Raw genomic sequence first — 144,179 nt, 5'->3', positions numbered from 1 at the left:
CATGCATGGAGCCTACGCTTACGGCCAGGGGTATGACCCCAGCCACCCGGGCTACCGTGGGATGCCATCAGTCATGATGCAGAACTACCCTGGTAAGAGTTAATGCTACTGCTAACAGGATACAGTGCATTCGGGAAAATATTCAGACCCCTTCCCCTTTTCCACATTTTGTTACGTTTACAGCCTTATTCTAAAATGGATTAAATGGCTTTTTTTCCATCATCAATCTGCACACAATACCCCATAATGACATCACAATACCCCATAATGACATCACAATACCCCATAATGACATCACAATACCCCATAATGACAAAGCGAAAACAGGTTATTTTGAATTTTTTTTACAAATGTTTTCAAAATAAAAAACAAGTATCTTATTTATAGAAGTATTTCCGAATGCACTGTACATACAGCGATGCCATTGGATTGTTCAAATCTGTATTATGATGATGTACAAAATTGAAAAAGTAATAATAAAATAATGAATGAACACTGATATGCATTAATTTTCATGTTTGTTTGATTGTAATTGGGAACATGACTTAATGACTCTGGTGTCATGGTGTTTAACGTCCTCTCTCACCGACAGGGTCCTACTACTCATTCTCCCCCTATGGCAGTAAGATGGGGCCGGGCGAGGAAGGCGGCGAGAAGGCAGCGCGCGCCAGCCCCACGGTCAGTGGCAAGTCGTCCTCCGAGGCCAAGGCCCTGGACATCCTTCAGCAGCACGCCAGCCAGTACAAGAGCAAGTCGCCCACGGTTGGCGACAAGACCTCCTCGCATGAAAGGGAACGGGAGCGCGCTGTGGCCGAGCGCGAGCGAGACTTGGACCGGCCGCGTTCCTCTCCCTCACAGCGCATCATGCCTTCCCATCACCACCTGGGCTACCCACTGCTCTCGGGGCAGTACGACCTGTCCTACGCCACAGGTAAGTGATGGCTGGACGCCCGCCTACAAACAAGCTCAAGCACCAGGACACATCTCAGCCTACAGCGTTGGCTAGCTACTCAAATAGAACGCGTAAGGACACATCTCAGCCTACAGCGTTGGCTAGCTACTCAAATAGAACGCGCAAGGACACATCTCAGCCTACAGCGTTGGCTAGCTGCTCAAATAGAACGCGCAAGGACACATCTCGGCCTTCAGCGTTGGCTAGCTGCTCAAATAGAACGCGCAAGGACACATCTCAGCCTACAGCGTTGGCTAGCTGCTCAAATAGAACGCGCAAGGACACATCTCGGCCTTCAGCGTTGGCTAGCTGCTCAAATAGAACGCGCAAGGACACATCTCAGCCTACAGCGTTGGCTAGCTGCTCAAATAGAACGCGCAAGGACACATCTCAGCCTACAGCGTTGGCTAGCTGCTCAAATAGAACGCGCAAGGACACATCTCAGCCTACAGCGTTGGCTAGCTGCTCAAATAGAACGCGCAAGGACACATCTCAGCCTACAGCGTTGGCTAGCTGCTCAAATAGAACGCGCAAGGACACATCTCAGCCTACAGCGTTGGCTAGCTGCTCAAATAGAATGCGCAAGGACACATCTCGGCCTTCAGCGTTGGCTAGCTGCTCAAATTGAACGCGCAAGGACACATCTCAGCCTACAGCGTTGGCTAGCTGCTCAAATAGAATGCGCAAGGACACATCTCGGCCTTCAGCGTTGGCTAGCTACTCAAATAGAACGCGCAAGGACACATCTCGGCCTTCAGCGTTGGCTAGCTGCTCAAATAGAATGCGCAAGGACACATCTCAGCCTACAGCGTTGGCTAGCTACTCAAATAGAACGCGCAAGGACACATCTCAGCCTACAGCGTTGGCTAGCTGCTCAAATAGAACGCGCAAGGACACATCTCGGCCTTCAGCGTTGGCTAGCTACTCAAATAGAATGCGCAAGGACACATCTCGGCCTTCAGCGTTGGCTAGCTACTCAAATAGAACGCGCAAGGACACATCTCGGCCTTCAGCGTTGGCTAGCTGCTCAAATAGAACGCGCAAGGACACATCTCAGCCTACAGCGTTGGCTAGCTACTCAAATAGAACGCGCAAGGACACATCTCAGCCTACAGCGTTGGCTAGCTGCTCAAATAGAACGCGCAAGGACACATCTCGGCCTTCAGCGTTGGCTAGCTACTCAAATAGAATGCGCAAGGACACATCTCGGCCTTCAGCGTTGGCTAGCTACTCAAATAGAACGCTTTTATATGGCAATCACCTAACTGTGAAATGATATAACTTTGTAAGACCTTTTTCTCCCACCTAAAGTAATACAGAAAAGAAAACATTACCAAAATATCATCCGTAACTTTGGTGTATTGACTAAATCTGGAGTTATGAGTATATGGAGGTGTATCTAACTAGTGGCTCTTCCTTCACAGGTCTCTCTTCATCAGCCATAGTTGCCAGTCAACAAGCCTCCTCCCCCTCCATGTACCCCCCTGCACGGAGATGAGAATGGTAAGGAGGAACCAGATCCTCCAACAAATGGCCCCAAACTGACCCTGCTTACACACACACACACACACACACACACACACTTCCTGATGTTTAAACATGCACTTTGACCACAATAATGTCAATATGGCTACACATGGCTACACCACAAAAGTACACCTGCTTATCAAACATCTCAATCAAAATCGAGGGCATTAATATGGATTTGGTCCCACCTTTGCTGATATAACAGCCTTTCTTCTGGGTTTAAACATGTTGGAACATTGCTGATATAACAGCCTCCAGTCTTCTGGGAAGGTTTTCCACAATGATGTTGGAACATTGCTGGCTATAACAGCCTCCAGTCTTCTGGGAAGGTTTTCCACTAGATGTTGGAACATTGCTGCTATAACAGCCTCCAGTCTTCTGGGAAGGTTTTTCCACTTGATGTTGGAACATTGCTGCTATAACAGCCTCCACTCTTCTGGGAAGGCTTTCCACTAGATGTTGGAACATTGCTGCTATAACAGCCTCCAGTCTTCTGGGAAGGCTTTCCACTTGATGTTGGAACATTGCTGATATAACAGCCTCCACTCTTCTGGGAAGGCTTTCTACTAGATGTTGGAACATTGCTGATATAACAGCCTCCACTCTTCTGGGAAGGCTTTCCACTAGATGTTGGAACATTGCTGCTATAACAGCCTCCAGTCTTCTGGGAAGGCTTTCCACTTGATGTTGGAACATTGCTGATATAACAGCCTCCACTCTTCTGGGAAGGCTTTCCACTAGATGTTGGAACATTGCTGCTATAACAGCCTCCACTCTTCTGGGAAGGCTTTCCACTAGATGTTGGAACATTGCTGCTATAACAGCCTCCACTCTTCTGGGAAGGCTTTCCACTAGATGTTGGAACATTGCTGCTATAACAGCCTCCACTTCTGGGAAGGCTTTCCACTAGATGTTGGAACATTGCTGATATAACAGCCTCCACTCTTCTGGGAAGGCTTTCCACTAGATGTTGAAACATTGCTGCTATAACAGCCTCCACTCTTCTGGGAAGGCTTTCCACTAGATGTTGAAACATTGCTGCTATAACAGCCTCCAGTCTTCTGGGAAGGCTTTCCACTAGATGTTGGAACATTGCTGCTATAACAGCCTCCACTCTTCTGTCTTCTGGGAACATTCCTGCGGGGACTTTCCATTCAGCCACAAGAGCATTGTGAACACTGATGTTGGGTGATTAGGCCTGGCTATAACAAAGCCTGGGGTTGAGTCTTCTGTGCAGCCCAGTCAAGTTCTTCCACACCGGTCTTGACAAACCATTGGCCCCAAACTGACCCTGCTTACACACACACACACACACACACACACGTTTCTTCCTGATGTTTAAACATGCTCTTTGATCCAGAATAGTGTCAATATAGCTACACTAAATGGCTACACCACAAAAGTATGTGGACACCTGCTTATCAAACATCTCAATCGAAAATCGAGGGCATTAATATGGATTTGGTCCCACCTTTGCTGCTATAACAGCCTCCACTCTTCTGGGAAGGCTTTCCACTAGATGTTGGAACATTGCTGCTATAACAGCCTCCACTCTTCTGGGAAGGCTTTCCACTTGATGTTGGAACATTGCTGCTATAACAGCCTCCAGTCTTCTGGGAAGGTTTTCCACTAGATGTTGGAACATTGCTGCTATAACAGCCTCCAGTCTTCTGGGAAGGTTTTTCACTTGATGTTGGAACATTGCTGCTATAACAGCCTCCACTCTTCTGGGAAGGCTTTCCACTAGATGTTGGAACATTGCTGCTATAACAGCCTCCACTCTTCTGGGAAGGCTTTCCACTAGATGTTGGAACATTGCTGCTATAACAGCCTCCACTCTTCTGGGAAGGCTTTCTACTAGATGTTGGAACATTGCTGCTATAACAGCCTCCACACTTCTGGGAAGGCTTTCCACTAGATGTTGGAACATTGCTGCTATAACAGCCTCCACTCTTCTGGGAAGGCTTTCCACTAGATGTTGAAACATTGCTGCTATAACAGCCTCCACTCTTCTGGGAAGGCTTTCCACTAGATGTTGGAACATTGCTGATATAACAGCCTCCACTCTTCTGGGAAGGCTTTCCACTAGATGTTGGAACATTGCTGATATAACAGCCTCCACTCTTCTGGGAAGGTTTTTCCACTTGATGTTGGAACATTCCTGCGGGGACTTGCTTCCATTCAGCCACAAGAGCATTGTGAGGTTGGGTACTGATGTTGGGTGATTAGGCCTGGCTCGCGTTACAATTAATTACAAAGGTATTCGATGGGGTTGAGGTCAGGGCTCTGTGCAGCCCAGTCAAGTTCTTCCACACCGGTCTTGACAAACCATTTCTATATGGACCTTGCTTTGTGCACGGGGGGCATTGTCATGCTGAAACAGGAAAGGGCCTTCCCCAAACTGTTCCCCAAAGCACAGAATCGTCTAGAATGTCATTGTATGCTGTAGCGTTAAGATTTCCCTTCACTGGAACTAAGGGGCCTAGCCCGAACCATGAAAAACAGCCCCAGACCATTATTCCTCCTCCACCAAACTTTACAGTCAGCACTATACATTGGTAAAGGTAGTGTTCTCCTGGCATCCGCCAAACCCAGATTTGTCTGTCAGACTGCCAGATGGCGAAGCGTGATTCGTCACTCCAGATGACGCGTTTCCACTGTTCCAGAGTCCGATGGCGACGAGCTTTACACCACTCCAGCCAACACTTGGCATTGCACATGGTGATCTTAGGCTTGTGTGCGGCTGCTTGGCCACGGAAACCACAGGAAATCGGTGGTACCTTTTTATTGGGGAGAACTGGCTCGTGTTAATGGCTGGAGCGGAGTAAGCGGAATGGTATCAAATACATCAAAACACATGGTTTCCATGGTTTCCAGGTGTTTGATGCCATTCCATTTGCTCTGTCCCTCCCCTCAGCAGCCTTGTGATGGAAACCCATTTCACGAAGCTCCCGACGAACAGTTCTTGTGTCGACGTTGCTTCCGGAGGCAGTTTGGAACTCGGCAGTGAGTGTTGCAACAGCACTTACAGTTGACCGGGGCAACTCTAGCAGCGCAGAAATCTGATGAACTGACTAGTTGAAAAGATGGCATCCTATGACGGTGCCACGTTGAAAGTCACTGAGCTCCTCAGTAAGGCCATTCTACTGCCAATGTTTGTCTATGCAGATTGCATGGCTGTGTGCTGAATTGTTTACACCTGTCTGTAAAGGGTGTGGCTGAAATAGCCGAATGCACTCATTTGAAGGGGTGTCCACATACTTTTGACCATGTGTATCTCTTTGGTTTTTTTCGAAGTAAAAAAATAAACGCTTCTGTCTGACGTCTAGAAGGATTTCTGGTTCTTTGATGAAACTGCAGTCTATATCGCCCTCTGCTGGACAAAATATGATCCAACATCAACTACATTTCATTGAAAGTGTCGTGTATACAGTATGTGCAATTATCTGTAGGGCTTAACTACAATGTAAGTTTACAGGCCAATCATCTTGTTGAATGTGGATGTTAAATTCTTAGCATTGCTGTCATAACTCTCCCCGTCTTTTTTTTTTTCCTCCACAGGGAGACCTGATTGGCTGACCTCGACCTTGCTTGGAGCCATGTGACTGGATCACACGAAGAAGCCTGCTGCAGAGCTCATTTTAAGACATCAGTTCAATGGTGTTTGGTGTTTTTTTTTTTGGTTTCTGCCTGGTTGTTCCGGCTGTTCTGCTTCCTCCTCCCTCCGCTAGTGGGATAGCCACCTTACGGCAAGGCTTCCCGTGGCTGGGTTGAGGGCTCGCCGAGCCCCCTCCTCTGGCCGGCCAGTCACTCACGTGATGGACTAAAAGGTCTGAGCGTTCTGATGGAGTGAGGCCTTATCACACGGACGGCCATATTGGAAGTGGAGGGTGCAGATGGGACAGGGGGTCGATCAGAAATCACTACATAGAGATATGGACCTATAGGGCTGACCCTGAGACTTAGAGTAATGGGTTGCAGCTTCACTTCTGGGTTGTTTCATTCATCCACCAGACTACCCACTGACCCGGAGGACATTTTGAGACATTCATTGCAATGGACCCATTTTTTTACATTCTGGTTCTTTTTTTTTGGGGGGGGGGTCGTTGTTTGGGCCAGAGGAGGGGTGACTGAAAGAGGAGCGACTGGTTTTCGTTGTCTCCATCCCTCTCCACCACTCTGGGCTTTCTATGCAAGCCGAAGCTGCTCTTCTCCTTAATACTGACAGAGACAACCCTCCTCTTCCTCTGTTCAGTTTCAGGAGGAGAATCATTCAAGTTCACGCTCTGTTGAATCTTTAGTTGTTTTGTGTGAAAAGTTATCAATCGCCTACGAGAGAGTCAAACAATCAGTGTTCGTTGTTTTGTTGCTTTTTATTTTTGTGCGTTGTTCGTTCCACAGCATTAGTCTCGTCACTATTCATGTTTTTGTATTATTTTAGCAGTTTATTTGAATTGTTGGCTTGACGACCATGTTTCCATCTCACTCTGACCCAGTGGTAAAACAAACTCCTTTGGCTGTTTGTCCCTGTGTAGAACGCTACTGGCCTTTCTGTGGAGGCGGTGACAGCTGTCTCCTGGTTCCCTTTCCCAAAGGGTCATCCAGTTTACAAAGTAGCTCCAATGCATCTGCTCCAGCTCCCAGCTGCTCAGCAAGGGCCCCGGCTTAAAGGGAGAGGACATATTTGTGCCTGGAGGTACTTTGGCTTAGAGAGAAGAGGAACGGAGAGGAGCAGAGATGTACCATCCTGGTGCTTTCCAAGCTGTGACCTGGCAGGTTGGACTAATCAGAGGAGCTGCCTGGACTCTTCAGATGCTGCCTCTAGTTCCATCCAGCCGTCCATCTTCACTGAGCACTGCAGAGGCTGGAGGGGGAGAGGGGTTCTCAGACAGGCAAGCAGACAGGCAGGCAGACAGGCAAGCAGGCAGACAGACAGGCAGACAGACAGGCAGACAGACAGGCAGGCAGGCAAGCAGACAGACAGACAGACAGACAGGCAAGACAGACAGGCAGACAGACAGGCAGACAGACAGACAGGCAGGCAGGCAGGCAGACAGACAGACAGACAGACAGACAGACAGGCAGGCAGGCAGACAGGCAGACAGACAGACAGACAGGCAGGCAGACAGACAGACAGGCAGACAGGCAGACAGACAGGCAGACAGACAGACAGACAGACAGACAGACAGACAGGCAGGCAGGCAGGCAGCCCAGGTCGTAAAGTGCACAAGGCTTTTGTTTTGTCTGTTTATACAAACTGTCTGGGACCTACATGGCTATATGAGAACGGTCTGCAAGCCACAGTCTGGCTGTCGCTAGTCTCTCACCGAACTGCATCATGGGTTATCTGCAGTCCTCCCTCTGTAGGAACACAAAGGGGAAACTCTCTAGAGCTGTCAGAGGAGATATGACTTCACTCACTCTCCCTCTGTTCTGGCCTGTAGTGATGGAGAGACGGGCAGCTCTCTCCCTCTGTTCTGGCCTGTAATGATGGAGAGACGGGCAGCTCTCTCCCTCTGTTCTGGCCTGTAGTGATGGAGAGACGGGCAGCTCTCTCCCTCTGTTCTGGCCTGTAGTGATGGAGAGACGGGCAGCTCTCTCCCTCTGTTCTGGCCTGTAGTGATGGAGAGACGGGCAGCTCTCTCCCTCTGTTCTGGCCTGTAGTGATGGAGAGACGGGCAGCTCTCTCCCTCTGTTCTGGCCTGTAGTGATGGAGAGACGGGCAGCTCTCTCCCTCTGTTCTGGCCTGTAGTGATGGAGAGACGGGCAGCTCTCTCCCTCTGTTCTGGCCTGTAGTGATGGAGAGACGGGCAGCTCTCTCCCTCTGTTCTGGCCTGTAGTGATGGAGAGACGGGCAGCTCTCTCCTGTAATATTTATTCTAGGACTTCTAGTTGTGGAGTGCTGTGTGACTGGGAGTTGGCATATGCCCCTGTTAATTTTTTGGTCTCTCCTGCAGGCCCACCTCCTCTCACCTCCCTCTCCTTTCCAACTATCTCGGTCTGTCTGTGTGTGGCTGCATGGTGTAAACATTAGCCACACACAATGTCCCTCCATTTGCTTTGGGACACTGTTCCCATCTCCACCCCTCTCACTGTGGTTTCTGTTTATAGTGTACAGAGGAATTAGTTTTTCAGCGGTTGTTGGACGCTATTGGAAAATGTCCTACGCTTTCTGTCTCGCTAGCCCCCCTTCCGTTGTTGATATAATATGATAAACTGTGGAGTCCACCCCTTCAGCAGCCTCTGTTGTTATTAACCCCTCCACCAGTAGCCTGTAACCCCACTCTTGAAGCCCATGATGCCATTTTAGTCCCCTCGTCGCACACGTTCCCTCGACCACCCTCAAGGAAAACTAGTCACATTTCAACCTTGTCATTTTAACCCTCACTCATTTGTTGCTCTTGTTTTTTGTTTTGTTTTTGGTTCCATGAGATACTGCTCATGAATGCTTTGTGTTGTTATTACTACCTGCCGGGATAGACGAAGGCTGAGGGCCGAGCAGCTGTCCACAGAGGAGTGATAGAGAGGTAGAACTCAGCAGATTCTCCCACCGCGTCCACTCTTCTCCTGCTAATGATCCCCATTAATCCTGCCGCAGCCGCACAGCGCCCACTCAACCGCTTGTCTGTAAATCAGTAAATCTGATTCGCCGTGATGCTTTCCTTGCCCTTCATGGATCTGGCGTGCTTGAGAGAGCAGCACAGGAAATCTGAACTATTAAATTTGATTTTTTTTTGTGTGCGTGTGTGTTTTATACATAAATGTGAGTTAGCGAAGCCGATGGGAATGACACGTTTGTTGTGGCAGCAGCGGTGAAACAGACCAAAGTGGCGTTTCATTCACCAAGAGATCAGGCCAACGCTATCATGAACAATTAAATAGGCCGTGCTCAGAGCACTGCCCCCTGTGAGAGTCCATTCATTCCAGTAATACTCTAATAGTTCTCCTAATCAGACACGTTCCACTTGAATTCCCCTGCTAAACACTAATATAAGAGGCCTGTAGGATCCATAATGATCCAGTCACTAGAGAAAGGGGATCTCCATTCAAGTCAATGTTCAATGACGTCTGGAACGCCATTCTATCGCTTCTATTTCTATGGTAGGCTCATCGAGGTTGACTTTGGTTCTGTCCTGTAGTGATGTCAGTTCATATGTTACTGTTGTATGAATGTTGTTGACAGGTGACCTGGTTGATAAGCCCTACTCTCACCACAATACTGTTGATGCTCAGCCTTGATTGGATGCTGGCACAGATTATATTTCCCCTCTCCCCCGCCCCCTGTCCTTTTCTCTGAAGTAGAGGGTTTAGGTTTTGTTTGGAAATATGTCTTGTCATACAATGGGAGAAGAGCCCGTGTTTAAAGAAAATGCTTTTAACACGTTCTGTATGGAGTGAGATTATATATTAATACTCATTTAACGGGTCTGTTAAACTAGAACCTCTGCTGGTGAAAAATGTTTTTTTTTGTTTGTTTTAATGATACGCGGAAAAAAGTGCTTGGTACATTTTTTTTGAGGATCGAGTTTGGGGATTTTTTTATATTTTTTTGAATACAGACAGAAATGAGATAATGATCATACTGCCACGGCAGCCGTTGTTGAGGTGTTGTCTCACTGTGCTTGGGTAGTCTGTCATTCCTTGTGTTACTCACGCCGCGGGAGGACAATGTTCTTGTGGGATTTCCTTTTCCTGTTTCTTTATTCATAACCACGTCCCCTGAACCCACGTCCCCTGAACCCACGTCCCCTGAACCCACGTCCCCTGAACCCACGTCCCCTGAACCCACGTCCCCTGAACCCACGTCCCCTGAACCCACGTCCCCTGAACCCACGTCCCCTGAACCCACGTCCCCTAAACCCACGTCCCCTAAACCCACGTCCCCTAAACCCACGTCCCCTAAACCCACGTCCCCTAAACCCACGTCCCCTAAACCCACGTCCCCTCAACCCACGTCCCCTCAACCCACGTCCCCTGAACCCACGTCCCCTGAACCCACGTCCCCTGAACCCAAACCCACGTCCCCTAAACCCACGTCCCCTGAACCCACGTCCCCTAAACCCACGTCCCCTAAACCCACGTCCCCTAAACCCACGTCCCCTAAACCCACGTCCCCTAAACCCACGTCCCCTGAACCCACGTCCCCTGAACCCACGTCCCCTAAACCCACGTCCCCTAAACCCACGTCCCCTAAACCCACGTCCCCTAAACCCACGTCCCCTAAACCCACGTCCCCTGAACCCACGTCCCCTGAACCCACGTCCCCTAAACCCACGTCCCCTTATGTAAAGTGTACATTACCACATGTGTTTTTTTAATTGCTATGTTTTGTTTTGGTTCATCCCCCTCTTTGCCCCTCCCCCTTCCCCCCCCCCAAGGGTTTCTCTCTTATGTAAAGTGTACATTACCACGTGTTTTTTTATACAATGCTGTAACTTGCCTTTGTACATTTAGGCGAAAAAATAAATCTTTTTATGAGACAATCACTCCTGTCCCATCTGTCTCGTCTTTTTTTTCTCCACAGGGAAGGAAAAGGATCACAATAGGTGTTGTTATTAGGAAACCCTAAAGTTAATGGGTATGATACAGGTATGATACAGGATGAGCATGATACGGGTTTATTGCGTCAACATGATACGGGTTTATTGCGTCAACATGATACAGGTTAATGATGAGCATGATACGGGTTTATTGCGTCAACATGATACGGGTTTATTGCGTCATACATGATATGATGAGCATGATGTTACGTTTATTGGGTCAACATGATACAGGTTAATGATGAGTATGATGATGAGCATGATACAGGTTTATTGCGTTTAACATGATACGGGTTTATTGCGTCAACGTTTATTGCGTCAACAACATGATACGGGTTTATTGCGTCAACGTGATACGGGTTTATGATGAGCATGATGCGGGTTTATTGCGTCAACGTGATACGGGTTAATGATGAGCATGATACAGGTTTATTGCGTCAACGTGATACAGGTTAATGATGAGCATGATACGGGTTTATTGCGTCAACATGATACGGGTTTATTGCGTCAACATGATACGGGTTTATTGGGTCAACGTGATACAGGTTAATGATGAGCATGATACGGGTTTATTGATACGGGTTTATTGGGTCAACATGATACAACGTGATAGAGGTATATTGCGTGATAACATGATACAGGTTTATATGATGCGTCAACATGATACAGGTTTATTGCGTCAACATGATACGGTTTATTGCGTCAACATGATACAGGTTTATTGCGTCAACATGATACAGGTTTATTGCGTCAACATGATACAGGTTTATTGCAACATGATACAGGTTTATTGCAACATGATACGGGTTTATTGCGTCAACATGATACAACATGATACAGGTTTATTGGGTCAACATGATACAGGTTTATTGCGATCAACATGATACAGGTTTATTGATACGGTCAACATGATTTATTGGGTCAACATGATACAGGTTTATGATACGGGTTTATTGCGTCAACATGATACGGGTTTATTGCGTCAACATGATACAGGTTAATGATGAGCATGTTACGGGTTTATTGCGTCAACGTGATACGGGTTTATTGCGTCAACGTGATACAGGTTAATGATGAGCATGATACGGGTTTATTGCGTCAACATGATACAGGTTTATTGCGTCAACATGATACGGGTTTATTGCGTCAACATGATACGGGTTTATTGCGTCAACATGATACAGGTTAATGATGAGCATGATACAGGTTTATTGCGTCAACATGATACGGGTTTATTGCGTCAACATGATACGGGTTTATTGCGTCAACATGATACGGGTTTATTGCGTCAACATGATACGGGTTTATTGCGTCAACGTGATACAGGTATATTACAGGTTTATTGGGTCGATCAACATGATACAGGATACAGGTTTATTGCGTCAACATGATACGGGTTTATTGGGTCAACATGATACAGGTTTATTGCGTCAACATGATACAGGGTTTATTTATTGGGTCAACATGATACAGGTTTATTGCGTCAACATGATACGGGTTTATTGGGTCAACATGATACAGGTTTATTGCGTCAACATGATACAGGTTTATTGCGTCAACATGATACAGGTTTATTGCGTCAACATGATACGGGTTTATTGCGTCAACATGATACAGGTATATTGCGTCAACATGATACAGGTTTATTGCGTCAACATGATACAGGTTTATTGCGTCAACATGATACAGGTATATTGCGTCAACATGATACGGGTTTATTGGGTCAACATGATACGGGTTTATTGCGTCAACATGATACAGGTATATTGCGTCAACATGATACAGGTTTATTGGGTCAACATGATACAGGGTTTATTTATTGCGTCAACATGATACAGGGTATATTGCGTCAACATGATACAGGTTTATTGCGTGATACAACATGATACAGGTTTATTGCGTCAACATGATACAGGTAACATATTGCGTCAACATGGTTTAAAGGTTTATTGGGTCAACATGATACAGGTTTATTGCGTCAACATGATACAGGTATATTGCGTCAACATGATACATGATACAGGTTTATTGCGTTTATTGCGTCAACATGAACATGATACAGGTTTATTGCGTCAACATGATACAGGTTTATTGGGTCAACATGATACAGGTTTATTGGGTCAACATGATACAGGTTTATTGGGTCAACATGATACAGGTTTATTGGGTCAACATGATACAGGTTTATTGCGTCAACATGATACAGGTTTATTGGGTCAACATGATACAGGTTTATTGGGTCAACATGATACAGGTTTATTGGGTCAACATGATACAGGTTTATTGCGTCAACATGATAACATGATACAGGTTTATTGATACGGTTTATTGATGACATGATACAGGTATATTGCGTCAACATGATACGGGTTTATGATACAGGTTTATTGCAACATGATACATTGCGTCACATGATACGGGTTTATTGCGTCAACATGATACAGGTATATTGCAACATGATACAACATGATACGGGTTTATTGCGTCAACATGATACAGGTATATTGCGGGTTTATTGCAACATGATACAGGTTTATTGCGTCAACATGATACAGGTATATTGCGTCAACATGATACGGGTTTATTTATTGCGTCAGCATGATACAACATGATACAGGTTTATTGCGTCAACGTGATACAGGTTTATTGCGTCAACGTGATGATACAGGTTTATTGCGTCAACATGATACAGGTTTATTGCGTCAACGTGATACAGGTTTATTACAGGTTTATTGCGTCAACATGATACGTGATACAGGTATATTGCGTCAACATGATACAGGTTTATTGATACGTCAACGGTGATACAGGTTTATTGATACAGGTTTATTGCGTCAACATGATACAGGTTTATTGGTCAACATGATACAGGGTTTATTGCGTCAACATGATACGTTTATTGGGTCAACATGAACGTGATACGGGTTTATTACAGGTTTATTGCGTCAACATGATCAACGTGATACAGGTTTATTGCGTCAACGTGATACAGGTTTATTGCGTCAACGTGATACAGGTTTATTGGGTCAACATGATACGGGTTTATTGCGTCAACATGATACAGGTTTATTGCGTCAACATGATACAGGTTTATTGCGTCAACATGATACAGGTTTATTGCGTCAACATGATACGGGTTTATTGCGTCAACATGATACGGGTTTATTGCGTCAACATGATACAGGTTTATTGCGTCAACATGATACAGGGTTTATTGCGTCAACATGATACGGGTTTATTGCGTCAACATGATACAGGTATATTGCGTCAACATGATACAGGTTTATTGCGTCAACATGATACGGGTTTATTGCGTCAACATGATACAGGTTTATTGCGTCAACATGATACAGGTATATTGCGTCAACATGATACAGGTTTATTGCGTCAACATGATACAGGTTTATTGCGTCAACATGATACGGTTTATTGCGTCAACATGATACAGGTATATTGCGTCAACGTGATACGGGTTTATTGTGTCAACGTGATACAGGTTTATTGCGTCAACGTGATACGGTTTATTGCGTCAACATGATACAGGTTTATTGTGTCAACGTGATACAGGTTTATTGCGTCAACGTGATACGGGTTTATTGCGTCAACATGATACGAGTTCATGCGTCAACATTCTGGTACTTGCTTGCATACATTTTTTTTGTTAAAATTCATTGAAAGACTGATTTGATACAGTTCAAATAATGGTTCACCAAATACAAACAAATTCAGTATACACTTCCTAACTAGAGGCACACGCATACACTTACAGCATTACAATCCTTGTAATAAGCTGTCATAACTCATAAGTAGTTATAACATCTTCATAATATATCACTGTGATGCATTATAATACCAAAGTGCATCATCAGGGCTGGACCTAGTCACTAAGCAACGTAATTATAAAAATCAATCAGGGGCTCTACTTCACGTTGAGAGTTAGAATAGTAGAATACACATGGTGCAATTTCTACATTTGGTTGTACATCAGCAGATTTCCCTCTGTCAGTCTGTAACCATGTTTCTCATGTCAGTCTGTAACCATGTTTCCCTCATGTCAGTCTGTAACCATGTTTCCCTCATGTCAGTCTGTAACCATGTTTCCCTCTCATGTCAGTCTGTAACCATGTTTCTCATGTCAGTCTGTAACCATGTTTCCCTCATGTCAGTCTGTAACCATGTTTCCCTCTCATGTCAGTCTGTAACCAAGTTTCCCTCTCATGTCAGTCTGTAACCATGTTTCCCTCATGTCAGTCTGTAACCATGTTTCCCTCATGTCAGTCTGTAACCATGTTTCCCTCTCATGTCAGTCTGTAACCATGTTTCCCTCATGTCAGTCTGTAACCATGTTTCCCTCATGTCAGTCTGTAACCATGTTTCTCATGTCAGTCTGTAACCATGTTTCCCTCATGTCAGTCTGTAACCATGTTTCCCTCATGTCAGTCTGTAACCATGTTTCCCTCATGTCAGTCTGTAACCATGTTTCCCTCATGTCAGTCTGTAACCATGTTTCCCTCATGTCAGTCTGTAACCATGTTTCCCTCATGTCAGTCTGTAACCATGTTTCCCTCATGTCAGTCTGTAACCATGTTTCCCTCATGTCAGTCTGTAACCATGTTTCCCTCATGTCAGTCTGTAACCATGTTTCCCTCATGTCAGTCTGTAACCAGGTTTCCCTCATGTCAGTCTGTAACCATGTTTCCCTCATGTCAGTCTGTAACCATGTTTCCCTCTCATGTCAGTCTGTAACCATGTTTCCCTCATGTCAGTCTGTAACCATGTTTCCCTCATGTCAGTCTGTAACCATGTTTCCCTCATGTCAGTCTGTAACCATGTTTCCCTCTCATGTCAGTCTGTAACCATGTTTCCCTCTCATGTCAGTCTGTAACCATGTTTCCCTCATGTCAGTCTGTAACCATGTTTCCCTCATGTCAGTCTGTAACCATGTTTCCTTTCATTTCATGCGGATGAATTTAAAAGACGTGACCAGGCTGATCGAAACATGAAATACCGGTACAATTTTATAAATGCGGACAGACAATTTTTTCATTCGACATCGTGGAATAATTTTGTGTCTAAAATCAAATATGCGAGAAATGGCGTTGTAAACACCTTTATGCTCAAATAATGATATAATAACCGTAATGTCGACGTAAATGTGGAGTCACGTGATGACATGTTGCGCTGTCCTCTCACTCAGACTCATCCGGACAGATTACAGTTTATTAGGCTACAGGTGAAATAAGTTATGATGAACTTCACAGGGGAGAGCAAGGTGATGAGCTTGAGGCTCCTTTCTGATAAATATTGATGGTCTTATTCTGGTGACGTCATCATCGATACTTGGCTGCCGTTTGACAAAAACTATATCATAATGTAGGCAGTCTAGCCGCACTGTATCGGCGAGCTGTTGGCTAGAGCGCATGTGCAAAGACCCTGAGTGGCCAACAACAATTTATGGGTCATTCTTGGGCTGCGGTAAAAAATAAATAAAATCAAAAATAACTAGAATAAATGCATTTTCTGAAAACCCCACAACATTAAGTACATATTAAACCTACAAGAAAACACATTTTCCGATCTCATTAAAACCCTTTTATTGTTGACCATTTCTGTCTGATGTGGACACCATTTATCTTCAACCCCGTCACAGACAATATGGAAGTTGTCTGAATATGATTTATAAAAGATACTTGTTATAACAATCAACATTTACCTAATGCTCATGTGTCCCCCAAATCAATTCAATTATTATAAATATAAAATGTATGTAAAATCCCAATGTTGCTTCATTAAACACTGAAATAGGCACGTGTCAGCGGGCATATCATTTTAAATAAAATCCTTTCAATTCAGAATTGTAACATAAATCTAATCTTCTTCAGATTGTCCTTAAGATTTCACACTGAGCTCAGAAATCACTAAATTCATATATATTAGTCTTTGACATTTTATTTAACAAATGTGACGGGGTTGAGACAAGGGTGACAGGATTGAATACTGTAACGGGGTTGAGAAAAGGGTGACAGGATTGAATACTGTAACGGGGTTGAGACAAGGGTGACAGGGTTGAATACTGTAACGGGATTGAGACAAGGGTGACAGGGTTGAATACTGTAACGGGGTTGAGACCAGGGTGACAGGGTTGAATACTGTAACGGGGTTGAGACCAGGGTGACAGGGTTGAATACTGTAACGGGGTTGAGACCAGGGTGACAGGGTTGAATACTGTAACGGGGTTGAGACAAGGGTGACAGGGTTGAATACTGTAACGGGGTTGAGACCAGGGTGACAGGGTTGAATACTGTAACGGGGTTGAGACCAGGGTGACAGGGTTGAATACTGTAACGGGGTTGAGACAAGGGTGACAGGGTTGAATACTGTAACGGGGTTGAGACCAGGGTGACAGGGTTGAATACTGTAACGGGGTTGAGACCAGGGTGACAGGGTTGAATACTGTAACGGGGTTGAGACCAGGGTGACAGTATTGAATACTGTAACGGGGTTGAGACCAGGGTGACAGTATTGAATACTGTAACGGGATTGAGAAAAGGGTGACAGGGTTGAATACTGTAACGGGATTGAGACAAGGGTGACAGGCTTGAATACTGTAACGGGATTGAGACAAGGGTGACAGGGTTGAATACTGTAACGGGGTTGAATACTGTAACGGGGTTGAAACAAGGGTGACAGGGTTGAATACTGTAACGGGGTTGAAACAAGGGTGACAGGGTTAAATACTGTAACGGGGTTGAGAAAAGGGTGACAGGGTTGAATACTGTAACGGGGTTGAGAAAAGGGTGACAGGGTTGAATACTGTAACGGGGTTGAGAAAAGGGTGACAGGGTTGAATACTGTAACGGGGTTGAGAAAAGGGTGACAGGGTTGAATACTGTAACGGGGTTGAGAAAAGGGTGACAGGGTTGAATACTGTAACGGGGTTGAGAAAAGGGTGACAGGGTTGAATACTGTAACGGGGTTGAGAAAAGGGTGACAGGGTTGAATACTGTAACGGGGTTGAGAAAAGGGTGACAGGGTTGAATACTGTAACGGGGTTGAGACCAGGGTGACAGGGTTGAATACTGTAACGGGGTTGAGAAAAGGGTGACAGGGTTGAATACTGTAACGGGGTTGAGAAAAGGGTGACAGGGTTGAATACTGTAACGGGGTTGAAACAAGGGTGACAGGGTTGAATACTGTAACGGGGTTGAAACAAGGGTGACAGGGTTGAATACTGTAACGGGGTTGAGACAAGGGTGTTACGCCCTGGTCGTAATATATTGTGTTTGTCTTCATTTATTTGGTTAGGCCAGGGTGTGACATGGGTTTATTGTGGTGTGTTTTGTCTTGGGGTTTTGTGGGGTGTTGGGTGTGTGGCTTAGTGGGGTTATCTAGCAAAGTCTATGGCTATCTGGAGTGGTTCTCAATCAGAGGCAGGTGTGTATCGTTGTCTCTGATTGGGAACCATATTTAGGCAGCCATATTCTTTGAATGTTTTGTGGGTGATTGTTCCTGTCTTTTGCGTTTGCACCAGATAGGGCTGTTTCGGTTTTCACATTTCATTATTTTGTAGTTTCTTCATAGTTTTTTTTCATTACTTTTTTCCTTCATTAAAATATCATGAATCATCATCACGCTGCATTTTGGTCCGACTCTCCTTCACCACATGAGAACCGTTACAGAATCACCCACCACAACTGGACCAAGCGGCGTGTCAACAAGGAGCAGCAGGTGAAGCAACAGCGGCAGCAGGAGATACGTAATAAGGAATTCTGGACATGGGAGGAAATCCTCGACGGGAGAGGACCCTGGGCTAAACCAGGGGAGTGTAGCCGCCCCAAGGTGCAGCAGGAGAAGAGGCAACAGGAGCAGCCCAAAGAGGAGTACGGTTTGGACTACAAGAGTATGGACCATACTTCTTGGGAGGAGATAGACAGGTGGGCGGTCGACCCAGGGAGAGTGCCGGAGCCCACCTGGGATTCGATGGAGCAGTGCGCGGAAGGTTATCGGATAATGGAGTTGGCGAAGCAAGCACGGCGGCGCGGACGGAAGCCCGAGAGTCAGCCCCAAAAATGTATTGGGGGGGGGGGGCTCACAGGGATTAGGGCTACGCCAGGTAGGAGACCTGCGCAAACTCCCTGTGCTTACCGGGGGGCTAGTGAGACCGGGCAGGCACTGTGTTATGCTTTGGAGCGCACGGTGTCCCCAATGCGGGTGCATAGCCTGGTGCGGTACATTCCAGCTCCTCGTATCGGCCGGGCTAGAGTGGGCATCGAGCCAGGTAAGGTTGGGCAGGCTCAAGAGCTCCAGTCCGCCTGCACGGTCCGGTCTATCCAGTACCACCTTCACGCACCAGCCCTCCGGTGGCAGCTCCCCGCACCAGGCTTCCTGTGCGTATCCTCGGTCCAGTACCACCAGTGCCAGCACCACGCACCAGGCTTTCAGTGCGTCCCGCCTGTTCAGCGCAGCCAGAGCCTTTCTCCTCTCCAGCGCTGCCGGAGCCTCCCGCCTGTTTAGTGCAGCCAGAGCCTTCCTCCTCTACAGCGCTGCCGGAGTCTCCCGCCTATCTTGCGCTGCCAGAGCCTTCCTCATCTCCAGCGCTGCCGGAGTCTCCCGCCTGTTCAGCGCAGCCAGAGCCTTCCTCCTCTACAGCGCTGCTGGAGTCTCCTGCCTGTTCAGCGCAGCTAGAGCTGCCAGCCTGCATGGAGCAGCCAGAGCTGTCAGTCTGCATGGAGCAGCCAGAGCTGTCAGTCTGCATGGAGCAGCCAGAGCTGTCAGTCTGCATGGAGCAGCCAGAGCTGCCAGTCTGCATGGAGCAGCCAGAGCTGCCAGTCTGCATGGAGCAGCCAGAGCTGCCAGTCTGCATGAAGCAGCCAGAGCTGCCAGTCTGCATGGAGCATCCAGAGCTGCCAGTCTGCATGAAGCAGCCAGAGCTGTCAGTCTGCATGGAGCAGCCAGAGCTGTCAGTCTGCAAGGAGCTGTCAGTCTGCAAGGAGCTGCCAGTCTGCAAGGAGCTGCCAGTCTGCAAGGAGCTGCCAGTCTGCACGGAGCTGCCAGTCTGCACGGAGCCGCCAGAGCTGCCAGTCTGTAAGAAGCAGCCAGAGCTGTCAGCCTACATGGAGCAGCCAGAGCCGCCAGTCAGCGTGGAGCAGCCAGAGCCGCCAGTCAGCATGGAGCAGCCAGATCTGTCAGTCTGCCAGGATCCGCCAGTCAGCCAGACTCTTCCAGATCCACCAGTCAGCCAGACTCTTCCAGGTCAGCCAGACTCTTCCAGATCCGCCAGTCAGCCAGACTCTTCCAGATCCGCCAGACTCTTCCAGATCCGCCAGTCAGCCAGACTCTTCCAGATCCTCCAGCCAGCCAGGATCTGCCGGAGCCAACTACCTGCCTGAGCTTCCTCTCAGTGCTGGGCTTCCTCTCAGTGCTGAGCTTCCCCTCAGTCCTGAGCTTCCCCTCAGTCCCGAGCTGCTTCAGTCCCGAGCTGCCCCTCAGTCCAGTGGGGTTCTGGGTGAGGACTACTAGGCCATGGTCGGCGGCGAGGGTGGACTATCCTAGGACGCGAGGAGGAGGGACTAAGACATTGATTGAGTAGAGTCCACGTCCCGCGCCGGAGCCGCCACCATGGACAGACGCCCACCCGGACCCTCCCCTATTGTTTTGCTGTGCGTCCGGGAGTCCGCACCTTAGGGGGGGAGGGTTCTGTCACGCCCTGGTCGTAATATATTGTGTTTGTCTTCATTTATTTGGTTAGGCCAGGGTGTGACATGGGTTTATTGTGGTGTGTTTTGTCTTGGGGTTTTGTGGGGTGTTGGGTGTGTGGCTTAGTGGGGTTATCTAGCAAAGTCTATGGCTGTCTCTGATTGGGAACCATATTTAGGCAACCATATCCTTTGAGTGTTTTGTGGGTGATTGTTCCTGTCTTTTGTTTGCACCAGATAGGGCTGTTTCGGTTTTCACATTTCATTATTTTGTAGTTTCTTCATGTATAGCTTTTTCCTTCATTAAAATATCATGAATCATCATCACGCTGCATTTTGGTCCGACTCTCCTTCACCACAAGAGAACCGTTACAGAATCACCCACCACAACTGGACCAAGCGGCTTGTCAACAGGCAGGAGCAGCAGGTGAAGCAACAGCGGCAGCAGGAGATACGTAATAAGGAATTCTGGACATGGGAGGAAATCCTACATGGAGCAGCCAGAGCCGCCAGTCAGCATGGAGCAGCCAGAGCCACCAGTCAGCATGGAGCAGCCAGAGCCGCCAGTCAGCATGGAGCAGCCAGAGCCGCCAGTCAGCATGGAGCAGCCAGAGCCACCAGTCAGCATGGAGCAGCCAAAAGCCACCAGTCAGCATGGAGCAGCCAGAGCCACCAGTCAGCGTGGAGCAGCCAGAGCCGCCAGTCAGCGTGGAGCAGCCAGAGCCGCCAGTCAGCATGGAGCAGCCAGAGCCACCAGTCAGCATGGAGCAGCCAGAGCCGCCAGTCAGCATGGAGCAGCCAGAGCCACCAGTCAGCGTGGATCAGCCAGAGCCGCCAGTCAGCATGGAGCAGCCAGATCTGTCAGTCTGCCAGGATCCGCCAGTCAGCCAGACTGTGCATAATGTATCATAGATCCTACTTATCATATATCCTACTTGTTTGAAAATAACGTTATAGTCGGTGCATACAATGTAATGTTGTGTTACCCCATGTATCCAATCGGGTGAGGATGCATAATGTGCAGCATCCCATTAGTGGAAACCAAGACAGTTCTCAGGGCAAGCCTGATTGTAACTAAATACAGTATGTTTGAGTGGTGTTGGGGACAATTTTAGCTAACCCTACCATTTTCCTAACCTTAAAGCTCTGGTATAAGGGCTCAGAGAGAATAACACAATCATCGCATCACAGAACACACATTTTCAAAGAAATTCAGCAATTTAGCAAACGTACACAGCAAACGAGTTTCAGTCTTCGATGCGTATCTGTTTGCGTTGTAATCTTTGACCTATTCACCCTAAACCACGTTCATTCTCCAAACACCCAACATTAATTATCCGCTACGAAACGTCACTAATGCTCGTCCAAACAGGCAGATATGCCCTAAGAACAGCGCGTTATGCATGATAGTCAGACCCTCTTTTTTTTGTGTTTAGTGGCGTGCAAAAATGCTTTACTTTTTGCTGCAGCAATTCTGACATTTTGCATAGCTTCTGTCCAGTTGGTCACTAAAATGAACTAGTGAGGTAAAAGATTGTTTGACATGTAGCTTGTTATATATATTTTTTTGTTGTTGCGGTAAATGCGCTGTGATTAGTTCATATTGCGAGCCCTCATTTTGTAATGCGTGATCAGACAATTTAATACAGTGATTTTTGACGCGATTTGACTGTTTTATGCTGAAATATTGCGGTGATTGATTTACATTTGCAAGCTATCGCATAATATGCGCGAAATTTATGATTTTGCACAACAACAACAAGAAAAGGTGAAATCACAGAATCCTGGAGGGACTGTGTAGTGTATTATCATGTTACTATTACGAGTTATGACGCACTATACGTGTCAAATACGTGTACAAGTAAATAAAACAAAGCATTGTAAATGCCCTTATAACGCGTTATTTAACATGTTACTTACATTCTGCTACTTCCATACATGTTTTGCTTCATTGTTGTTTAGTTAGGCACCGATACGTTTGATGATGCAGTATGCCACATTGGCCAGAGTGGGGCTCTGGCTCACCAGAGAGAGCTTGTTCAGCACAGCACCATAATAATGCCATTTGTTTCTCTCGGGGCATTCATTGCACGTTGGCCTAGTTTATAAAAGTGAGTTCAAGGATATGGGTCAGAGTGTGTTTTCTTAGTCTAGTTGGGAATTTGCCAATAGCCCAGCTGCAGGGTTCTTTTCAGTTTTTTGAGAAATCAGGTGCCCAAGCCTGACTGGCTGGGAAAAAAATCAGGTGACCAAGCCTGACTGGCTGGGAAAAAATCAGGTGACCAAGCCTGACTGGCTCAATATAAAAGCGCCATACAAACACTCCAGCCTTGCACACAGCGGTTTCTATGGAGACACGGTTGGAAGAAGGGAGCACTACCAGAATGAATGAGCTACACACTGAAGCGCACAGTCTCAAGAAAATGACTGTTCCTACCGGAGTCTTTGCCTCTGGCTGTATTGAGTGCAATGACGTTTTTACTTACCAATTTATAGTTTTGTATTGGATTTGTCCTCACGCGTAGGCTAATTGAGGTAGGTAAGTGTATGGATTAAACAAATTAAAAACGACTCCTTCCCACAGACACATCAATAATGTCAAATCAAATTTGACAGATGAATTACAACCGGTGTTTTAACAGTGATGCCAACTTAGCAATTTTGTTGCTAGATTTAGCTCCAAATGACACGACAACGATTTTCTCTGTCACACACTCAGTCACAACACAAGTGCCTGGCTGCAAAAGTGCATTGTGAGTGACGTCAGCAGCAGGCGCTCAGCTCGTGCAAAGGCAGCAGCAATTTCAGCAAATTGCTAATCATTGTTGGCTGACTGCAGCAGCAGTAGTATGCGGTCGACGAGACAAACCCAATGAATATAGTTGGTCACGAATGTTTGATCTTGAACAGAACTTACAACATCAATCAACATGTCTCAATCAAAATTGTAGAGAAAAGAGTGGGAGTCTGTACCTGAATTGAAAGGGTTGCTGAAGCCAGTAACTGGGGATGATTGTCTGGCATACTGTGCATATTGCAAATCAGATATGCCTATATTACCACAGTTGGTTAAGAAAGTGGATAACTGCAAAAGCGTAGAAGCTACTATGGCAATGGCCATTAACGGAGCATTGTTCGCTGCTAGCATGCCACCATTTAGGTATAGCTTGCAAAGCTGCCTTTTCAGATTCTGTGGCAGGAACAAACTTACAAATGCACCGTATCAAGTGCACAGAAATGATTAGGGGAGTACTGGCTCCTTATTTTCTCAAAAGGGTAACATCAGATGTGGGGGATGAGAAGTTCAGTCTCCTTTTGGATGAGTCCACTGATGTCAGTGTTTCGAAATACCTGGATTTGGTGATTCGGTATTTCAGTGCTAAAAAAAAATAACCGTTGTGTCCACATTTCTCGGGCTGGTTGAATTGGAGGGGGGGCAATGCCAGATCAATAGCAAAGGCAGTAGCTGAGTTTCTTGAAGTGTAACCTTAAAAACGAGAATCTTCAGGGTATTGGCACTGATAATGCGTCCGTGATGACTGGGATGCACAACTGGTTGCACAACATTTTAAAGGAAGAATATGCATTGCCCAATTTGCTACTAATCCGCTGTGCCATCCACTGTGTGTGCCATCCGCTGTGTGTGCCATCCGCTGTGTGTGCCATCCGTTGTGTGTGCCATCCGCTGTGTGTGCTATCCGCTGTGCCATCCGCTGTGAGTGCCATCCGCTGTGAGTGCCATCCGCTGTGCCATCCGCTGTGAGTGTCATCCGCTGTGAGTGCCATCCGCTGTGAGTGCCATCCGCTGTGTGTGGCATCCGCTGTGCCATCCGCTGTGCCATCCGCTGTGCCATCCGCTGTGTGTGGCATCCGCTGTGCCATCCGCTGTGCCATCCGCTGTGCCATCCGCTGTGCCATCCGCTGTGTGTGCCATCCGCTGTGTGTGCCATCCGCTGTGTGTGCCATCCGCTGTGTGTGGCATCCGCTGTGTGTGCCATCCGCTGTGTGTGCCATCCGCTGTGTGTGCCATCCGCTGTGCCATCCGCTGTGTGTGCCATCCGCTGTGTGTGGCATCCGCTGTGCCATCCGCTGTGCCATCCGCTGTGCCATCCGCTGTGCCATCCGCTGTGTGTGGCATTCGCTGTGTGTGGCATCCGCTGTGCCATCCGCTGTGCCATCCGCTGTGCCATCCGCTGTGCCATCCGCTGTGCCATCCGCTGTGTGTGGCATTCGCTGTGCCATTCGCTGTGTGTGCCATTCGCTGTGCCATTCGCTGTGTGTGCCATCCGCTGTGTGTGGCATCCACATCTCAGTCCATCACCATACCTTGGGTACCTTTTCGAGAGCACGGTGTACCAACTCAGTCTTACGCCAGAGGACAAAAAGGTCATTCGGAGACAGTGCATCAACTACATTGTTGCTTTAAGCAAGGAGCTGCAAGCAAGGCTCCCAGACAACCTAGAAACCTTGAGAAACATGGCCTTGTTCAGTGTTAAGGAAACGCTAAAGCACAATAAAGACACCACTGAAATGATTAAAGTAGCTGAGCTACTGAAGTACCAGCCTCAAACAAGTGATAAAATTGTTTCCCAATGGAGAAACATCCATCTGTTTAGGTGGGACTCAACTGAAAATACAGTCGGGTTTTAAAGTGAATAACTACACGGACTCTTCCGGGTCAAATCCTTATGAGGAACTGTGCAAAGCTGCACTCGCTGACCTCTCCTTGCCACACTCACATGTGGAGGTTGAACGGCTGTTCAGCCAAATGAGTGTGTTCAAGTCACAGTTAAGAAATAGAATGTCACTGCACTCTCAACTCCATACTCCTGGTGCGGTATGGACTGAAGCTGGCTGGTGATACCTGTTACCAGCATAAACTACCATGTGTATTTTTTTGTATACCTTTGACTATTGGATGTTCTTATAGGCACTTTAGTATTGCCATCCTAATCTCTGGAGTTTCTAGGCTTGAAGTCATAAGCAGCTCTGTGCTTGAAGCATTGCTAAGAGCTACTGGCAAACGCAGGAAAGTGTTTGAATGAATGAATGCTTACGAGCCTGCTGCTGCCTACCACCGCTCAGTCAGACTGCTCTATCAAATCAGACTTAATAATAATATAATAACACACAGAAATACAAGCCTTTGGTCATTTATATGGTCAAATCCGGAAACAATCATTTCTAAAACAAAACGTTTAGTGAAATACAGAACCGTTCTGTATTTTATCTAACGGGTGGCATCCCGAAGTCTAAATATTGCTGTTACATTGCACAACTTTTAATGTTATGGTCATAATTATGTAAAATTCTGGAAAATGTATTATGGTCTTCACACAGTTCGCAATGAGCCAGGCCCAAACTTTTGCATATACCCCGACTCTACTTGCACTGAACACTAAAGAAGTGACACAATTTTCCTAGTTAATATTGCCTGCGAACATGAATTTATTTTAACTAAATATGCAGGTTTAAAAATATATACTTCTGTGTGTTGATTTTAAGAAATACATTGATGTTCATGGTTAGGTACATTTGTGCAACGATTGTGCTTTTTCCGCGAATGCGCTTTTGCTAAATCACCACCTGTTTGGGGAAGTTTAAGTAGGCTGTGATTCGATGATGAATTAACAGGCACCGCATTGATTACATGCAACGCAGGACAAGCTAGTTAACCTAGTAATATCATCAACCATGTGTAGTTAACTAGTGATTATGTTAAGATTGGTTGTTTTTTTACAAGTTTAATGCTAGCTAGCAACTTACCTTGTCTCCTTGCAGCCTCAAGGTCCTTTTGACGCTGCACTCGGGTAACAGGTGGTCAGCCGGCCACGCAGTTTCCTCGTGGATTGCAATGTGATCGCCATAATCAGCGTCCAAAAAGTCAGATTACCGATTGTTATGAAAACTTGAAATCGGCCCTAATTGATCGGCCATTCCGATTAATCAGTCGACCTCTAGTCCGTAATAGTTTGCGAGCCCTGCCAAATCTGACGAGCGTCGTAGCCGGTGTAGTAGGATTCAATCTTATTCCTGTATTGACGCGTTGCCTGTTTGATGGTTCGTTGGATGGCATAGCGGGATTTCTTATAAGCATCCGGGTTAGAGTCCTGCTCCTTTAGCTCAATGCAGATGTTGCCTGTAATCCATGGCTTCTGGTCGGGGTATGTACGTACGGTCACTGTGGGGACGAAGTCATCGATGCACTTATTGATGAAACCAGTGACTGAGGTGGTGTAACTCCTCAATGCCATCAGGAAGAATCCCAGGAACATATTCCAGTCTGTGCTAGCAAAACAGTCCTGTAGCTTAGCAACCACGTCATCTGACCACTTCTGTAATAGGATTCCTTTTTTATGGTGGTTCCACTGTGTCTTCAGATCATCGGTGGGAAAGATGGAGTCAGGTTAAAGTCAGGTTAAAGTCAGGTTAAAACACACATGATTGGAATTCAAGACAGCTCCTCAGTCTTTCCTCCCATCTGACAACAGCCAACGTGAAGCACGTGGACTCCATACCCCCCCTTAGCCATAACCCCCTTCTAATCGGGTGCTGGCTTCCTCCCTCCATCAGTTTTATTTTGAAAGGCCCCTTTGTTCCACAACACAGTGCACATGCTTTTTAATATGGGAATGGACATTTTCTGTGTTCTTCGAATTGTGTAAGTCAATTTGCATGTTTTAATTTTCATAATTGAATGAACATGTCGGGTCTAGGGTTTAGCAATGAAAAACAGTGGTTCTGTAGCTCAGTTGGTAGAGCATGGCGCTTGTAACGCCAGGGTAGTGGGTTCGATTCCCGGGACAACCCATACGTAGAATGTATGCACACATGACTGTAAGTCGCTTTGGATAAAAGCGTCTGCTAAATGGCATATATTATTATTATATTATAGCAAGAACCTCTCAGCCCACATAATGTATAATGCCGTAGGCTATCCATATTTGGACTGGGCCTATAGTGCCTAATATTATGTTGTTTAGCCAACTTGATTCTGGATAAAAAATGTATACACAAGATATGAATAATGAGCGCTCTCTGTACGAATGAATGTCAGTGATGTCCTTTGTGCAGGTCCTTGGACCGTAAAGGCTACAGTTAGTAGGACACACAAAACAACGCAGGGGGAAGAATAAGCCACTGCCCACTGCGCTCGCAGATGCGATGCTCGGCGCAACAAGTCAGCCAGCAGACATTCCATGTGCTCAGTGCTCCTCTGCCTTCGTTTTGACAACTCCGAGAACCGCTTCTCTTCTTCCAGTCTTGTCTACCTTTCCCCACGGACTTCTTTACTATCGAAGACGATGATGTGGACATTCGGCCGAATTTAGTCTTCTGTGAGTGCGCCGTGGAAATGATATACTCGACAGCATAGCTACCCGCAGCTTCCGCCACGGTAGGTGTTGTCCACGTCGAGACCACAGACATTGTCATTGAGCGGCAGATTGATTTCTGCTTCGCGTTCCTGGTACTGGATTTGCCCGTTGTTTTTGAAGAAAGACAAGTTAATTGGAAATAGGACAGACATGAGCTGACGATTAGGGAACAACTGATTCAAGTCGGACAGTAGCCTAACGTTATTATGATTATGTTATTACATAACGATCATGAGGGGCGCTATCAAAATAGGTGGAGACAGGTTGGTACTTGGTCATATAAATATGTTTTTTGAATTACATAATGAAAATATTCAACACTCATGCGACTGTGCTGTGGATTAGTCTATGCACGAATCCTATCCATTTATAACTATTTATCTTGGACAGGTCGCAGTTGTGAACGAGAACTTGTTCTCAACTGGCTACTAAAGGTGAAATAAATTAAATTAAATTGTTACAGAGGAAACTAAAAACGTGAAAACTGCTAAGGCATTATTCTGTGCCAACTTGAACAGTTTATTCAGAATATTAAACAAGGTGCGTAGATAGCGTTCCAGTGTGTTAACAATACGACGTCACATCGACTGTACGGTTCTCACACGGTCGTGTCTATTTCGGGGAATGGAAACGTATAAACCCAGTATGTGATGTTCCACCCGTGGGTCTACAAGTTATGTAGTTGGGGTATGATGATTAGTTTACCTCACAGCACCTTGTACATTTAGTGTCTGTCTGAAAAGTGACGAAACGCATGTTCTAATTATAAGACAGATCATCAGTTACAGACAGTGGTTAGTAACGAGACACACTACTATCAGACAGATCATCAGTTACAGACAGTGGTTAGTAACGAGACACACTACTATCAGACCGATCATCAGTTACAGACAGTGGTTAGTAACGAGACACACTACTATCAGACAGATCATCAGTTACAGACAGTGGTTAGTAACGAGACACACTACTATCAGACAGATCATCAGTTACAGACAGTGGTTAGTAACGAGACACACTACTATCAGACAGATCATCAGTTACAGACAGTGGTTAGTAACTAGACACACTACTATCAGACAGATCATCAGTTACAGACAGTGGTTAGTAACGAGACACTACTATCAGACAGATCATCAGTTACAGACAGTGGTTAGTAACGAGACACACTACTATCAGACAGATGGTCAGTTACAGACAGTGGTTAGTAACGAGACACACTACTATCAGACAGATCATCAGTTACAGACAGTGGTTAGTAACTAGACACACTACTATCAGACAGATGGTCAGTTACAGACAGTGGTTAGTAACGAGACACACTATCAGACAGATCATCAGTTACAGACAGTGGTTAGTAACGAGACACACTACTATCAGCCAGATCATCAGTTACAGACAGTGGTTAGTAAGGAGACACACTACTATCAGACAGATCATCAGTTACAGACAGTGGTTAGTAACGAGACACACTACTATCAGACAGATCATCAGTTACAGACAGTGGTTAGTAACTAGACACACTACTATCAGACAGATCATCAGTTACAGACAGTGGTTAGTAACGAGACACACTACTATCAGACAGATCATCAGGTACAGACAGTGGTTAGTAACTAGACACACTACTATCAGACAGATCATCAGTTACAGACAGTGGTTAGTAACTAGACACACTACTATCAGACAGATCATCAGTTACAGACAGTGGTTAGTAACGAGACACACTACTATCAGACAGATCATCAGTTACAGACAGTGGTTAGTAACGAGACACACTACTATCAGACAGATCATCAGTTACAGACAGTGGTTAGTAACGAGACACACTACTATCAGACAGATCATCAGTTACAGACAGTGGTTAGTAAGGAGACACACTACTATCAGACAGATCATCAGTTACAGACAGTGGTTAGTAACGAGACACACTACTATCAGACAGATCATCAGTTACAGACAGTGGTTAGTAACTAGACACACTACTATCAGACAGATCATCAGTTACAGACAGTGGTTAGTAAGGAGACACACTACTATCAGACAGATCATCAGTTACAGACAGTGGTTAGTAAGGAGACACACTACTATCAGACAGATCATCAGTTACAGACAGTGGTTAGTAACGAGACACACTACTATCAGACAGATGGTCAGTTACAGACAGTGGTTAGTAACTAGACACACTACTATCAGACAGATGGTCAGTTACAGACAGTGGTTAGTAAGGAGACACACTACTATCAGACAGATGGTCAGTTACAGACAGTGGTTAGTAACTAGACACACTACTATCAGACAGATCATCAGTTACAGACAGTGGTTAGTAAGGAGACACACTACTATCAGACAGATCATCAGTTACAGACAGTGGTTAGTAAGGAGACACACTACTATCAGACAGATCATCAGTTACAGACAGTGGTTAGTAACGAGACACACTACTATCAGACAGATCATCAGTTACAGACAGTGGTTAGTAACTAGACACACTACTATCAGACAGATCATCAGTTACAGACAGTGGTTAGTAAGGAGACACACTACTATCAGACAGATCATCAGTTACAGACAGTGGTTAGTAAGGAGACACACTACTATCAGACAGATCATCAGTTACAGACAGTGGTTAGTAACGAGACACACTACTATCAGACAGATCATCAGTTACAGACAGTGGTTAGTAACTAGACACACTACTATCAGACAGATCATCAGTTACAGACAGTGGTTAGTAAGGAGACACACTACTATCAGACAGATCATCAGTTACAGACAGTGGTTAGTAAGGCCTAAAGGCAGAGACACACTACTATCAGACAGATCATCAGTTACAGTTACAGACAGTGGTTAGTAACGAGACACACTACTATCAGACAGATGGTCAGTTACAGACACACAGTGATATACAGTGGTTAGTAACTAGACACACTACTATCAGACAGATGGTCAGTTACAGACAGTGGTTAGTAAGGAGACACACTACTATCAGACAGATGGTCAGTTACAGACAGTGGTTAGTAACTAGACACACTACTATCAGACAGATGGTCAGTTACAGACAGTGACTTGCGTGGGTAAAATCAATGGGAAAGCCAGAAAAAAAAGCCATATTGCAACCTATGTATTGTGATAATTGCGTAGTTCGCTCTATAACCTGTTAGTTCATGCGCCTTGACACAGTGATATACAGGCCTAAAGGCAGAGACAGTAAGAAGACACAGTGATATACAGGCCTAAAGGCAGAGACAGTAAGAAGACACCGTGATATACAGGCCTAAAGGCAGAGACAGTAAGAAGACACAGTGATATGCAGGCCTAAAGGCAGAGACAGTAAGAAGACACAGTGATATACAGGCCTAAAGGCAGAGACAGTAAGAAGACACCGTGATATGCAGGCCTAAAGGCAGAGACAGTAAGAAGACACAGTGATATACAGGCCTAAAGGCAGAGACAGTAAGAAGACACCGTGATATACAGGCCTAAAGGCAGAGACAGTAAGAAGACACCGTGATATACAGGCCTAAAGGCAGAGACAGTAAGAAGACACAGTGATATACAGGCCTAAAGGCAGAGACAGTAAGAAGACACCGTGATATGATATACAGGCCTAAAGGCAGAGACAGTAAGAAGACACCGTGATATACAGGCCTAAAGGCAGAGACAGTAAGAAGACACCGTGATATACAGGCCTAAAGGCAGAGACAGTAAGAAGACACAGTGATATACAGGCCTAAAGGCAGAGACAGTAAGAAGACACCGTGATATACAGGCCTAAAGGCAGAGACAGTAAGAAGACACAGTGATATACAGGCCTAAAGGCAGAGACAGTAAGAAGACACCGTGATATACAGGCCTAAAGGCAGAGACAGTAAGAAGACACAGTGATATACAGGCCTAAAGGCAGAGACAGTAAGAAGACACAGTGATATACAGGCCTAAAGGCAGAGACAGTAAGAAGACACAGTGATATACAGGCCTAAAGGCAGAGACAGTAAGAAGACACCGTGATATACAGGCCTAAAGGCAGAGACAGTAAGAAGACACCGTGATATACAGGCCTAAAGGCAGAGACAGTAAGAAGACACAGTGATATACAGGCCTAAAGGCAGAGACAGTAAGAAGACACCGTGATATATACAGGCCTAAAGGCAGAGACAGTAAGAAGACACCGTGATATACAGGCCTAAAGGCAGAGACAGTAAGAAGACACAGTGGCCTAAAGGCAGAGACAGTAAGATGATATACAGGCCTAAAGGCAGAGACAGTAAGAAGACACAGTGATATACAGGCCTAAAGGCAGAGACAGTAAGAAGACACCGTGATATGCAGACCTAAAGGCAGAGACAGTAAGAAGACACAGTGATATACAGGCCTAAAGGCAGAGACAGTAAGAAGACACAGTAAGAAGACACCGTGATATACAGGCCTAAAGGCAGAGACAGTAAGAAGACACCGTGATATACAGGCCTAAAGGCAGAGACAGTAAGAAGACACAGTGATATACAGGCCTAAAGGCAGAGACAGTAAGAAGACACAGTGATATACAGGCCTAAAGGCAGAGACAGTAAGAAGACACGGTGATATACAGGCCTAAAGGCAGAGACAGTAAGAAGACACAGTGATATACAGGCCTAAAGGCAGAGACAGTAAGAAGACACCGTGATATACAGGCCTAAAGGCAGAGACAGTAAGAAGACACAGTGATATACAGGCCTAAAGGCAGAGACAGTAAGAAGACACCGTGATATACAGGCCTAAAGGCAGAGACAGTAAGAAGACACAGTGATATACAGGCCTAAAGGCAGAGACAGTAAGAAGACACCGTGATATACAGGCCTAAAGGCAGAGACAGTAAGAAGACACAGTGATATAGGCCTAAAGGCAGGCCACAGTAAAGGCAGAGACAGTAAGAAGACACAGTGATATACAGGCCTAAAGGCAGAGACCGTGATATACAGGCCTAAAGGCAGAGACAGTAAGAAGACACAGTGATATACAGGCCTAAAGGCAGAGACAGTAAGAAGACACCGTGATATACAGGCCTAAAGGCAGAGACAGTAAGAAGACACAGTGATATACAGGCCAGTAAAAGGCAGAGACAGTAAGAAGACACCGTGATATATAGACCTAAAGGCAGAGACAGTAAGAAGACACAGTGATATACAGGCCTAAAGGCAGAGACAGTAAGAAGACACCGTGATATACAGGCCTAAAGGCAGAGACAGTAAGAAGACACCGTGATATATAGACCTAAAGGCAGAGACAGTAAGAAGACACCGTGATATACAGGCCTAAAGGCAGAGACAGTAAGAAGACACCGTGATATATAGACCTAAAGGCAGAGACAGTAAGAAGACACCGTGATATACAGGCCTAAAGGCAGAGACAGTAAGAAGACACAGTGATATACAGGCCTAAAGGCAGAGACAGTAAGAAGACACAGTGATATACAGGCCTAAAGGCAGAGACAGTAAGAAGACACAGTGATATACAGGCCTAAAGGCAGAGACAGTAAGAAGACACGGTGATATACAGGCCTAAAGGCAGAGACAGTAAGAAGACACAGTGATATACAGGCCTAAAGGCAGAGACAGTAAGAAGACACAGTGATATACAGGCCTAAAGGCAGAGACAGTAAGAAGACACAGTGATATGCAGGCCTAAAGGCAGAGACAGTAAGAAGACACCGTGATATACAGGCCTAAAGGCAGAGACAGTAAGAAGACACAGTGATATGCAGACCTAAAGGCAGAGACAGTAAGAAGACACCGTGATATACAGGCCTAAAGGCAGAGACAGTAAGAAGACACAGTGATATGCAGGCCTAAAGGCAGAGACAGTAAGAAGACACCGTGATATACAGGCCTAAAGGCAGAGACAGTAAGAAGACACAGTGATATACAGGCCTAAAGGCAGAGACAGTAAGAAGACACCGTGATATACAGGCCTAAAGGCAGAGACAGTAAGAAGACACAGTGATATACAGGCCTAAAGGCAGAGACAGTAAGAAGACACCGTGATATACAGGCCTAAAGGCAGAGACAGTAAGAAGACACCGTGATATACAGGCCTAAAGGCAGAGACAGTAAGAAGACACCGTGATATACAGGCCTAAAGGCAGAGACAGTAAGAAGACACAGTGATATGCAGGCCTAAAGGCAGAGACTAAAAGGCAGAGACAGTAAGAAGACACCGTGATATACAGGCCTAAAGGCAGAGACAGTAAGAAGACACAGTGATATACAGGCCTAAAGGCAGAGACAGTAAGAAGACACAGTGATATACAGTGATATACAGGCCTAAAGGCAGAGACAGTAATACAGAAGACACCGTGATATACAGGCCTAAAGGCAGAGACAGTAAGAAGACACAGTGATATGCAGACCTAAAGGCAGAGACAGTAAGAAGACACCGTGATATACAGGCCTAAAGGCAGAGACAGTAAGAAGACACAGTGATATACAGGCCTAAAGGCAGAGACAGTAAGAAGACACGGTGATATACAGGCCTAAAGGCAGAGACAGTAAGAAGACACAGTGATATACAGGCCTAAAGGCAGAGACAGTAAGAAGACACCGTGATATACAGGCCTAAAGGCAGAGACAGTAAGAAGACACAGTGATATGCAGACCTAAAGGCAGAGACAGTAAGAAGACACCGTGATATACAGGCCTAAAGGCAGAGACAGTAAGAAGACACCGTGATATACAGGCCTAAAGGCAGAGACAGTAAGAAGACACAGTGATATGCAGGCCTAAAGGCAGAGACAGTAAGAAGACACCGTGATATACAGGCCTAAAGGCAGAGACAGTAAGAAGACACAGTGATATGCAGACCTAAAGGCAGAGACAGACAGTAAGGCCTAAAGGCAGAGACAGTAAGAAGACACGTGATATACAGGCCTAAAGGCAGAGACAGTAAGAAGACACAGTGATATACAGGCCTAAAGGCAGAGACAGTAAGAAGACACAGTGATATGCAGACCTAAAGGCAGAGACAGTAAGGAGACACAGTGATATGCAGGCCTAAAGGCAGAGACAGTAAGGAGACACAGTGGCAGAATAAATTCAACCACACCTTTTGTTTCATTACAAAACCGGAGAGCGACACATCTGTCCAGTGAAGTCCACAAAGCATATTGCTAGTGACAAACCGTTAAAGGACCTACAGCATGGTCAAGCAAGTTAATGTTTCTGACATTTTCAGACCACTAAACAACTATTGATTTAGAACCACAGAGAGTTACTGTAGGTCACAAAGAAAACAGGAGCTGCCTCCACTATACTATACATCAACATTTCAACATCATCAAATCACCTACACTTCATCTAATACAGTGACAAAAAATAACAAACACAATTTAGTCCAATCAACAAGTTAAATATGATGTGACTTTCCATGGTGATGTTTTCTCTGTGTGGGGGGTGGGGGGGGGGGGTGCGTTTGTGCAAGTAGAAAAAGATGTTGACTCACCCTACTTGTTGAGAAACACCAATGCCATCCTCCTCTCTTTCATGTTGACAAAACGGTCTATCACTCTGTCATACAGTATACACTTGTATTTGTTGTCCTAGGCTACCTGTATAAAATGTTTGCTCGCTAACCGAACTTCCATTCATGGGCAAAGTTAGCTAGTTAACATTAGCCTTCTGCATCTAGCTACATATTGAACTTCCATCCTCTCAGTCCAGGGGCACAATGTATTTTATGGTTGGATCAGAATTGCCATTATAATCAAATCAAATCAAATTGTATTAGTCACATGCGCCGAATACAACAGGTGTGACCTTACAGTGAAATGCTTACTTACAAGCCCCTAACCAACAATGCAGTTTAAAAAAAAATACTCATTAGAATAAGAAATAAAAGTAACAAGTAATTCAAGAGCAGCAGTAAAATAACAATCACGAGACTATATACAGGGGGGGTACCGGTACAGAGTCAATGTGCGGGGTTAGTTGAGGTAATATGTACATGTAGGTAGAGTTATTAAAGTGACTGTGCATAGATGATAACAACAGAGAGTAGCAGCGGTGTAACAGAGGGGGGGTAATGCAAATAGTCTGTTTAGCCATTTGATTAGGTGTTCAGGAGTTTTATGTCTTGGGGGGTAGAAGCTGTTTATAAGCCTCTTGTACCAAGACTTGGCGCTCCTGTACCGCTTGCCGTGCGTTAGCAGAGAGAGCAGTCTATGACTAGGGTGGCTGGAGTCTTTGACAATTTTCAGGGCCTTCCTCTGACACTGCCTGGTATAGAGGTCCTGGATGGCAGGAAGCTTGGCCACAGTGATGTACTGGGCCGTTCGCACTACCCTCTGTAGTGCCTTGCGGTCGGAGGCCGAGCAGTTGCCATACCAGGCAGTGATGCAACCAGTCAGGATGCTCTCGATGGTGCAGCTGTAGAAGCTTTTGAGGATCCGAGGACCCATGCCAAATTGGTGGAATAGATTTTGTCGTGCCCTCTTCGAGACTGTTGATGAGAATGGGAGCGTGCTCGGTCCTCTTTTTCCAGTAGTCCACAATCATTTCCTTTGTCTTGATCACATTGAGGGAGAGGTTGTTGTCCTGGCACCACACAGCCAGGTCTCTGACCACCTCCGTATAGGCTGTCTCGTTGTTGTCGGTGGTCAGGCCTAACACTGTTATGTCATCGGCAAACTTAATGATGGTATTGGAGTTGTGCCTGGCCGTGCAGTCATGAGTAAACAGAGAGTACAGGAGGGGACTGAGCACGCACCCCTGAGGGACCCCTGTGTTGAGGATCAGCGTGGCAGATGTGTTGTTACCTACCCTTACCACCTGGGGGCAGCACGTCAGGAAGTCCAGAACCCAGTTGCAGAGGGAGGTGTTTAGTCCCAGGGTCCTTAGCTTGTTGATGAGCTTTGAGGGCACTATTGTGTTGAACGCTGAGCTGTAGTCAATGAATAGCATTCTCACACAGGTTTTCCTTTTGTCCAGGTGGGAAAGGGCAGTGTGGAGTGCAATAGAGATTGCAGGATCTGTTGGGGCGGTATGCAGATTGGAGTGGGTCTATGGTTTCTGGGATAATGGTATTGATGTGAGCCATGACCAGCCTTTCAAAGCACTTCCTGGCTACAGACATGAGTGCTACGGGTCGGTAGTCATTTAGGCAGGTTACCTTAGTATTCTTGGGCACAGGGACTATGGTGGTCTGCTTAAAACATGTTGGTATTACAGACTCAGACAGGGAGAGGTTGAAAATGTCAGTGAAGACACTTGCCAGTTGATCAGCGCATGCTCGCAGTACACGTCCTGGTAATCTGTCTGGCCCTGCCGCCTTGTGAATGTTGACCTGTTTAAAGATCTTTACTCACATCGGCTGTGGAGAGCGTGATCACACAGTCTTCCGGAACAGCTGGTGCTCTCATGCATTCAATGCTGTCTTAGTGCCAGCCTCAGTCTGTGGTGGTATGTAAACAGCTACGAAAAATACAGATGAAAGCCCTCTAGGTAGATAGTGTTGTCTACAGTTTATCAAGAGATGCACTACCTCAGGCAAGAACTAGTTTGAGACTTCCTATTATTTACAAAAAATACATAGTCCGCCTCCCCTTGTCTAACCAGACACTGCTGTTCTATCCTGCCGGTACAGCGTATAACCAGCCAGCTGTATGTTGATAGTGTCGTCATTCAGCCACGACTCCATGAAGTGTAAGATATTACAGTTTTGAATGTCCCGTTGGTAGTTTAATCTTGCGCAAAGGTCATTGATTTTATTCTCCAAAGATTGCACGTTTGCTAGCAGAATGGAAGGAAGTGGGGGTTTATTCAATCGCCTACGAATTCTCAGAAGGCAGCCCACCCTCCGGCCCCTTTTTCTCGGCCTCCTCTTCACGCAAATCACGGGGATCTGGGCCTGTTCCCAAGAAAGCAGTATATCATTCACGTCAGGCTCGTCAGACTCGTTCAAGGACAAAAATAATTCTGCCAGTCCGTGGTGAGTAATCGCAGTCCTGATGTCCAGAAGTTGTTTTCAGTCATAAGAGACGGTAGCGGCAACATTATGTACAAAATTTTAAAATTTAAAAAAGTTACATACAATGTTAAATAATGAACAAAAAACACAATTGGTTGGGGACACGTAACACATCAGCCTTCTTCTCCGGCGCCAGTTTTATTTTTAATTGTAAAAAAAAAAAAAAAAAAAATCAATGGCCTGTATGTAGAATTAAGTAAAATCACAAGTTCAAATCCATATCTCCATCCATGGCTAATTTAGGAAATGGACAATTTTAGCTAGCTAGCTTGTCACCGGAGGACAACAACACAAGGAGATGAACTAAGCCTATGCTCTCCATGTGATTGGAGCGAAGCCAAATCGAAACTGGCATATACAGCTTTTTAATAGCTTCCCCTCTGATCTGATCTGTATACAGTATTATAATAGCTTCCTCTATGGTCTGATCTGTATACAGTATTATAATAGCTTCCCCTATGGTCTGATCTGTATACAGTATTATAATAGCTTCCTCTATGGTCTGATCTGTATACAGTATTATAATAGCTTCCTCTATGGTCTGATCTGTATACAGTATTATAATAGCTTCCTCTATGGTCTGATCTGTATACAGTATTATAATAGCTTCCTCTATGGTCTGATCTGTATACAGTATTATAATAGCTTCCTCTATGGTCTGATCTGTATACAGTATTATAATAGCTTCCTCTATGGTCTGATCTGTATACAGTATTATAATAGCTTCCCCTATGGTCTGATCTGTATACAGTATTATAATAGCTTCCTCTATGGTCTGATCTGTATACAGTATTATAATAGCTTCCTCTATGGTCTGATCTGTATACAGTATTATAATAGCTTCCTCTATGGTCTGATCTGTATACAGTATTATAATAGCTTCCTCTCTGATCTGTATACAGTATTATAATAGCTTCCCCTCTGATCTGATCTGTATACAGTATTATAATAGCTTCCCCTAAGGTCTGATCTGTATACAGTATTATAATAGCTTCCCCTAAGGTCTGATCTGTATACAGTATTATAATAGCTTCCCCTCTGATCTGATCTGTATACAGTATTATAATAGCTTCCCCTAAGGTCTGATCTGTATACAGTATTATAATAGCTTCCCCTCTGATCTGATCTGTATACAGTATTATAATAGCTTCCCCTAAGGTCTGGTCTGTATACAGTATTATAATAGCTTCCCCTATGGTCTGATCTGTATACAGTATTATAATAGCTTCCCCTAAGGTCTGATCTGTATACAGTATTATAATAACTTCCTCTCTGGTCTGATCTGTATACAGTATTATAATAGCTTCCTCTCTGATCTGTATACAGTATTATAATAGCTTCCCCTAAGGTCTGATCTGTATACAGTATTATAATAGCTTCCCCTAAGGTCTGATCTGTATACAGTATTATAATAGCTTCCCCTCTGATCTGATCTGTATACAGTATTATAATAGCTTCCCCTATGGTCTGATCAGTATACAGTATTATAATAGCTTCCCCTATGGTCTGATCTGTATACAGTATTATAATAGCTTCCCCTAAGGTCTGATCTGTATACAGTATTATAATAGCTTCCCCTCTGATCTGATCTGTATACAGTATTATAATAGCTTCCCCTAAGGTCTGATCTGTATACAGTATTATAATAGCTTCCCCTCTGATCTGATCTGTATACAGTATTATAATAGCTTCCTGTATGGTCTGATCTGTATACAGTATTATAATAACTTCCTGTATGGTCTGATCTGTATACAGTATTATAATAGCTTCCCCTATGGTCTGATCTGTATACAGTATTATAATAGCTTCCTCTCTGATCTGTATACAGTATTATAATAGCTTCCTGTATGGTCTGATCTGTATACAGTATTATAATAGCTTCCTCTCTGATCTGTATACAGTATTATAATAGCTTCCTCTCTGATCTGTATACAGTATTATAATAACTTCCTGTATGGTCTGATCGGTATACAGTATTATAATAGCTTCCCCTATGGTCTGATCGGTATACAGTATTATAATAGCTTCCCCTAAGGTCTGATCTGTATACAGTATTATAATAGCTTCCTGTATGGTCTGATCTGTATACAGTATTATAATAGCTTCCCCTATGGTCTGATCTGTATACAGTATTATAATAGCTTCCCCTCTGATCTGATCTGTATACAGTATTATAATAGCTTCCCCTATGGTCTGATCTGTATACAGTATTATAATAGCTTCCCCTAAGGTCTGATCTGTATACAGTATTATAATAGCTTCCCCTCTGATCTGATCTGTATACAGTATTATAATAGCTTCCCCTAAGGTCTGATCTGTATACAGTATTATAATAGCTTCCCCTCTGATCTGATCTGTATACAGTATTATAATAGCTTCCTGTATGGTCTGATCTGTATACAGTATTATAATAACTTCCTGTATGGTCTGATCTGTATACAGTATTATAATAGCTTCCCCTATGGTCTGATCTGTATACAGTATTATAATAGCTTCCTCTCTGATCTGTATACAGTATTATAATAGCTTCCTGTATGGTCTGATCTGTATACAGTATTATAATAGCTTCCTCTCTGATCTGTATACAGTATTATAATAGCTTCCTCTCTGATCTGTATACAGTATTATAATAGCTTCCTGTATGGTCTGATCTGTATACAGTATTATAATAGCTTCCCCTATGGTCTGATCTGTATACAGTATTATAATAGCTTCCCCTATCTGGTCTTCCCTATCTGTATACAGTATTATAATAGCTTCCTGTATGGTCTGATCTGTATACAGTATTATAATAGCTTCCCTATGGTCTGATCTGTATACAGTATTATAATAGCTTCCTCTCTGATCTGTATACAGTATTATAATAGCTTCCTGTATGGTCTGATCTGTATACAGTATTATAATAGCTTCCTCTATGGTCTGATCTGTATACAGTATTATAATAGCTTCCCCTATGGTCTGATCTGTATACAGTATTATAATAGCTTCCTGTATGGTCTGATCTGTATACAGTATTATAATAGCTTCCCCTATGGTCTGATCTGTATACAGTATTATAATAGCTTCCTCTCTGATCTGTATACAGTATTATAATAGCTTCCTCTCTGATCTGTATACAGTATTATAATAGCTTCCTCTCTGATCTGTATACAGTATTATAATAGCTTCCTCTCTGATCTGTATACAGTATTATAATAGCTTCCTCTCTGATCTGATGGATGGAACATTTTTTGAAAAATGTCTATATGCCTTAATTTTTCAAACATAGCTTAGCTTAACTTAGCTTTCATTTGACACCCATTTTGAAAGGACCCATATTCACATGTTGGGTTGAATGGGTCCTTTTACATGGAAATGGGCTTGTGGGTCGTGTGATTCTCATGCAGCATTTGTGGCATAGATCTCATTTATTTATTTAACCTTTATTTAACTTAACTTTAATTTATTTAAAGGCAAGTCAGTTAAGAACAGATTCTTATTTACAATGACGGCCTTCCCCGGCCAAACCCAGAACGGCGCTGGGCCCGTTGTACGCCACCCAATCACGGCCAGTTGTGATTCAGCCTGGATTTGAACAACGGTCTGTAGTGACGCCTCTAGCACTGAGATGCAGTGCCTTAGACTGCTGAACCAGGGTCTGTAGTGACGCCTCTAGCACTGAGATGCAGTGCCTTAGACCGCTGAACCAGGGTCTGTAGTGACGCCTCTAGCACTGAGATGCAGTGCCTTAGACTGCTGAACCAGGGTCTGTAGTGACGCCTCTAGCACTGAGATGCAGTGCCTTAGACTGCTGAACCAGGGTCTGTAGTGACGCCTCTAGCACTGAGATGCAGTGCCTTAGACTGCTGAACCAGGGTCTGTAGTGACGCCTCTAGCACTGAGATGCAGTGCCTTAGACTGCTGAACCAGGGTCTGTAGTGACGCCTCTAGCACTGAGATGCAGTGCCTTAGACTGCTGAACCAGGGTCTGTAGTGACACCTCTAGCACTGAGATGCAGTGCCTTAGACTGCTGAACCAGGGTCTGTAGTGACGCCTCTAGCACTGAGATGCAGTGCCTTAGACTGCTGAACCAGGGTCTGTAGTGACGCCTCTAGCACTGAGATGCAGAGCCTTAGACTGCTGAACCAGGGTCTGTAGTGACGCCTCTAGCACTGAGATGCAGTGCCTTAGACTGCTGAACCAGGGTCTGTAGTGACGCCTCTAGCACTGAGATGCAGTGCCTTAGACTGCTGAACCAGGGTCTGTAGTGACGCCTCTAGCACTGAGATGCAGTGCCTTAGACCGCTGAACCAGGGTCTGTAGTGACGCCTCTAGCACTGAGATGCAGTGCCTTAGACTGCTGAACCAGGGTCTGTAGTGACGCCTCTAGCACTGAGATGCAGTGCCTTAGACTGCTGCGTCACTCTGAGCCCTCATTCAAGTCATGGGACCGATATTAAAAAAAATGTTTGCGCATCATTATAAAAAAATATCTATAAGTGATGTTGTTGAGCTTCACAATCAATTTGAGATACTTTTGGATTAATTGGACATGATGCTGCGAAAAATGCTAATATCGGTCCCCTGACTTGAATGGGATTTGTGCCAAAAATGCTAAACTGTTAGCATGTGGAAACAGTGCCAGGGAAACTAACCAAAGCAGTGATTACAGTCATACCTTGTCCACAGACTTGGGTGATTACAGTCATACCTTGTCCACAGACTTGGGTGATTACAGTCATACCTTGTCCACAGACTTGGGTGATTACAGTCATACCTTGTCCACAGACTTGGGTGATTACAGTCATACCTTGTCCACAGACTTGGGTGATTACAGTCATACCTTGTCCACAGACTTGGGTGATTACAGTCATACCTTGTCCACAGACTTGGGTGATTACAGTCATACCTTGTCCACAGACTTGGGTGACCCTTTAATAACCTTCATCATCCCTTTAATAGTGTGTGTGTTGTAGTTTGAAGTTTTTTTTATTTCTATCTTCCGTCATCATGACTATGGCATCAGTAATGTCATTATTACAACACTGTAAATAGGATTTGTGAGTTCAGGTAAACGGTCTTTCTGCTTTTTTAGAAAATTAATTTATTTTATATGACAGGTTTCCACGCCTAATTGCAGATCGGCCTAATACAAGTACGGTTTTACCACACATTTCACTGATTTACTGTAGATAGGTTTTTTTCCCAAGTGATCTCATTCTTTCCCGCCTGGATGACGTCACGTTTGCCATTGTCTCAGCACAGGTACCCTTGTTTCAGGAACTGCGTGGTTCTTTGAGCCGTCATTGTCATAAGCCCAGGGCCATGTTTTTGTCTGCTGAATAGGAAAGAATACCGCAGCCTGTATTCCAGGTGATGTGTGTAGCCTGTATTCCAGGTGATGTGTGTAGCCTGTATTCCAGGTGATGTGTGTAGCCTGTATTCCAGATGATGTGTGTAGCCTGTATTCCAGGTGATGTGTGTAGCCTGTATTCCAGGTGATGTGTGTAGCCTGTATTCCAGGTGATGTGTGTAGCCTGTATTCCAGGTGATGTGTGTAGCCTGTATTCCAGGTGATGTGTGTAGCCTGTATTCCAGGTGATGTGTGTAGCCTGTATTCCAGGTGATGTGTGTAGCCTGTATTCCAGGTGATGTGTGTAGCCTGTATTCCAGGTGATGTGTGTAGCCTGTATTCCAGGTGATGTGTGTAGCCTGTATTCCAGGTGATGTGTGTAGCCTGTATTCCAGGTGATGTGTGTAGCCTGTATTCCAGGTGATGTGTGTAGCCTGTATTCCAGGTGATGTGTGTAGCCTGTATTCCAGGTGATGTGTGTAGCCTGTATTCCAGGTGATGTGTGTAGCCTGTATTCCAGGTGATGTGTGTAGCCTGTATTCCAGGTGATGTGTGTAGCCTGTATTCCAGGTGATGTGTGTAGCCTGTATTCCAGGTGATGTGTGTAGCCTGTGAAGTCAAGTTAAATGGGCCCTGAAGCTCAACACCATACCAATGGCAGCCAACGGTACTGTAAAGCCTGTCTCCTTCAACCATACCAATGGCAGCCAACGGTACTGTAAAGCCTGTCTCCTTCAACCATACCAATGGCAGCCAACGGTACTGTAAAGCCTGTCTCCTTCAACCATACCAATGGCAGCCAACGGTACTGTAAAGCCTGTCTCCTTCAACCATACCAATGGCAGCCAACGGTACTGTAAAGCCTGTCTCCTTCAACCATACCAATGGCAGCCAACGGTACTGTAAAGCCTGTCTCCTTCAACCATACCAATGGCAGCCAACGGTACTGTAAAGCCTGTCTCCTTCAACCATACCAATGGCAGCCAACGGTACTGTAAAGCCTGTCTCCTTCTTATTGAAAGGTTATCAGGTTCCATATGGCTCAACCTCTTTAATGTCCGAAAGAGACATAGACAAGATCTCTGATTATCTCCTATTTTTTTATTTATTTAACTAGGTAAGTCAGTTATGAACAAATTCTTATTTTCAATGACGGCCTGGGAACAGTGGGTTAACTGCCTGTTCAGGGGCAGAACGACAGATCTGTCTGTACCTTGTCAGCTCGGGGATTCGAACTTGCAACCTTTCGGTTACTAGTCCAACACTCTAACCACTAGGCTACCCTGCCGCCCCATTTATGTTTAGCAAGCCTGATCTCCTCAAGTGAAGTAGGTTGGAAGCTTTTAAAGATTACCCATTTATTAAACACAGCTCTCGGTCAATTTACATCTCAAATCAAATGTTATTGGTCGCGTACACATATTTAGGAGATGTTATCGCGGGTGTAGAAAAATACTTTTAAAAAGTAAAAAAATAATAGTTTTATACACCTGATAAGTGCAGTGACATTTGTTGTTTTACAGGGTCAGCCAAAATAGGACAACACCCCTGGAGCAAATGTGGGTTATGTGCCTTGCTCAAGGACAGATTGACAGATTTTTCACCTTGGGTATTCCAACCAGCAACCTTTTAGGTAATGGTACAACTCTCTAACGGCTAGGCTACCTGCTGCCCTGTGTCAGCTTGTGTTCTAACGGCTAGGCTACCTGCTGCCCTGTGTCAGCTTGTGTTCTAACGGCTAGGCTACCTGCTGCCCTGTGTCAGCTTGTGTTCTAACGGCTAGGCTACCTGCTGCCCTGTGTCAGCTTGTGTTCTAACGGCTAGGCTACCTGCTGCCCTGTGTCAGCTTGTGTTCTAACGGCTAGGCTACCTGCTGCCCTGTGTCAGCTTGTGTTCTAATGGCTAGGCTACCTGCTGCCCTGTGTCAGCTTGTGTTCTAACGGCTAGGCTACCTGCTGCCCTGTGTGTGTGTTTAACGGCTAGGCTACCTGCTGCCCTGTGTGTGTTAACGGCTAGGCTACCTGCTGCCCTGTGTCAGCTTGTGTTCTAACGGCTAGGCTACCTGCTGCCCTGTGTCAGCTTGTGTTCTAACGGCTAGGCTACCTGCTGCCCTGTGTCAGCTTGTGTTCTAACGGCTAGGCTACCTGCTGCCCTGTGTCAGCTTGTGTTCTAACGGCTAGGCTACCTGCTGCCCTGTGTCAGCTTGTGTTCTAACGGCTAGGCTACCTGCTGCCCTGTGTCAGCTTGTGTTCTAACGGCTAGGCTACCTGCTGCCCTGTGTCAGCTTGTGTTCTAACGGCTAGGCTACCTGCTGCCCTGTGTCAGCTTGTGTTCTAACGGCTAGGCTACCTGCTGCCCTGTGTGTGTTCTAACGGCTAGGCTACCTGCTGCCCTGTGTCAGCTTGTGTTCTAACGGCTAGGCTACCTGCTGCCCTGTGTCAGCTTGTGTTCTAACGGCTAGGCTACCTGCTGCCCTGTGTCAGCTTGTGTTCTAACGGCTAGGCTACCTGCTGCCCTGTGTCAGCTTGTGTTCTAACGGCTAGGCTACCTGCTGCCCTGTGTCAGCTTGTGTTCTAACGGCTAGGCTACCTGCTGCCCTGTGTGTGTTCTAACGGCTAGGCTACCTGCTGCCCTGTGTCAGCTTGTGTTCTAACGGCTAGGCTACTTGCTGCCCTGTGTCAGCTTGTGTTCTAACGGCTAGGCTACTTGCTGCCCTGTGTCAGCTTGTGTTCTAACGGCTAGGCTACCTGCTGCCCTGTGTGTGTTCTAACGGCTAGGCTACCTGCTGCCCTGTGTCAGCTTGTGTTCTAACGGCTAGGCTACCTGCTGCCCTGTGTGTGTTCTAACGGCTAGGCTACTTGCTGCCCTGTGTCAGCTTGTGTTCTAACGGCTAGGCTACCTGCTGCCCTGTGTCAGCTTGTGTTCCATCGGCTAGGCTACCTGCTGCCCTGTGTCAGCTTGTGTTCTAACGGCTAGGCTACCTGCTGCCCTGTGTCAGCTTGTGTTCTAACGGCTAGGCTACCTGCTGCCCTGTGTCAGCTTGTGTTCTAACGGCTAGGCTACCTGCTGCCCTGTGTCAGCTTGTGTTCTAACGGCTAGGCTACCTGCTGCCCTGTGTCAGCTTGTGTTCTAACGGCTAGGCTACCTGCTGCCCTGTGTCAGCTTGTGTTCTAACGGCTAGGCTACCTGCTGCCCTGTGTGTGTTCTAATGGCTAGGCTACCTGCTGCCCTGTGTCAGCTTGTGTTCTAAAGGCTAGGCTACCTGCTGCCCTGTGTCAGCTTGTGTTCCAACGGCTAGGCTACCTGCTGCCCTGTGTGTGTTTCTAACGGCTAGGCTACCTGCTGCCCTGTGTCAGCTTGTGTTCTAACGGCTAGGCTACCTGCTGCCCTGTGTCAGCTTGTGTTCTAACGGCTAGGCTACCTGCTGCCCTGTGTCTGCTTGTGTTCTAACGGCTAGGCTACCTGCTGCCCTGTGTCTGCTTGTGTTTTAACGGCTAGGCTACCTGCTGCCCTGTGTCAGCTTGTGTTCTAATGGCTAGGCTACCTGCTGCCCTGTGTCAGCTTGTGTTGTAACGGCTAGGCTACCTGCTGCCCTGTGTCAGCTTGTGTTCTAACGGCTAGGCTACCTGCTGCCCTGTGTCTGCTTGTGTTCTAACGGCTAGGCTACCTGCTGCCCTGTGTCTGCTTGTGTTCTAACGGCTAGGCTACCTGCTGCCCTGTGTCAGCTTGTGTTCTAACGGCTAGGCTACCTGCTGCCCTGTGTGTGTTCTAATGGCTAGGCTACCTGCTGCCCTGTGTCAGCTTGTGTTCTAAAGGCTAGGCTACCTGCTGCCCTGTGTCAGCTTGTGTTCTAACGGCTAGGCTACCTGCTGCCCTGTGCCTGCTTGTGTTCTAATGGCTAGGCTACCTGCTGCCCTGTGTCAGCTTGTGTTTTAACGGCTAGGCTACTTGCTGCCCTGTGTCAGCTTGTGTTCTAACGGCTAGGCTACCTGCTGCCCTGTGTCAGCTTGTGTACTAACGGCTAGGCTACCTGCTGCCCTGTGTCAGCTTGTGTTCCAACGGCTAGGCTACCTGCTGCCCTGTGTCAGCTTGTGTTATAGATCAAGTCGGACACATCAATGTGATTGTTTGCTGTGTTTGAAATGGACTCATTTGTGGGACAGGCAGCACTGAAGCGGTGAGATCACTGAAGGACACTTGAACAAGAGACCCATTGAGGAGGTTCAGAAATATTTAGGATCTAATTTGGAGCCAGTAGCAGCACTACACAATAGAACTGTTGATTGTTAGTTGTGAAACCGCCGCTCCTTCAATGTCATTAGTTCTCCTGAAGAGCAGCCTTTTATAGTGTGTTTTTTTTAGTAATGACAGCGTACCATTTGTGAATGAACAGTAGACCTGTAGGCTATTCGGTTGCACCCAAAGATTGAATCAGTTTCATTTCCATGCATGTGGATGGGTGTTGATTCCGGGCGAGAGGGAGAGATCATTTTCTTACCATTTGCATCAGTGTCCATGGAAGTGTTTATCCAGCCAAGTGCTGAAGACAGACAGGAGTAACATCATATGAGTACTGGAAGGTGTGAATACGTGTTGTTGTCTCACTGAATGATACCCATGTGTTTTATGGCAGTGTCTGCCTTGAGACGTAACGGCCCAGTCCACTGGGCAACAACAAAAAACTGGTTCAATCAACGTTGTTTCAACATTATCAATGTATTGTGATGTGGAAACCATGTGGAAAATACTGTACATTGGATTTTTTTAGTGGTGGAATTTCAACCACAGGATTATGTTATCGTGGTAACCAAATTTCAACATAGACAAACCTTGTATAAAATATCTGAAATGTCAGATCTTCAACATTATATCCTCTATCTGAAAATAAATATGCTAGACAGCACCTCGTACTGGAGAGTTGATCTATCTACAGTACCTCGTACTGGAGAGTTGATCTATCTACAGCACCTCGTACTGGAGAGTTGATCTATCTACAGCACCTCGTACTGGAGAGTTGATCTATCTACAGCACCTCGTACTGGAGAGTTGATCTATCTACAGCACCTCGTACTGGAGAGTTGATCTATCTACAGCACCTCCTACTGGAGAGTTGATCTATCTACAGCACCTCCTACTGGAGAGTTGATCTATCTACAGCACCTCCTACTGGAGAGTTGATCTATCTACAGCACCTCCTACTGGAGAGTTGATCTATCTACAGCACCTCCTACTGGAGAGTTGATCTATCTACAGCACCTACTACTGGAGAGTTGATCTATCTACAGCACCTCGTACTGGAGAGTTGATTTATCTACAGCACCTACTACTATTTGAGAGTTGATCTATCTACAGCACCTCCTACTGGAGAGTTGATCTATCTACAGCACCTCCTACTGGAGTGTTGATCTATCTACAGCACCTCGTACTGGAGAGATGATCTATCTACAGCACCTCCTACTGGAGAGTTGATCTATCTACAGCACCTCATACTGGAGAGTTGATCTATCTACAGCACCTCCTACTGGAGAGTTGATCTATTTACAGCACCTCCTACTGGAGTGTTGATCTATCTACAGCACCTCCTACTGGAGATTTGATCTATCTACAGCACCTCCTACTGGAGAGTTGATCTATCTACAGCACCTCCTACTGGAGAGTTGATCTATCTACAGCACCTCCTACTGGAGAGTTGATCTATTTACAGCACCTCCTACTGGAAAGTTGATCTATCTACAGCACCTCCTACTGGAGAATTAATCTATCTACAGCTTTTCATTTGGTCTCCCATCCAGGGTTTTAACCAAGCTCAGTCCTGCTTAGATATTTGTCACTAACTACTATCTAGTGGTTAGAGCATTGGACAAGTAACCGCAAGGTTGCTAGATCGAATCCCTGAGCTGACAAGGTAAAAAAAATCTGTCATTCTACCCCTGAACAAGGCAGTTAAACCCACTGTTCCTAGGCCATCATTGAAAATCAGAATTTGTTCTTAATAACTGACTTGCCGAGTTAAATAAAGGTAAATATAAATACATCTAAATATAAACAAATAAATAAACAATTCGGAGATTGATTATTGAAAGATCTCTTAATAACTAAATATATTTACTGTTTTGCGAAAACATTACAAAGGGTTGGTTTAACAAAGCAAATTAAATGTAACTATACTTTATAAGTCATGTATCATTAATGAGACTATTTCGGTCTATAAAGAATAGGATTAAGTCAAGATGAAACTATCCAAGCATTATCCTTTCAATGTCGATATTTGGTTGCGTTGACAACCGAACGCAATTCAATATCACTTTTGAAATACAGTGAATAGCGTTAAGCTATCTTACAAACTAATGTAACAGTATTTATTCAACCTTAAAGTGAGAAACGCATCCATGGCTACATTCTGAGGTTACTGGAACTATTTATTTTTATGTAAACATAGAGAGCGTGCACGTTAAAGATCGCAGAGGTCATAGGTCATCGCAGGTCTGTGGAGATCTTCACGTTTGCTGTAATAATCTGTACAGAATCTCGACTGGTATGGATCACTTGCACCATGTACATTTAATGTAATCTCAACTACAATCCGGGTCATTGGGTTGTGCTATTAGATGAAGCACAGTGAGAATACATTAAGTTGTTGAATAAATATAAAAAATATCAGACATTGTTTTCCCATTTGAACTTTGTTGTGCTTTTAAGTGGTTCAAAGCGCTGTGATAACACATTTAGATGACGACTCAAACCAGAAATAAAGACATTGTTTTCCCATTGGAATTTGGTTGTGCTCTTTACAAGGTTGAAAGCATAGTGATAACACACTGGGAATTCAACAAACCTCTGGCGGACTTTGTTTTGAGTGGATGAATAAAGGTTGAAATCTCATTGATCAATGTTTACCAAATATTACCCAATTATCCATGTTGAAATGAAGTGGCGTGCAGTGAAGCTGAATGGTTAATAAAGCCTCTGAATTAAATGAGTGTTTTAATATCGTATCTAGATTATTTTTAACCATCATCTCAATACTAGGCTGGTCCTAGATGTATTTTAATTACTGTATGATAATGATCATGGGTGTTGGCAAGACAGCACACACAGATCTGGGACCAGGCCATGTCAGTGTACGTCACTCTGGTCCTGGGGGAGCTAGGACGCCAGGCAGCACACACAGATCTGGGACCAGGCCATGTCAGTGTACGTCACTCTGGTCCTGGGGGAGCTAGGACGCCAGGCAGCACACACAGATCTGGGACCAGGCCATGTCAGTGTACGTCACTCTGGTCCTGGGGGAGCTAGGACGCCAGGCAGCACACACAGATCTGGGACCAGGCCATGTCAGTGTACGTCACTCTGGTCCTGGGGGAGCTAGGACGCCAGGCAGCACACACAGATCTGGGACCAGGCCATGTCAGTGTACGTCACTCTGGTCCTGGGGGAGCTAGGACGCCAGGCAGCACACACAGATCTGGGACCAGGCCATGTCAGTGTACGTCACTCTGGTCCTGGGGGAGCTAGGACGCCAGGCAGCACACACAGATCTGGGACCAGGCCATGTCAGTGTATTCACTTGGTCCTGGGGGAGCTAGGACGCCAAACAGCACACACAAATCTGGGACCAGGCCATGTCAGTGTACGTCACTCTGGTCCTGGGGGAGCTAGGACGCCAGGCAGCACACACAGATCTGGGACCAGGCCATGTCAGTGTATGTCACTCTGGTCCTGGGGGAGCTAGGACGCATCCATGGCGAGGTTACTGGAACTATTTATTTTTATGTAAACATAGAGAGCGTACGTGATCAGGCAGCACACACAGATCTGGGACCAGGCCATGTCAGTGTACGTCACTACTGGTCCTGGGGTGCTAGGAGCCAGGCAGCACACACAGATCTGGGACCAGGCCATGTCAGTGTACGTCACTGGTCCTGGGGGAGCTAGGATAGGCAGCACACACAGATCTGGGACCAGGCCATGTCAGTTTTCACTCTGGTCCTGGGGAGCTTTGTTGGCAGCACACACAGATCTGGGACCAGGCCATGTCAGTGTACGTCACTCTGGTCCTGGGGGAGCTAGGACGCCAGGCAGCACACAAGATCTGGGACCAGGCCATGTCAGTGTTCGTCACTCTGGTCCTGGGGGAGCTAGGACGCCAGGCAGCACACACAGATCTGGGACCAGTCCATGTCAGTGTACGTCACTCTGGTCCTGGGAGAGCTAGGACGCCAGGCAGCACACACAGATCTGGGACCAGGCCATGTCAGTGTACGTCACTCTGGTCCTGGGGAGCTAGGACGCCAGGCAGCACACACAGATCTGGGACCAGGCCATGTCAGTGTTTACGTCACTCTGGTCCTGGGGGAGCTGAGGACGCCAGGCAGCACACAGATCTGGGACCAGGCCATGTCAGTGTATGTCACTCTGGTCCTGGGGGATTAAATGAGGCAGCACACAAGATCTGGGACCAGGCCATGTAGTGTTGTCACTCTGGTCCTGGGGAGCTCAGGACGCCAGGCAGCACACTAGATCTGGGACCAGGCCATGTCAGTGTATGTCACTAATGGTCCTGGGGGATCTGGACGCCAGGCAGCACACACAGATCTGGGACCAGGCCATGTCAGTGTACGTCACTCTGGTCCTGGGGGATCTAGGACGCCAGGCAGCACACACAGATCTGGGACCAGGCCATGTCAGTGTATGTCACTCTGGTCCTGGGTGAGCTAGGACGCCAGGCAGCACACACAGATCTGGGACCAGGCCATGTCAGTGTATGTCACTCTGGTCCTGGGGGAGCCAAACAGCACACACAGATCTGGGACCAGGCCATGTCAGTGTACGTCACTCTGGTCCTGGGGGAGCTAGGACGCCAGGCAGCACACACAGATCTGGGACCAGGCCATGTCAGTGAACGTCACTCTGGTCCTGGGGGATCTAGGACGCCAGGCAGCACACACAGATCTGGGACCAGGCCATGTCAGTGTATGTCACTCTGGTCCTGGGGAGCTAGGACGCCAGGCAGCACACACAGATCTGGGACCAGGCCATGTCAGTGTATGTCACTCTGGTCCTGGGGGATCTAGGACGCCAGGCAGCACACACAGATCTGGGATCAGGCCATGTCAGTGTATGTCACTCTGGTCCTGGGGAGCTAGGACGCCAGGCAGCACACACAGATCTGGGACCAGGCCATGTCAGTGTACGTCACTCTGGTCCTGGGGAGCCAGCCAGCACACACAGATCTGGGACCAGGCCATGTCAGTGTATGTCACTCTGGTCCTGGGGGAGCCAGCAGCACACACAGATCTGGGACCAGGCCATGTCAGTGTATGTCACTCTGGTCCTGGGGGAGCTAGGACGCCAGGCAGCACACACAGATCTGGGACCAGGCCATGTCAGTGTACGTCACTCTGGTCCTGGGGGAGCTAGGACGCCAGGCAGCACACACAGATCTGGGACCAGGCCATGTCAGTGTACGTCACTCTGGTCCTGGGGGATCTAGGACGCCAGCCAGCCAGTCACCAAGGGGCTTACTGAACTTCAGAGAACATGGCGTTTTGAATAAAAGTGGAAAGAAAAGAGGATGTTTGGCAGATGAAACCAGGAAATACCTGGCCTGGGGAATCACCAGGCATTCATCTACACTGACCTCAGATCCAGCCCTTCCTACATGACTGGCAAATTTGGCTAAAGTTTTAGAAAGGAAAGATGAAAGAGCGAGCAGGGTTGTGTAACTGACAAAGGGAGAATCACATTCTTACATAACCCTGCTCTCTCATTGCCTATACACTCTTAGAACCTAAAAACAGTTATTCGGCTGTCCCCAGAACCCTTCTTGGTTCCAGGTAGAACCCTTTTGAGTTCCATGTAAAAACCCTTTCCGCAGAGGGTTCTACATAGAACCCAAAATATAGTATGTTATAGGAATATTTTATAGGAGTGTCATCAATCATAGCATATATTACTACATTTTTTAAATATAAACTTTTAACGAGGCAAGTCAGTTAAAAACAAATTCTTATTTACAAGGACGGCCTACCGACCAATTGTGCCTATGGGACTCCCAATCACAGCCTGACGTGAACCAGGGACTGTAGTGATACCTTTTGCATTGAGATGCAATGCCTTAGAACGCTGAGCCACTCGGGAGGCCTTCGTTGTGCTAAATCGTGTATCCTAATTAAATCTGAAGGGAAACATACAGGGCAGGCACAGACATGTTAAATGAATTTGAGTTTTTATGAGTTTTGTATTGCGAGCCTGTGAGGGTTCTACCAACCAAGCTTGTGATGTATTTAATATAGGCTCAATGAATAATGATACCAAATCAATAAAAAGGGGGCCCTGGGGAAAGAAGGTTGGGGAACTGTTCTAGATTATATACCAGCTGGTGCCTGTATCTTAGTGACCACACCTCCCCAGTCACACGTCAACCTGCATCACCATCAGAATGCCTGTGGAAGCCTTTATCATCACCATCAGAATGCCTGTGGAAGCCTTCATCATCACCATCAGAATGCCTGTGGAAGCCTCCATCATCACCATCAGAATGCCTGTGGAAGCCTCCATCATCACCATCAGAATGCCTGTGGAAGCCTCCATCATCACCATCAGAATGCCTGTGGAAGCCTCCATCACCACCATCAGAATGCCTGTGGAAGCATTCATCATCACCATCAGAATGCCTGTGGAAGCCTCCATCACCACCATCAGAATGCCTGTGGAAGCATTCATCATCACCATCAGAATGCCTGTGGAAGCCTCCGTCATCACCATCAGAAGGCCTGTGGAAGCCTCCATCACCACCATCAGAATGCCTGTGGAAGCATTCATCACCACCATCAGAATGCCTGTGGAAGCCTCCATCACCACCATCAGAATGCCTGTGGAAGCCTCCATCATCACCATCAGAATGCCTGTGGAAGCCTCCATCACCACCATCAGAAGGCCTGTGGAAGCCTCCATCACCACCATCAGAATGCCTGTGGAAGCCTCCATCACCACCATCAGAATGCCTGTGGAAGCCTCCATCACCACCATCAGAAGGCCTGTGGAAGCCTCCATCACCACCATCAGAAGTCCTGTGGAAGCCTCCATCACCACCATCAGAAGTCCTGTGGAAGCCTCCATCACCACCATCAGAAGTCCTGTGGAAGCCTTGATCGATACAGCCATTCTTAGACCTCCACACTTGGAACTCCAAATCAACCAATAAACCACCTTCACCTTACGTCACAGTGATTAGAGAAGAGAAGCATTGATGAAACTCATTTCCCAGGAGATCTATTTTTCACTGAGAGCACAAAACATTAAGGACACCTGCTCTTTCCATGACATAGACTTGACTCGGTGAATCCAGCTGAAAGCAATGACCCTTTATTGATTTAATTTGTTAAATCCATTTCAATCCGTCTAGATGAAGGGGAGGAGACGGGTGGTTAAAGAAGGATTTTTAAGCCTCGATACAATTGAGACATGGATTGTGTGCGTGTACCATCATCAGATCAGAATGGGCAAGACAAAATATTTACGTGCCATTGAATGCCTATGGTAGTAGGTACCAGGCCATCAGAATGCCTGTCAAGAAGCAACGCATCAGGTTTTTCACCATCAGAATGTTTCCTGTGTGTATCAAGAATGATCCACCACCCCAAGCTAACCAGTCAACTGTTCGCATGCCTTTCTTACCTCATACAGCCACACAGTCTGCTGATGTTTTTCTCATTAACAACTCTCCAGTCTCAGAGTAGGGTCACAATGCTAGTAGTAGGTCATGAAAGATGTTGTTGTTGTTTAAGGTCAGGGTGCGCTAATGTAGGCTGTGTACCAGTTTAGTGGATTGACAGGAAACCACTCACGACAAGCAGGAAACCACTCATGACAAGCAGGAAACCACTCATGATGACAAGCAGGAAACCACTCCATGACGACAATCAGAAACCACTCGCGACAAGCAGGAAACCACCATCGACAAGTCCTGGGAACCACTCATGACGACAAGCCATTCTTAGCACTCCGACAAGCTTGGAACTCCAAATGACAAGCAATAAACCACCTCACGACAAGCAGTGAAACCACTCAGACGACAAGCAGGAAACCACTCACGACAAGCAGGAAACCATTCACTGACGACAAAACAGGAAACCACTGGCCATGACAAGACTTGACTAGGTGAATCCAGCTGACAAGCAGGAAACCACTTTATTGACAAGCAGGAAACCATTTCTCGTGACAAGGGGAGGAAACCACTCACGAAAGAAGGAAAGTCTTGTGACAATTGAGACATGGAGGAAACCATTCAGAGGGTGACAAAAATATTTACGTGCGTGACAAGCAGGAAACCACTCACGACAAGCAGGAAACCACTCATGACGACAAGCAGGAAACCACTCACGACAAGAAGGAAACCACTCATGAGGACAAGCAGGAAACCACTGTGTGTATCAAGAATGAAACCACCCGTGACAAGCAGGAAACCACTGTGACAAGCATGCCACTCGTGACAAGCAGGAAACCACTCTGACAAGTTTTTCAGGAAACCACTCCAGTCTCAAGCAGGGTCCACTCAGACAAGGTCAGGAAACCACTTGTTGACAAGGTCAGGGTGCCACTCATGACAAGCAGGAAACCACTCAGTGGACAAGACAGGAAACCACTCACGACAAGCAGGAAACCACTCGTGACAAGCAGGAAACCACTCACGACAAGCAGGAAACCACTCATGACGACAAGCAGGAAACCACTCACGACAAGCAGGAAACCACTCATGACGACAAGCAGGAAACCACTGGCGACAAGCAGGAAACCACTCGTGACAAGCAGGAAACCACTCGTGACAAGCAGGAAACCACTCGTGACAAGCAGGAAACCACTCGTGACAAGCAGGAAACCACTCACGACAAGCAGGAAACCACTCATGACAAGCAGGAAACCACTCACGACAAGCAGGAAACCACTCATGACGACAAGCAGGAAACCACTCACGACAAGCAGGAAACCACTCATGACGACAAGCAGGAAACCACTGGCGACAAGCAGGAAACCACTCGTGACAAGCAGGAAACCACTCGTGACAAGCAGGAAACCACTCGTGACAAGCAGGAAACCACTCACGACAAGCAGGAAACCACTCGTGACAAGCAGGAAACCACTCACGACAAGCAGGAAACCACTCGTGACAAGCAGGAAACCACTCACGACAAGCAGGAAACCACTCGTGACAAGCAGGAAACCACTCGTGACAAGCAGGAAACCACTCACGACAAGCAGGAAACCACTCACGACAAGCAGGAAACCACTCGTGACAAGCAGGAAACCACTCACGACAAGCAGGAAACCACTCACGACAAGCAGGAAACCACTCATGACGACAAGCAGGAAACCACTCATGACGACAAGCAGGAAACCACTCACGACAAGCAGGAAACCACTCATGACGAGAAGCAGGAAACCACTCATGACGAGAAGCAGGAAACCACTCATGACGAGAAGCAGGAAACCACTCACGACAAGCAAGAAACCACTCGTGACAAGCAGGAAACCACTCGTGACAAGCAGGAAACCACTCGTGACAAGCAGGAAACCACTCGTGACAAGCAGGAAACCACTCGTGACAAGCAGGAAACCACTCACGACAAGCAGGAAACCACTCATGACGACAAGCAGGAAACCACTCATGACGACAAGCAGGAAACCACTCACGACAAGCAGGAAACCACTCACGACAAGCAGGAAACCACTCATGACAAGCAGGAAACCACTCACGACAAGCAGGACCACCCCCCCCCCACCACCCTCCTCCCCCACCCCTGTTCCCTCCACCCATGCTCTGTTTGTTACTCTAGGTGTTCCACAGCATGGCATTTCCCATTGACTTTGCATCTGCTAAAACTACAGAAAGGAAAAAGCCCTTTTTGAAACTGTTCTGAAAAGAAAGGCGCAAGTGGGAAGTTGTGTCAGGAAATAATTGCATTAGCCACACATGCTAAGGACCAACCTTCCCCTGGGACATGGAGTATATAAGGATTTTCACACCCCTGAGCTGAGTGAAACCAAGCTGCCTGGTTGTGAATCCATCATTGTTTCTGAAAAGGCCAATGTGAAAAGGACATATCAGCTGGCAGCACAGTACGGTCTGACTAGGCAACAACGAGTAGAAAAGGTTGTGTACTTGTGTGTGAGTGATGTATTAATCGTTTAGTTTTCTCAGTCTGTGATGGGGTGTCGTGTTCTGTTCTGTCACCTCAGGCTGATGATGATGATGACGATGATGATGGACCAACAGGAGCAGAGTGATGACATCGGTGTCCTGAGCCCGCTGGAGTTGCTGACCGAAGCCGCCAAGGAGGACGATGGGCACTGCCAACCACAGTTCAGGTGAGGCATCTCCTCTTCTTTGACAACGATCTAGGATCAGCTAAATCCTCCCAATACCTCCTCAATGCTCATTTTAAAGCGGACTCCAGAGTGGTAAACAGATGGATAGTGTCTCCCCATGCTGTCACGAGGGGCCGTTAAAGACAGGGAGGCAAATTAGCAACTAGCATTATAATGTACAGTGATATCTCCACCTTTTTCTGCCCGTATTCAATAACCCTGTCCGCTCCTCTTGGAACTCCCTCTCCCGGATCCGGGAGAATTGCCATCAACTGACACTAATTAGCATAACGCAACGGACAAAACAATATTACTAGAAGATATTCATATTCATGAAATCACAAGTGAAATATATTGAAACACAGATTAGCCTTTTGTTAATCACCCTGTCATCTCAGATTTTGAAATTATGCTTTACAGCCAAAGCAAGACAAGCATTTGTGTAAGTTTATCGATAGCCTAGCATAGCATTATGCCTAGCTAGCAGCAGGCAGCTTGGTCACGAAAATCAGAAAAGCAATCAAATGAAATGGTTTACCTTTGAGTCTCCCAGTTAGACAGCAAATGTTTATTTTGTCCCATAAAGATTATTTTTATTGCCGAAATACCTCCATTTGTACTTCACGTTTGGTTGAGAAATCCACCGGAAACTGCGGTCACGACAACGCTGGAAAATATTCCAAATTAGATCCATAATATCTACAGAAACATGGCAAACGTTTTTTATAATCAATCAGGTGTTTTTCAAATATCTATTCGATAATATATCAACCGGGACAGGTGACTTCTTAGTAGGAAAGAGAGAAACGATGGCCGCATTTGTCTATTACGCACAAAACACTCTGAGAGCCTCCAGCTGACTACTGACGCAATGTTGTCGTTCAGGCTCATTTTTCAAAATAAAAGCCTGAAACTATGTATTGTGACACTAGACACATTAGGGAAGCCATAGAAAAAGGAATATGGTTGATATCTCATTCACTGCTCAATAGGGATGCATAGGAACGCAGAGCTTTCTAAATAAGAGTCCCTTCCTGATTGGATTTTTCTCAGGCTTTCGCCTGCAATATCAGTTCTGTTATACTAGCAGACAATATTTGTACAGTTTTGGAAACTTTAGAGTTTCCTATCCTAAACTGTCAATTATATCCATATTCTAGCATCTGGTCCTGACAAAATAGCCCGTTTACTTTGGGAATGTTATTTTTCCAAAAATGAAAATAGTGCCCCCTAGTTTCAAGAGGTTATTAAGTAGCCTACAAGTCCCCACCTGAATTCTGCTCCAGTCTGCAGGCCCCTGTGTGTACAGAAGGAGTTAGTAGCTTAGAATACAACAAAGGACTGCCAAACACTGGCAGCTTGCCCATCAAAGACAGTTAAAGGTCTCTGTGGTCTGTTTCCTTTTCCCTTCCTATTTATTTACGTTGGCATCGAGTAGAATAGAATCACACCTTGTGATTCAACATTGGTGACTAGGTGGGAAGACTGTCTCGAGGTCTGGGTGGGAAGGGGGTACCAGTACAGAGTCTTTGTGGAGGTTATATAGAGGGGGCACTGGTTAGTCGAGGTAATTGAGGTCAAATGTACATGTAGGTAGAGTTATTATACTATTCATTTCTAGGATTACAACAGTTCATCCAAGTGTTTTGATATATATCGGACTTCAAATCGCAGTATTTGGTTTAAAAAAAATCTGTTTGATTTTTGTCCCATATCATGCAGCCCTAACGCGCACACACACACACACACACACACACACACACACACACACACACACACACACACACACACACACACACACACACACACACACACACACACACACACACACACACACACACACACACACACACACACACTCTCTCTCTCTGTGTGAATGCTGTACCCTGCCACAGGACTAGAGTACAGACAGCCTGTTTGTCTTTGGGTTGACCTGATGCCACTGCCAGCAGAAATGTCTCCTCCTCTCTTCCTGTCTGTCTGCTCCACCCGCATTATAAAAGCCAGCAGGTTGCAGGACAAACACACAGTTTGGGATTAACTGTCTCTCTCTCAGCCCACCCGGGTCACTTCAGCTCACTGACGAGACTAGAGAACCACACTAGTACAGCTTGTATCCTGTCTAAATTGTGCAGAGCCGTGCCTCCCCACCGGAGACTGGGGTTCAATCCCCTCTCTCTCTTTTTGACTTTCTTTTTTTTTTTTTCTATTGTGTTATTGTATGTTTGTTTTACTCCATGTGTCACTCTGTGTTGTTGTTTGTGTTGCACTGCTTTGCTTTATCTTGACCAGGTCGCAGCTGTAAATGAGAACTTGTTCTCAACTAGCTTACCTGGTTAAATAAAGGTGAAATAAAAAAAATAATTCTCACTTTATCTCCTTCTATATTCAGTATATACCTGTCTATTAAACCATATAAAAATACTAAAGGTTGAGTGGAAGAAGTAGCATTAATAACCCAATGTTTCCCCCCTAGATTGTCTCACGTTCCCCCAACTTCCACGTCTCGTTGTCGCTCGGTTATTTTTCAGAACGATCGTGAGAAGGTCTAGAAATCGAGGTCACTTCCTGATGCTACCAACCAGGGCTCTATGGATCAGCTGAGATGGAGGTCACCACTAAATAAAAGTTTAGTTCTGTCACAGATTTTTCTTTTATTTTTTTATCCCATCAAGGTGGTTGGGAACCACTGGTCTAGCCAGTTAACTAAACCTGTAGTAATCGTGGCTGAAAACAGACCGGGTACACCGGGCTCATGCCCAGGGACCATGATCCTCCAGGGGGTACGACTCCAAATGAGGAAAGTGTTCCTAATGTTTTGTACACTCCGTGTATATGCGTATTTGGTGTGGCTCACAGATGGAAAACATTACAGATGACTGTGGCGAATGGGAGCTGTTTAATATTCTTGATGTAACATGTCCTTGGTTCAGTTCAGATCAGCCTTTTCTTTTCCCTGAAGGCAGGGAGTGGAGGGAGGTCTGGCAATCTTGGCACGGCCCACAGTGGTGTCATCATACCTACCCAGCCTTGTGATCCTAGGTTGGCAAAGGAAGGTCAGCTTCTCAGTTAGCAGTTTTATCTATGAAAAAAAGATTGTAGTCAGAGTAAAGTATAACTGGGGAGGCAGGGTAGCCTAGTGGTTAGAGTGTTGGACTAGTAACCGAAAGTTTGCAAGTTTGAATCCCCGAGCTCACTAGGTACAAGTCTGTCGTACAATGACGACTGTTCCTAGGTCGTCATTGTAAATAAGAATTTGTTCTTAACTGACTTGCCAAGTTAAATAAAGGTTAAAAATAAAAAATTAAATAAATGCAGTTATTCTGCAATTACTATGTCCAAAATAAATTGTAGTTACAAAACTGCAATGATTTTCTTTAGCCAAAAAGTTGGCTAACGTTAACTATTATTTTTGCCTCAATCACACTACACCTTAATCACCTTAATCACCTTAATCAAACGATGAATCCAGCGGTCAAACGATTGAAGACCGGGTGGCAGGTAGCCTGGTGGTTAGAGTGTAGAGGTGGCAGGTAGCCTGGTGGTTAGAGTGTAGAGGTGGCAGGTAGCCTGGTGGTTAGAGTGTAGAGGTGGCAGGGTAGCCTGGTGGTTAGAGTGTAGAGGTGGCAGGGTAGCCTGGTGGTTAGAGTGTAGAGGTGGCAGGTAGCCTGGTGGTTAGAGTGTAGAGGCGGCAGGGTAGCCTAGTGGTTAGAGTGTAGAGGTGGCAGGGTAGCCTGGTGGTTAGCGTTTAGAGGTGGCAGGTTCTGGTGGTTAGAACTTTGGACTGGTAACCGAAATGGTTGCAAGATCAAATCGCTGAGCTGACAAGGTACAAATCTGTCATTCTACCCCCTGAACAAGGCAGTTAAACCCACTGTTCCTAGGCCGTCATTGAAAACTGACTTCCCGAAGTTTAAAAAAGACTGATATTCTGACATTTTTTGAAAGCGCAATGTCAGTTTTTATTAGAGTCAGTATATCAATGTAACGTTATTGATCTGTTTCCCTAGGTAATTCCCTACTTTTCACACTGACACGGTATAAACAGCTCTACAGGCTTCACTGTCATGGTGCACAACACTATGCTCATCATGTCTTAGCAGGATCAGATGGTGAGAGGTGTCCCAGCAGGGTCAGACAGCCAGGGAAGACCAGCCTACAGAGTTCACGTGAATTTATATATATTATAACAATCAGTGAATGGTTACAAAGTTCCATCTTGATTTGATGGCTAGACCTTCAGTACAGTAGCTACAGGACAGCATCTTAAAGCTACAGTACGAGATCTGGGAATTTTGGGAATTTCAATTATTGAACCATTGATTGGATAATCCCAATCAACCTATACCAATGGACACCAAGATCATTCTTCGTCGTGGAAATTATAGGCAATTAGGAAGACACCCCCAATAAAGGAGTGGTTCTGCAGCTGGTGACCACAGACCACTTCTCAGTTCCTATGCTGATGTTTTGGTCACTTTTGAATGCTGGCGGTGCTTTCACTCTAGTGGTAGCATGAGACGGAGTCTACAACCCACACAAGTGGCTCAGGTAGTGCAGCTCATCCAGGATGGCACAACAATGCGAGCTGTGACAAGAAGGTTTGCTGTGTCTGTCAGCATACTGTCCAGAGCATGGAGGCGCTACCAGGAGACAGGCCAGTACATCAGGAGACGTGGAGGAGGCCGTAGGAGGGCAACAACCCAGCAGCAGGACCGCTACCTCCGCATTTGTGCAAGGAGGAGCAGGAGGAGCACTGCCAGAGCCCTGCAAAATGACCTCCAGCAGGACACAAATGTGCATGTGTCTGCTCAAACGGTCAGAAACAGACTCCATGTGGGTGGTATGAGGGCCCGACGTCCACAGGTGAGGGTTGTGCTTACAGCCCAACACCGTGCAGGACGTTTGGCATTTGCCAGAGAACACCAAGATTGGCAAATTTGCCACTGGCGCCCTGTGCTCTTCACAGATGAAAGCAGGTTCACACTGAGCACATGTGACAGACGTGACAGAGTCTGGAGACGCCGTGGAGAACGTTCTGCTGCCTGCAACATCCTCCAGCATGACCGGTTTGGCGGTTTGTCAGTCATGTGTGGGGTGGCATTTTTTTGGGGGGCCGCACAGCACTCCATGTGCTCGCCAGAGGTAGCCTGACTGCCATTAGGCAGGGTATACTGGATGTATCACTAGGTTTGATTCATTACCAGACTAAGGGTATACTGGATGTATCACTAGGTTTGATTCATTACCAGACTAAGGGTATACTGGATGTATCACTAGGTTTGATTCATTACCAGACTAAGGGTATACTGGATGTATCACTAGGTTTGATTCATTACCAGACTAAGGGTATACTGGATGTATCACTAGGTTTGATTCATTACCAGACTACGGGTATACTGGATGTATCACTAGGTTTGATTCATTACCAGACTACGGGTATACTGGATGTATCACTAGGTTTGATTCATTACCAGACTACGGGTATACTGGATGTATCACTAGGTTTGATTCATTACCAGACTACGGGTATACTGGATGTATCACTAGGTTTGATTCATTACCAGACTAAGGGTATACTGGATGTATCACTAGGTTTGATTCATTACCAGACTAAGGGTATACTGGATGTATCACTAGGTTTGATTCATTACCAGACTACGGGTATACTGGATGTATTACTAGGTTTGATTCATTACCAGACTAAGGGTATACTGGATGTATCACTAGGTTTGATTCATTACCAGACTACGGGTATACTGGATGTATCACTAGGTTTGATTCATTACCAGACTAAGGGTATACTGGATGTATTACTAGGTTTGATTCATTACCAGACTAAGGGTATACTGGATGTATCACTAGGTTTGATTCATTACCAGACTAAGGGTATACTGGATGTATTACTAGGTTTGATTCATTACCAGACTAAGGGTATACTGGATGTATTACTAGGTTTGATTCATTACCAGACTAAGGGTATACTGGATGTATCACTAGGTTTGATTCATTACCAGACTAAGGGTATACTGGATGTATTACTAGGTTTGATTCATTACCAGACTAAGGGTATACTGGATGTATCACTAGGTTTGATTCATTACCAGACTAAGGGTATACTGGATGTATCACTAGGTTTGATTCATTACCAGACTAAGGGTATACTGGATGTATCACTAGGTTTGATTCATTACCAGACTACGGGTATACTGGATGTATCACTAGGTTTGATTCATTACCAGACTAAGGGTATAATGGATGTATCACTAGGTTTGATTCATTACCAGACTACGGGTATATTGGGAAACATTCATAAGGTCTGGGTGTCTTATATGGAAATACTATACGACAAAACCGGACTGTATTGAAACCATTAGATTTTTGTTGTTGTCAAGCTGATTTTGGGGATTATGGCTCAGATGCATAAGGCAAATCTCTCTCCAGAATGGACTCTCTCCTGCCATTTTGTGGGTATTCATTGTTTCATAACTTCATTGTTTTCTATGTCTAAAACTTCCCCATTACAAATATCACTAGTTGTAGACTATATGTACTCTTTAATTCTAAAAGGTTTCATTTCAAATCTGCAATGTTTATTTGGTTATGGCAATTTCAGTAAGTTTTCTATCGTTCTCATTGTCGGAGTGGACATGTGTTTTGCAGAAATCACAACCTACACTTGTGAGAAACAAGTTTTTGTTTATTTCCTTCCGTTTTGGCAATTTATTAATCGTCTTTTGTTTGAAAAATCTCCTGTCAATGATGAGTAAGGACGCGCACCTGATTACGCAGTATGACTAGTCGACCTGCCCCCTTAGCTAGTCACTCTGATGTTCTAACTAACCCCAGAACCACAGGAGAATTGATGTCCTAACTAACTCCAGAACCACAGGAGAATTGATGTCCTAACTAACTCCAGAACCACAGGAGAATTGATATTCTAACTTTACCCCAGAACCACAGGAGAATTGATATTCTAACTTTACCCCAGAACCACAGGAGAATTGATGTTCTAACTTTACCCCAGAACCACAGGAGAAGCACATATCTTTCTACCCTCCTACTAGGAGGAGTCACCTCCTTGCATATCTACATAGCCAACACATCTCTGTTGCTAGTCAGGAACCTAAATTGGTTCCTCTCACTGGTGTAGTCATGGCCCCGCTACCTGCTATAATCTTTGTGGGCATGAAAGAACATGTGTCTAATAGGAATGTTCCTTCTCACTTCATCTGACCTCAAGCCAAATTCCTGACTGAAACCAGACTGTTGCCCTTTGCCTCCCTCCATATGATCCATGTGATTTAACAATACCATGTTCGACAGAATGTAAACTCCCTGCATCCCCCATTGTCTCACTCAGTAACTTTCCATGCTCCTCGTTCTTATCCAAGCTCCAATGACCCCAAAATATAGTTTGAGTTTGAAACTATTATTTTTTTTACAGGGACAAGTGCACATTAATCAACATTTAATCAGTATTTATGTAAAGTAATCAATACGTTCTAGTATAGTGTCGTCTGAATAAGTGTATTTCAAACGAGAATCCAACAACCAGAACCACAGGAGAATTGATGTTCTAACTAACCCCAGAACCACAGGAGAATTGATGTTTAACTAACCCCAGAACCACAGGAGAATTGATGTTCTAACTAACCCCAGAACCACAGGAGAATTGATGTTCTAACTAACCCCAGAACCACAGGAGAATTGATGTTTAACTAACCCCAGAACCACAGGAGAATTGATGTTCTAACTAACCCCAGAACCACAGGAGAATTGATGTTCTAACTAACCCCAGAACCACAGGAGAATTGATGTTCTAACTAACCCCAGAACCACAGGAGAATTGATGTTTAACTAACCCCAGAACCACAGGAGAATTGATGTTCTAACTAACCCCAGAACCACAGGAGAATTGATGTTCTAACTAACCCCAGAACCACAGGAGAATTGATGTTTAACTAACCCCAGAACCACAGGAGAATTGATGTTCTAACTAACCCCAGAACCACAGGAGAATTGATGTTCTAACTAACCTCAGAACCACAGGAGAATTGATGTTTAACTAACCCCAGAACCACAGGAGAATTGATGTTCTAACTAACCCCAGAACCACAGGAGAATTGATGTTCTAACTAACCCCAGAACCACAGGAGAATTGATGTTCTAACTAACCCCAGAACCACAGGAGAATTGATGTTCTAACTTACCCCAGAACCACAGGAGAATTGATGTTCTAACTTTACCCCAGAACCACAGGAGAATTGATGTTCTAACTTTACCCCAGAACCACAGGAGAATTGAATACCCGGAGAGACTGATAGTGACCTATCAGTGAAAACCGGTCACAACCGGTCTGAAGACTTGAATGTCCCTCATTGGCCACCGAATGGATTGCTGTCTTACCTACAGTGCATTTCGAAAGTATTCAGATCCCTCCCCCTTTTCTACATTTTGTTTTACATTAAAATGGATTTTTAAAAATACTCATCAATCTACACAATACCCCATAATGACAAAGCGGAAACTGTTTCTTAGACATTTTTGCAAATTTATATATATAAAAAAACAGAAATACCTTATTTGCTAAGTATTTAGGCCCTTTGCTATGAGACCGAAATTGAGCTCCGGTGCATCCTGTTTCCATTGATCATCCTTGAGATGTTTCTACAACTTGATTGGAGTCCACATGTGGTAAATTCAATTGATTGGACATGATTTGGAAAGGCACACACCTGTCTATATAAGGTTCCACAGTTGACAGTGCATGTCAGAGAAAAAACCAAGCCATGAGGTCAAAGGAATTGTCCGTAGAGCTACGAGACAGGATTGTGTCGAGGCACAGATCTGGGGAAGGGTACCAAAAAAATATGAAGCATTGAAGGTCCCCGAGAACACACTGGTCTCCATCATTCTTAAATGGAAGAAGTTTAGAACCACCAAGACTCTTCCTAGAGCTGGCCGCCCGGCCAAACTGAGCAATTGGGAGGGAAGGGCCTTGGTCAGGGAGGTGTCCAAGAACCTGATGGTCACTCTGACAGAGCTCCAGAGTTCCTCTGTGCAGATGGGAAAACCTTCCAGAAGGACAACCATCTCTGCAGCACTCTATCAATCAGGCCTTAATTGTAGAGTGGCCAGATGGGAACCACTCCTCAGTAAAAGGCACATGACAGCCCGCTTGGAGTTTTCCAAAAGGCACCTAAAGGACTCTCAGACCATGAGAAACAAGATTCTCTGGTCTGATGAAACCAAGATTGAACTGTTTGGCCTGAATGCCAAGCATCACATCTGGAAGAAACCTGGCGCCATCCCTACGGTGAAGCATGGTGGTGGCAGCAACATGCTGTGGGGATGTTTTTCAGCGGCAGGGAAAGGAGACATGTCAGGATCAAGGGAACGATGAACGGAGCAAAGTACAGAGAGACCCTTAATGAAAACCTGCTCCAGAGCGCTCAGACTGGGGTGAACGTTCATCTTCCAACAGGACAAGGATCCTTGTCCTGCAATGCAGGCCAGGAGTGGCTTCGGGACAAGTCTCTGAATGTCCTTGAGGGGCCCAGCCAGAGTCTGGACTTGAACCCGATGAAACATCTCTGTGGAGACTTGAAAATAGCTGTGCAACGACACTCCCCGTCCAACATGACAGAGCTTGAGAGGATCTGCAGAGAAGAATGGGAGAAACTCCCCAAGTACAGGTGTGCCAAGATTGTAGCGTCATACCCAAGAAGACTGTAATCGCTGCCAAAGGTGCTTCAACAAAGTACTGAGTAATTGGTCTGAATACTTATGTAAATGTTATATTTAAGTTTTTGATTTTTAATACATTTGCAAACATTTTTTTTTGTTTAACTGTTTTTGCTTTGTCATTATGGAGTATTGTGTGTAGATTGATGAGGGGGGAAAAAACAATTGAATACATTTTAGAAAAGGCTGTAACGTTGCATAATGTGGAAAAAGTCAAGGTGTCTGAGTACTTTCCAAATGCACTGTACAAGGTAAAGAAACCAGTATGTCATTGTTGTAAATTGGGTGAACTATTCTTTTCACAGGTACAGTCAGGTTCTAGAATTTCACCAGTTCTGATTCTATGTTGGTTTGTATGTACAGTATGATACAGAATGCCAGGCTTGGGCCGGGAATAGGAAGTAGTCTATAAGAGTTCCTTGGGGATATTAGAGTGGGCCTACTTTGGGCTCTAGTGGTCTTAGTTCAGCATCAATCACTTTAGATGTGCTAGTGCCAGAGAGAGGGAGAGACAGAGAGAGAGAGAGGGAATAAGACCGTGCTTGTGTGTGCCACTCTAATCTAAGAGTCATATGTTCATCATTACAGCAGTCTAACAGTACATTCTATCGTAATCTTATATGAAGAATAAATTGACGCAACAAACGAATCATCAGCAATGATGGTGACAAACCATAGAAACAGTGTCACCACTCCTCACCTTTTCTGTTTCTCTGTCCCTCCTCTGTCTCTCCCCTGTCTCTCCCCTGTCTCTCCTCTGTCTCTCCTCTGTCTCTCCCCTGTCTCTCCTCTGTCTCTCCCCTGTCTCTCCCCTGTCTCTCCTCTGTCCCTCCCCTGTCTCTCCTCTGTCTCTCCCCTGTCTCTCCTCTGTCTCTCCCCTCTCTCCCCCCTGTCTCTCCCCTGCCCCTCTGTCTCTCCCTGTCTCTCCTCTGTCTCTCCTCTGTCTCTCCTCTGTCTCTCCTCTGTCTCTCCCCTGTCTCTCCCCTGTCCTTCCCCTGTCTCTCCCCTGTCTCTCCTCTGTCTCTCCCCTGTCTGTCCCCTGTCTGTCCCCTGTCTCTCCCTGTCTCTCCTCTATCTCTCCCTGTCTCTCCCCTGTCTCTCCCTGTCTGTCCCCTGTCTCTCCCCTGTCTCTCCTCTATCTCTCCCCTGTCTCTCCCCTGTCTCTCCCCTGTCTCTCCCCTGTCCCTCCCCTGCCCCTCCCTACCCCCTGTCTCTCCCTGTCTCTCCCCTGTCTCTCCTCTGTCTCTCCTCTGTCTCTCCCCCGCCCCTCCCCTGTCCTTCCCCTGTCCTTCCCTGTCTCTCCCCTGTCTCTCCTGTCTCTCCCTGTCTCTCCTCTGTCTCCCTGTCTCTCCTCTGTCTCTCCTCTGTCTCTCCCCTGTCCTTCCCCTGCCCCTCTGTCTCTCCCCTGTCTCTCCCATGTCCTTCCCCTGTCTCTCCCCTGTCCTTCCCCTGTCTCTCCCCTGTCTCTCCCTGTCCTTCCCCTGTCTCTCCCTGTCTCTCCCTGTCTCTCCTCTGTCTCTCCCCTGTCTCTCCCCTGTCCTTCCCTGCCCCTCTGTCTCTCCCCTGTCTCTCCTCTGTCTCTCCCCTGTCCCTCCCCTGTCTCTCCTCTGTCTCTCCCCTGTCTCTCCTGTCTCTCCTCTGTCCCTCCCCTGTCTCTCCTCTGTCTCTCCCCTGTCTCTCCTCTGTCTCTCCTCTGTCTCTCCTCTGTCTCTCCTCTGTCTCTCCCCTGTCTCTCCTCTGTCTCTCCCCTGTCTCTCCTGTCTCTCCTCTGTCCCTCCCCTGTCTCTCCTCTGTCTCTCCTCTGTCTCTCCCCTGTCTCTCCCCTGTCTCTCCTCTCTCTCCCCCTGTCTCCCTCTGTCTCTCCCCTGTCTCTCCCTGCCCTCTGTCTCTCCCTGTCTCTCCCTGCCCCTCTGTCTCTCCCCTGTCTCTCCCCTGCCCCTCTGTCTCTCCCCTGTCCTTCCCCTGTCTCTCCTCTGTCTCTCCCCTGTCTCTCCTCTGTCTCTCCCCCTGTCTCTCCCCTGTCTCTCCCCTGTCTCTCCTCTGTATCTCCCCTGTCTCTCCCCTGCCCCTCCCCTACCCCCTGTCTCTCCCCTGTCTCTCCTCTGTCTCTCCTCTGTCTCTCCTCTGTCTCTCCTCTGTCTCTCCCCTGTCTCTCCTCTGTCTCTCCCCTGTCTCTCCTGTCTCTCCTCTGTCCCTCCCCTGTCTCTCCTCTGTCTCTTCTCTGTCTCTCCCCTGTCTCTCCCCTGTCTCTCCTCTCTCCCCTGTCTCCCCTCTGTCTCTCCCCTGTCTCTCCCCTGCCCCTCTGTCTCTCCCCTGTCTCTCCCCTGCCCCTCTGTCTCTCCCTGTCTCTCCCTGCCCCTCTGTCTCTCCCCTGTCCTTCCCCTGTCTCTCCTCTGTCTCTCCCCTGTCTCTCCTCTGTCTCTCCCTGTCTCTCCCCTGTCTCTCCCCTGTCTCTCCTCTGTATCTCCCCTGTCTCTCCCCTGCCCCTCCCCTACCCCCTGTCTCTCCCCTGTCTCTCCTCTGTCTCTCCTCTGTCTCTCCCCTGTCTCTCCTCTGTCTCTCCCTGTCTCTCCTCTGTCTCTCCCCTGTCTCTCCTCTGTCTCTCCCCTGTCTCTCCTCTGTCTCTCCCCTGTCTCTCCCCTGTCTCTCCCCTGTCTCTCCTCTGTCTCTCCTCTGTCTCTCCCCTGTCTCTCCCCTGTCTCTCCTCTGTCTCTCCCCTGTCTCTCCCCTGTCTCTCCTCTGTCTCTCCCCTGTCTCTCCCCTGTCTCTCCTCTGTCTCTCCCCTGTCTCTCCTCTGTCTCTCCCTGTCTCTCCTCTGTCTCTCCCCTGTCTCTCCCCTGTCTCTCCCCTGTCTCTCCTCTGTCTCTCCCCTGTCTCTCCCCTGCCCCTCCCTGTCTCTCCTCTGTCTCTCCCTGCCCCTCCCCTGTCTCTCCTCTGTCTCTCCCCTGTCTCTCCTCTGTCTCTCCTGTCTCTCCTCTGTCTCTCCCTGTCTCTCCTCTGTCTCTCCTCTGTCTCTCCTCTGTCTCTCCCTGTCTCTCCCTGTCTCTCCTCTGTCTCTCCCCTGTCTCTCCCCTGTCTCTCCCTGTCTCTCCCCTGCCCCTCCCCTGTCTCTCCTCTGTCTCTCCCCTGTCTCTCCTCTGTCTCTCCCTGCCCTCCCCTGTCTCTCCTCTGTCTCTCCCTGTCTCTCCTCTGTCCTCCCCTGTCTCTCCTCTGTCTCTCCCCTGTCTCTCCTCTGTCTCTCCCCTGCCCCTCCCCTGTCTCTCCTCTGTCTCTCCCCTGCCTCTCCCTGCCCCTCCCTGTCTCTCCCCTGCCCCTCCCCTGTCTCTCCTCTGTCTCTCCCCTGCCTCTCCCTGTCTCTCCCCTGTCTCTCCCTGTCTCTCCTTGTCCCTCCCTGCCTCTCCCTGCCTCTCCTCTGTCTCTCCCCTGTCTCTCCCCTGTCTCTCCCTGTCTCTCCCCTGCCCCTCCCCTGTCTCTCTCTGTCTCTCCTCTGTCTCTCCCCTGTCTGTCTCTCCTCTGTCTCTCCCTGTCTCTGCCCTGTTTCTCCTCTGTCTCCGCCCTGTCTCTCCTCTGTCTCTCCCCTGTCTCTCCCTGTCTCTCCTCTGTCTCTCCCCTGTCTCTCCCCTGTCTCTCCCCTGTCTCTCCCCTGCCCTCCCCTGTCTCTCCTCTGTCTCTCCCCTGTCCCTCCCCTGTCTCTCCTCTGTCTCTCCCTGTCTCTCCCCTGTCTCTCCCTGTGCTCCTCTGTCTCTCCCCTGTCTCTCCTCTGTCTCTCCTCTGTCTCTCCCCTGTAAATGTCCTCTGTCTCTCCCTGTCTCTCCCTGCCCCTCCCTGTCTCTCCTCTGTCTCTCCCCTGTCTCTCCTGTCTCCCTGTCTCTCCCTCTGTCTCTCCTCTGTCTCTCCCCTGTCTCTCCTCTGTCCCTCCCCTGTCTTATCTGTCTCTCCCCTGTCTCTCTGTCTGTTCTCTCTGTCTCTCTGTCTCTCCTCTGTCTCTCCCCTGCCCCTCCCCTGTCTCTCCTCTGTCTCCCCCTGCCTCTCCCCCTGTCTCTCCCCTGCCTCTCCCCTGTCTCTCCTCTGTCTCTCCTCTGTCTGGAAAAGTCCTCTGTCTCTCCTCTGTCTCTCCCCTGTCTCTCCCTGTCTCTGTCTCTCCTGTCTCTCCCCTGTCTGTCTCCCTGTCTCTCCTCTGTCTCTCCCCTCTCAGGTCTCTCCCTGTCTCTCCTCTGCCTCTCCCTGTCTCTCCCTGCCCCTCTCCTGTCTCTCCTCTGTCTCTCCCCTGCCCCTCCCCTGTCTCTCCTCTGTCTCTCCCCTGTCTCTCCCCTGTCTCTCCTCTGTCTCTCCTCTGTCTCTCCCTGTCTCTCCTCTGTCTCTCCTCTGTCTCTCCCTGTCTCTCCTCTGTCTCTCCCCTGTCTCTCCCCTGCCCCTCCCCTGTCTCTCCTCTGTCTCTCCCTGTCTCTCCTCTGTCTCTCCCCTGCCCCTCCTGTCTCTCCTCTGTCTCTCCTGTCTCTCCTCTGTCCCTCCCTGTCTCTCCTCTGTCTCTCCCCTGTCTCTCCTCTGTCTCTCCTCTGTCTCTCCCTGTCTCTCCCCTGTCTCTCCTCTGTCTCTCCCCTGTCCCTCCCCTGTCTCTCCTCTGTCTCCCCCTGCCTCTCCCCTGTCTCCCCTGCCTCTCCCTGTCTCTCCTCTGTCTCTCCCCTGTCTCTCCTCTGTCTCTCCTCTGTCTCTCCCCGTCTCTCCCCTTCTCTCCCCTGTCTCTCCTCTGTCTCTCCCCTGTCTCTCCCCTGTCTCTCCCCCCGTCTCTCCCTGTCTCTCCTCTGTCTCTCCCCTGTCTCTCCCCTGTCTCTCCCCTGTCTCTCCCCTGTCTCTCCCCTGTCTCTCCTCTGTCTCTCCCCTGTCTCCTCCCCTGTCTCTCCCTGTCTCTGCCTCCTCTGCCCTGTCTCTCCTCTGTCTCTCCTCTGTCCCTCCCCTGTCTCTCCCCTGTCTCCCCCTGTCTCTCCTCTGTCTCCCCCTGTCTCTCCTCTGTCTCTCCCCTGTCTCTCCTCTGTCTCTCCCCTGTCTCTCCTCTGTCTCCCCCTGTCTCTCCTCTGTCTCTCCCCGTCTCTCCTCTGTCTCTCCCCTGTCTCTCCTCTGTCTCTCCCCTGTCTCTCCCCTGTCTCTCCCCTGTCTCTCCTCTGTCTCTTCCCCTCTCCCTCTGTCTCTTCCCCTGTCTCTCCTGTCCTCCCTGTCCTCCTCTGTCTCTCCCCTGTCTCTCCCCTGTCTCTCCTCTGTCCCTCCTCTGTCTCTCCTCTGTCTCTCCCTGTCTCTCCCCTGTCTCTCCTCTGTCCCTCCCCTGTCTCTCCTCTGTCCCTCCTGTCTCTCCTCTGTCTCTCCTCTGTCCCTCCCCTGTCTCTCCTCTGTCTCCTCCTCTGTCTCTCCCCTGTCTCTCCTCTGTCTCTCCTCTGTCTCTCCTCTGTCTCTCCTCTGTCTCTCCCCTGTCTCCCTGTCTCTCCTCTGTCCCTCCCCTGTCTCTCCTCTGTCCCTCCCCTGTCTCTCCTCTGTCCCTCCCCTGTCTCCTCTGTCTCTCCCTGTCGCTCCTCTGTCTCTCCTCTGTCTCTCCCCTGTCTCTCCCTGTCTCTCCCCGTCTCTCCCCTGTCTCTCCTCTGTCCCTCCTCTGTCTCTCCTCCGTCTCTCCCTGTCTCTCCCCTGCCTCCCCTGTCTCTCCTCTGTCTCTCCCTGCCCTCCCCTGTCTCTCCCTGTCTCTCCCCTGTCTCTCCCCTGTCTCTCCCTGTCTCTCCCCGTCTCTCTCTGTCTCTCCCCTGTCTCTCCCCTGTCTCTCCTCTGTCTCTCCTCTGTCTCTCCCCTGTCTCTCCTCTGTCTCTCCCTGTCTCTCCCCTGCCCCTCCCTGTCTCTCCCCTGTCTCTCCTCTGTCTCTCCCCTGCCCCTCCCTGTCTCTCCTCTGTCTCTCCCCTGTCTCTCCTCTGTCCCTCCCCTGTCTCTCCTCTGTCTCTCCCTGTCTCTCCTCTGTCTCTCCTCTGTCTCTCCTCTGTCTCTCCCTGTCTCTCCTCTGTCTCTCCCCTGACCCTCCCCTGTCTCTCCTCTGTCTCCCCTGTCTCTCCCCTGCCTCTCCCTGTCTCTCCTCTGTCTCTCCCCCGTCTCTCCCCTGCCTCTCCCTGTCTCTCCTCTGTCTCTCCCCGTCTCTCCTCTGTCTCTCCTCTGTCTCTCCCCGTCTCTCCCCGTCTCTCCCCTGTCTCTCCCTGTCTCTCCTCTGTCTCTCCCTGTCTCTCCCCCGTCTCTCCCCTGTCTCTCCTCTGTCTCTCCCCCCTCTCTGTCTCTCCCCTGCCCCTCCCTGCCCCTCCCCTGCCTCTCCCTGTCTCTCCCCTGCCTCTCCCCTGTCTCTGCCCTGTCTCTCCTCTGTCCCTCCCCTGCCTCTCCCCTGTCTCTCCTCTGTCTCTCCCCTGTCTCCCCCTGTCTCTCCTCTGTCTCCCCCTGTCTCCCCCTGTCTCTCCCCTGTCTCCCCTGTCTCTCCTCTGTCTCTCCTCTGTCTCTCCCCTGTCTCTCCTCTGTCTCTCCCCCGTCTCTCCTCTGTCTCTCCCCGTCTCTCCTCTGTCTCTCCCTGTCTCTCCCCTGTCTCTCCCCCCGTCTCTCCTCTGTCTCTTCCCCGTCTCTCCCCTGTCTCTCCCCTGTCCCTCCTCTGTCTCTCCCCTGTCTCTCCTCTGTCCCTCCTCTGTCTCTCCTCTGTCTCTCCCTGTCTCTCCCCTGTCTCTCCTCTGTCCCTCCCCTGTCTCTCCTCTGTCCCTCCCCTGTCTCTCCCCCGTCTCTCCTCTGTCCCTCCCCTGTCTCTCCTCTGTCCCTCCCCTGTCTCTCCTCTGTCTCTCCTCTGTCTCTCCCTGTCTCTCCCCGTCTCTCCCCTGTCTCTCCTCTGTCCCTCCCCTGTCTCTCCTCTGTCCCCCCTGTCTCTCCTCTGTCTCTCCTCTGTCTCTCCCCTGTCTCTCCCCCGTCTCTCCCCTGTCTCTCCTCTGTCTCTCCCCCTGTCTCTCCTCTGTCCCTCCCCTGTCTCTCCTCTGTCCCTCCCCTGTCTCTCCTCTGTCTCTCCCCTGTCTCTCCCCGTCTCTCCCCTGTCTCTCCTCTGTCTCTCCCTGTCTCTCCTCTGTCCCTCCCCTGTCTCTCCTCTGTCCCTCCCCTGTCTCTCCTCTGTCTCTCCTCTGTCTCTCCCTGTCTCTCCCTGTCTCTCCCCTGTCTCTCCTCTGTCCCTACTCTGTCTCTCCCTGTCTCTCCTCTGTCCCTCCCCTGTCTCTCCTCTGTCCCTCTCCTGTCTCTCCTCTGTCCCTCCCTGTCTCTCCTCTGTCCCTCCCCTGTCTCTCCTCTGTCCCTCCCCTGTCTCTCCTCTGTCTCTCCTCTGTCTCTCCTCTGTCTCTCCCTGTCTCTCCCCTGTCTCTCCCCGTCTCTCCCCTGTCTCTCCTCTGTCCCTCCCCGTCTCTCCCCCCGTCTCTCCTCTGTCTCTCCCCTGTCTCTCCTCTGTCCCTCCCCCGTCTCTCCTCTGTCCCTCCCCTGTCTCTCCCTGTCTCTCCTCTGTCTCTCCCCTGTCTCTCCTCTGTCCCTCCCCTGTCTCTCCTCTGTCTCTCCCTGTCTCTCACCCGTCTCTCCTCTGTCTCCCCTGTCTCTCCTCTGTCCCTACTCTGTCCCTCCCCTGTCTCTCCCCTGTCTCTCCTCTGTCCCTCCCCTGTCTCTCCTCTGTCTCTCCCTGTCTCTCCTCTGTCCCTCCACTGTCTCTCCTCTGTCTCTCCTCTGTCTCTCCCCTGTCTCTCCTCTGTCCCTCCTCTGTCCCTCCCTGTCCCTCCCTGTCTCTCGCCTGTCTCTCCTCTGTCCCTCCCTGTCTCTCCTCTGTCTCTCCTCTGTCTCTCCTCTGTCTCTCTCTGTCCCTCCCCTGTCTCTCCTCTGTCTCTCCTCTGTCTCTCCTCTGTCCCTCCCCTGTCTCTCCTCTGTCTCCCTGTGTCTCCCCTGTCTCTCCTCTGTCTCTCCTCTGTCTCTCCCCTGTCTCTCCTCTGTCTCTCCTCTGTCTCTCCTCTGTCTCTCCCCTGTCTCTCCTCTGTCTCTCCCCTGTCTCTCCTCTGTCCCTCCTCTGTCCCTCCCCTGTCTCTCCCCTGTCTCTCCTCTGTCCCTCCCCTGTCTCTCCTCTGTCTCTCCTCTGTCTCTCCCCTGTCTCTCCCCTGTCTCTCCCCTGTCTCTCCTCTGTCTCTCCCCTGTCTCTCCTCTGTCCCTCCTCTACAGGCTGCAACTGATTGATGACCTGACGTATGAAGATGTCAAGAAATGCTACAGGGGCTCGGTGAGTTGTTTTTACTGTGTCCAGATTCCACTGTTTTGGAATGTTGCTTCGGTTCCCTGGGAAACATGAAGTGATGATGTATGAATGTTATGTTGGTTCCCTGGGAAACATGAAGTGATGATGTATGTCGGTTCCCTGGGAAACATGAAGTGATGATGTATGTTGGTTCCCTGGGAAACATGAAGTGATGATGTATGTCGGTTCCCTGGGAAGCATGAAGTGATGATGTATGTCGGTTCCCTGGGAAGCATGAAGTGATGATGTATGTCGGTTCCCTGGGAAGCATGAAGTGATGATGTATGAATATTATGTCGGTTCCCTGGGAAACATGAAGTGATGATGTATGAATGTTATGTTGGTTCCCTGGGAAACATGAAGTGATGATGTATGTCGGTTCCCTGGGAAACATGAAGTGATGATGTATGAATGTTACCTCGGTTCCCTGGGAAACATGAAGTGATGATGTATGTCGGTTCCCTGGGAAACATGAAGTGATGATGTATGTCGGTTCCCTGGGAAACATGAAGTGATGATGTATGTCGGTTCCCTGGGAAACATGAAGTGATGATGTATGTCGGTTCCCTGGGAAACATGAAGTGATGATGTATGTCGGTTCCCTGGGAAACATGAAGGGATGATGTATGAATGTTACGTCGGTTCCCTGGGAAACATGAAGTGATGATGTATGTCGGTTCCCTGGGAAACATGTAGTGATGATGTATGTCGGTTCCCTGGGAAACATGTAGTGATGATGTATGTCGGTTCCCTGGGAAACATGAAGGGATGATGTATGAATGTTACGTCGGTTCCCTGGGAAACATGAAGTGATGATGTATGTCGGTTCCCTGGGAAACATGAAGTGATGATGTATGTCGGTTCCCTGGGAAACATGAAGTGATGATGTATGAATGTTACCTCGGTTCCCTGGGAAACATGTAGTGATGATGTAGGAATGTTACCTCGGTTCCCTGGGAAACATGAAGTGATGATGTATGAATGTTACCTCGGTTCCCTGGGAAACATGAAGTGATGATGTATGTCGGTTCCCTGGGAAGCATGAAGTGATGATGTATGAATGTTATGTTGGTTCCCTGGGAAGCATGAAGTGATGATGTATGTCGGTTCCCTGGGAAGCATGAAGTGATGATGTATGAATATTATGTCGGTTCCCTGGGAAACATGAAGTGATGATGTATGAATGTTATGTCGGTTCCCTGGGAAACATGAAGTGATGATGTATGAATGTTATGTTGGTTCCCTGGGAAACATGAAGTGATGATGTATGAATGTTACGTCGGTTCCCTGGGAAACATGAAGTGATGATGTATGTCGGTTCCCTGGGAAACATGAAGTGATGATGTATGTCGGTTCCCTGGGAAACATGAAGTGATGATGTATGTCGGTTCCCTGGGAAACATGAAGTGATGATGTATGTCGGTTCCCTGGGAAACATGAAGTGATGATGTATGAATGTTACCTCGGTTCCCTGGGAAACATGAAGTGATGATGTATGAATGTTACGTCGGTTCCCTGGGAAACATGAAGTGATGATGTATGTCGGTTCCCTGGGAAACATGAAGTGATGATGTATGAATGTTACGTCGGTTCCCTGGGAAACATGAAGTGATGATGTATGTCGGTTCCCTGGGAAACATGAAGTGATGATGTATGTCGGTTCCCTGGGAAACATGAAGTGATGATGTATGTCGGTTCCCTGGGAAACATGAAGTGATGATGTATGAATGTTACCTCGGTTCCCTGGGAAACATGAAGTGATGATGTATGAATGTTATGTTGGTTCCCTGGGAAACATGAAGTGATGATGTATGAATATTACCTCGGTTCCCTGGGAAGCATGAAGTGATGATGTATGTCGGTTCCCTGGGAAGCATGAAGTGATGATGTATGAATATTATGTTGGTTCCCTGGGAAACATGAAGTCATGATGTATGAATGTTATGTTGGTTCCCTGGGAAGCATGAAGTGATGATGTATGTCGGTTCCCTGGGAAGCATGAAGTGATGATGTATGAATGTTATGTTGGTTCCCTGGGAAGCATGAAGTGATGATGTATGTCGGTTCCCTGGGAAGCATGAAGTGATGATGTATGTCGGTTCCCTGGGAAACATGAAGTGATGATGTATGAATATTACCTCGGTTCCCTGGGAAACATGAAGTGATGATGTATGAATGTTACCTCGGTTCCCTGGGAAACATGAAGTGATGATGTATGTCGGTTCCTGGGAAACATGAAGTGATGATGTATGAATATTACCTCGGTTCCCTGGGAAACATGAAGTGATGATGTATGAATGTTACCTCGGTTCCCTGGGAAACATGAAGTGATGATGTATGAATGTTACCTCGGTTCCCTGGGAAACATGAAGTGATGATGTATGAATGTTACCTCAGTTCCCTGGGAAACATGAAGTGATGATGTATGTCGGTTCCTGGGAAACATGAAGTGATGATGTATGTCGGTTCCTGGGAAACATGAAGTGATGATGTATGAATGTTACCTCGGTTCCCTGGGAAACATGAAGTGATGATGTATGTCGGTTCCTGGGAAACATGAAGTGATGATGTATGTCGGTTCCCTGGGAAACATGAAGTGATGATGTATGAATGTTACCTCGGTTCCCTGGGAAACATGAAGTGATGATGTATGTCGGTTCCCTGGGAAACATGAAGTGATGATGTATGTCGGTTCCCTGGGAAACATGAAGTGATGATGTATGTCGGTTCCCTGGGAAACATGAAGTGATGATGTATGAATATTACCTCGGTTCCTGGGAAACATGAAGTGATGATGTATGTCAGTTCCTGGGAAACATGAAGGGATGATGTATGAATGTTACGTCGGTTCCCTGGGAAACATGAAGTGATGATGTATGTCGGTTCCCTGGGAAACATGTAGTGATGATGTATGAACATTACCTCGGTTCCCTGGGAAACATGAAGTGATGATGTATGTCGGTTCCCTGGGAAACATGAAGTGATGATGTATGAATGTTACCTCGGTTCCCTGGGAAACATGAAGTGATGATGTATGTCGGTTCCCTGGGAAACATGAAGTGATGATGTATGAATATTATGTTGGTTCCCTGGGAAACATGAAGTCATGATGTATGAATGTTATGTTGGTTCCCTGGGAAGCATGAAGTGATGATGTATGTCGGTTCCCTGGGAAGCATGAAGTGATGATGTATGAATATTATGTTGGTTCCCTGGGAAACATGAAGTCATGATGTATGAATGTTATGTTGGTTCCCTGGGAAGCATGAAGTGATGATGTATGTCGGTTCCCTGGGAAACATGAAGTGATGATGTATGTCGGTTCCTGGGAAACATGAAGTGATGATGTATGTCGGTTCCCTGGGAAACATGAAGTGATGATGTATGAATATTACCTCGGTTCCTGGGAAACATGAAGTGATGATGTATGTCGGTTCCCTGGGAAACATGAAGGGATGATGTATGAATGTTACGTCGGTTCCCTGGGAAACATGAAGTGATGATGTATGTCGGTTCCTGGGAAACATGTAGTGATGATGTATGAATGTTACCTCGGTTCCCTGGGAAACATGAAGTGATGATGTATGTCGGTTCCTGGGAAACATGAAGTGATGATGTATGTCGGTTCCCTGGGAAACATGAAGTGATGATGTATGAATATTACCTCGGTTCCCTGGGAAACATGAAGTGATGATGTATGAATATTACCTCGGTTCCCTGGGAAACATGAAGTGATGATGTATGTCGGTTCCCTGGGAAACATGAAGTGATGATGTATGTCGGTTCCCTGGGAAACATGAAGTGATGATGTATGAATGTTACCTCGGTTCCCTGGGAAACATGAAGTGATGATGTATGAATATTATGTTGGTTCCCTGGGAAACATGAAGTGATGATGTATGAATATTATGTTGGTTCCCTGGGAAACATGAAGTGATGATGTATGAATATTATGTTGGTTCCCTGGGAAACATGAAGTGATGATGTATGAATATTATGTCGGTTCCCTGGGAAACATGAAGTGATGATGTATGAATATTATGTTGGTTCCCTGGGAAACATGAAGTGGTACTTGAAATGTCACACTGAAATACTGTCTTTACACGGTTGAAGACACAACATGGTATTTTGTCATCAATGGACTGAGTCCAAGCTATTTAACATGGCTACAGTAAATTCAGCAGCCCACAGAATATTGTATGCAGGTCATATAGGTATGAGTTTTAGGATGTTTATTATTATGTGAGGTTGTCTAGTCAAAGCTTCACCTATCGACACAGAGTCAACAGTAAGTGACAACTTGAGCTCTGAATGGATCACATCGTATGACTTATGATTTAAATAGCCTTCTACCAGACTTCTACACACACACACACACACACACACACACACACACACACACACACACACACACACACACACACACACACACACACACATACACACACACGCACACACAGGGCTATTTATCACATGGAAATCACCCACAGACGTTCCCAGAAAAGGAGCTACTGTCTCTGTCTAGCCTCCATTATAACAAGTTTATCATTTTAAAAGGCTAACTGATCATTATAAAAACCTTTTCAATTATGTTAGCACAGCTGACAACTGTTGTCCTGATTAAAGAAGTTATACAACTGGCTTTCTTTAGACTAGTTGAGTATCTGGAGCATCAGCATTTGCGGGTTTGATTACAGGCTCAAAATGGCCAGAAACAAAGAACTTTCTTCTAGTGTCTAGCCACAAAGTTTCTTAACCCAGAGGCGCATCATCGCAAGACTTCCTGAAACGCTTGCGAAACAGACCAAGCAGACCAGGCCAGAGTTTGGTGTTTGAGGAATCAATGAGAGAAGTGAAACATTATTCTTTAGTTGTTAATTCGATCGAAATCTAAAGGCCCAACGTAGATCCGAACCAAAATGTCTGAAGTGGAACATGTTATTACTACAACCTCGTGAAAGTGACACCTTTATGATACCTGATATGATTTCATTTTTTGTCAAAAACAACGTTATATTGAAAGAGTGCCTTTGATTTGACAGCCTTCACAGCCTTCACATGCACAGTTCGGCACGAGCCGACCGTTAGCCCTGATGACGTGTTTCTACTCATGAGCTTAGCTAGCCAACGTCGCCATTTAAAAAAACATTATTTTTTTTACCTTTATTTAACCAAGTCAGTTAAAGAACATATTCTTATTTTCAATGACGGCCTGGGAACAGTGAACTGAACTGAACTGCCTGTTCAGGGGCAGAACGACAGAGTTGTACCTTGTCAGCTCGGGGGTTTGAACTCGCAACCTTCCGGTTACTAGTCCAACGCTCTAACCACTAGGCTACCCTGCCGCCTCTACACTCTAACCACTAGGCTACCCTGCCGCCTCTACACTCTAACCACTAGGCTACCCTGCCGCCTCTACACTCTAACCACTAGGCTACCCTGCCGCCTCTACACTCTAACCACTAGGCTACCCTGCCGCCTCTACACTCTAACCACTAGGCTACCCTGCCGCCTCTACACTCTAACCACTAGGCTACGCTGCCGCCGACAAGTGTGATCTGGAATTTCTATTGGAGAAGCAGTTTTGGCCAATCTTCATTTCATACTGTACTGTCTTTGGTCGAGCCTCAATTATAACCCAGGCTGAGATACAGAGGGGAAGGGATTGCCTGTCACACCACTACAGAGGACAGAGAAGGGAAGGGAGCACTGTTAGATGTTACACAGGAAGAGATCAGGTCACAACACAGTGTGACACAGGAAGTGTGTCTGAGTTAGAACACAACACAGTGTGACACAGGAAGTGTGTCTGAGTTAGAACACAACACAGTGTGACAGGATTCTGTTTGGGAGAAGTAAAACAGTGAGTGAACATTTTCTGAAAGGAACCTCACCCACCTCTCCTGTCTCCCCCTTGTCTCCCCATTGTTTCCCCATCTTACCCCTGTCTCCCCCTGTCTCCTCCATCTTATTCCTGTCTCACCCCTGTCTCCCCCATCTTATTCCTGTCTCCCCCTTGTCTCCTCCATCTTATTCCTGTCTCCCCCTGTCTCACCCCTGTCTCCCCATCTTATTCCTGTCTCCCCCTTGTCTCCTCCATCTTATTCCTGTCTCCCCCTGTCTCACCCCTGTCTCCCCCATCTTATTCCTGTCTCACCCCTGTCTCCCCCATCTTATTCCTGTCTCCCCCTTGTCTCCTCCATCTTATTCCTGTCTCACCCCTGTCTCCCCCATCTTATTCCTGTCTCCCCCTTGTCTCCTCCATCTTATTCCTGTCTCCCCCTGTCTCCTCCATCTTATTCCTGTCCCCCCCGTCTTACCCTTGTCTCCTCCATCTTATTCCTGTCTCCCCCTGTCTCCTCCATCTTATTCCTGTCTCCCCCTGTCTCCTCCATCTTATTCCTGTCTCACCCCTGTCTCCCCCATCTTATTCCTGTCTCCCCCCTGTCACCTCCATCTTATTCCTGTCTCCCCCTGTCTCCTCCATCTTATTCCTGTCTCCCCCTGTCTCCTCCATCTTATTCCTGTCTCACCCCTGTCTCCCCCATCTTATTCCTGTCTCCCCCCTGTCACCTCCATCTTATTCCTGTCTCCCCCTGTCTCCTCCATCTTATTCCTGTCTCCCCCCTGTCACCTCCATCTTATTCCTGTCTCCCCCCTGTCTCCTCCATCTTATTCCTGTCTCCCCCTGTCTCCTCCATCTTATTCCTGTCTCCTCCATCTTATTCCTGTCTCCCCCTGTCTCCTCCATCTTATTCCTGTCTCCTCCATCTTATTCCTGTCTCCCCCTGTCTCCTCCATCTTATTCCTGTCTCCTCCATCTTATTCCTGTCTCCCCCTGTCTCCTCCATCTTATTCCTGTCTCCTCCATCTTATTCCTGTCTCCCCCCTGTCACCTCCATCTTATTCCTGTCTCCTCCTGTCTCCTCCATCTTATTCCTGTCTCCCCCTGTCTCCTCCATCTTATTCCTGTCTCCTCCATCTTATTCCTGTCTCCCCCTGTCTCCTCCATCTTATTCCTGTCTCCTCCATCTTATTCCTGTCTCCTCCTGTCTCCTCCATCTTATTCCTGTCTCCCCCTGTCTCCTCCATCTTATTCCTGTCTCCTCCATCTTATTCCTGTCTCCCCCTGTCTCCTCCATCTTATTCCTGTCTCCCCTGTCTCTCCATCTTATTCATCTTATTCCTGTCTCCTCCATCTTATTCCTGTCTCCTCCATCTTATTCCTGTCTCCCCCTGTCTCCTCCATCTTATTCCTGTCTCCCCCTGTCTCCTCCATCTTATTCCTGTCTCCCCCTGTCTCCTCCATCTTATTCCTCCCCCTGTCTCCTCCATCTTATTCCTGTCTCCCCCTGTCTCATCTTATTCCTGTCTCCCCCTGTCTCCTCCATCTTATTCCTGTCTCCCCCGTCTCCTCCATCTTATTCCTGTCTCCCCCCTCTCTCACCCCTGTCTCCTCCATCTTATTCCTGTCTCCCCCTGTCCCCCCGTCTCCTCCATCGTACCCCTGTCCCCCCCGTCTTACCCCTGTCTCCTCCATCTTATTCCTGTCTCCCCCTGTCCCCCCCGTCTCCTCCATCGTACCCCTGTCCCCCCCGTCTTACCCCTGTCTCCTCCATCTTATTCCTGTCTCCCCCTAACAGACCGTCAGCAAGTACAACTCCCAGTACCACAAGCTGTTCCAGAGCGTCCCCAAGGAGGAGATCCTTATGAAAGGTAGGTCAAATCAAATCAAATTTATTTGTCACATACACATGGTTAGCAGATGTTAATGCGAGTGTAGCGAAATGCTTGTGCTTCTAGTTCCGACAATGCAGTAATAACCAACAAGTAATCTAGCTAAAAATTCCAAAACTACTACCTTATATACACAAGTGTAAGGGGATAAGAATATGTACATAAAGATATATGAATGAGTGATGGTACAGAGCGGCATAGGCAAGATACAGTAGATGGTATCGAGTACAGTATATACATATGAGATGAGTATGTAAACAAAGTGGCACAGTTAAAGTGGCTAGTGATACATGTATTACATAAAGATGCAGTAGATGATATAGAGTACAGTATATACGTATACATATGAGATGAATGATGTAGGGTATGTAAACATTATATTAGGTAGCATTGTTTAAAGGTCAGGGAGACCATCTATTCCTCCTACACTGAACCAATATCCAATACCACTGTATGTCTCACAAGCTCTCAGTCTCATGTCAGAATTAGACGTTCATCCGTGTATTCTCAAACGTCAAATTTTGAAGGTGTTCCGAACATCACATTTTCGAAATGTCTTGTTACTGTACATGTCTGTATCGTTCAAGGTTAGGTTTAGGCATTCATTTTGAATTCTTAAGGTTAGGCACTAACTCAGAATAGTTAAGGTAAGGGTTAAGGTTAGGCACTAACTCAGAATAGTTAAGGTAAGGGTTAAGGTTAGGCATTAACTCAGAATAGTTAAGGTAAGGGTTAAGGTTAGGCATTAACTCAGAATAGTTAAGGGAAGGGTTAAGGTTAGGCATTAACTCAGAATAGTTAAGGTAAGGGTTAAGGTTAGGCATTAACTCAGAATAGTTAAGGTAAGGGTTAAGGTTAGGCACTAACTCAGAATAGTTAAGGTAAGGGTTAAGGTTAGGCATTAACTCAGAATAGTTAAGGTAAGGGTTAAGGTTAGGCATTAACTCAGAATAGTTAAGGTAAGGGTTAAGGTTAGGCACTAACTCAGAATAGTTAAGGTAAGGGTTAAGGTTAGGCATTAACTCAGAATAGTTAAGGTAAGGGTTAAGGTTAGGCACTAACTCAGAATAGTTAAGGTAAGGGTTAAGGTTAGGCACTAACTCAGAATAGTTAAGGTAAGGGTTAAGGTTAGGCATTAACTCAGAATAGTTAAGGTAAGGGTTAAGGTTAGGCATTAACTCAGAATAGTTAAGGTAAGGGTTAAGGTTAGGCATTAACTCAGAATAGTTAAGGTAAGGGTTAAGGTTAGGCATTAACTCAGTTAATAGTTAAGGTAAACTCAGAATAGTTAAGGTTAGGCATTAACTCAGAATAGTTAAGGTAAGGGTTAAGGTTAGGCATTAACTCAGAATAGTTAAGGTAAGGGTTAAGGTTAGGCATTAACTCAGAATAGTTAAGGTAAGGGTTAAGGTTAGGCACTTAACTCAGAATAGTTAAGGTAAGGGTTAAGGTTAGGCACTAACTCAGAATAGTTAAGGTAAGGGTTAAGGTTAGGCATTAACTCAGAATAGTTAAGGTAAGGGTTAAGGTTAGGCACTAACTCAGAATAGTTAAGGTAAGGGTTAAGGTTAGGCATTAACTCAGAATAGTTAAGGTAAGGGTTAAGGTTAGGCATTAACTCAGAATAGTTAAGGTAAGGGTTAAGGTTAGGCACTAACTCAGAATAGTTAAGGTAAGGGTTAAGGTTAGGCATTAACTCAGAATAGTTAAGGTAAGGGTTAAGGTTAGGCACTAACTCAGAATAGTTAAGGTAAGGGTTAAGGTTAGGCACTAACTCAGAATAGTTAAGGTAAGGGTTAAGGGTTAACTCAGAATAGTTAAGGTAAGGGTTAAGGTTAGGGATTAACTCAGAATAGTTAAGGTAAGGGTTAAGGTTAGGCATTAACTCAGAATAGTTAAGGTAAGGGTTAAGGTTAGGCACTAACTCAGAATAGTTAAGGTAAGGGTTAAGGTTAGGCATTAACTCAGAATAGTTAAGGTAAGGGTTAAGGTTAGGCACTAACTCAGAATAGTTAAGGTAAGGGTTAAGGTTAGGCATTAACTCAGAATAGTTAAGGTAAGGGTTAAGGTTAGGCATTAACTCAGAATAGTTAAGGTAAGGGTTAAGGTTAGGCATTAACTCAGAATAGTTAAGGTAAGGGTTAAGGTTAGGCATTAACTCAGAATAGTTAAGGTAAGGGTTAAGGTTAGGCATTAACTCAGAATAGTTAAGGTAAGGGTTAAGGTTAGGCATTAACTCAGAATAGTTAAGGTAAGGGTTAAGGTTAGGCACTAACTCAGAATAGTTAAGGTAAGGGTTAAGGTTAGGCATTAACTCAGAATAGTTAAGGTAAGGGTTAAGGTTAGGCATTAACTCAGAATAGTTAAGGTAAGGGTTAAGGTTAGGCACTAACTCAGAATAGTTAAGGTAAGGGTTAAGGTTAGGCATTAACTCAGAATAGTTAAGGTAAGGGTTAAGGTTAGGCACTAACTCAGAATAGTTAAGGTAAGGGTTAAGGTTAGGCACTAACTCAGAATAGTTAAGGTAAGGGTTAAGGTTAGGCATTAACTCAGAATAGTTAAGGTAAGGGTTAAGGTTAGGCATTAACTCAGAATAGTTAAGGTAAGGGTTAAGGTTAGGCACTAACTCAGAATAGTTAAGGTAAGGGTTAAGGTTAGGCACTAACTCAGAATAGTTAAGGTAAGGGTTAAGGTTAGGCACTAACTCAGAATAGTTAAGGTAAGGGTTAAGGTTAGGCATTAACTCAGAATAGTTAAGGTAAGGGTTAAGGTTAGGCACTAACTCAGAATAGTTAAGGTAAGGGTTAAGGTTAGGCACTAACTCAGAATAGTTAAGGTAAGGGTTAAGGTTAGGCACTAACTCAGAATAGTTAAGGTAAGGGTTAAGGTTAGGCATTAACTCAGAATAGTTAAGGTAAGGGTTAAGGTTAGGCATTAACTCAGAATAGTTAAGGTAAGGGTTAAGGTTAGGCACTAACTCAGAATAGTTAAGGTAAGGGTTAAGGTTAGGCACTAACTCAGAATAGTTAAGGTAAGGGTTAAGGTTAGGCATTAACTCAGAATAGTTAAGGTAAGGGTTAAGGTTAGGCATTAACTCAGAATAGTTAAGGTAAGGGTTAAGGTTAGGCATTAACTCAGAATAGTTAAGGTAAGGGTTAAGGTTAGGCATTAACTCAGAATAGTTAAGGTAAGGGTTAAGGTTAGGCACTAACTCAGAATAGTTAAGGTAAGGGTTAAGGTTAGGCATTAACTCAGAATAGTTAAGGTAAGGGTTAAGGTTAGGCACTAACTCAGAATAGTTAAGGTAAGGGTTAAGGTTAGGCACTAACTCAGAATAGTTAAGGTAAGGGTTAAGGTTAGGCACTAACTCAGAATAGTTAAGGTAAGGGTTAAGGTTAGGCATTAACTCAGAATAGTTAAGGTAAGGGTTAAGGTTAGGCATTAACTCAGAATAGTTAAGGTAAGGGTTAAGGTTAGGCATTAACTCAGAATAGTTAAGGTAAGGGTTAAGGTTAGGCACTAACTCAGAATAGTTAAGGTAAGGGTTAAGGTTAGGCATTAACTCAGAATAGTTAAGGTAAGGGTTAAGGTTTGGGATTAACTCAGAATAGTTAAGGTAAGGGTTAAGGTTAGGCATTAACTCAGAATAGTTAAGGTAAGGGTTAAGGTTAGGCACTAACTCAGAATAGTTAAGGTAAGGGTTAAGGTTAGGCATTAACTCAGAATAGTTAAGGTAAGGGTTAAGGTTAGGCACTTAACTCAGAATAGTTAAGGTAAGGGTTAGGTTAGGCATTAACTCAGAATAGTTAAGGTAAGGGTTAAGGTTAGGCATTAACTCAGAATAGTTAAGGTAAGGGTTAAGGTTTGGGATTAACTCAGAATAGTTAAGGTAAGGGTTAAGGTTAGGCATTAACTCAGAATAGTTAAGGTAAGGGTTAAGGTTAGGCACTAACTCAGAATAGTTAAGGTAAGGGTTAAGGTTAGGCAGTAACTCAGAATAGTTAAGGTAAGGGTTAAGGTTAGGCACTAACTCAGAATAGTTAAGGTAAGGGTTAAGGTTAGGCACTAACTCAGAATAGTTAAGGTAAGGGTTAAGGTTAGGCACTAACTCAGAATAGTTAAGGTAAGGGTTAAGGTTAGGCACTAACTCAGAATAGTTAAGGTAAGGGTTAAGGTTAGGCACTAACTCAGAATAGTTAAGGTAAGGGTTAAGGTTAGGCACTAACTCAGAATAGTTAAGGTAAGGGTTAAGGTTAGGCATTAACTCAGAATAGTTACGGTAAGGGTTAAGGTTAGGCACTAACTCAGAATAGTTAAGGTAAGGGTTAAGGTTAGGTTTTAACTCAGAATAGTTAAGGTAAGGGTTAAGGTTAGGTTTTAACTCAGAATAGTTAAGGTAAGGGTTAAGGTTAGGCATTAACTCAGAATAGTTAAGGTAAGGGTTAAGGTTAGGGATTAACTCAGAATAGTTAAGGTAAGGGTTAAGGTTAGGCATTAACTCAGAATAGTTAAGGTAAGGGTTAAGGTTAGGCATTAACTCAGAATAGTTAAGGTAAGGGTTAAGGTTAGGGATAGGCTTTCAATAAAAATAAAAAAACAACTTTGTATCGTTTGCTTTGAACATGTAACCTTTGGAATGAGAGGCAGATGCTTTTGCCTATCCACCATCCCCGTACACAAAACCCTAGCAAAACCAAAGCCTACTTAAAGGTAACAGCGCTCACTGCTGCCCCTAGTGGCCGGTTTCCACATCATCTCCTGACGGACGTTGAATACTGACTTGTAATCACAGGTGACCTGGCTGCCCGTGGTAACACACCCGGTTTATAAAGGTCACCCCTCTTCCCACCACCGATGACTGGGGGTTCAATTCCCAGCTCCAACCCTTCACTCTGTTTCTCCCACCTATCTGTATCACCTCTGTTATGTCATACCTATTTCAAAATACCCCCAAAATATATTAGAAAAAAGTTATGCATGTAATTTTCAGTGATTTGTTCATTTAATTTTTACCAAAATAATGTAATCTTAATATGTTTCTCAAAATCTTTCAAAAGAGAGACTGATTGAAACTCATTGGAGTTCTTTTTTTCTTTTTTTGAATTTTACCCCTTTTTCTCCCCAATTTTGTGGTATCCAGTTGTTTAGTAGTTACTATCTTGTCTCATCGCTACAACTCCCGTACGGGCTCAGGAGAGACGAAGGTCATGCGTCCTCCGATACACAACCCAACCAAGCCGCACTGCTTCTTAACCTCTTGCTCCTACCTGACACGCAGGCGTCCCATCTAGACATCTGGAAATGCAAATGCGCTACGCTAAATGCTAATAGTACTAGTTAAAACTCAAACGTTCATTAAAATACACATGCAGGGTATTGAATTAAAGCTACACTCGTTGTGAATCCAGGCAACAAGTCAGATTTTTAAAATGCTTTTCGGCGAAAGCATGAGAAGTTCGGCACGAGACGACCGTTAGCCCTGATGACGTGTTTCTACTCATGAGTTTAGCTAGCCAACGTCGCCATTTAAAAAAAAATAATAATAATAATTTTTTTACCTTTATTTAACCAGGCAAGTCAGTTAAGAACATATTCTTATTTTCAATGACGGAAGTTATGAGAAGTTATTATCTGATAGCATGTAACACCCCAAAAGACCCGCAGGGGACGTAAACAAAATAATTAGCATAGTCGTCGCTACACAAACCGCACAAATAAAATATAAAACATTCATTACCTTTGACCATCTTCTTTGTTGGCACTCCTAGATGTCCCATAATCACTATTGGGTCTTTTTTTTCTCGATTAAATCGGTCCATATATAGCCTAGATATCGATCTATGAAGACTGTGTGATAAACGGAAAAAAATTGCGTCTTATAACGTAACGTCATTTTTTAAAATTAAAAAAGTCGACGATAAACTTTCACAAAACACTTCGAAATACTTTTGTAATGCAACTTTAGGTATTAGTAAACGTTAATAAGCGATCAAATTGATCACGAGGCGAAGTATATTCTTTAGCTGTCCGTCTGGAAATAATGTCCGGGTAAATCTCAACCAAAACATCCGGTCGGAGACCGGAAGAAATGCGCTGCCTTGCGTCTGTTTGACCAAGAAACAAATAGTAGACAAATGACAAGACTCTAGACAACGTGTGGAAGCTGTAGGTATTGCAACCTCAGCCCCATTAAATGTGGTTCACCTTTATCAATGGGTTCAAGTCGCGCATGGATATATTTTTCCATTTTCAGTGATCAGATTTTCCTGCACTTTTCGATGAAACGCACGAAAGCTCGGGAGTGAGAGAAAGCTCGGGAGTGAGAGAAAGCTCGGGAGTGAGAGAAAGCTCGGGAGTGAGAGAAAGCTCGGGAGTGAGAGAAAGCTCGGGAGTGAGAGAAAGCTCGGGAGTGAGAGAAAGCTCGGGAGTGAGAGGAAGCTCGGGAGTGAGAGGAAGCTCGGGAGTGAGAGGAAGCTCGGGAGTGAGAGGAAGCTCGGGAGTGAGAGGAAGCTCGGGAGAGGAAGCTCGGGAGTGAGAGGAAGCTCGGGAGTGAGAGGAAGCTCTCGGGAGTGAGAGGAAGCTCGGGAGTGAGAGGAAGCTCGGGAAGCTGAGAGAGGAAGCTCGGGAGTGAGAGGAAGCTCGGGAGTGAGAGGAAGCTCGGGAGTGAGAGGAAGCTCGGGAGTGAGAGGAAGCTCGGGAGTGAGAGGAAGCTCGGGAGTGAGAGGAAGCTCAGGCAGGTAGAAAGATCTACCAGATCATAATGATGTTTAGAAGCTTTAGAGAGAGGAAACAACACCAAAAGACAAGGTATATAATTCTGCACTAGACAGGACAAAAAAAAAAAATTGTGTTTTCAACCTTTTCTGCTAATGTTCCCAGTCCACTTGATGAAGTGGTGTTACGTATTTCCAAACATCTCAGGAGGATGTGTTTCAATAATAAGTTAAGGTTTTCGTCTCCTTCAAGTTGGTGGCAGCTCAGTTGCCATTTGTTTTGGGTGTTACAAAGCACTTCATTTTAACAGTGTACTGTCTATGAGCCAATATCCATACGAGCACACTACTGAACGTAGAATGCTTCATACTAATTGGTGGACCATCTGGCCTGGCTGTGAATGTGTGCAGCACATTTGTGAAGTGTGAAGAAAACAGTCCATGTCGAAACATTTTGAATGAGGGGTGTTAATCTGCACTTAGTTTGAATAGAGAGTTTGCTCCACTCCAATGTGCAGAGGTTGATTGTACAGTACACTAAGCTAGGTCCTGTATAGCTACAATACAATGATTGAGATGTTTTCCTCTTTAATTCCTACTTTTATGGACATTAAAACCACACCAAACTTGCTAGTCACTAAAACGCATTTACAAAGGTAGGCTACACATCAATTTGGACATGTGATTTGAGCCTGACATTCAATTCCTTTTTTTCTTTTTTTAAAACACTTTCAGGAGTCTGTTGGGAGCAGGAGACATCACAGTGTTCTTGGCTTCACAGCTTTCAGGCTTCAGTGTTCAGGCTTCACAGCTTTCAGGCTTCAGTGTTCAGGCTTCACAACTCTCAGGCTTCAGTGTTCAGGCTTCACAACTCTCAGGCTTCAGTGTTCAGGCTTCACAACTTTCAGGCTTCAGTGTTCAGGCTTCACAACTCTCAGGCTTCAGCGTTCAGGCTTCACAACTCTCAGGCTTCAGCGTTCAGGCTTCACAACTCTCAGGCTTCAGTGTTCAGGCTTCACAACTCTCAGGCTTCAGTGTTCAGGCTTCACAACTCTCAGGCTTCAGTGTTCAGGCTTCACAACTCTCAGGCTTCAGTGTTCAGGCTTCACAACTCTCAGGCTTCAGTGTTCAGGCTTCACAACTCTCAGGCTTCAGCGTTCAGGCTTCACAACTTTCAGGCTTCAGGCTTCACAACTCAGGCTTCAGTGTTCAGGCTTCACAACTCTCAGGCTTCAGCAGGCTTCACAACTCTCAGGCTTCAGCGTTTAGGGCTTCACTCAGGCTTCAGCGTTCAGGCTTCACAACTCTCAGGCTTCAGCGTTCAGGCTTCACAACTCTCAGGCTTCAGCGTTCAGGCTTCACAACTCTCAGGCTTCAGCGTTCAGGCTTCACAACTCTCAGGCTTCAGCGTTCAGGCTTCACAACTCTCAGGCTTCAGCGTTCAGGCTTCACAACTCTCAGGCTTCAGCGTTCAGGCTTCACAACTCTCAGGCTTCAGCGTTCAGGCTTGGGCGAAATACCGTTTATACCGCATACCAGGGTATTTCGAAATGCACTATATACTCTATATATTAGGCTATTTCAGCCACACCCATTGCTGACATAAAATAAATAAATAAATAAATATAAAATCGAGCACACAGCCATGCAATCTCCATAGACAAACATTGGCAGTAGAAGGACCCGTACTGACGAGCTCAGTGACTTTCAACGTGGCACAGTCATAGGATGCCACCTTTCCAACAAGTCAGTTCGTCAAATTTCTGCCCTGCTAGAGCTGCCCTGGTCAACTGTAAGTGCTGTTATTGTGAAGTGGAAACGTCTAGGAGCAACAACGGCTCAGCCGTGAAGTGGTAGGCCACACAAGCTCACAGAACGGCACCGCCGAGTGCTGAAGCACGTACAATCATCTGTCCTTTGTTGCAACACTCACTACCAAGTTCCAAACTTCCTCTGTAAGCAACATCAGCACAAGAACTGTTAGTCGGGAGCTTCATGAAATGGGTTTCCATGGCCGAGCAGCCGCACACAAACCTAAGATCATCATGTGCAATGCCAAGTGTCGGCTGGAGGGGTGTAAAGCAGTGGAAACGCATTCTCTGAAGTGATGAATCACCTCCATCTCCCTTAATCCCTCTTTAATTCTCTCTTTCTCTTTTGTTACCCCCCTCTCTACACCCCCCACCTCTCTCTCTCCATCCCTCCCTCTCACTCTCCACCTGCAACCCTGTACCAGCCTGCTGCATTTAGCTAGAAATTAGTCTCATTATGACACAGATAATCTTTTTGCCATTTTAGGCTGTTTTGGTTATGACTCATAACTCATGTCTTGTGACGTTGGTTTATAATCTGTGGTAGAATAGAATTGAGTTTATTTGTTTTTTGGTCATTTTATAATTTGTTGTTTGGGTGTCTAAAGATCTATTTGTTAGTATGTGTATGCCCTGAAGAAAATATTTTAGGGATTCTGAAAATGACATACTGATATTGTAAATTGAGTTATGTTTCTATATTAATGGAAATCAACAGTGTTCATATCCCTTTCCTTCAGTGTGTAGGTTTGAAGCCAACTCGTATACAGTGAGTGTACAAAACATTAGGAACACCTTCCGAGTATTGTTGCAACCCCTTTTGCCCTCAGAACAGCATCAATTCGTCGGGGCATGGACTCTACAAGGTGTCGAAAGCGTTCCACAGGGCTGCTGGCACATGTCGACTCCAATGTTTCCCACAGCTGTGTCAAGTTGGCTGGATGTCCTTTGGGTGGTGGACCATTCTTGTTACACAGGGAAACTGTTGAGCGTGAAAAACCCAGTAGCGTTGCAGTTCTTGACACACTCAAACCAATGTGCCTGGGACCTACTACCATACCCTGTTCAAAGGCACATAAATCCTGGGACCTACTACCATACCCTGTTCAAAGGCACATAAATCCTGGGACCTACTACCATACCCTGTTCAAAGGCACATAAATCCTGGGACCTACTACCATACCCTGTTCAAAGGCACATAAATCCTGGGACCTACTACCATACCCTGTTCAAAGGCACATAAATCCTGGGACCTACTACCATACCCTGTTCAAAGGCACATAAATCCTGGGACCTACTACAAATACACGATCCATGTCTCAATTGTCTCAAAGTTTTAAAATCCATCATTATCTTGTCTCCTCCCCATTAATCTAAACTGATTGAAGTGGATTTAACAGGTGACATCAATAAGGGATAATAGCTTTCACCTGGATTCACCTGGTCAGTCTATGTCATGTGAATCCACTCAGCCATGTGTTGTATTCCCGAGGCTAGTCTCCAGCTCTGAGCATCCTTCCTCTGGTGTGTTGAATGAAATACATCAGTATTATAATCTCATCTCTTATGGTATTCCCAATCTTATGGTGTCTTTTTCCCCATTCCCAGTGTATTCCTGCGCTCTCCTCCGAGACATCCTACTTCAGGGCCGCCTCTACATCTCCCGCAACTGGCTGTGTTTCTATGCCAACCTCTTTGGGAAGGACATCAAGGTGAGTGGTGATGTTCCAGTGGGAATTGCAACTGCCCTCAGCCTTGACACAAAATGGCTGCTTCCTTCTCACAATGAAAAGAGGGAGTAGACTTTATCATCGAGTACAACACTGTCGGTATGATCATTTCAGTTGATCGACAGGTTCTCTTTCTGGACTTGATCTCCATGTTTTCCATGGACTCATTCCAAGATAAATGGATGTCTGTCTCTCTGTTCAATTGCTGATTGTTTCTCTCTTTGAATAGAGAATCAAGATGTCTGATGGAGCCTCGGCACTAAACAACCTGAACACAAAAGACATTCAAATGAATCTCACTGCATTCAGGTTCTCTCTTTATTGTATAGTACACTCTTAGAATGAAAGGTGCGATCTAGAACCTAAAAGGGTTCACCTAAGGTGACAGCCCTATAACCCTTTTAATGTCAAGTTGAGCTGGGACTGTTGTTTTACAAGGGAAATGTCCAACGTGAAATATGCCGTGTGTTTGATGCAGGTATTCAAATACAGGACAATAAAGTGACGTGGTAGCCCGGTTAGTCATTGAACAGCAAACTGTTTTACGAGATTTAGACTTCATTTACAGTTACCGGAAATTCAGTTGATACCCAATTTCCTTATTTACAAATCATTACTTTCATGATACCTGGGAATACAACATAAAAGGGAGGAGCGAAGTGAAATTAAGGTCTGAATAATATAATCGTTGGTCACATACACAGGCAAGTGTTCAAACGTTTTCAAGAGGAAAGGATATTTGGAACCAATTGCCTTATTTCAAATGTGCATCCAGATCAAAGTCTAGACCTATGCTTTTCAATGACATAATATTGGTGTTGTATTGCTATGAATAATAGAATTATCATTCTATTGAATTGATAACTACCTAACTGTCACGCCTTGGTCATAGTGTTTTGTGTTTTCTGTTATATATTTGGTCAGGCCAGGGTGTGACATGGGTTTAAATGTTGTGTTTCGTATTGGGGTTTTGTAGGCATTGGGATTGCGGCTGAGTAGGGGTGTAGCATAGGTTGGCTGCCTGAGGCGGTTGTCAATCAGAGTCAGGTGATTCTCGTTGTCTCTGATTGGGAACCGTATTTAGGTAGCCTGGGTTTCACTGTGTATTTCGTGGGTGATTGTTCCTGTCTCTGTGTAGTGTTCACCAGATAGGCTGTATTATGGTTTCACGTTTCGTTTGTTGTTTTTGTATTTATTTAGTTATTTCATGTATCGTCATTCTCTTCATTAAAGAACATGAGTAACAACCACGCTGCATTTCGGTCCGACTCTCTTTCGACGAACGAACGCCGTTACACTAACATGAGTATGGTTACTCTATTCTCATGGTCTTCCTGACCAATGGTCTTCCTGACCAATGGTCTTCCTGACCAATCGTCTTCCTGACCAATGGTCTTCGTGACCAATCGTCTTCGTGACCAATCGTCTTCCTGACCAATCGTCTTCGTGACCAATCGTCTTCCTGACCAATGGTCTTCGTGACCAATGGTCTTCCTGACCAATCGTCTTCCTGACCAATGGTCTTCCTGACCAATGGTCTTCCTGACCAATGGTCTTCGTGACCAATGGTCTTCCTGACCAATGGTCTTCGTGACCAATCGTCTTCGTGACCAATGGTCTTCGTGACCAATGGTCTTCGTGACCAATGGTCTTCCTGACCAATGGTCTTCGTGACCAATCGTCTTCCTGACCAATGGTCTTCCTGACCAATAACCAGCCAGTCAATTGAAGTGTCTGAAGAGAAAGCACATGCAGTGTCAACTGACCCTGAAAGCCCAGCTAGTTATCACTCACCGTGTGTGTAGTGTGTGTAGTGTGTAGTGTGTGTAGTGTGTGTAGTGTGTGTACACTCCGGCTTGACTAAACCTTTATTTGTTCCCCTTTTCACTCTTGTTTGTTTTGAGCCGTTCTGCTCCCTCTATCTTTACATGGGAACAAAGTCTCAGGGTTCTGGGCTTTAGCACAAATGTGACATGGCTAACGTGTCAATGTCAATGTGTAACTAACAATGTTACTGTGTCTCAATGTGTAATTAACAATGTTACTGTGTCTCAATGTGTAATTAACAATGTTACTGTGTCTCAATGTGTAACTAACAATGTTACTGTGTCTCAGTGTGTAATTAACAATGTTACTGTGTCTCAATGTGTAATTAACAATGTTACTGTGTCTCAATGTGTAATTAACAATGTTACTGTGTCTCAATGTGTAATTAACAATGTTACTGTGTCTCAATGTGTAATTAACAACGTTACTATGTAACTAACAACGTTACTGTGTAACTAACAATGTTACTGTGTCTCAATGTGTAATTAACAACGTTACTGTGTGTCAATGTGTAACTAACAATGTTACTGTGTAACTAACAATGTTACTGTGTCTCAATGTGTAATTAACAACGTTACTGTGTGTCAATGTGTAACTAACAATGTTACTGTGTAACTAACAATGTTACTGTGTGTCAATGTGTAACTAACAATGTTATTGTGTCTCAATGTGTAACTAACAATGTTATTGTGTCTCAATGTGTAACTAACAATGTTACTGTGTAACTAACAATGTTACTGTGTCTCAATGTGTAACTAACAATGTTACTGTGTAACTAACAATGTTACTGTGTCTCAATGTGTAACTAACAATGTTACTGTATCTCAATGTGTAACTAACAATGTTATTGTGTCTCAATGTGTAACTAACAATGTTACTGTGTCTCAATGTGTAACTAACAATGTTATTGTGTCTCAATGTGTAACTAACAATGTTATTGTGTCTCAATGTGTAACTAACAATGTTACTGTATCTCAATGTGTAACTAACAATGTTACTGTATCTCAATGTGTAACTAACAATGTTATTGTGTCTCAATGTGTAACTAACAATGTTACTGTGTAACTAACAATGTTACTGTATCTCAATGTGTAACTAACAATGTTATTGTGTCTCAATGTGTAACTAACAATGTTACTGTATCTCAATGTGTAACTAACAATGTTATTGTATCTCAATGTGTAACTAACAATGTTATTGTGTCTCAATGTGTAACTAACAATGTTACTGTGTCTCAATGTATAACTAACAATGTTACTGTGTGTCAATGTGTAACTAACAATGTTACTGTGTCTCAATGTATAACTAACAATGTTACTGTGTGTCAATGTGTAACTAACAATGTTACTGTGTAACTAACAATGGTATTGTGTCTCAATGTGTAACTAACAATGTTACTGTGTAACTAACAATGTTATTGTGTCTCAATGTGTAACTAACAATGTTACTGTGTCTCAATGTGTAACTAACAATGTTATTGTGTCTCAATGTGTAACTAACAATGTTATTGTGTCTCAATGTGTAACTAACAATGTTACTGTGTCTCAATGTGTAACTAACAATGTTATTGTGTCTCAATGTGTAACTAACAATGTTATTGTGTCTCAATGTGTAACTAACAATGTTACTGTGTCTCAATGTGTAACTAACAATGTTATTGTGTCTCAATGTGTAACTAACAATGTTATTGTAACTAACAATGTTATTGTGTCTCAATGTGTAACTAACAATGTTACTGTGTCTCAATGTGTAACTAACAATGTTATTGTGTCTCAATGTGTAACTAACAATGTTATTGTGTCTCAATGTGTAACTAACAATGTTACTGTGTCTCAATGTGTAACTAACAATGTTATTGTGTCTCAATGTGTAACTAACAATGTTATTGTGTCTCAATGTGTAACTAACAATGTTACTGTGTGTCAATGTGTCACTAACAATGTTACTGCGTCTCACTAAGGGAAGGAAGAGATTCTATGAGCTGCAGCGGGTGACCATGTTGCTGCATTTCCTTTACAGGTGGCCATTCCAGTGGTGTCATTACGGCTGGTGAAGAAGCACAGGACGGCAGGCCTGGTACCTAACGGGTTGGCCATCACCGTGGACACCAGCCAGAAGGTACGCTACAGAACACAACAGTGTAGTACAATGCAATAAGGCTATACCACTCACAGACAGTTAATACAGCATACAGATAGCAGACAGCTAGCATACTGTAGGTGCTTATCTGCAGACACCAAAGTGGTAGGGAGGTTGTTTCAGGGCCAGTCCTGTTTGACTTTAACTTATCTTAGTCTTGCCAAACAAGGGAAAGCAAAGATGTAGCATTGCATAATGCAAACAGTCAGGCTGACAACCAGGCTACCAACAAGGTAGTTAGGCTAACAACCAGGTAGGCAGGATATCAACCAGATAGCCAAGCAAACAACCAGGAAGCTTAGGCTAACAACCAGGAAGCTTAGGCTAACAACCAGGAAGCTTAGGCTAACAACCAGGTAGGCAGGCTAACAACCAGGAAGCAATGCTAACAACCAGGAAGCAAGGCTAACAACCAGGTAGGCAGGCTAACAAGGAAGCTAGACTAACAACCAGGTAGCCAGGCTAACAACCAGGTAGCCGGGCTAACAACCAGGTAGCCGGGCTAACAACAAGGCTAACAACCAGATCATCAGATAGTCAGCCTAATGAAGCTAACAGCCACACTCAACAACATGAAATAGCGTGTTTGAGAACACCTGAACCAAACAGAATGTAACCTAGTCAGCACACGCGGTAGCACACGCGGCGGGTTAATGTCAGTCACAACTTCAAATGAAGCAATCCTCCCAGAGGTCCAAAGGTAGAGGATCCACGCTGACTTTTTCAGTCTGAGGAAAGTCTGCTAGCGCAGCCACACAGCTCACATACTGTATGCTGTACCATACTGTGGTGCTCAACAGACACTGTTTTGAGTTGAGAACATACCACATCAGGGTAAAGGTCAAATGTCAGATCCACGTTGACCTTCCAGTTCTTCAGAGGTGTTTGAGTAGTCTCCTTGTAAAGGAATGAACAAGGATCAGGCTGTTAGTGTTTCATTTGGAGTGTTAACCCATTGAGTCACACCACGACGCTGGTGAGATTTGGACTTCTAAACGCCCTTTAAACATTGTGTGTTTGAGCTTCAGACAGTTTTTTTTATGGCCAATCCGTGTCTGAAATAGCAGTACACCATTTACGGCGATGCGGCCTCTGCAGAAGTCAGGGCTTTCATACTTCTTGTGCTTTGTGGTGCTGTCATACTGCATCCAATAAATTGGTCCGAACCGCACCACTCGTAGTGATTCAGGGATAATCTCTATAGTCATCCAGCTAATTTACGAGCAACTGGCTAAATGAAAATACAAGATCTTATCTCTACTGAGATGTTGGAGTCTGTTTCCCGGTGCTTGACATAGGAGCTCAGCCAAAATAACATGAAGTACAAAGGCTGCATCTCCATCACGAATCTCTCCATTCTCTCCCCCCCAGCAAAATTAGTCTACATTTAAGGCTATTGTTTGTTTGTGTATTTCACACTACGTTGAAGTAAAAATGCTTGTATGGATGTCAACCCCAATACATGTTCATGTCATCAATCAACTGCATTACAGGTAAAAACGACTTTGACAACAACCTCTGATTTTTGTATGCTAGCTATGCTGCCAGTTTATACGATATAGCATTTAACAGTCCCTTCTAAACCTGAAAAGGAAAAACTTCTAAATGTTATGCAATGAAAACAGCCAAATATATCCAAATCGTGTTTTTAGTGACAATATTGTGGGCCTGTTACAATACATCGATCATGACGGATTTGATAAATATCCACATTGTTAGATCAGATTTGTTGAATGTGTACCAATGCAGGTTCCTTCTATTCCCCACAGTCTTCATTCCATTGACCTCTTTACTGCATCAATCCCCATTACCTCCCCGATCTCTTTCCAGAAGTTCAAACAAATGTTTGTGTCTTAGAAATCCCTACACGAGGTATCATAAAGATGTATTTTATTAGTGAACCTGTTCTGATAGCCTGTCGTCAAAGTTCTCCATGTTTGTTGTCAAGTTTGTGTTTATACAGGATGTAACGCCCCATTTGCCGTCAACCAAAGTTTGGGAGGCACATAGCTTTTCCATTCAGAGCTCGATTTGGCCTCCGGAGACTCCTGTGGCGGACCAGGCGCAGTGCACGCTAATCAGGTCGCACGGTGTTTCCTCCGACACATTGGTGCGGCTGGCTTCAGAGTTGGATGCACACTGTGTTAAGAAGCAGTGCGGCTTAGTTGGGTTGTGTTTCGGAGGACGCATGGCTTTCGACCTTCATCACTACCGAGCCCGTACGGGAGTTGTAGCGATGAGACAAGATAGTAACTACTAACAATTGGATACCACGAAATGGGGGTAACATTTAAAAATGTAAATTTAAAAAAGCTAGAATTCTTGAGTAAAACTATACTAAATATATTCACATCACCAAATAATTGACTAAAACACACAGATTTGCAATGAAGGTCTACAGTAGCCTCAACAGAACTCTGTAGGCTAACACCATGGTGTCGCCGGAGGAAAGCGAGCTTCCGTCCTCCTCTGGGTACATTGAGTTCAAAACCTAGGAAACTCATGTTCTCAGTCCCTTCCATAGACTTCCATAGTAATTATGACAACTTCTGGAGGACGTCAGAGCTCTTGTCCAACTAATCAAAGGATCAGAGAATGAATATAGTACTAAAAGCATAAGCTACAGTGAATAAAATGTGCTGAGTAGTTGACTCAAATAGAGAGAAAGACAATAGTTGAAATTTTTTTAACAAATACATTTCTTCAAAAATGTATGAACAGTATAAGAGAGAGGGAGAGAACAAGATAGAGCTTGCTACATTATATTTTGTTCTATTTTTTTCACTTAGCTAGCTAGCCTACTCAAATACCGGCTCAAACAGAGAGAGATGCTATGTTAGCTAGCTGACTATGGCTATCCAACACTCTTCCAAGTCAAGGTAAACATTTGGATTTATGAATTCATTGCCACCAGGGCCTGCCGGTGTAACTGCTAAACTGCTTTCTGACTGTACACTGTACTGCATGATTGTAGTGGGTTTACTAAAGTGGTAGTTATATTTGCTATGTTGTATGATGTTATCTAATATGATGACAACGATGTAGGCTGTGTGTAGTGGTTAGCGATCATGATATGAAGGTTTGGCTTGGAAAGGTTTTTTAGCCTGGTCAGAAACAGCTGATGTGTTGTGCACTGAAGTCCACAAGCGAAGTAAAAATATGAGAGAGGAGGAGAGCATGTAGATGCGAGAAGGAATTACAATGAGCAAAGTGATCGTGCTGTTTGTATGTGGCTGCTATGAAAGTGAACTGTGTTTGTGTGTGATCAGGGGTGTATTCATTCCACCGATTCTGTTGGAAAACGAACGAAACGAGGATAAACATACCTGAATTTGTCCGATAGTTTCTATCGTTTGCAACTGTTGGACTAATGATTACACCGTAGATCAGCTTGATGTGTCATGCATGCGCCCGCTCCCCCTCTCTGGCGCTCAAGGGCACCAGGCAGCCCATCATTACGTACATCTGTCACCATCATTATGCGCATAGGTGCAATGTTGGACTCACCAGGACTACATTACTTTGTTGATTGCCCCTCTATATCTGTCTGCTCCTCAGTTTGTTCCCCGTGTCAGCATTGATGTTTTCTCCTGTCCAGACGCTGTCCTTGTTTGTTTCTTGTCTGTTATCCATTAAATGTTCACTCCCTGTACTTGCTTCTCGTCTCCCAGCATTGGTCCTTACGAGATGAAGGCAAGAGTGTGCAAGGCGGTATTGAATGTGTCACTGTCTTTCACCTTGATTACAAAAAATATATATTTCAACGTGTGCTCCTACGTTGTAAACTTTAATTCAAAGCTATAGCAACCTCATGATGGGTATAGGGAACATTGAGTATCATGTAGTAGCCTAAATATATCCATGTTACATTGAACTGGGTGAATGGAATATGAATGACAGTCAGACAATGTGCCTTAATAGAAATAAGGCCATGCTCATAAGATAAATTATTTTATTTTTAAATTTTACCTTAATTTTACTAGGCAAGTCAGTTAAGAACAAATTCTTATTTTCAATGACGGCCTAGGAACAGTGGGTTAACTGCCTGTTTAGGAGCAGAACGACTTTGTACCTTGTCAGCTCGGGGATTTGAACTTGCAACCTTCCGGTTACTAGTCCAACGCTCTAACCACGAGGCTACCCTGCCGCCCCGATTGTCCTCCCTCGTCTTAAACGGAACCGACCGCCACTTGTCGGAGCCTCCGAAACGGAATTCCCAGATCAAGCATAAATAGGCTTGTACAGGACTAAGCTGGAGTCGAGTCTCGTTACAAAAACATCTGTAGTGTCTGAATGGTTTGAGTTACAAACTAATGAAAACTATCTATGAAAAGCTGAGACCCCCACGACCACACGCGTGTTGCTCTATGACACTCACAAGCTACACAAGAGTCGTTTAAGGGGTTCTTCTACATAGACGATCATATGAAATCCCAGGAAATAGTGTCTATAATACTGTAATAAGCTCACATAGTTGCTGTCACAAACTCCACACAGTTGTCACTGCCTAGTTGGATATTAATTCACCACTGAGCAAACCATTTCTGTACTTACAGCATCCATATAAATTCATTTTGATCAGGTTCTTGCTTTGTCAGACCTTGTTTTCGTATTGACCTTTGTCAATACAACTCGTGAATGCAACTGTTTGTCAAATTGTTACTTGTAGCCCTGGTTGTCTAGAAAATAAAATGGTAAACCACTTCATTGTGAGGCTAAATATAAGGGCTGGGCATGCATTGCTGGAGTTCCAGACTGATAGGGTTAACTCAATAGTCTGGTCTTGTTCTGGGTCAAACACCTTTATGGGGTTTTATGGACTTTAGTGACAACAGCTAAAGCTCCTGGCTGCCAGCTGGCTTTGCTTTGTCTGATTGAGAGACTTGGGTAAATGAATGGGTAACACTTACTATATACACAGTCTTTTATCTATCACAGCTGGATTTGCTGATGCTACTTAGTCAGTCCATGTCATAAAGGTGTCAGTTGGCAAGTGAGAAATCAAACTTGGTTGGTAACTTGTGCATCTTCTTTAGTAGAGTTCAAGTTCTAGACAACTTAAGTTCTGGACTACGATAGAACTTAAGCTCTGGACTACTATATAGCTTAGGTTCTAGACTACGATAGAACTTAAGCTCTGGACTACTATATAGCTTAGTGTTATGCACGCCTCTATGAAGAGGGAACGCAACACCCTGCTACAACTCAACTCTCCGTGAAGTGAAAAAGGTATGGACTGTAGGTGTGAGTAAGGATGACAACAGGCAGAATGTGGTACCGTTTACAAGGACTTTATTCCTTTACACGGTAATATGGGGAAAAGGGGCTTGACGGAACCAAAGCAAAGAAAGTAAATCTCAAAGCCCCCCCCCCCCCTCTCCTATCTTACCTGCCTAACCAATACTTACCTAATATAGCACCACCTGGTGCCCTAACCAAAATACAGGGGGTGGTCCGCCCAGGTCTTACCTATTGTGCCTAGACAATGAATATACTACGGGTATATGTATGCCCGCGGGCCTCTTGCCTAAGCACTCCCTAGGTGCCTTCCCCTTCCCCCCTGGGAACAAATAAGTTCTCAAACAAACAAAGGACATCAAATAAGCTCTATCTGAGCAACAAACTCACTGAACATACCAACTGCTACCAACAACTAACATAGTAAATTATCCACAGCCATCAGCCTCCTCTCTCAGCAATGATTCTCTATCACATTCAATCTCTCTGCAATGACCTCACAGCAATGATCCCCAGCAATAAAAATCTCTCCTGAACAGAACACTGGCTTTTATATAGCTTCAGAATGAATGTATAACTGGAGACAGCTGCGTCTTGACGAGGGGGCGGGGTCAGCTCTCCAATTAGCCATGGAGTCGACCAATCAGCTGCTTGAGGGATTTCAGGAAGCCATTTCCTGAAATAAACACATGCAAATACACAAACTACAACACATAAACTGGGGAACGTAACACTTAGGTTCTAGACTACAATATAATTTAAGTTCTAGACTACTGTAGAGTTTAAGTTCTAGACTACGATAGAACTTAAGTTCTAGACTACGATAGAACTTAAGCTCTGGACTACTATAGAACTTAAGTTCTAGACTACTATAGAGCTTAAGTTCTAGACTACTATAGAGCTTAAATTCTAGACTACTATAGAGCTTAAGTTCTAGACTACTATAGAGCTTAAGTTCTATACTACTATAGAGCTTAAGTTCTAGACTACTATAGATCTTGAGTTCTAGACTACTATAGATCTTAAGTTCTAGACTACTATAGATCTTAAGTTCTAGACTACAATAGATCTTAAGTTCTAGACTACTATAGATCTTAAGTTCTAGACTACTATAGAGCTTAAGTTCTAGACTACTATAGATCTTAAGTTCTAGACTACTATAGTTTGTGTTGTTTTTTTAGTGTCTTGTTCTGTGTTGCAGTATGTGTTTGTGTCCTTGCTGTCTCGAGACAGTGTCTACGACATCCTCAGGAGGATCTGCACACACCTTCAGGTGAGAAATAACCTCCTCACGGTCCACAAGGCTCAAGGTTGTGGGTTCAATTCCCATGTGGGCCACTTTGTAGGAAAGTGTCTGCTACACTAGAAATGTTTTGCAATACAGCTCTATGACGAGATACCATTGTTATGGGTCTGAATTAATAACTGCTATAGCCTACCACCATCTGAATGGTTATGGGTCTGAATTAACAACTGCTATAGTCTACCACCATCTGAATGGTTATGGGTCTGAAGGGTTATGGGTCTGAATTAATAACTGCTATAGCCTACCACCATCTGAATGGTTATGGGTCTGAATTAATAACTGCTATAGCCTACCACCATCTGAATGGTTATGGGTCTGAAGGGTTATGGGTCTGAATTAATAACTGCTATAGCCTACCACCATCTGAAGGGTTATGGGTCTGAATTAATAACTGCTATAGCCTACCACCATCTGAATGGTTATGGGTCTGAATTAAAAACTGCTATAGTCTACCACCATCTGAATGGTTATGGATCTGAATGGTTATGGGTCTGAATTAAAAACTGCTATAGCCTACCACCATCTGAATGGTTATGGGTCTGAATTAAAAACTGCTATAGCCTACCACCATCTGAATGGTTATGGGTCTGAATTAATAACTGCTATAGCCTACCACCATCTGAATGGTTATTGGTCTGAATTAATAACTGCTATAGCCTACCACCATCTGAATGGTTATGGGTCTGAATTAATAACTGCTATAGTCTACCACCATCTGAATGGTTATGGGTCTGAATGGTTATGGGTCTGAATTAATAACTGTTATAGCCTACCACCATCTGAATGGTTATGGGTCTGAATTAATAACTGCTATAGCCTACCACCATCTGAATGGTTATGGGTCTGAATGGTTATGGGTCTGAATTAATAACTGCTATAGCCTACCACCATCTGAATGGTTATGGGTCTGAATGGTTATGGGTCTGAATTAATAACTGCTATAGCCTACCACCATCTGAATGGTTATGGGTCTGAATTAATAACTGCTATAGTCTACCACCATCTGAATGGTTATGGGTCTGAATTAATAACTGTTATAGCCTACCACCATCTGAATGGTTATGGGTCTGAATTAATAACTGCTATAGCCTACCACCATCTGAATGGTTATGGGTCTGAATTAATAACTGCTATAGCCTACCACCATCTGAATGGTTATGGGTCTGAATGGTTATGGGTCTGAATTAATAACTGCTATAGCCTACCACCATCTGAATGGTTATGGGTCTGAATGGTTATGGGTCTGAATTAATAACTGCTATAGTCTACCACCATCTGAATGGTTATGGGTGAATGGTTATGGGTCTGAATTAATAACTGCTATAGTCTACCACCATCTGAATGGTTATGGGTCTGAATGGTTATGGGTCTGAATTAATAACTGCTATAGTCTACCACCATCTGAATGGTTATGGGTCTGAATTAATAACTGCTATAGCCTACCACCATCTGAATGGTTATGGGTCTGAATCTGAATTAATAACTGCTATAGTCTACCACCATCTGAATGGTTATGGGTCTGAATTAATAACTGCTATAGTCTACCACCATCTGAATGGTTATGGGTCTGAATTAATAACTGCTATAGTCTACCACCATCTGAATGGTTATGGGTCTGAATTAATAACTGCTATAGCCTACCACCATCTGAATGGTTATGGGTCTGAATTAATAACTGCTATAGTCTACCACCATCTGAATGGTTATGGGTCTGAATGGTTATGGGTCTGAATTAATAACTGCTATAGTCTACCACCATCTGAATGGTTATGGGTCTGAATTAATAACTGCTATAGCCTACCACCATCTGAATGGTTATGGGTCTGAATTAATAACTGCTATAGTCTACCACCATCTGAATGGTTATGGGTCTGAATTAATAACTGCTATAGCCTACCACCATCTGAATGGTTATGGGTCTGAATGGTTATGGGTCTGAATTAATAACTGCTATAGCCTACCACCATCTGAATGGTTATGGGTCTGAATTAATAACTGCTATAGTCTTCCATCTGAATGGTTATGGGTCTGAATTAATAACTGCTATAGCCTACCACCATCTGAATGGTTATGGGTCTGAATTAATAACTGCTATAGTCTACCACCATCTGAATGGTTATGGGTCTGAATTAATAACTGCTATAGTCTACCACCATCTGAATGGTTATGGGTCTGAATGGTTATGGGTCTGAATTAAAAACTGCTATAGTCTACCACCATCTGAATGGTTATGGTTAATGGGGGTCTGAATTAATAACTGCTATAGCCTACCACCATCTGAATGGTTATGGGTCTAATGGTTATGGGTCTGAATTAATAACTGCTATAGCCTACCACCATCTGAATGGTTATGGGTCTGAATTAATAACTGCTATAGCCTACCACCATCTGAATGGTTATGGGTCTGAATTAATAACTGCTATAGCCTACCACCATCTGAATGGTTATGGGTCTGAATTAATAACTGCTATAGCCTACCACCATCTGAATGGTTATTGGTCTGAATTAATAACTGCTATAGCCTACCACCATCTGAATGGTTATGGGTCTGAATTAATAACTGCTATAGTCTACCACCATCTGAATGGTTATGGGTCTGAATTAATAACTGCTATAGTCTACCACCATCTGAATGGTTATGGGTCTGAATTAATAACTGCTATAGCCTACCACCATCTGAATGGTTATGGGTCTGAATTAATAACTGCTATAGTCTACCACCATCTGAATGGTTATGGGTCTGAATGGTTATGGGTCTGAATTAATAACTGCTATAGTCTACCACCATCTGAATGGTTATGGGTCTGAATTAATAACTGCTATAGCCTACCACCATCTGAATGGTTATGGGTCTGAATTAATAACTGCTATAGCCTACCACCATCTGAATGGTTATGGGTCTGAATTAATAACTGCTATAGCCTACCACCATCTGAATGGTTATGGGTCTGAAGGGTTATGGGTCTGAATTAATAACTGCTATAGCCTACCACCATCTGAATGGTTATGGGTCTGAATTAATAACTGCTATAGCCTACCACCATCTGAATGGTTATGGGTCTGAATGGTTATGGGTCTGAATTAATAACTGCTATAGCCTACCACCATCTGAATGGTGGTACATTAAGTGTAGTTACAGTGTACCTTATTTTCCTCCATAGGTGAATGGGAAGAAAAGCCTTAGCCTGAAGCAGTACTTGGAGGAGCCTAGCTCACTATCTATGGTAAGCCCAGCCACTACTCTACTCTACTCTACACTACTATACACTACTATAGTCTACACTACTCAACACTACTCTACACTACTATACTCTACACTACTATACTATAGTCTACACTACTCTACCCTACTCTACTCTACACTACTATAGTCTACACTATTATACACTACTATACTCTGCACTACTATACTATAGTCTACACTACTCTACACTACTCTACTCCACACTACTATAGTCTACACTACTCTACCCTACTCTACTCTACTATAGTCTACACTACTATACACTACTCTACACTACTATACTATAGTCTACACTACTCTACACTACTTTACACTACTCTACACTACTATACTGTAGTCTACACTACTCTACACTACTTTACACTACTCCACACTACTATACTATCAGACTACTGTTTTACCATGTAGCGGTGTAGCTAACTACTGGAACCACACACTACTGTTTACCATGTAGTGGTGTAGCTAACTACACACTACTGTTTTACCATGTAGCGGTGTAGCTAACTACTGGAACTACACACTACTGTTTTACCGTAATAGCGGTGTAGCTAACTACACACTACTGTTTTACCGTGTAGCGGTGTAGCTAACTACACACTACTGTTTTACCGTGTAGCGGTGTAGCTAACGACTGGAACTACACACTATTGTTTACCATGTAGCTAACTACTGGAACTACACACTATTGTTTTACCATGTAGCGGTGTAGCTAACTACTGTAACTACACACTACTGTTTTACCATGTAGCGGTGTAGCTAACGACTGGAACTACACACTACTGTTTACCATGTAGTGGTGTAGCTAACTACTGGAACCACACACTACTGTTTTACCGTGTAGCGGTGTAGCTAACTACACACTACTGTTTTACCATGTAGTGGTGTAGCTAACTACTGGAACCACACACTACTGTTTTACCGTGTAGCGGTGTAGCTAACTACACACTACTGTTTTACCATGTAGCGGTGTAGCTAACTACTGTAACTACACACTACTGTTTTACCGTGTAGTGGTGTAGCTAACTACTGGAGCTACACACTACTGTTTTACCGTGTAGCGGTGTAGCTAACTACACACTACTGTTTTACCATGTAGCGGTGTAGCTAACTACTGTAACTACACACTACTGTTTTACCGTGTAGTGGTGTAGCTAACTACTGGAGCTACACACTACTGTTTTACCATGTAGCGGTGTAGCTAACTACTGTAACTACACACTACTGTTTTACCGTGTAGCGGTGTAGCTAACTACACACTACTGTTTTACCATGTAGCGGTGTAGCTAACTACTGTAACTACACACTACTGTTTTACCGTGTAGCGGTGTAGCTATCTACTGTAAATACACACTACTGTTTTACCGTGTAGCGGTGTAGCTAACTACTGGAACTACACACTACTGTTTTACCGTGTAGCGGTGTAGCTAACTACTGTAACTACACACTACTGTTTTACCGTGTAGCGGTGTAGCTAACTACTGTAACTACACACTACTGTTTTACCATGTAGCGGTGTAGCTAATGACTGGAACTACACACTACTGTTTTACCATGTAGCGGTGTAGCTAACTACTGGAACTACACACTACTGTTTTACCATGTAGCGGTGTAGCTAACGACTGGAACTACACACTACTGTTTTACCATGTAGCGGTGTAGCTAACTACTGGAACTACACACTACTGTTTTACCATGTAGCGGTGTAGCTAACGACTGGAACTACACACTACTGTTTTACCATGTAGCGGTGTAGCTAACGACTGGAACTACACACTACTGTTTTACCATGTAGCGGTGTAGCTAACGACTGTTTGGTTTTACCAAAATATAGAAATATTTATTTTTACATTTACATTACATTTAAGTCATTTAGCAGACGCTCTTATCCAGAGCGACTTACAAATTGGTGCATTCACCTTATGACATCCAGTGGAACAGTCACTTTACAATAGTGCATCTAAATCTTAAAGGGGGGTGAGAAGGATTACTTATCCTATCCTAGGTATTCCTTAAAGAGGTGGGGTTTCAGGTGTCTCCGGAAGGTGGTGATTGACTCCGCTGTCCTGGCTTCGTGAGGGAGTTTGTTCCACCATTGGGGGGCCAGAGCAGCGAACAGTTTTGACTGGGCTGAGCGGGAACTGTACTTCCTCAGTGGTAGGGAGGCGAGCAGGCCAGAGGTGGATGAACGCAGTGCCCTTGTTTGGGTGTAGGGCCTGATCAGAGCCTGGAGGTACTGAGGTGCCGTTCCCCTCACAGCTCCGTAGGCAAGCACCATGGTCTTGTAGCGGATGCGAGCTTCAACTGGAAGCCAGTGGAGAGAGCGGAGGAGCGGGGTGACGTGAGAGAACTTGGGAAGGTTGAACACCAGACGGGCTGCGGCGTTCTGGATGAGTTGTAGGGGTTTAATGGCACAGGCAGGGAGCCCAGCCAACAGCGAGTTGCAGTAGTCCAGACGGGAGATGACAAGTGCCTGGATTAGGACCTGCGCCGCTTCCTGTGTGAGGCAGGGTCGTACTCTGCGGATGTTGTAGAGCATGAACCTACAGGAACGGGCCACCGCCTTGATGTTAGTTGAGAACGACAGGGTGTTGTCCAGGATCACGCCAAGGTTCTTAGCGCTCTGGGAGGAGGACACAGTGGAGTTGTCAACCGTGATGGCGAGATCATGGAACGGGCAGTCCTTCCCTGGGAGGAAGAGCAGCTCCGTCTTGCCGAGGTTCAGCTTGAGGTGGTGATCCGTCATCCACACTGATATGTCTGCCAGACATGCAGAGATGCGATTCGCCACCTGGTCATCAGAAGGGGGAAAGGAGAAGATTAATTGTGTGTCGTCTGCATAGCAATGATAGGAGAGACCATGTGAGGTTATGACAGAGCCAAGTGACTTGGTGTATAGCGAGAATAGGAGAGGGCCTAGAACAGAGCCCTGTTTTTTGCATCAGACATTCCTAATTCTGACTTGAAACATAGTTTTCGTGTTTAATAGGCTACATTTCACATTCTGTTAACACCTGACCACAGAGTGATGGTTTTTTCACTAAGTAGTTTGGATGTAGTGAACTGATTTCTCTTGAGGGTAGATTTTGTTCAGGAAACTATATTTTTCTTAAGGGTAGATTTAGTGTAGCTTAATTTCTTCTCGTGAAAAAGTAAATGGTCGTTTGGTAAACTATGATTTCAGTGTAGCTTCCCCAACAGTGCCTAAACTTTCTTAAAGTTACCTTACCCTCTTCAGCCAACTTAATTTCCTCTCCTCCTTAAGCTCTCCCCTCTTCCCCTTTCTCCTCCTCTCCTCCCCTCATTCAGGATGAGTTCCCCGTGGTCAATGACTTCCCTCCGGTGTTGAAGTGGAGGAGGAAGCCGTCCATTCCATCCGTGTCCTCCTCTCTCCCGGATCTCCTTGGTAACTCCACCAGAAGTCGGCGTGCAGTGGACATCCCCTACCTACCTACGGAGGTTCCCCTGACATTAAAGGGTAAGATCAGTGGACATCCCCTACCTACCGACGGAGGTTCCCCTGACATTAAAGGGTAAGATCAGTGGACATCCCCTACCTACCTACGGAGGTTCCCCTGACATTAAAGGGTAAGATCAGTGGACATCACCTACCTACCTACGGAGGTTCCCCTGACATTAAAGGGTAAGATCAGAGGACATCCCCTACCTACCTACGGAGGTTCCCCTGACATTAAAGGGTAAGATCAGAGGACATCCCCTACCTACCTACGGAGGTTCCACTGACATTAAAGGGTAAGATCAGTGGACATCACCTACCTACCTTGGGTTATTGATACAGTGTTATTTGGGATTGGATTTGGGTTATTGATACAGTGTTATTTGGGATTGGATTTGGGTTATTGATACAGTGTTATTTGGGATTGGATTTGGGTTATTGATACAGTGTTATTTGGGATTGGATTTGGGTTATTGATACAGTGTTATTTGGGATTGGATTTGGGTTATTGATACAGTGTTATTTGGGATTGGATTTGGGTTATTGATACAGTGTTATTTGGGATTGGATTTGGGTTATTGATACAGTGTTATTTGGGATTGGATTTGGGTTATTGATACAGTGTTATTTGGGATTGGATTTGGGTTATTGATAGTGTTATTTGGGATTGGATTTGGGTTATTGATAGTGTTATTTGGGATTGGATTTGGGTTATTGATACAGTGTTATTTGGGATTGGATTTGGGTTATTGATAGTGTTATTTGGGATTGGATTTGGGTTATTGATAGTGTTATTTGTGTTGTTCATTGGATTCATTCTGGCATTTTTAGATTGGTTGATTTTATGTTTTTTTGTTACTGTTAGGAGACAGTAACACAAGCATTTTGCTTCACCCTATAACATGTGCTGTGCTGTGTTGTGTGCAGAGCGGAGTCTGGAGACAGGGAAGATCCTCCTGACAGAGCCAGTACCAGAACTGGGCCACATGGAGTACCAACTGCTCAAGTTCTTCATCCTGCTGTGAGTACTGGGCGGACTAACCTGACCTGTTTGTACTCTGGTGGAATGTTTTCCCAAACTCGCTCCTGGTGACCCCAAGAAAGACTGATTCAAATAATCAACGTTTTATTTATTTTTTATCTTTATTTAACTCGGCAAGTCAGTTAATAAGAACAAAATCTCATTTTCAATGATGGCCTAGGAACAGTGGGTTAACTGCCTGTTCAGGGGCAGAAAGACAGATTTGTACCTTGTCCGCTTGGGGGTTTGAACGTGCAACCTTCCGGTTGCTAGTCCAGCACTCTAAACACTAGGCTATCCCACGCCCCACTAATGATTAGTTTGTTATTTGAATCAGCTGTGTAGTGTTTGGGCAACAAAAACTAAACGTGCAACACTTAGGATCCCCGAGACAGAGATGGAAAACACTGGGCTACGGCATCTCTCATTGTATTATACACTTACTGTCATACTGCCACCTGCTGGTTGTAGTTATTATTGCACATTCATATTACACTTACCTATTACATATCAACCAAATGGATCATTGGATCATTGGTGGAGTGTAGGTCTACTGTGTCTACTGTGGATACCAATACCCCTGTGGCCCTCCCAGGCCCATGTTGGCCACGCTTAAGAACATATATTGTAGATTCATAATATTACATGATACCCTCTAAACTTATTCCACCACTTGGCGAAAATCAGTTTAATCTGATGCTGTTAATAGTATATATTTGTTTGAAAATATTTTGAAGTACCTCCACTGACCCCACTTTGAGAACCCCTGTGGTAAACAATGTGGTCATTGTGCGACGTGTGTCTGTCTCCTTCAGTATCGTCCTGCTCGTCCTGTCCTCCTGCTACCTGGCCTTCCGTGTGTGTTGTCTAGAGCAGCAGCTGTCCTTCCTCAACACACATCCCACAATGCCCATGAGAGAGAGGTGAGTGACACACACACACACACACACAAGAGAGAGGTAAGTGTACATCTTCAATCTCTCACACATATACACACTTCTCATTTTTGACCCATGAATGTCACCTTTCTCTCCCAGTTCCTTTGAGCTAATTTCCCATCTCACACAGGGCTGAATGTTTGAGCTAATTTCCCATCTCAACACAGGGCTGGATGTTTGAGCTAATTTCCCATCTCAACACAGGGCTGGATGTTTGAGCTAATTTCCCATCTCAACACAGGGCTGAATGCTTTGAGCTAATTTCCCATCTCAACACAGGGCTGGATGTTTGAGCTAATTTCCCATCTCAACACAGGGCTGGATGTTTGAGCTAATTTCCCATCTCAACACAGGGCTGAATGCTTTGAGCTAATTTCCCATCTCAACACAGGGCTGGATGTTTGAGCTAATTTCCCATCTCAACACAGGGCTGGATGTTTGAGCTAATTTCCCATCTCAACACAGGGCTGGATGTTTGAGCTAATTTCCCATCTCAACACAGGGCTGGATGTTTGAGCTAATTTCCCATCTCAACACAGGGCTGGATGTTTGAGCTAATTTCCCATCTCAACACAGGGCTGAATGCTTTGAGCTAATTTCCCATCTCAACACAGGGCTGGATGTTTGAGCTAATTTCCCATCTCAACACAGGGCTGGATGTTTGAGCTAATTTCCCATCTCAACACAGGGCTGAATGTTTGAGCTAATTTCCCATCTCAACACAGGGCTGAATGCTTTGAGCTAATTTCCCATCTCAACACAGGGCTGAATGCTTTGAGCTAATTTCCCATCTCAACACAGGGCTGAATGCTTTGAGCTAATTTCCCATCTCAACACAGGGCTGAATGCTTTGAGCTAATTTCCCATCTCAACACAGGCTGAATGCTTTGAGCTAATTTCCCATCTCAACACAGGGCTGGATGTTTGAGCTAATTTCCCATCTCAACACAGGGCTGAATGCTTTGAGCTAATTTCCCATCTCAACACAGGGCTGAATGCTTTGAGCTAATTTCCCATCTCAACACAGGGCTGAATGCTTTGAGATAATTTCCCATCTCAACACAGGGCTGAATGCTTTGAGCTAATTTCCCATCTCAACACAGGCTGAATGCTTTGAGCTAATTTCCCATCTCAACACAGGGCTGGATGTTTGAGCTAATTTCCCATCTCAACACAGGGCTGAATGCTTTGAGCTAATTTCCCATCTCAACACAGGGCTGAATGCTTTGAGCTAATTTCCCATCTCAACACAGGGCTGAATGCTTTGAGATAATTTCCCATCTCAACACAGGGCTGAATGCTTTGAGCTAATTTCCCATCTCAACACAGGGCTGAATGTTTGCTGTATTAGTCATATTTCATTAGATAAAACATTGCTTCCCCACTTCGAGAGGAGATATTGTTGTTTCTTTGCCAACGCTTGTCTCTTCCCAGGTAACACTTGCTGCATGCTGCGTCAACATTGGACAGATGGTCTGTCAGTCACGGAGGTTCTCCTGGCGATTGGGCAAACAGAGACTCTGTTTGTTTACCTGTTCACTCTGTCCCACCCTGTAGGTGTGGAGAAGTGCCCTGCTGGTTCAATGAAAAGACAATGACTTGAGAAAATCCAAGACCTGAAGCCAAAACTGCAGTTAAATAGACCGTCCAATAGGGGGTGCCAGAGAGACAAGAATCCTCTTGTCGTTCCCTAGAAAGACTATGGACTGCAGACAGATGGAGGAGGATTGGAAGAAGACGACTACAGAGGAGTTGTCAATGGGACAGAGCCAACAGAGTTCACCTGACCTTTGACCTCAATGTCCTTGTTTTACTCGGATTCTGCCAAGGAACTTTACAATACCAGTCAACTGATCAGACACTTCCGCGTCCAGGATTTTAGAGACAGAGCCTGTTGTCAGACACACGGAGCCTGTTGTCAGACACACGGAGCCTGTTGTCAGACACACGGAGCCTGTTGTCAGACACACGGAGCCTGTTGTCAGACACACGGAGCCTTTTTCAACAGGAATAGACTGTACCCAGTAGGAGAGTTGCTACAAGAGAGACTGAATAAAGATTGAATATAAGAAGGCAGTCCGATCAGGAACTCAACCTGACCTGGTCAACCATTTCCAACCGTAGCCCACCTTGCAATGTTTACTGTGCATGGTCACCGAGACATAACCGTTCCTGTAATACTAAAGAAAAATATTAACTATTTCAATGGACACTATTATCAGAGGTTTAACATTTCTGTCAGAATTTGAAGATGCTGTGCTCGAGTCTTGTCATGCCAACTGAAAACATGCTACTGTGTGTGTCAGGTGAGGTTGTGAAAGTGTGTGTGTGTGTGCGTGCGTGTTGTATGTGTGTGTGTTTGAGTGTATTAACCATTGTTTGTGTGACTTAACAAGTGGCTAGGACTGTCTCAAGGTAGTCGGTAGCTTCTCCATGTCATGTAATAATAGATATTGACAGAATTGTAAAGCCATTGTCTGTGAATCTGTGTTGGATGGAACTTTGGACGTGAACGGAGAGAAAGTGGTGAAAGTATTGAGAGAGAGAGTTTGAGTTTTTATAAAACCTTTATTTTTACTCAAGTGATAACATAAATAATGACACACTGCCTTTTCAGAAATGAAACAACAAATGTAATTCCTAAACAAAAATAAATACACAACATATACATTCAACTTATTTCATCAGCAAAAAATCATTTCCCCTCCTCTACAAAACAAAGCGCTCCTTCGTAAGCCCACATCTCCTCAACTAATAGGAGATCTTTTACAGCTGAAAAGAACTCAAAATCTACTTTTATTCTTGCTTTCACTAATCCTTTAAAAACACATCTTACATCCTGCCCATATCCCGTTTCTATCTTATGTTTCCTATTCAGAAAAATTGACATCTTAGCTTGTCCTAAAATAAAATGTGACATTTTCTTTTATGTTGTTTACTATATTGAAACTCCAAAATAAAAACAGTGTTATTGAAAAACTCCCCTACAGCTTTGAACAAAGATTCCAGCATTTCCAATAGAGATTTTATCCTCTCACACTCCATAAAACAGTGAAAAATGGTTTCTCTTATATTACAAAAAGGACATCCATCTCTAACATCTGAGTTAATAACAGATACAAAAGCATTAACTGCAATGATGCCATGTAAAACCCTCCATTGCATATCACCAGTACCCTTTTGTAACGGTGGCTTGTACAGTGCTCTCCATGCTGGCTTTACCTTGTCATCAATGCCCAATTTTACCCTCCATGGAGTGTCTTTTCTATTTTTCAATTTATCTTTATTCAACACCTTGACACACCCCTATACAAGTCCTTCCCATTCACCTCATCCAAACCCACCTCCTCCAACCCTCTCAAATCCAGCAATAACGCCTTTCTTTCTGACTCTGGGATATTTGGTGTAATCCCTAGTCTTGGAAATGAGACGTCTTCATCTGGTACCTTCTTCTTGTGGCTACTAAGCATACCCCATTCTTCTGCTGACAGAGCCTTCCTGCAGCTCCCCAGCATTTGTCCAACAATCCTTTCCGACCTCATCCCCAAATGTTCTGCCACCCGTCTTCCATCCATTAAGGCGGGCCCAGCCATGATTTTCCCCTTCACCAGAATCTTGGAGAAATGTGGAACAGCTGCAGTTGTACAATCCAGTCTTGCCCCAGACACCAGAGGTTCCTCCAACAGCCAATGCACTGACTCCGCTGAAGTTCGTCTGGACACCTTCATTATGCTCCACACTCTGAGAAGGCCTCTGTAAAACGGAGGTACTCCCTCCCTAGAAATCGGGCTACTATCAACCAGAAATAAAGCCTTCTTTAAACCTAATCCTCCAACCCGCTGTAATATAAGACCTGCCACCCCTCTCCACACCACATTTTCCGGTCCATAAAGCAACCTTTGAATAAACTGAAACCGGAAAGCAGCAGCCCTACTAGCAAGATGTACAAGACCTTGTCCCCCCTCCTCTTTTGACAAATACACTTTGTGGAACTCAGTGATATTTATCCCAAAAGAAATCCACAATAATTGCCTGTATCTTAGCCAGAAGGCCAGATGGTGGTTCTAAAACTGACAACCGATGCCACAGTGCAGAGGCAATCACATTGTTAACTATAATAGTGCGCCCCCTATATGACATACGAGATGGTAACCAACGCCATCTCCTCATCCTCCCTTCCACCATTTTAACCACCCCACTCCAATTTTTTTCCATAGTCCCCTCATCTCCTAGGTACACTCCAAGATACTTAAAACCTCCCTTACACCATTCTAGCCCCCCTGGCAAAGCCATGATCCCTCCCGACCATTCTCCAATCTGTAAAGCACAACTCTTCCCAATTTACCTTTGCAGAGGATATTCCCCTAAAACGATCAACCATTAGACTCAAGCTATCCACCTCCTCTTGATTTTTCACTAGCACAACTACATCATCAGCATAGGCTGAGAGACGAATAGGAGGAATATCCTCTGAAAGGCACACCCCTGCAATGCGACTTCTAATGCTATTTAGTAGTGGCTCTATAGCAATGGCATATAACATTCCTGACAAAGAACATCCCTGCCTAATACCTCTACACACTTTAAAAGGAGCACTCAAACCACCGTTAACTTTCAATACACTTTCAATGTCACCATATATCACCTTTATCATGGCAATAAAACCAGAGCTGAACCCAAACGCCTCAAACGTGTGCCATAAATATTGATGTTCAACTCGGTCAAATGCCTTTTCCTGATCAATTGAAATTAGACCAGCATCCAACCCAATAGCCCTAGAGACGTCCAAAAAAATCCAGAATCAGAGAAATGTTATCCCCTATCTGCCTGCCAGGAACACAGTAGGACTGATCCGTATGTATGATTTGCCCCATCACCTCCCTCAGCCTGTTGGACAAAGCCTTTGACAATATCTTATAATCAGTGCACAATAAAGCCACCGGCCTCCAGTTCTTCACCTCCCTCAGCCTGTTGGACAAAGCCTTTGACAATATCTTATAATCAGTGCACAATAAAGCCACCAGCCTCCAGTTCTTCACCTCCCTCGGGTCACCCTTTTTGGGCAGTAGGGTGAGGACAGCCCTTCTGCAGGTTATTGGTAGTAACCCTCCGGTTAAACTATCATTAACTACTTCTAACCAATCCTCTCCCAACATAGCCCAAAAAGACTTAAAAAAGTCAACGGGAAGCCCATCAATGCCTGGTGCCCTTCCATTTTCCATGCCTTTTAATGCAGTGTATAAATCCTGCAAAGACAATGGTTGCTCAACCTCAACCTGAGCTTCTGCAGCCACTTTCGGGAGCCCATCAAAGAACTGCTGTGTCACTGTTTTATCCTCTTTGTACTCACACTTGTAGAGCTCAGCATAGAACTCTACTGCCCTCTTTCTAATTTCACTAGGGCTAGTGAGCTCTTGTCCAACAGCTGATTTGAGACAATTAATAATTTTTCTTTGTCCATTCTTTTTCTCTAAACCAAAGAAACATTTGGATGAGGCATCCATTTCAGATATTCCCTGAAACTTACTTCTCACCAATGCCCCCTGTGCTCTGATACCCAGCAGGTCTGCCAATGCAGCTTTTCTCCTCTTGAGGGCCTGAGTATGGCCTCAATCTCCTGTGGTCTCAACCAACGTCATGAGTTCCACTATTTCAAACTCTAGGGCTTTCATTGATCTGGTGATATCCTTGGTGACATTCCTCGTGTATTGATTACAAAATAGTTTAATCTGGATTTTCCCTATATCCCACCACTGTTGAAGGGATACAAAACTGGCCTTTTGAGACCTCCACCTCTCCCAAAAAAACTGAAACAGTTCCTGAAGTGAGCATCACTCAATAAAGTTATATTAAAATGCCAGTATGCGCTTTTGGGTTTTACATGGTTAATGAACACCACCTCTGTTATTAAACAATGATCAGAAAATCCCACTGGGATTATCACACTTGATTTACAGACCTGAGATTGATGCTCAAAAACATAAAACCTATCTAACCTGGCCATAGAGATGATGTTCTCCCTCACATGCGCCCAGGTCTACTGCCTTGTTCCTCCATGTTGACTCCGCCAAATATCACACAGTTCATGTGTTACAATGAGGCGTTTTTAAAAAGTCCTTGAGGCTATATGAGGTTCTTGGTGATTTCTATCTAAATCGCTAACTGTGCAGTTAAAATCCCCAGCAATAAACAAATAATCTTCTTTGTTACATTTCTCAATGGTATTTGATAATGTCTCTAAAAAAATACCCTCTCAACTGTCACCACTGGGGCATATACATTTATCAGACACATAGTGATGTTTTCATACCTTGCTCTAACTTTTAATAACCTCCCCTCAACTATCTCTTCAACCTCATATGACAAAGGCAAAAACCCTTTTGAGAAAAGATAACCACACCCCCACTTTTGAGTTTTTATGTATACACCCACTGTCCCCCCACTCCTGTGCCACATAACTTCATTTTCCAAATTACTATGCGTTTCTTGTAGAAAATGTATGTCACTTCCCTTTCCCCTAATTAACTCATACACCATGGCTCTTTTTTTACCATCTCTTGCCCCATTTACGTTTAAAGAAGAAATCTTAAAACTGCTCATGGATGAAAAAAATATACAGAGGAAGATACAGCCACCACATCTCTTTACAGAGGTAAAACTGCAACTGAACTCTTTCATTTTCTTTAGAATTTACATCACTTATCACTCTCGTGACCACTTTCTTGAGTCTAGCAATTTCAGGGCTTTTCAAACTTCCCCCTGTAATTCTTGACATCAGAAACTTTGCTGATTCAATAAACAATTCACGTTCAGGGAAAAGATCAGTTACATTGTAATCCTGCATATATTTCTTCCCTTTTGTCAACTTCAGAAATTGACGTATCTTCTCGATCCCATACCTCCCTTCCACCCCATTTATCTCACTGTATTGTTGTGACGCGTCAGATGACTCACTCTCACTATCCTCCCCAGAAGAAAACTCCACCATCTCTACAACTTGTTCATCTTCAACTGATTTATCAATCTCTACATTTCTCTTAGAATTAGACCCTTCACCACCCCTTAAATTCTTCCTTTTACTCCTCGGTATTTTGAAAACATCCGCTTCCTTTTCCGTTATTTCAATCTCCTCTTGACCTCCAATTTCATTTTCCAGCACCACCTCAGCGACGGCAGTCGCAATCTCACCTACTGTTTCCCCTCCCTCTTTGTTCTGATCTACCACAATTGCCCCCACAACTGCCCACCTTCTCCCTTCCCCTGCACCCTTAGTATGTTCATCCCTTCGCGGTGGTGCGTTAGTTGCACCCGCACTAGAGCTACTACCAGGCTCAGCGCGCTCATTCTCGGGACAACTACGCACCAAATGCCCCTCTCTTCCACAGCCAAAGCATTTCATTGATTCAGTAGATGCATAGAAGACATAATCAAATCCATCAATCTTAAAGCTGAACGCTAAATTCAATTCATCTCCGTCCTTTTTTAAAATCATATGCACTTGTCTCCTATGAGACACGACATGTTTCAACAACGGAGATTTGCATCCAAAAAGAACCTTCTTTATTGTAGATACGATTTGACCATGGTGAGAACTCTCGCTCCAACACTTCATCTCTAACAAATGGTGGCACGTGAGAGGGCATAACTTTCTTCGCCGGATTCATAAGCGGAAATACCGGCGTCTGTGTCTCCCGCAACACCACACCCCTCTCAACTATCTTATTCACCTTTTCAATTGAATCTAAGAATATCACTACAGCGCTATTCATCCTTGAGGCTGATTTGATGCTATCATACCCAATGATAGCACCCACAGCCAAGCTACATTCTTCCACTGAACACCCGGCCGCAGCAGGAATCTTTACTCCATGCCTCCGACTAAGTTTTTCAAACTCTACACTTCCGTGAGTGGCCATTGCAACCAGCCCCACCCGCTGGTTGTGCCCTCGCGAAAAACCAACCTCAAAGATCCCACCACCCCTATACGTGCTTAGTGATAGTTAAACAAGATACCCTTAAAACAACTAAACAATATATATATATATACATACCAAAACCCAATAGAGTGAAAAGAAATTCCATTCGCTCTCACAATCACTCCTGCTTGACGACTCACTCCCAGCATGCACTCCGACGAGAGAGAGAGAGAGAGAGAGACAATGAGAGAGAGGAGACAGAGTGAGGGACACAGAGTGAGAGAGAGGAGAGAAAGACAGAGAGGAGAGAGAGAGAGGCAGAGAGGAGAGACAGTCAGAGAGAGAGAGAGAGAGAGAGGAGAGACAGTGAGGGACACGGAGTGAGAGAGAGAGGAGAAACAGTGAGGGACACGGAGTGAGAGAGAGAGAAAGACAAAGAGAGAGAGACAGAGAGGAGAGAGACAGAGAGAGAAAGAGGAGAGAAAGACAAAGAGAGAGAGAGACACAGAGAGGAGAGAAAGACAAAGAGAGAGAGAGGAGAGACAGTCAGAGAGAGAGAGACAGTCAGAGGGGGAGAGGAGAGAAAGACAGAGAGGAGAGACAGTGAGAGAGAGGAGAGAAAGACAAAGAGAGAGAGAGACCGTAAGAGACAGAGAGAGGGGAGACAGAGAAAGAAAGACTCAGGTTGGCAATGAATTTGGTTGCTGTCAACTTGTCCTTAATGTTCCATGAGGAGGAGATGTGTACTATAAATATTATAATATTCTATTTCATGAGGAGGTGTGTACTATAAATATTATAATATTCTATTTCATGAGGAGGTGTGTACTATAAATATTATAATATTCTATTTCATGAGGAGGTGTGTACTATAAATATTATAATATTCTATTTCATGAGGAGGTGTGTACTATAAATATTATAATATTCTATTTCATGAGGAGGTGTGTACTATAAATATTATAATATTCTATTTCATGAGGAGGTGTGTACTATAAATATTATAATATTCTATTTCATGAGGAGGTGTGTACTATAAATATTATAATATTCTATTTCATGAGGAGGTGTGTACTATAAATATTATAATATTCCATGAGGAGGAGGTGTGTACTATAAATATTATAATATTCCATGAGGAGGAGGTGTGTACTATAAATATTAAAATATTCCATGAGGAGGAGGTGTGTACTATAAATATTATAATATTCCATGAGGAGGTGTGTACTATAAATATTATAATATTCCATGAGGAGGAGGTGTGTACTATAAATATTATAATATTCCATGAGGAGGTGTGTACTATAAATATTATAATATTATAATATTCCATGAGGAGGAGGTGTGTACTATAAATATTATAATATTCCATGAGGAGGAGGTGTGTACTATAAATATTATAATATTCCATGAGGAGGTGTGTACTATAAATATTATAATATTCCATGAGGAGGAGGTGTGTACTATAAATATTATAATATTCCATGAGGAGGAGGTGTGTACTATAAATATTATAATATTCCATGAGGAGGAGGTGTGTACTATAAATATTATAATATTCTATTTCATGAGGAGGAGGTGTGTACTATAAATATTATAATATTCTATTTCATGAGGAGGTGTGTACTATAAATATTATAATATTCCATGAGGAGGAGGTGTGTACTATAAATATTATAATATTCCATGAGGAGGAGGTGTGTACTATAAATATTGACTTAACAAATACATACTTATTTCCCTCATTAAAATGAGGGATCAATTAAATCTATTTATAACATTTTTGACATGCGTTTATCTTTGATTCTTGTTGTTATTCTGTCTCTCACTATTCAAATAAACCTACCATTAAAATTATAGACTGATCATTTCTTTGTCAGTGGGCAAACATACAAAATCAGCAGGGGATCAAATACTTTTTTCCCCTCACTGTATTTATTTATGCACACTGTGTCCTAATAAGTACTTACAAAACACGACTACTACTTAAACAGAGTTCATATCGCAGTATGCAACAGATCTGTTTGTATTGCTCAGAAAAATACATTAGGGATGAGAGAAGAAAAATACATTAGGGATGAGAGAAGAAAAATACATTAGGGATGAGAGAAGAAAAAATACATTAGGGATGAGAGAAGAAAAATACATTAGGGATGATAGAAGGAAAATACATTAGGGATGATAGAAGAAAAATACATTAGGGATGAGAAGAAAAATACATTAGGGATGATAGAAGGAAAATACATTAGGGATGATAGAAGAAAAATACATTAGGGAGAGAAGAAAAATACATTAGGGATGATAGAAGAAAAATACATTAGGGATGATAGAAGAAAAATACATTAGGGAAGAAAAAAATACATTAGGGATGAGAGAAGAAAAATACATTAGGGATGAGAGAAGAAAAATACATTAGGGATGATAGAAGAAAAATACATTAGGGATGAGAGAAAAATACATTAGGGATGAGAGAAGAAAAATACATTAGGGATGAGAGAAGAAAAATACATTAGGGATGAGAGAAGAAAAATACATTAGGGATGAGAGAAGAAAAATACATTAGGGATGAGAGAAGAAAAATACATTAGGGAAAAAAAATACATTAGGGATGAGAGAAGAAAAATACATTAGGGATGAGAGAAGAAAAATACATTAGGGATGAGAGAAGAAAAATACATTAGGGATGAGAGAAGAAAAAATACATTAGATGAGAGAAGAAAAATACATTAGGGATGAGAGAAGAAAAATACATTAGGGATGAGAGAAGAAAAATACATTAGGGATGAGAAGAAAAATACATTAGGGATGAGAGAAGAAAAATACATTAGGGATGAGAGAAGAAAAATACATTAATGAGAGAAAGAAAATACATTAGGGATGAGAGAAGAAAAATACATTAGGGATGAGAGAAGGGATGAGAATACATTAGGGATGAGAGAAAAAATACATTAGGGATGAAAAGAAAAATACATTAGGGATGAGAGAAGAAAAATACATTAGGGATGAGAGAAGAAAAATACATTAGGGATGAGAGAAGAAAAATACATTAGGGATGAGAGAAGAAAAATACATTAGGGATGAGAAGAAAAATACATTAGGGATGAGAGAAGAAAAATACATTAGGGATGAGAGAAGAAAAATACATTAGGGATGATAGAAAAATACATTAGGGATGATAGAAGAAAAATACATTAGGGAGAGAAGAAAAACATTAGGGATGATAGAAGGAAAATACATTAGGGATGATAGAAGGAAAATACATTAGGGATGATAGAAGAAAAATACATTAGGGATGAGAGAAGAAAATACATTAGGGATGATAGAAGGAAAATACATTAGGGATGATAGAAGAAAAATACATTAGGGATGAGAGAAGAAAAATACATTAGGGATGATAGAAGGAAAATACATTAGGGATGATAGAAGAAAAATACATTAGGGATGAGAGAAGAAAAATACATTAGGGATGAGAGAAGAAAATACATTAGGGATGATAGAAGAAAAATACATTAGGGATGAGAGAAGAAAAATACATTAGGGATGAGAGAAGAAAAATACATTAGGGATGAGAGAAGAAAAATACATTAGGGATGAGAGAAGAAAAATACATTAGGGATGAGAGAAGAAAAATACATTAGGGATGAGAGAAGAAAATACATTAGGGATGAGAGAAGAAAAATACATTAGGGATGAGAGAGAAGAAAATACATTAGGGATGAGAGAAGAAAAATACATTAGGGATGAGAGAAGAAAAAATACATTAGGGATACATTAGGGATGAGAGAAGAAAAATACATTAGGGATGAGAGAAGAAAAATACATTAGGGATGAGAGAAGAAAAATACAATACATTAGGGATGAGAGAAGAAAAATACATTAGGGATGAGAGAAGAAAAACATTAGGGATGAGAGAAGAAAAATACATTAGGGATGAGAGAAGAAAAATACATTAGGGATGAGAGAAGAAAAATACATTAGGGATGAGAGAAGAAAAATACATTAGGGATGAGAGAAGAAAAATACATTAGGGATGAGAGAGAAGAAAAATACATTAGGGATGAGAGAAGAAAAATACATTAGGGATGAGAGAAGAAAAATACATTAGGGATGAGAGAAGAAAAATACATTAGGGATGAGAGAAGAAAAATACATTAGGGATGAGAGAAGAAAAATACATTAGGGATGAGAGAAGAAAAATACATTAGGGATGAGAGAAGAAAAATACATTAGGGATGAGAGAAGAAAAATACATTAGGGATGAGAGAAGAAAAATACATTAGGGATGAGAGAGAAGAAAAATACATTAGGGATGAGAGAGAAGAAAAATACATTAGGGATGATAGAAGAAAAATACATTAGGGATGAGAGAAGAAAAATACATTAGGGATGAGAGAAGAAAAATACATTAGGGATGAGAGAAGAAAAATACATTAGGGATGAGAGAAGAAAAATACATTAGGGATGAGAGAAGAAAAATACATTAGGGATGAGAGAAGAAAAATACATTAGGGATGAGAGAAGAAAAATACATTAGGGATGAGAGAAAGTCTGCCGAAAAGCTGATATTTCTATGAGGGAAAGGCAGACAGGCTGTGTTCCGTGAGCTGTGGAGAGCATATGGTGTTAAGGTCCCATACAATCAGATGGAATACAAATACATCCTATTTATATCTTGTTAGCTACACAAGTTTATAATGAAAAGAACTCTGACACCCCCGTGACTGGTTTGACATTCAATGGGAGAGGCACCACTGACCAAGTAGCAAAGTAGGAGACAAATAGCAGAGGTTTCACTATTAGTTACAAAACATTGCATACTGAATGGAAATATAATCCCTATCTTCTGTGGATGTATATATATATTATTATATTATTACAGCATATTGTTATAGTATTACAGTATATGATTATATAATTACAGTATATGATTATATTATTACAGTATGTTATTATATTATTACTGTATATTATTACATTATTACAGTACATTATTATATTATTACAGTACATTATTATATTATTACTGTATATTATTATATTATTACTGTATAATATTATATAATTACAGTATATGATTATATTATTACAGTATGTTATTATATTATTACTGTATATTATTACATTATTACAGTACATTATTATATTATTACAGTACATTATTATATTATTACTGTATATTATTATATTATTACTGTATAATATTATATAATTACAGTATATTACAGTACAATATTATATTATTACAGTATATTATTATATAATTACATATATTATTATATTATTACATTATATTAATATATAACTACAGTAAATTATTATATTACAATATATTATTATATTATGTTATTACAGTATATTATTATATTATTACAGTATATTATATTATTACAGTATATTATGAAATGTTATTACAGTATATTATTACAGTAAATTATTACAGTATATTATTATGTTATTATAGTATATTATTACTGTAAATTATTATATTATTACAGTATATTATTATATTATTCAGCAAAAACAAACCCAAACTCAAGCTAATTAGATCATGTTGATATAGATGGCTATTATTCTATAATTTATGGCCATTTCTAGGATTTGAAGACTTTGAGGCTTAGCCCAAAACCAGCAGGGTGGTCTGGTCAAAAAATCTCAACAGCTAAATGCACGAATTTGGCGCACTTTGAGATGAATATTGAGAGATTAGAACATTGAGAGGTTAGAATATTGAGAGATTAGAACATTTAGAGATTAGAACATTGAGAGATGAGAACATTGAGAGATTCGAACATTGAGAGATTAGAATATTGATAGATTAGAATATTGAGAGATTAGAACATTGAGAGATTAGAACATTGAGAGATTAGAACATTGAGAGATTAGAATATTGAGAGATTAGAACATTGAGATATTAGAATATTGAGAGAGTAGAATATTGAGAGATTAGAACATTGAGAGATTAGAACATTGAGATATTAGAACATTGAGATATTAGAATATTGAGAGATTAGAATATTGAGATATTAGAACATTGAGATATTAGAACATTGAGAGATTAGAACATTGAGAGATTAGAACATTGAGAGATTAGAACATTGAGAGATTAGAACATTGAGAGATTAGAACATTGAGAGATTAGAACATTGAGAGATTAGAACATTGAGAGATTAGAATATTGAGAGATTAGAACATTGAGATATTAGAATATTGAGATATTAGAACATTGAGAGATTAGAACATTGAGATATTAGAATATTGAGATATTAGAACATTGAGATATTAGAACATTGAGAGATTAGAACATTGAGAGATTAGAACATTGAGAGATTAGAACATTGAGATATTAGAATATTGAGAGATTAGAACATTGAGAGATTAGAACATTGAGAGATGAGAACATTGAGAGATGAGATGTTTTTCTACCTTGCCATTTGCCCCTGGTTGCTGCTGTTCCAAGTACTCCACTGACCTGCTGTTGTCATCTGTCCTCCTCCTTGGCTCATCTGAAAGGTTGCAAGGTAGAGGTGCAACATGTCATTACTTCGTTTTAAAGGGCGACTGCACTTCCTGGTTTGGCCTCATTTTAGATTTGGTTCATTAAGAAATGCTAGCGGCCATTACTTAATTAAACAGGGTTTAGGGGTGTGGTTTGACGTGGGTGTCTCGCGTGTGTTATGTGTGTTCGCAGGTGGGAAGATTTAGCCAAATGATTTTGCCAATTAGCTTTAGCTGGCTGGTGTGTGACTTGACTTTGACTTTGGATAGCCTATCTCTGGGGCTAGTTAGGGACACAATGTAAACTAGACAATATCTTCATTTTGTACACCTTTTAGTTTTATCATTACATGGTTTCAATATTTGTATATGAATGTCTACAATTTATAGTTGGTTTGAGGTTTGTTTATAAGTCATTGACATTTGGAGTATTGGAATCTTAACATATTGTCACATATTGTATATATTCTCACATTGTCACGTTCTGACCTTTATTTCCTTTGTTTTGTCTTTATTTAGTATGGTCAGGGCGTGAGTTGGGGTGGGCAGTCTATGTTTGTTTTTCTATGTTGGCCTAGTATGGTTATCAATCAGAGGCAGGTGTCGTTAGTTGTCTCTGATTGAGAATGATACTGAGGTAGCCTGGGTTTCACTGTTGGTTTGTGGGTGTTTGTTTCCATGTCAGTGATTGTCGCCACACTATACTGTTTCAGTTTCGTTTCTTCACGTTTCTTTTGTTATTTTTGATTCAGTGTTCAGTGCTTTCTTTGATTAAAGTTATGGACACTTACCACGCTGCATCTTGGTTCGATCCTTACTCCTCTTCAGACGAAGAGGAGATCTGATATTACACACATGTACATTGTGTAATTTAGCGATGGTAACTATCCCCATAGGGATATCCAAAGCCAACCCAAATTTACCACAAGCATTACGATCAGGTGGCGTGCTGCTGAAATCCGAATGGATGATTACTTGTGTGCTGCCAGCTGTGGGCATGTGGCAGGAATGAAACAAACCCATCCTTTATTTACATTGTGATACAGTCACAACCACAAGTCACAAAACTCTGTTTTGGACGAGACTGACTTTATGACCAAAATTATCCTATTTACACTTTGTAGTCAATTTTGACAGTAGAATAAATATTTCTGACTCATATCAATGCCACATATGCCACATAAAATATGTTTTTTAAGGAACAGTTGCTCTTTAAAGTTTCTGTGTACTGACACGACCATGGCAACTCAACTGGAAAGAAACAAGTTTCTGTGTACTGACACGACCATGGCAACTCAACTGGAAAGAAACACGTTTCTGTGTACTGACACGACCATGGCAACTCAACTGGGAAGAAGCAAGTTTCTGTGTACTGACACGACCATGGCAACTCAACTGGGAAGAAACAAGTTTCTGTGTACTGACTGGCAAAACTGAAAGAAACAAGTTTCTGTGTACTGACACGACCATGGCAACTCAACTGGAAAGAAACAAGTTTCTGTGTACTGACACGACCATGGCAACTCAACTGGAAAGAAACAAGTTTCTGTGTACTGACACGACCATGGCAACTCAACTGGAAAGAAACAAGTTTCTGTGTACTGACACGACCATGGCAACTCAACTGGAAAGAAACAAGTTTCTGTGTACTGACACGACCATGGCAACTCAACTGGAAAGAAACAAGTTTCTGTGTACTGACACGACCATGGCAACTCAACTGGAAAGAAACAAGTTTCTGTGTACTGACACGACCATGGCAACTCAACTGGAAAGAAACAAGTTTCCACATATGTCACGTGGATCGTAATAATGATGGTCGGACCAAGGCACAGTGTATGTTGAGTTCCACATCATTTTAAGGAATAAAGTGAAACTTTATTGACAAAAACAAATAAACAATCAACTAAAAACGAACCGTGACTATAGAGATGTTATGTGCACTAACCCAAAACACATACATTCAAACAATATCCCATAATCCTCAGGTGGAAAAATGCAACTTAAGTATGATCCCCAATTAGAGACAACGATTACCAGCTGCCTCTAATTGGGAATCATACACAAACAGCAACATAGCAAATTAAACCTAGAACCCCACATAGATATAATAAACTAGACTAAATCCCCTAGTCACGCCCTGACCTACTCTACCATAGAAAATACAGGCTTTCTATGGTCAGGATGTGACAACATAACAGCGTAACACAACTCCAAACATGACATATGTGCAGAAGGCATATCATCTACAAAGCCCTTCTGGGTGAACCCCCCCTCTCAACCTCTGTAGCCTGTTCTCCTTAGCCCTAATGGGTGAACCCCCTCTCTCAACCTCTGTAGCCTGTTCTCCTTAGCCCTAATGGGTGAAACCCCTCTCTCAACCTCTGTAGCCTGTTCTCCTTAGCCCTAATGGGTGAACCCCCTCTCTCAACCTCTGTAGCCTGTTCTCCTTAGCCCTAATGGGTGAACCCCTCTCTCAACCTCTGTAGCCTGTTCTCCCTTGTAGCCCTAATGGGTGAACCCCTCTCTCAACCTCTGTAGCCTGTTCTCCTTAGCCCTAATGGGTGAACCCCCTCTCTCAACCTCTGTAGCCTGTTCTCCTTAGCCCTAATGGGTGAACCCCCTCTCTCAACCTCTGTAGCCTGTTCTCCTTAGCCCTAATGGGTGAACCCCCTCTCTCAACCTCTGTAGCCTGTTCTCCTTAGCCCTAATGGGTGAACCCCCTCTCTCAACCTCTGTAGCCTGTTCTCCTTAGCCCTAATGGGTGAACCCCCTCTCTCAACCTCTGTAGCCTGTTCTCCTTCGCCCTAATGGGTGAACCCCCTCTCTCAACCTCTGTAGCCTGTTCTCCTTAGCCCTAATGGGTGAACCCCTCTCTCAACCTCTATAGCCTGTTCTCCTTAGCCCTAATGGGTGAACCCCTCTCTCAACCTCTGTACCCTGTTCTCCTTAGCCCTAATGGGTGAACCCCTCTCTCAACCTCTGTACCCTGTTCTCCTTAGCCCTAATGGGTGAACCCCTCTCTCAACCTCTGTAGCCTGTTCTCCTTAGCCCTAATGGGTGAACCCCTCTCTCAACCTCTATAGCCTGTTCTCCTTAGCCCTAATGGGTGAACCCCTCTCTCAACCTCTATAGCCTGTTCTCCTTAGCCCTAATGGGTGAACCCCTCTCTCAACCTCTATAGCCTGTTCTCCTTAGCCCTAATGGGTGAACCCCTCTCTCAACCTCTGTAGCCTGTTCTCCTTAGCCCTAATGGGTGAACCCCTCTCTCAACCTCTGTACCCTGTTCTCATTAGCCCTAATGGGTGAACCCCTCTCTCAACCTCTGTACCCTGTTCTCATTAGCCCTAATGGGTGAACCCCCTCTCTCAACCTCTGTAGCCTGTTCTCCTTAGCCCGAATGGGTGAACCCCCTCTCTCAACCTCTGTAGCCTGTTCTCCTTAGCCCGAATGGGTGAACCCCTCTCTCAACCTCTATAGCCTGTTCTCCTTAGCCCTAATGGGTGAACCCCCTCTCTCAACCTCTATAGCCTGTTCTCCTTAGCCCTAATGGTTGAACCCCCTCTCTCAACCTCTGTACCCTGTTCTCCTTAGCCCTAATGGGTGAACCCCTCTCAACCTCTGTAGCCTGTTCTCCTTAGCCCTAATGGGTGAACCCCCTCTCTCAACCTCTGTACCCTGTTCTCCTTAGCCCTAATGGATGAACCCCTCTCTCAACCTCTATAGCCTGTTCTCCTTAGCCCTAATGGGTGAACCCCTCTCTCAACCTCTGTACCCTGTTCTCCTTAGCCCTAATGGGTGAACCCCTCTCTCAACCTCTGTAGCCTGTTCTCCTTAGCCTAATGGGTGAACCCCTCTCTCAACCTCTATAGCCTGTTCTCCTTAGCCCTAATGGGTGAACCCCTCTCTCAACCTCTGTACCCTGTTCTCCTTCACCACTAGCATTTACCAGACACGGTCTGCTACAGTAGGTGGTTACTACTCAAAATCCCGAGGACATTTGCAGTATTAGGCAAGACTGCCATTCTCGTCTTGTGCACCAGAGGAATAGTCTATAACCCATGGAAATGACATTTACATTTCAATCGTGCTGTAGGGCTAAACTTCAGTGATATGGATTGAATCGAGCTATTACTCACCTCAAAGCATTTTCCCAGTAGCAGATCTACTTACAATACTTAAGTATTCACAACCCTTGACTTTTTCAACATTTTGTCATGTTACAGCCTGAATTTAAAATGGATTAAATTGAGGGTGTTTTTTTTGTTTTGTCACTGGCCAACATACAATAACCCATAATGTCAAAGTGGAATTATGTTTTTCCAAATTATTATAAAATGAAAAGCTGAAATGTCTTGAGTCAATAGGTATTCAACGATGTTGTTATGACAAGTCTAAATAAATTCAGGAGTCAAAATGTGCTTAACAAGTCTCATAAAAAGTTGCATGGACTCATTGTAGCACAACAAACATTTAGAAAAAGTCAAGGTGTGTGAATTATTTCTGATGTGTCTGTCTCTCGGGAAAACTTTGGAAATACCTTTCCATTTGACAAACATGTAGCTTTCCATTTGACAAACATGTTTTGTTATGTCCTCTGTGCTTTCTCAGATCTCATGATATTTCAAAAGAAAAGAAAAACTCCATTTATCTGCAGGACACACAACTATTCAACAGATCATTTTTTCTCCTTGGTGAGAGAGAGGATACCTCTGACTGCACGGCCCATTAACCTGATATATTTCGTATAAAGAGTGAATATGGGAGCATGGTGAGCCGCTGACAGAACATCGGAGAAAGACCAGGGTGCTCTGTTGCTGTCGACGCTGATAAATTGTGTTGTTTAATGTCAAAGACCTGGGATTACTGGATGTGCGTTTATACACACACACACACACACACACACACACACACACACACACACACACACACACACACACACACACACACACACACACACACACACACACACACACACACATACACACACACACACACAGAGAGAGGTCTGATGGCATTCTCTCCCACTTGCAGTGAGAAAAGTTTTCAGATCTGCATACATGAAGCTGAGGTCCATGGGTAGATTATAACGGACGATAATGTTGCCCTTCTCCCAGACTCGGGGCCTCTCGTCACGTCCACAGCTACACAGCTCCCTGGAGAGACAAACTGGAGATGCTTCTATGAACATACAATACATTTGGAAAAGTATTCAGGCCCCTTGACTTTTTCCAAATGTTGTTACGTTACAACCTTATTCTAAAATTGATTAAATCATTTCCCCCCCCCCCCTCATAAATCTACACACGATACCCCATAATGACAATTTATAAAAAAATACTCTATTTAAATATCACATTTACGTAAGTATTCAGACCCTTTACTCAGTACTTTGTTGAAGCACCTTTGGCAGTGATTACAGCCTTGAGTCATCTTGGGTATGACGCTACAAGCTTGACACACCTGTATTTGGGGAGTTTCTCCCATTTTTCTCTGCAGATCCTGTCAAGCTCTGTCAGGTTGGATGGTGAGCGTCTCTGCACAGCTATTTTCAGGTCTCTCCAGAGAGGTTCAATCGGGTTCAAGTCCTGGCTCTCCCTCAATCCTGACATCCCAAAGACACTCCTGTGTTGTCTTGGCTGTGTGCTGTGTCCTGTTGGAAGGTGAACCTTCAACCCAGTCTGAGGTCCTGAGCGCTCTGGAGCAAGTTTTCCTCAAGGATCTCTGTACTTTGCTCCGTTCATCTTTCCCTTAATCCTGAGTAGTCTCCCAGTCCCTGCCGCTGAAAGACATCCCCACAGCATGATGCTGCCGCCGCCATGCTTCACCGTAGGGATGGTACCAGGTTTCCTCCAGGTGTGACTCTTGGCCTTCAGGCCAAAGAGTTACATATGGGTTTCATCAGACCAGAGAATCTTGTTTCTCATGGTCTGAGAGTCTTTAGTGCCTTTTGACAAACTCCAAGTGGGCTGGCATGTGCCTTTTACTGAGGAGTGGCTTCCATCTGGCCTGATAAATAAAGCCTGATTGGTAGAGTGCTGCAGAGATGGTTGTTCTTCTGAAAGGTTCTCCCATCTCCACGGAGGAACTCTGGGGCTCTGTTAGAGTGACCATCAGGTTCTTGGTCACCTCCCTGACCAAGGCCCTTTTCCCCGATTGCTCAGTTTGGACGGGAGGCCAAGGAAGAGTCTTGGTGGTTCCAAACTTCTTCCATTTGAGAATGATGGCGGCCACTGTGTTCTTGAACCTTAAGTCGCTTTGGATAAAAGCGTCTGCTAAATGGCATATATTATTATTATTATTATTCAATGCTGCAGTCATTTTTTGGTACCTTTCCCCAGATCTGTGCCTCGACACAATCCTGTCTCGTAGCTCTACAGACATTTCCTTTGACCTCATGGCTTGGTCTTCGTTCTGACATGCACTGTCAACTGTGGGACCTTATATAGACAGGTGTGCGCCTTTTCAAATCATGTCCAATCAATTCAATTTACCACAGGTGGACTCCAACCAAGTTGTAGAAACATCTCAAGGATGATCAATGGGAACAGGATGCACCTGAGCTCAATTTCAAGTGCATGTATATAAGGAATTTCAGATTTTTACTTTGAATACATTTGCAAAAATTTCCAAGAACCTGTTTTTGCTTTTACACACAATTGGGTATTGTGTGTAGATTGATGAGAGGAAAAAAATATTTGATTCATTTTAGCATAAGGCTGTAACAAAATGTGGAAAAAGTAAAGGGGTCTGAATACTTTCTGTACTTTCTGAATGCACTGTATATCTGCTTGTCGGGAGGTAAATCCACAGTTAAATCTAGGGGTTGATTTGGGATTGGGCAACTGTGTAAACCGGGGTTGATTTTGGATTGGGCAACTAGCTGGTGTGTTGAGGCGACTATGAAGGACCTGGAAGGTTGTGTGTGATTTGGTACTTGGATCCACCTTGGCTTTTCTGTAGGAACTCCTGGTAGGAACTCCAGGTAGGAATCCCTGGTAGGAACTCCTGGTAGGAACCCCTGGTAGGAACCCCTGGTAGGAACCTCTGGTAGGAATCCCTGGTAGGAACTCCTGGTAGGAACCCCTGGTAGGAAGTCCTGGTGGGAACTCCTGGTAGGAACTCCAGGTAGGAATCCCTGGTAGAAACTCCAGGTAGGAATCCCTGGTAGGAACTCCTGGTAGGAACCTCTGGTAGGAATCCCTGGTAGAAACTCCAGGTAGGAATCCCTGGTAGGAACTCCTGGTAGGAACTCTGGTAGGAATCCCTGGTAGAAACTCCAGGTAGGAATCCCTGGTAGGAATCCCTGGTAGAAACTCCAGGTAGGAATCCCTGGTAGGAACCCCTGGTAGGAACTCCTGGTGGGAACCCCTGGTAGGAACCTCTGGTAGGAATCCCTGGTAGGAACCTCTGGTAGGAATCCCTGGTAGGAACCTCTGGTAGGAATCCCTGGTAGGAACTCCTGGTAGGAACCCCTGGTAGGAACTCCTGGTAGGAACCCTGGTAGGAACCCCTGGTAGGAACTCCTGGTAGGAACTCCTGGTAGGAACCCCTGGTAGGAACTCCTGGTAGGAACCCCTGGTAGGCCTTAGATCAGTGCCAGGGGAACCCCTGGTAGGAACCCCTGATATGAACCCCTGGTAGGCCTTAGATCAGTGCCAGGGGAACCCCTGATATGAACCCCTGGTAGGCCTTAGATCAGTCCCAGGGGAACCCCTGGTAGGAACCCCTGATATGAACCCCTGGTAGGCCTTAGATCAGTGCCAGGGGAACCCCTGATATGAACCCCTGGTATGCCTTAGATCAGTCCCAGAGGAACCCCTGGTAGGAACCCCTGGTAGGAGTCCCTGGTAGGCCTAAGAGTAGTCCCAGAGGGTAGTTAGTCTAATGATCAACATGCTATTCCCCATCTGGATCCAAATGACTGTTAAAGTGTGTGTGTATAAATGCATGCTTGCGTGAGAATATAATAATAATAATATATAATATATATAATAATATAATAATAATAATAATAATATATGCCATTTAGCAGACGCTTTTATCCAAAGCGACTTACAGTCATGTGTGCATACATGTGTGTATGACAAAGTGTAAGAGGCTGGGGCTGTGTGTGAGCGGTGATTGGGACAGGGTAGGGTTCCGCACCCCTCCCTCCCTCCTCTCCAGTTGTTGTGCACTGGGAGGGAGTCTGACTGGGACATTCCTGTCTGATGGCTGCTGGGGCTCAGTGGACAGTCTTCATGAACTTCTCCCCAGGGAGAGAGAGTGTTCGGGGGAGAGCAGAGCAAGCGGAGGGCATCTACCCCATCCACGGGTGGAGGATAGATGCCTGGATGGATCTGTTTGTGTTCAACCTACTTTTTCCACTCTATATAAGACCTGACCAAAATACTAGACACTGCCCACTATTCACAGTCCAGACCCAGGGCTGAATACCATTGGGGCCAAATATGCTCCAAAACCGCTGCCCAAGCAAACAGTGAAGCGTAGGAAAATACAATGTGTGCTGCAGCCAAAGTGGCCCTTGGGTGTAATGTGCTGTAGAGCCAGGGTCCACATATGGAAGTACAACCTTGTCTGTGGGTTAACTGTATCTATTGAGACAATAACTGAACTGAGATCCGGGTTTGTGTTTGTGTTGACCAATATAGTGGCATCTGGCTGTAGCCAGGGCCAATGGATAGAGGCAGTGAGAGGCTTGGAGATGGCAAATCTGCTGGCTGAGCTTATGGAAGTCTCGAATCCGCTTCTAACACGTCCCTGGAGTCCCGTCAGTCTCTAGCACTCCGTGGAGTCCCGTCAGTCTCTAGCACTCCCTGGAGTCCCGTCAGTCTCTAGCACTCCCTGGAGTCCCGTCAGTCTCTAGCACTCCCTGGAGTCCCGTCAGTCTCTAGCACTCCCTGGAGTCCTGTCAGTCTCTAGCACTCCCTGGAGGCCCGTCAGTCTTTCCCTGGAGTCCCGTCAGTCTCTAACACTCCCTGGAGTCCCGTCAGTCTCTAGCACTCCCTGGAGGCCTGTCAGTCTCTAGCACTCCATGGAGTCGTGTCAGCTCTAACTTTCCCTGGAGTCCCGTCAGTCTCTAACACTCCCTGGAGTCCCGTCAGTCTCTAGTCTCTGCCCGTCACTCCTTTCCCTGGAGTCCCGTCAGTCTCTAACACTCCCTGGAGTCCCGTCAGTCTCTAGCACTCCCTGGAGGCCTGTCAGTCTCTAGCACTCCCTGGAGTCCCGTCAGTCTCTAACTTTCCCTGGAGTCCCGTCAGTCTCTAACACTCCCTGGAGTCCCGTCAGTCTCTAGCACTCCCTGGAGTCCCGTCAGTCTCTAACTTTCCCTGGAGTCCTGTCAGTCTCTAACTTTCCCTGGAGTCCTGTCAGTCTCTAACTTTCCCTGGAGTCCCGTCAGTCTCTAACACTCCCCGGAATACTGTCAGTCTCTATCTTTCCCCGGAATCCCGTCAGTCTCTAGCACTTGCTGGAGTCCTGTCAGGCTCTAACTTTCCCTGGAGTCTTGTCAGTCTCTAGTCCTGTCAGTCTCTAACTTTCCCTGGAGTCCTGTCAGTCTCTAACTTTCCCTGGAGTCCTGTCAGTCTCTAACTTTCCCTGGAGTCCTGTCAGTCCTAACCTTCCCTGGAGTCCTGTCAGTCTCTAACTTTCCCTGGAGTCCTGTCAGTCTCTAACTTTCCCTGGAGTCCTGTCAGTCTCTAACTTTCCCTGGAGTCCCGTCAGTCTCTAACACTCCCTGGAGTCCCGTCAGTCTCTAGCACTCCCTGGAGGCCTGTCAGTCTCTAGCACTCCATGGAGTCGTGTCAGTCTCTAACTTTCCCTGAGTCCCGTCAGTCTCTAACACTCCCTGGAGTCCCGTCAGTCTCTAGCACTCCCTGGAGTCCCGTCAGTCTCCCTGGAGGCCTGTCAGTCTCTAACTTTCCCTGGAGGCCTGTCAGTCTCTAACTTTCCCTGGAGTCCTCGTCAGTCTCTAACACTCCCCGGAATCCCGTCAGTCTCTAACACTCCCCGGAATACTGTCCTCTATCTTTCCCCGGAGTCCCGTCAGTCTCTAGCACTTGCTGGAGTCCTGTCAGTCTCTAACTCTAACCCGTCAGTTCCCTGGAGGCCTGTCAGTCTCTAGCACTCCATGGAGTCGTGTCAGTCTCTAACTTTCCCTTGAGTCCCGTCAGTCTCTAACACTCCCTGGAGTCCCGTCAGTCTCTAGCACTCCCTGGAGTCTTGTCAGGCTCTAACTTTCCCTGGAGTCTTGTCAGTCTCTAACTTTCCCTGGAGTCTTGTCAGGCTCTAACTTTCCCTGGAGTCCTGTCAGTCTCTAACTTTCCCTGGAGTCCTGTCAGTCTCTAACTGGAGTCCTGTCAGTCTCTAACTTTCCCTGGAGTCCCGTGTCTCTAACACTCCCTGGAGTCCTGTCAGTCTCTAGCACTCCCTGGAGGCCTGTCAGTCTCTAGCACTCCATGGAGTCGTGTCAGTCTCTAACTTTCCCTGGAGTCCCGTCAGTCTCTAGTCCCGTCAGTCTTAGCACTCCCTGGAGTCCTGTCAGTCTCTAACTTTCCCTGGAGTCCTGTCAGTCTCTAACTTTCCCTGGAGGCCTGTCAGTCTCTAACTTTCCCTGGAGTCGTGTCAGTCTCTAACTTTCCATGGAGTCGTGTCAGTCTCTAACTTTCCCTGGAGTCCCGTCAGTCTCTAACACTCCCCGGAATACTGTCAGTCTCTATCTTTCCCCGGAATCCCGTCAGTCTCTAGCACTTGCTGGAGTCCTGTCAGTCTCTAACTTTCCCTGGAGTCTTGTCAGGCTCTAACTTTCCCTGGAGTCTTGTCAGTCTCTAACTTTCCCTGGAGTCCTGTCAGTCTCTAACTTTCCCTGGAGTCCTGTCAGTCTCTAACTTTCCCTGGAGTCCTGTCAGTCTCTAACTTTCCCTGGAGTCCTGTCAGTCTCTAACTTTCCCTGGAGTCCTGTCAGTCTCTAACTTTCCCTGGAATCCCGTCAGTCTCTAGCACTCCCTGGAGTCCCGTCAGTCTCTAACACTCCCTGGAGTCCCGTCAGTCTCTAACACTCCCTGGAATCCCGTCAGTCTCTAGCACTCCCTGGAATCCCGTCAGTCTCTAACACTCCCTGGAATCCCGTCAGTCTCTAGCACTTGCTGGAGTCCTGTCAGTCTCTAAAACGTCCCCGTCGGTCTCTGGAATATTCTTCCAGGGACCTTTGCTCGTCTCAGTCTGTCTGTAAGAGATGAGGCAGTGGTGAAAGAGACAGCGTATGACAAATGAAATGACTTTGTCTCTGTCTTTTCTTCCTGTTACAACAAGCAGTGCAGAAACACTGCACCAGAATGAACCAAGTAGCTTGAATTGTTTGACATCTAGGAACAATTTCTATGAATGTCTGACAGGTAGGCCCACACATCAGTATCTCGAGTTAAGATTCATTTGTGAAAGAAAAACAAATATCTACCTGTGAACTAAAGAAGTAACCCAAATCGTGGGGCGACAGGTTCAGTTTCATTGTTGGTTTACAGCCTCCTTACTTTTCCTCAGTGTCAGCATCAGTTCAAAACGCAGCATGAGTTCCACATTTCCTTATCCCCCTGTAAGCTGGCCTCAAAGTAAATCTGGTCTAGGATCAGTATCATAGGGGCAACTTGAACTAATTTAGAGTGAAGGGTTGTATAATGGAGGATTTTCTACTTAAAAGTAGCCTGCTGGTAAACTATTCCCAGATAAGCCAGTCCACCATCAGTGTAAAGACCACGGGGCCAGCAGGAGGTCTCCATGAAATATATACCACGATGATAAAGTTATTGAGTCGATTGGCACAAGTGCAATGGACACACACAGCCTAGTATTTCCTTACTGTACAGTGTCATGGTTCTTCACTAAACATATCAAATGCAATACAATCCTGGCACTAAGGAGTACTGCAAATACACTGGCTCTAAGGAATACTGCAAACACACTGGCACTAATGAATACTGCAAACACACTGGCACTAAGTTATACTGCAAATACACTGGCTCTAAGGAATACTGCAAACACACTGGCACTAAGGAATACTGCAAACACTGGCACTAAGGAATACTGCAAACACACTGGCACTAAGGAATACTGCAAACACACTGGCACTAAGGAATACTGCAAACACTGGCACTAAGGAATACTGCAAACACACTGGCACTAAGGGATACTGCAAACACTGGCACTAAGGAATACTGCAAACACACTGGCACTATGTTATACTGCAAATACACTGGCTCTAAGGAATACTGCAAACACACTGGCACTAAGGAATACTGCAAACACACTGGCACTAAGGAATACTGCAAACACACTGGCACTAAGGAATACTGCAAACACACTGGCACTAAGGAATACTGCAAACACTGGCACTAAGGAATACTGCAAACACTGGCACTAAGGAATACTGCAAACACACTGGCACTATGATATACTGCAAATACACTGGCTCTAAGGAATGCTGCAAACACACTGGCAAACTGGCACTAAGGAATACTGCAAATACACTGGCACTAAGGAATACTGCAAACACACTGGCACTAAGGAATACTGCAAACACACTGGCACTAAGGAATACTGCAAACACACTGGCACTAAGGAATACTGCAAACACACTGGCACTAAGGAATACTGCAAACACACTGGCACTAAGGAATACTGCAAACACACTGGCACTAAGTTATACTGCAAACACACTGGCACTAAGGAATACTGCAAACACACTGGCACTAAGGAATACTGCAAACACACTGGCACTAAGGAATACTGCAAACACACTGGCACTAAGGAATACTGCAAACACACTGGCACTAAGTTATACTGCAAATACACTGGCACTAAGGAATACTGCAAACACACTGGCACTAAGGAATACTGCAAACACACTGGCACTAAGGAATACTGCAAACACACTGGCACTAAGGAATACTGCAAACACACTGGCACTAAGGAATTCCTCTGATGTGTGGATGTTATGTGTAACACATGAGTACATGCGTTTGGCCGTTGACTGTAGCTGCAGCAAATGTGTTTTTTTCCCCATTAGATAAGTGGCTGAATGTGGGACTCATCAAGGTCTTCTGAAACCTCTAAACCCGTTTGAGACCGTAGGGCAACCAGAGGGCAGGCATGAGGGTTGTTGAGATGGTTGACTCCTCATTCACACCTACAGCGGCATCATCCGGATGTGTGTGCAACAACAGTTCAACATTCACCACCTGCTTCCGTTTCTGTCAAGCCGTCTACGCAGACAGTTTGATACGTTGGATAAATCCAACATACGGACCTCACAGAACGCACTGCAACGGCCTCTGCAAGACAAACCCAGTGTTCAACTGGAAATGAATGTGCTTCTGGTGTATGAAAACGCAATGATGCTGTGAGTGTGATCGAGGCGCGGGGGTTGTCGAGATTGGTGAAGTTGAGCGTATATTTTTTATTTAACTGTTATATAACTTGGCAAGTCACCTATGAGACTCCCGATCGCGGCCGGTTGTGATACAGCCTGTGATACAGGGTCCGTAGTGACGCCTCTAGCACTGAGATGCAGTGCCTTAGACCACTGAACCAGGGTCTGTAGTGACGCCTCTAGCACTGAGATGCAGTGCCTTAGACCACTGAACCAGGGTCTGTAGTGACGCCTCTAGCACTGAGATGCAGTGCCTTAGACCACTGAACCAGGGTCTGTAGTGACGCCTCTAGCACTGAGATGCAGTGCCTTAGACCACTGAACCAGGGTCTGTAGTGACGCCTCTAGCACTGAGATGCAGTGCCTTAGACCACTGAACCAGGGTCTGTAGTGACGCCTCTAGCACTGAGATGCAGTGCCTTAGACCACTGAACCAGGGTCTGTAGTGACGCCTCTAGCACTGAGATGCAGTGCCTTAGACCACTGAACCAGGGTCTGTAGTGATGCCTCTAGCACTGAGATGCAGTGCCTTAGACCACTGAACCAGGGTCTGTAGTGACGCCTCTAGCACTGAGATGCAGTGCCTTAGACCACTGAACCAGGGTCTGTAGTGACGCCTCTAGCACTGAGATGCAGTGCCTTAGACCACTGAACCAGGGTCTGTAGTGACACCTCTAGCACTGAGATGCAGTGCCTTAGACCACTGAACCAGGGTCTGTAGTGACGCCTCTAGCACTGAGATGCAGTGCCTTAGACCACTGAACCAGGGTCTGTAGTGACGCCTCTAGCACTGAGATGCAGTGCCTTAGACCACTGCGCCACTTGGGAGCTAAGGATTCATTAGGAGAGAACATGCCTGGCCTCCTGTCCCCTCAGCACACTCAAAGATACACACACACACACACACGCACACGCACACGCACACGCACACACACACACAAAGATGTTGTAGGTGTCCATGCCCTAAACATATTACCTCAGTCAGTGACTCATTGGTGCTACATGTTTCAAGCAGACCACTATAGTCCCTGTGCCCAAGAACACCATAGTCTCTGTGTAACGGCTCTCGTTTGTAGAATGAGTAGACCAAGGCGCAGCGTGAAAAGTGTTCATGATTTTAATCTTCAAAAAACATTCAAACAAAATTACAAAAGGCGAAAACGAAAACGCACAGTTCTGTCAGGCAGAAACACTAAACAGAAAACAAGATCCCACAAACTCAGGTGAAAAACTGGCTGCCTAAGTATGATTCCCAATCAGCACTACCTATCAACACTACAATCCCAAACACCTTGAACCCACTCCAATTTGCATACCGCCCCAACAGATCCACAGATGACGCAATCTCTATTGCACTCCACACTGCCCTCTCCCACCTGGACAAAAGGAACACCTAGCATTCAACACCATAGTGTTCTCCAAGCTCATCACTAAGCTGAGGACCCTGGGACTAAACACCTCCCTCTGCAACTGGATCCTGGACTTCCTGACAGGCCGCACTCCAGGTGGTGAAGGTAGGAAACAACACATCCACCACGCTGACCATGAAATACGGGGTCCCTCAGGGGTGCATGCTTAGTCCCCTCCTGTACTCCCTGTTCACCCATGACTGCGTGGCCGTGCACGACTACAACATCATCACTAAGTTTGCTGATGACATGACTGTGGTAGGCCTGATCACCAACAACAATGCGACAGCCTGTAGGGAGGAGGTCAGAGACTGACAGGACAATAACCTTTTCCTCAATGTGATCAAAACAAATTAGCTGATCATTGACTACAGGAAAAGGAGGGCAGAGCGCGCCCCCCATTCACATCAATGAAGCTGCAATGGAGCGGGTCGAGAGCTTCAAGTTCCTCATTATCCACATCACTAAGGATCTTTCATGGTCCAAACACACCAAGACAGTCGTGAAGAGGGCACGACAACACCCCCAGGAGACTGAAAACATTTGATCCTCAACAAGTTCTACAGCTCCACAATTTAGAGCATATGGACTGGCTACATCACCGCTTCGTACGGCAACTGCTTGGCTTCCGACCGCAAGGCGCTACAGAGCGTACAGTCCGTACGGCCCAGTACATCACCGGGGCCAAGCTCCCTGCCATCCAGGAACTCTATACCAGGCGGTGTCAGGGGAAGGCCCAAAAAATTGTCAAAGACTCCAGCCACCTAGGTCATAAACCATTCTCTCTGCTACCACACGACAAGCTGTATCGATGCACTAAGTCTTTAACCAGCCGGACCCTGAACAGCTTCTACCCCCAAGTCAAAAGATTGCTAATTAGTTAAATAGTCCAGGTAGCGAATTGGCTAACTATCTACATTGACCCTTTTTTGCACTAACTTTGACTCATCACATACTCTGCTGCCACTGTTTATTATCTATCGTGTTGCCTAGTCACTCTATTCCTAGTTATATGTACACATGAAGTCCTAAGTTTACATACACTTAGGTTGGAGTCATTAATACTCGTTTTTCAACCACTCCACAAATATCTTGTTAACAAACTATAGTTTTGGAAAGTCCCTTAGGACATCTACTTTGTGTATGAAACATGTCATTTTTCCAACAATTGTTTACAGACAGATTATTTCACTTATAATTCACTGTATCACAATTCCAGTGGATCAGAAGTTTACATACACTAAGTTGATTATGTCATTAAACAGCTTGGAAAATTCCAGAAAATGATGTCATGGTTATAGAAGCTTCTGATAGGCTAATTGACATCATTTGAGTCAATTGGAGGTGTACCTGTGGATGTATTTCAAGGCCTACTTTCAAACTCAGTGCCTCTTTCTTTGCTTGGGAAAATCCAAAGAAATCAGCCAAGACCTCAAAAAAATAATTGTAGACCTCCACAAGTCTGGTTCATTCTTGGGAGCAAAAACGCCTGAAGGTACCACGTTCATCTGTACAAACAATAGTATGCAAGTATAAACACCATGGGACCATACAGCCTTCATACTGCCCAGGAAAGAGACCCGTTCTGTCTCCTAGAGATGAATGTACTTTGGTGCGAAAAGTGCAAATCAATCCCAGAACAACAGCAAAATACCTTGTGAAGATGCTGGAGGAAACAGGTACAGAAGTATCTATATCCACAATAAAACAAGTTCCATATCGGCATAACCTGAAAAGCTGCTCAGCAAGGAAGAAGCCACTGCTCCAAAACCGCCATTAAAAAGTTCAACTGCACACGGGGACAAAGATCGTACATTTTGGAGAAATGTCCTCTGGTCTGATGAAACAAAAATAGAACTGTTTGGCCATAATGACCATTGTCATGTTTGGAGGAAAAAGGGGGAAGCTTGCAAGCCAAAGAACACCATCCCAAC

At 44.9% G+C, this 144,179-nt stretch overlaps 2 protein-coding genes and 5 long non-coding RNA genes across 68 annotated transcripts in view; 6 read left to right on the top strand and 1 right to left on the bottom strand.

Annotated features, from left to right (window-relative positions):
- Positions 1–7,472, top strand: part of LOC118380719 (zinc finger protein 609-like) — a 231,931-nt gene extending 224,459 nt beyond the window's left edge. For all 6 annotated transcript variants that reach the window (XM_052480847.1, XM_052480845.1, XM_052480846.1 and 3 more), the window contains 4 exons: positions 1–92; positions 593–931; positions 2,377–2,455; positions 6,041–7,472. The exon at positions 1–92 is cut by the window's left edge and continues 317 nt beyond it. In XM_052480847.1, coding sequence (XP_052336807.1) covers positions 1–92; positions 593–931; positions 2,377–2,450 — 505 coding nt within the window. In that variant the 3' untranslated portion in view covers positions 2,451–2,455; positions 6,041–7,472. The remainder of the gene's footprint in view (positions 93–592; positions 932–2,376; positions 2,456–6,040) is intronic.
- Positions 7,473–11,715: 4,243 nt separating this feature from the next.
- LOC127912237 (uncharacterized) lies at positions 11,716–13,389 on the top strand. 4 transcript variants are annotated; one of them, XR_008081611.1, is made up of 4 exons: positions 11,716–11,783; positions 12,493–12,780; positions 13,082–13,201; positions 13,250–13,294. It is a non-coding gene; the product is annotated as an uncharacterized LOC127912237 (long non-coding RNA). The 4 variants fall into 4 exon arrangements; XR_008081612.1 differs by lacking the exons at positions 13,082–13,201; positions 13,250–13,294 and adding an exon at positions 13,365–13,389 and having other exon boundaries at positions 12,493–12,804; XR_008081609.1 differs by having other exon boundaries at positions 13,082–13,307.
- Positions 13,390–13,482: 93 nt separating this feature from the next.
- On the top strand, positions 13,483–14,414 carry LOC127912238 (uncharacterized). Its single transcript, XR_008081613.1, has 4 exons — positions 13,483–13,494; positions 13,988–14,059; positions 14,132–14,179; positions 14,301–14,414. It is a non-coding gene; the product is annotated as an uncharacterized LOC127912238 (long non-coding RNA).
- A 13,444-nt stretch (positions 14,415–27,858) lies between these two features.
- On the top strand, positions 27,859–115,988 carry LOC118376066 (GRAM domain-containing protein 2A-like). Of its 3 annotated transcripts, none has more exons than XM_052480844.1 (12): positions 27,859–28,110; positions 57,658–57,786; positions 75,769–75,826; positions 83,485–83,557; positions 93,711–93,814; positions 97,679–97,777; positions 104,238–104,309; positions 107,504–107,566; positions 110,893–111,061; positions 111,968–112,061; positions 112,877–112,984; positions 114,434–115,988. In XM_052480844.1, the coding sequence occupies exons 2-12, from the start codon at positions 57,662–57,664 to the stop codon at positions 114,435–114,437; spliced, it is 969 nt and encodes a 322-aa protein (XP_052336804.1). In that variant the 5' UTR covers positions 27,859–28,110; positions 57,658–57,661; the 3' UTR covers positions 114,438–115,988. The 3 variants fall into 3 exon arrangements, with proteins under 3 accessions (XP_052336804.1, XP_052336802.1, XP_052336803.1); XM_052480842.1 differs by having other exon boundaries at positions 27,860–28,110; positions 114,557–115,988; XM_052480843.1 differs by lacking the exon at positions 27,859–28,110 and adding an exon at positions 44,942–45,052 and having other exon boundaries at positions 114,557–115,988.
- Positions 59,509–63,968, top strand: LOC127912097 (uncharacterized). The gene is made up of 3 exons (XR_008080716.1): positions 59,509–63,426; positions 63,472–63,561; positions 63,832–63,968. It is a non-coding gene; the product is annotated as an uncharacterized LOC127912097 (long non-coding RNA).
- LOC127912098 (uncharacterized) lies at positions 77,071–79,674 on the bottom strand. 10 transcript variants are annotated; one of them, XR_008080717.1, is made up of 3 exons: positions 79,664–79,674; positions 78,102–78,233; positions 77,071–77,303 (listed from the first exon to the last, which is right to left on the bottom strand). It is a non-coding gene; the product is annotated as an uncharacterized LOC127912098 (long non-coding RNA). The 10 variants fall into 10 exon arrangements; XR_008080718.1 differs by lacking the exon at positions 79,664–79,674 and adding an exon at positions 79,393–79,403; XR_008080719.1 differs by lacking the exon at positions 79,664–79,674 and adding an exon at positions 78,843–78,853.
- Positions 115,989–119,442: 3,454 nt separating the features above from the next.
- Positions 119,443–122,697, top strand: LOC127912096 (uncharacterized). Of its 43 annotated transcripts, none has more exons than XR_008080711.1 (4): positions 119,443–122,060; positions 122,100–122,210; positions 122,258–122,332; positions 122,369–122,697. It is a non-coding gene; the product is annotated as an uncharacterized LOC127912096 (long non-coding RNA). The 43 variants fall into 43 exon arrangements; XR_008080700.1 differs by having other exon boundaries at positions 122,255–122,332; XR_008080710.1 differs by having other exon boundaries at positions 122,100–122,332; positions 122,369–122,449; positions 122,535–122,697.
- Positions 122,698–144,179: the final 21,482 nt, after the last annotated feature.

The sequence above is a fragment of the Oncorhynchus keta genome, chromosome 26 (genome assembly GCF_023373465.1).
Source record: "Oncorhynchus keta strain PuntledgeMale-10-30-2019 chromosome 26, Oket_V2, whole genome shotgun sequence".
NCBI lineage: Eukaryota > Metazoa > Chordata > Actinopteri > Salmoniformes > Salmonidae > Oncorhynchus > Oncorhynchus keta.
The sequence above is the reverse complement of the archived record's forward strand: the minus strand, read 5'-3'. Positions and strand labels throughout refer to the sequence as shown.

Coding starts and splice junctions, on each gene's coding strand:
- LOC118376066 (XM_052480842.1), top strand. CDS start 57,662: ATGATGATGATGACGATGATGATGGACCAACAGGAGCAGAGTGATGAC. Junction 97,778..104,237: donor CCGTGGACACCAGCCAGAAG/GTACGCTACAGA, acceptor TCTGTGTTGCAG/TATGTGTTTGTGTCCTTGCT. Junction 112,985..114,556: donor ACAATGCCCATGAGAGAGAG/GTGAGTGACACA, acceptor CCCACCCTGTAG/GTGTGGAGAAGTGCCCTGCT.